We start from the raw sequence: 121896 nt of genomic DNA, 5'->3' as shown, positions 1-121896 counted from the left end.
AATTTTTATATCATTGAACTCAGAATTAAATTTCCTATCTAAATATGCTTTGATGTATTTTTTTACGTTATCGGTTCAAAAAATAAATTTTAATAATTTTTTTGTGGTAAAAACGTTGGAAGGGAAAAGGCTAACATCTTATATGCAATTTTAAATATTTTTATATCATTCTACTCAGAATTAAATTTCCTATCCAATTATGCTTAGATGTATTTTTTTACGTTTCCGGTTCAAAAAATAACATTTTTGTCGCGAAAACGTTCGAAGGGAAAAGGCTAACATCTTAAGTTTAATTTTTTAAATTTTTATATCATTGAACTCAGAATTAAATTTCCTATCTAAATATGCTTTGATGTATTTTTTTACGATATCGGTTCAAAAAATAAATTTTAAAAATTTTTTTGTGGTAAAAACGTTGGAAGGGAAAAGGCTAACATCTTATATGCAATTTTGAATATTTTTATATCATTCTACTCAGAATTAAATTTCCTATCCAATTATGCTTAGATGTATTTTTTTACGTTTCCGGTTCAAAAAATAACATTTTTGTCGCGAAAACGTTCGAAGGGAAAAGGCTAACATCTTAAGTTTAATTTTATAAATTTTTATATCATTTAACTCAGAATTAAATTTCCTATCTAAATATGCTTTGATGTAATTTTTTACGTTATCGGTTCAAAAAATAAATTTTAATAATTTTTTTGTGGTTGTGTAAAAACGTTGGAAGGAAAAGGCTAACATCTTATATGCAATTTTGAATATTTTTATATCATTCTACTCAGAATTAAATTTCCTATCCAATTATGCTTAGATGTATTTTTTTACGTTTCCGGTTCAAAAAATAACATTTTTGTCGCGAAAACGTTCGAAGGGAAAAGGCTTACATCTTAAGTTTAATTTTATAAATTTTTATATCATTGAACTCAGAATTGAATTTCCTATCTAAATATGCTTTGATGTATTTTTTTACGATATCGGTTCAAAAAATAAATTTTAAAAATTTTTCTGTGGTAAAAACGTTGGAAGGGAAAAGGCTAACATCTTATATGCAATTTTGAATATTTTTATATCATTCTACTCAGAATTAAATTTCCTATCCAATTATGCTTAGATGTATTTTTTTACGTTTCCGGTTCAAAAAATAACATTTTTGTCGCGAAAACGTTCGAAGGGAAAAGGCTAACATCTTAAGTTTAATTTTATAAATTTTTTTTTGAACCGATATCGTAAAAAAATACATCAAAGCATATTTAGATAGGAAATTTAATTCTGAGTTCAATGATATAAAAATTTATAAAATTAAACTTAAGATGTTAGCCTTTTCCCTTCGAACGTTTTCGCGACAAAAATGTTATTTTTTGAACCGGAAACGTAAAAAAATACATCTAAGCATAATTGGATAGGAAATTTAATTCTGAGTAGAATGATATAAAAATATTCAAAATTGCATATATGATGTTAGCCTTTTCCCTTCCAACGTTTTTACCACAAAAAAATTTTTAAAATTTATTTTTTGAACCGATATATAAAAATCAGTTTGATAAAAATTTATTCTGATTCAAAAAGACATATTTAAGAATTAGGAAATTTAATTCTGAGTATAATGATATAAAAATATTCAAAATTGCATATAAGATGTTAGCCTTTTCCCTAATCCAGTACTCACAATATCGTTATACTTACTATCAATTTAGTTTTGAAAAAAAACTTAAATAGAATATACATATAATTTTAAAAATTCCATTATTTTAAAATAACCAAATATAATTTAATTAAATAAATTAAAAATTAATGAAATTAAATAAAATTATAATCGCAATTTATTTCAAAGAATTAATAAAAAAATTGAAATATTATAATCCATTTTTTTAAAATAACCAAATATAATTTAATTAAAAATAAAAATTAAATAAAAATAAAAATAAAACCGCAATTTATTTCAAAGAATTAATAAAAAAATTGAAAAGATCTTAAAATTTCTATTTTTTTAATATATTATATTCCATTTTTTTTAAATAAATAAATATAATTTAATTAAAAATATAAATTAAAAATTAATAAAATTAAATAAAATTAAAACCGCAATTTATTTCAAAGAATTAATAAAAAAATTGAAAAGATCTTAAAATTTCCATTTTTTTAATATATTATAATGTAATATTATTAAAATATTTTTCTCGTAAAAAAAGCAATAAATCAATCAAATTACACATTAATCATTTTCTTTGTTATTTTTATTTTCAATATTATTTTTTAGCCTTTCGTATCATGCAGCCTTTCGACTTTTAGACCTTGCGCAAAGAAAATGATTAATGAGATATTTGATTTTTTTAGAGAAAAAATATTATAATAACATTATAATATATTAAAAATATGGAAATTTTAAGATCTTTTCAATTTTTTTATTAATTCTTTGAAATAATTTGCGGTTTTTAAAAATTAATTTTATTATATTAATTTATTTTTTAATTAAATTAATATTTGGTTATGATTTTATATATTAAGTAAGTATAAATATATTGTAAGAAGTAAATGAAAAACATAAATTTTTTAAGGTATTTTTAATTTGAGAAAGCATTTAAGAGGGGAAAGGCTAACATCTTAAACGTAATTTTGAATATAATTATATCATTAAACTCAGAATTTAACCGCTTAGATGTATTTTTTTACGTTTCCGGTTCACAAAATAAATTTTTTGTCGCGAAAGACATTTATAGGGGAAAGGCTAACATTTTAAAAGTAATTTTGAATATATTTATATCATTGAACTCAGAATTTAATTCTCTATCCAAAACCGCTTAGATGTATTTTTTTACGTTTCCGGTTCATATTATATGCTTACTATATATATGCAATATTTAGCCTTATTCTATTCATTTTTTAATAACTAAGTGCAAGAGATACATAATCTGTCGACTCCCATGATTTTTAACTTAACCTGCTTAGACCTCTTTAGGCAAATATCCACCAACATGATGAATTTCTTCTGCAATTTGAGAAATCACCTAGTAAGAGATTTTTTTTAATCTAGAAGATAATATTTTTAAAATCCTATCTTTTTGTTTATTAATTTTTTAAAATTCTTTAAATTTTCTAAATTTTTGATTTCTATCCGAATTAAATTGTTTTATTAATTATAATCTGTAAATTTTCTCGATTTTTAGTCATAAAATATTTAAATTACAAATATTTTCTGTTTCCGCTCTTAGCCACGTGAAGGCAACCATCATTGAGTGCTTTTGGTCTTAACACAAATATCCCCTTTGTGATAAATTTATTTCTCTTTTTGATAATCGTATATGCGATTATTGAAATTCCTTCTCAATTATTCTGTAAAATTTTTTGAAAATCCTTTTAAATATTTGTTTATTATAATTTTTTAGCTTTTCTAAATTGTTGATGATATTTTTTATTTACTTCCTTACAAAATACCGACATAAAAATTCATTCATAAGAAAGAAAGAAAGAAAGATTAATTATTATCCCTCTGAAAAAAATGTTTTTTTATTTAATTCCTACAATAAAAACTATAAATTTAAAAACAAAAAAATATAAAAACAAATAAAATAATTTCGACTCCATTTTCCATCTTCTAATATTCCATAACTGGCTCACCTAAAAATTTACTATTCCTATAAATTTGAAAACAAATAAAATAATTTCAACTCCATTTTCCTTCTTCTACTATTCCATAACTGGCTCACCTAAAAATTTACTATTCCTATAAATTAATATGGAAAACATCAAAATATTAATTAATAGGTAAGATTAATTTTATATATAATAAATATTTATTACTATTTTTGATAAAAATATGTTATATAAATATGATAATGGTCGATATACCTATAAGCTTAGAAAGATTAATTTTTCAAGGGGATGAGGGGGGGGGGGGGTTGTTCAGAAAAATAGAATTCCTGAATAGGGAGCCGGGGTTAGTGTTATAATAGGGTATATTCTTTTTAAATAATAATTTTTTTTCTTAAACTCAATTTTTTTAAATGGATTTAGGTCGATTTTTAAAAATTACCCGATTAATATTTTATCCAAATAATATTATGTAAGCCTTGAGATTGGGTAAATATATACTCTTTCTACCACTTATGATTAACTCCAGGTTTATGGGTTTTTAAAATTTTCATCATTTCTTTAAGATTAAGTAGATGTCCAACAAAGGATAATGCCAATGCTATACTAACTAAATTATCGGCTTATGGAGAGTCTCTACCCCATCATTTCCCCGAATTTACTGGCACACTAGATACAACAGCTGAAGAGATCTTAAGATTGACACAAGCTCAGATACTTACGCGGTATAATCCTTTGAAGGTAATATTTTATAATTTGTATGACAAGGCGCGCGCAGGAAGTTAGTCTGGGGGAGAGGGGATAATAAAAGTTTTTAAGAAATATTATTGTTAATTAAAAAAAATAAACATAAATTTATTAGGACTAATAACTTTTCTAATACACAATTTTAAATTAATATGAATTACAAAAAAATTATATATATAAACCGGCATTGAAAAACTATAAAATAAATGTGAATTATAAAATATAAAGTGAATATAATCACGATATGAATCACTTAAATGACCCAAAATTGAAATTTGAATTTTTTGAGCCTTTAAAATTTATAAAGTATAAAAAATTTAAATGTTAGAAATATAAATTAATACACAAATAGTTTCTTAGGAATAATTGTATTTTGTATGTTTTGAGCTAATTTTTCAATTATCTATCCTTGCTTGGTGTTAAATGCCTATGAATATTCAAAAGATCCAAATCATTCAATCTACTTTCAGTGTATTTCATAGGCATGTTTTTCAGAGACTTGCAGGCCCGGCCTTTAATTTTTTAAACATACCCGGGCCGGGTCCAAAATTTTTTTTAAAAAAACACCCTGGCTGGGCCTGAAAATTTTTTCAAATTCGGGCCTAAAACCAAATATTTTAAATCGCCATTATTAGCTATTAAAATCAAAAATAAATATAATTTATTGTTTATATATTATATTACTCATGTTATTATAAATTTTATTTATAAAAGGTTGATTCTGATGTTATTTGTGCATATAGAGCTGTGTCGTTGGGTATTTTTGGAGACGAAAAGTATCATCTATATATCAGACTTATGGCCAGAATAGAAATGATTCTTTTTAGATATATATACGACACCAAAGACCCGAAGTATGAAATGATTATTAGTAATTATATTATTATAAGTAGTTATCAAAATTTATTAAGTGATATTTTAAGAGTAGGAGGTTGGGCCGAGTCAATGCATTTATACGCTATAAGTGCTGCAATTTCCGATTTGTACTTTTTATCCTCCTGTAAATGGCAATGTTTTAATGGAAAACCCATATACAATGAAAATATATGGGCGTGGTGTTAGAAAACAAACACCATGTAAATTAATATTAATCTAGTTGCTCTAAACATTATAAATTAAATGATACATTTAATCATTTTGCTCTGTTAAAGCCAATTTCATCGGCCCAACCGCCTTTTAATGATCTAGAGAATAAGAGAGTTAATATTTACAATGATATAGATAATTATTCCTTTATTTACAATGATATAGATAATTATTCCTTTATTTACAATGATATAGATAATTATTCCTTTATTTACAATGATATAGATAATTATTCCTTTATTATAGATAAGTCCACTCATAATATATCTTGTGAAATAATAGCTGATAATTTGGGCAATTTTTTAGATTCAACAATTTCTTTACCAATAAATGATATAAAAAATGTTTCTTTTGTTATAGATGAAAATATTAATGGTATGTCTTGTGTAGATAATAATTTTAGCAATTATGATTTAGATTCAACAATTTCTTTACCCATCAATGATATACAAAATGTTTCTGAGTCGACTCATAATATATCTTGTGAAATAATTGATGATAATTTGGGCAATTATGATTTAGATTCAACAATTTCTTTACCCATAAATGATATAAAAAATGTTTCTTTTGTTATTGATGAAAATATTAATAGTATGTCTTGTGTAGATAATAATTTTAGCAATTATGATTTCGATTCAACAATTTCTTTACCCATCAATGATATACAAAATGTTTCTGAGTCGACTCATAATATATCTTGTGAAATAATTGATGATAATTTGGGCAATTATGATTTAGATTCAACAATTTCTTTACCCATAAATGATAAAAAAATGTTTCTTTTGTTATTGTTGAAAATATTAATGGTAAGTCTTGTGTAGATAATAATTTTAACAATTATGATTTAGATTCAACAAATGCTTTACCCAAAAATAATATACAAAATGTTTCTGAGTCGACTCGTAATATATCTTGTGAAATAATTGATGATAATTTGGGCAATTATGATTTAGATTCAACAATTTCTTTACTCATAAATGATATAAAAAATGTTTCTTTTGTTACAGATGAAAATATTAATGGTACTGGAGATGAGTTTGATAATGATTTTTTTAATGAAAACTTAAGCGATAATTTTTTAAAAAATAAAAAAATAAATAATTATGACCTATCTATAGAAAAATTTTCGAATAACATTTTAAATTTAAATAAAGATCAAATAATATTTGATAATGAAAATTATGGTAAATTTTTAAATGTATTAGATGCAATAAATATTTTAAAGAATCCAAAAAATATTTTATCAAATATTCCTGGAGGTTGTAAAGATAATAAATTTTATTTAATCAATAAAAATAATAAATCTAATAAATTTTTTGATGATTGTGGGCCTTGGACTGGTTATAAATCTCCATTACTTAAATCTTATTATATTCTTGAAAAAAATCATACTATAGGACCTTTAATTTATAAGAATAATGAATTTTTTAAAGATACTAAATGCGAAAATAAACGAATTTTCATACCAAGCCCAGATGAAAATAAAATAGCAATTTTACGGATACTACAGTGTTTTAAAGGCTTCTAAAAATTTTAAAAGAAAAATAAGTTATATTTATCCAATGAAAGAATCATCTTAGTTTTTTATAATTGTTTTCTTGTCGAATATATAGGGACTTACCCAGGGCCTGCTAGTCATGGTAACTTAAAAAAATCAGATTTCTTATATTAGCACTCCAGTTAGTGTAATTGATAATATTAAAAATTCTATTAAAATGCTTAAATCTACTAGATTTATGTATAATGAATTAATAAGAAATAATGATATTTTTAATACACCAAGAAATATTAAACAAATTTACAAAATTAAAAATAAAATTAATTTATCCAATAAAATTTATCCTAATTGCTGATAATATTTTAGAAATTATTAATCAAATTCATACCCACCCATTTATCCAGGTAATTATACATGATAAAGATAGAGTTCCTTCTTTAATATTATACACTTCTTTTATGATTAAAAATTTAAAATTCATGTGCTTATTTGATAATCAGTGCATTATAGGTATTGATAAAACTTTTAATCTTGGCGATCTTTATGTTACATCTTTAGTTTTTAAGCATAAATGTGTCAGAAGAGCTAAAACTGGGGATTTTCCTATATTTTTAGGCCCAATTTTTTTACATGCTGATTCGGATACCACTACCTTTTTTAAATTTTTTTCTGAATTAAAATCCGTTTTTTTAAAAAATAAATATTAATAATTTAATATTCGGCTCTGATGAAGAATTATCTTTAATTAAAAGTTTAAAGCAAGTTTTTGAAAAATCTACCTATTTATTATGTTCTCAGCATCTTAAAAAGAATATTAAATTGTTTTTACAAAATAAGCAAGGTGTGAATGCAACCAAGATTTCGTGAACCGGAAACGTAAAAAAATACATCTAAGCGGTTTTGGATAGAGAATTAAATTCTGAGTTCAATGATATAAATATTTTCAAAATTACTCTTAAAATGTTAGCCTTTCCCCGTTAAAAGTCTTTCGCGACAAAAAATTTATTTCGTGAACCTGAAACGTAAAAAAATACATCTAAGCGGTTTTGGATAGAGAATTAAATTCTGAGTTCAATGATATAAAATATTACAAAATTACTCTTAAAATGTTAGCCTTTCCCCGTTAAATGTCTTTCGCAACAAAAAATTTATTTCGTGAACCGGAAACGTAAAAAAATACATCTAAGCGGTTAAATTCGGAGTTTAATGATATAATTATATTCAAAATTACGTTTAAGATGTTAGCCTTTCCCCTCTTAGATGCTTTCTCAAATTAAAAATACCTTAAAAAAATTTATGTTTCTCATTTACTTCTTTATCAAGTAATTACAATATATTTATACTTACTTAATATATAAAATCATAACCAAATATTAATTTAATTAAAAAATATTAATTTAAAAATTAATATAATAAAATTATTTTTAAAACCGCAAATTATTTCAAAGAATTAATAAAAAAATTGAAAAGATCTTAAAATTTCCATATTTTTTATATATTATTGTAATGTTATTAATAATATTTTTTCTCTAAAAAAGCAATAAATCAATCAAATATCTCATTAAACATTTTCTTTGTTATTTTTATTTTGAATATTATTTTTTAGCCTTTCGTATTACCAAGCCTTTCGACTTAACCTTGCGAGCCTTTCGACTTATTGACCTACCCAAAAAATAGATAATTTTAAAAAAATTATAAAAGATTTCACCTAAAAGATTGTTTATTTATCTAATAAAATTTACAATATAATTCCTCAATAAAAGATGTATTTACAAAGAAGATTGTGAAAAAGAAAATTATTAATAAATTATATTAAAAAGAATATTACATTTTTACAATATAGCAGGCAGGGGTTCGAACCGCAAAACCGGAATGAACCGTTATGATTTTCTGAACCGTAACCTTAACCGAACCGTTATGAAGAAAATATTAAAAGAGCGAACCGAACCGTTATAAATATTTTGAACCGGTTTAAACCGGTTCAAAACGGTTTTAAAAATAATTAATTTTAAATTATTAACCTAAATTTAAAATTTTAATTTTCCTTGGGGGCATTTTTTAAATTGGTGATTTCTTTTCAAATTAAATATTTATATATTATCAACATTATATATCAAATTAAATATTTTTATATTATCAACATTATATATCAAATAATACCAGGTTTGTTGTTTTTTCTTTAAATACTTAATTTATAAGAGATTAGACAATTTATCTGTTAATTAGATAAGATAAGATAAGATATCTTAAAATCAGACATAATTATTCTTGGCTAAATTAACAAATTTATATATAAGATATTAATAAGCTTTTAGAATAATACCTGCTAATAATTAGGAAAAAATTATACAATTCTATTATTAATAAATAACATCTAATAGAAATCAAGTACCTTTTACATTCATTTTTATATCATATGGTTTATTTTTTATCTCATTATAAAAACTTGGATCATAGAATTTAAATGACAATAAATAAAATAGTCAGCAATATTTTAATGATATAATAATTATTTATTTATAATCATTGTTTTTTTAAATTCAGCATTCGAATATTATAAAATCTAAATAATCAGAATATTGAAATTCTAAATACTATGCCTACGTTTTCGTATTCGAAGGATAATTTAGATGATCATTTTGAAGATTTATTAAAGTCGCATGAAAGTCTTAATAAGAATAATTCTCAGGGCATCGAAAATTATAATAAATGTATAGAAATAGAATATATAATTCGGTCATTTGATAATATAGAGAGAGATTAGAAAAAGATACTAATCTTTTGAATTATTGGGAAAATGTAAAGAATAGTATGCCAGAACTTTATAAGTTAGCTATAACTGTGTTAGCAGTTCCAGCTACGCAGGTCTCCGTAGAAAGAGCATTTTCAAGCCTTAAGTTTATACTCTCTGCGCAGAGAACTAAATTAAATCCTGAAATATTAGAAAATATTTTAGTTATCCGTTCGAATTCTGTTTTTAAACCTAAATAGTATAGTATACATATTATTTTATTGATTATTGTATTTACGCATGTTTGTTTTTATCTTATTTATTTATGAAATAAAAAAAAACTAATTTGTCTAATTTATATTTCCTAAATTTAATAAAAATATCTATTTGATTATCATGGATAAATTAAATAAGAAATTATAAACTAAAAAGATTTTTCTCTAAAATTAATATATACATGGTTAATGATTAATTTTTTTTAAATTAAATTTATAAAAACCGGAACAAACCGAAAAGAACCGTTATAAATTATAAACCGAACCGAACCGATATGTTTTTTTTTAAAACCGAAATGGAACAAAACCTTTATAAAATTTTAAACTAAAAACCGGAACGAACCGAACCGTTATACTAAACGGTTCGAAACCCTGATAATAATATTAATAAAAAATATTAAATCATATCATGTTTATTTGTAGATAATAATAAAATATTTACATTAAATATAAATAAAATAAATTATTTTACTAAAATAAATAAATAATAATTAATGCTAAGCATCGATGCAGAATTTTGACTAATTTAATTTTAGCCGATTTATAGGCTTAGTTAGACAATTTTTAGGCTTAGGCGTAGTTTTTAGCCGATTACGCAACACTAAAAGGAATGACAAAAATAAATAAAAATTTAAGAAAAATTACGATTTTCCTTTTTTGAATGGGAATTTTCCCTTCCTTTTGGGAATTTTCCCTTCCTTTTGGGAATTTTCCTTTTTAGATTGACTTTTTTCCTTTTTTGATTGACACTTTTCCTTTCCTTTTGGGAATTTTCCTTTTTCGATTGACATTTTTCCTTTTTTAATTGACCTTTTCCTTTTTTTTGACACTTTTCCTTTTTTGATCGGACTATTTCCTTTCTTTTTGGGAATTTTCCTTTTTTGATTGACACTTTTCCTTTTTTGATTGAACCTTCTCCTTTTATAATTGAAACATTTCCTTTTTTAATTGGGACTTTTCCTTTTTTGAATGGGAAACCCTGTATTTATATATTATAGATTAGCATATGCATGGATGTTGACATTTCTCATCATCCATCATCTAATTTCGAACATTGCCATGGCCCAAATATAAATAATACGAACTGATTCTATCACCAAATGTATGTCCAAAAAGTATATTAGTTTCAAAATCATCAAATTCTAATTTAAAGAGACTTTATTTGATTGCAATGTTAGTTATTTTATATACATGTTGAACGAACGTGAATGCGCTTCTTTATTTGTAGGTGAATGTTGAACACATGCGTTTGATTTAGAAATTTAACTCCAATATTATGTACATTTATATCCTTCCAAAAAATTATCTTATCTAATTGGGCGCGAATATAAATTTTCCATGATTAATAAAAATTAATTTTTAAATTATAAAATAGATTTAATTATTCTCACTTAACCAAATTGTAATTATATTTTAATTTCATGCCATTTTCATTGAGTTACATAATTTTACTCAAAAAGAATCGGAAATCAAAAATAAGTGTCTTGTAATATTTGTATAAAATTTTCCTACATATCCATAAATAAAGGGGAGATGTTTTTTTTATATTAAATAAAATATCATTTTCATTGTACCTGTGGAATTTGCAATATAAATAAATTTTGCAAATTTTCAGAAAATGTCACAAAATATCCAAAAAAAAAACTTTAAAAAAATATAGGAGTGTTTCTTATAAAAAAAAAGATTTATCATACAGTCATTGTATAGATTTAATTTTACTTTTATTCAAAATAATTAATGGTTTTAAATTTCTAACTGACGTAGAAAAATCAATATATTTAAAACCACATTACAAATGCCAAACGATTTAAAATCGAGGATCTCTCATTTTAAATTTTATAATTTATCTCCGCATAACCACATAATTTAGGGAATTCTTGGATGGGTATACTGATTTTGATCAAACCTTCGTTCTTTCTATAGCAAAAGTTGTTAGAATTTGGACTTGATCAAAATTTGATAACAGTGATTATTTGGGCTTGATCAAAATTTTGTCTTTCGTGACTTGGAGGGTAGGTATAAAGTTTTTAGCATCGCCTGTTAATTATTTTCCTAGATTATATTCAAAACCCCAGAAGTTGTTTATTTGCAGAAGAACTGATTTTAACAATTCAATCCTATTTTCTACTTTTATCCACTACGGTAATTCCAACGCCGAAATTTTTCGCCTATAGAATGTTTATTTACTATAGGGACTTCTTACATAATCATTTAGTCAATATCTCTGGTTTTATTCGTCCTTCACGCCGTTATAGAATTGCAAATGTCCAATGTAAGAATGGCTTCCCTTATTTATAATATTGAACGATTCGCCATCAATGAATATTTTTGGCTTCTTTCAACTAAAAATTTTAACGCCCAGGCAATAGCTAAAATTATATTATCATTAGAAAAGTTTGCAGGGCCCAGCAATTTTTGCTAGACTCTTAAGAAGAATTTTGTCCAACCCGAACTTCGGTCTGGACTAAGACCATGCAGATCTCAAATCCCATGAAATATCATTTAAACGTGGTAAAAACAATCCGATTATGACGGGTAAAAAACTATGGCTCGGAAAGTAAATGAAGCTTAAAAATTGATTGAGGATTTTTTACATAAATACTGTTTTCGCTATTGTGCCTCTCATCACCTGAATAATTTTATAAAATATCTGAACAAAGTAGTTGAGTGTGGACGGTACAATCAGAATAATAAACTTGTTCAGAGGATTATACATTGTATGTAAAAATGGATATACTTTAAATTATGTTTCAATTATTCAGATTAATTTTTTATATAAATTTTTATTTTACAAAAAATATTTTAATTAAATTTATAATTGTTACTAATAAATAAATAAATAATACTTTATTTTATTAATATCATGCCATCCCTTCAATACATGACCTTGGTTTGGGATAAAGCTAAGACTTTTAGGCTAAATGGTAATCCGGTTTTGTGCCATCAAATTATATTAAGAACATAACACGATTACTAATATTTCCATAAATTTAATCAGTATGAAATATAATATCTTTGTTTCTTTTTTCATTTCGTTATCATAAAAATTTAGAATATATGATTCGTCCAAAAATTAAAGTATGACAATTTATATTTTTAAATTGAAATTTGACAAAATTAAAATAATTACTTAAATATATTAAATTACCTTTCTTTGATATCTTAAATTAAGTTTATGTATATAAAAGTAAAATTTTAGTTAATAAGTTTAAAATGCTATAAGAATATTCTATTTTTTATAAAATAATATATAATGAATATCAAACTAGATAAAGTGGTCTTATTTTATTCGGTCATTTATTTTTCTGGTTTTTTTCTTGGAATTATCATATGCGTATTTATAATCAAGATATTGATAAAGATGAAAGTATTATCTTACTCTAAAGAATTGGAGACTATACGTGTTATAACCAAAAAGAAGAAAAGGGTATCTTCTCATCATGCTACGCAAAGAAGGCACAATAGTAAATTACTCTAAATGAGTGATATAATAAATAAATGTTTTACAAGGTTCTAGTGAATTAAAAGACCAGGAGGTTGCAAAAATTGCAAGCGATGGCTAATTCGATAAGCTATGGTAGATAATTTACGTGAATGCATAAGTGTTTGTCACACTAAAACACCGCGATCGCCATTTATTCCTGTCTAATGCTCCAGCCCTATCAAATTCAACTTTTTAAGGATTCTTTCTCTCCTTCTCTTACAACCTTCCACTACCAAAAAAGATTATTATCTAGAAATAAAGTTTCAAAAACAAAAAGATTGTGAGTATTATTAACTTTGATAATATAGATAATTAAATTGGATTAAAATGTCCCATTTCGGAGATCGCTAGTTCATCTCGGTTATAAAGTTCAAACATTATTTTTTTTTGTTTAGGATGTTTAACCAATAAACATAATTTAATTGGAAAATGTGAAGGGAGGGATATCTGGATTTTATGTTAATCGCCTAATTATAAAAAAAAATTTGAACTTATTTTTGATTTATTGTTTTCATAAATAGAAAATATAATGAAGCGGTTCAAAGTGGAATCAAATCAATATCACCGAAGGGGATAATATTTGACATATCACGGTCGGTGCTAAGGATAATGAGGTAAGTTTTTCTTGTCCATCATTTAATTTGATTTTGATTTAAGCCGTAAGTAATCGCTCACAAGAGTATAAACTATAATGAATAGCAATATTTGTAATTTCTTTTGGACATATTCGTGGAATATTTTCTAGGAAATTGCATTTATTAAAAATTGTTTTACCACTCTGAATTCATTCTTAGGATTTTCAGCTTCATACGATTAATTAATACTAAAATTTGCTTTTATTTATAATATAAATATGCTTATATTCTCATCAGAATATCGTTTAAATTTTAAAATTATAAAATCCAAAATTCGACTACCATATTATATTTATTTTGAAAAAATAAGTTATATCTCACAAGCAAATATAAAATTTGATATCGCAATTAATCTATGGTTTAAAAAATTAAATTGCAAAATGTATAATTAAGTACAGTGAAATCTCGTTATAGTTGATCTCCAAGGGGAGGTGAAATTTAGTTAAATATCAAGAAATTTATTCCTTATATCCAACATAGAACTTTATTAACATTTATATAGCGAGAAATGTTCATTTGATTATTTTTTATATAAATCAATCACAAATAACTTAAATTAATAGGCTATAAGAGTTATTTTAAAAATGTTACAAAAATTACTTTAAAATATTTAAAAATGTAACGTCCTTATTTTTTTCATTACTTATTGAAAAAATTAACTTGGTTATCTTACCCATTTTCTTTCTGAAAAAATGCGTTACTATTTTTCAAAAAAGTAACGTAATGAATTACTTTCAAAATAAAATTCTAAAATAAATATAACTGTTTATTTTTTAAGATTTTAACTTTAAAAAAAGGCTATATACCTATAATTGAAAAATTTTGTCATTAATAAAATATATTAAAATACATTTTCTAAATTTAGTTTCAACAATAATGAGTTTTAAAAAATTTATAAGAAAAACATGAAAGTTATCATTCATCAAAGCTGTTATGCTACAACGGATTCAACTGTTGCCGATAATCATAATTTATAAATTTTGGCAATTCCATAATAAAAGCTGGTCCGCCTTTTTATAGTGGAACAAGCATCATTTAGCCGCCCTCAAAGTATATGGAGATTTGATCCTCATCCCTCCCTTTTGGCGGGTCTTCTCCTGCTTTTGCTCGCCCATAGGTCTGGTTTATATTTATGCTTTATATCATCTAGTATTTAATTATAATTATATATAAATAAATGCATTTAGTTGAAAAACAATTTATGGATTGTTTATACTATGCATAAATTTCGAATCTGACTAAAATGAATCTGATTTCTGGACTGAAATGAATCTTTTTTAAATATTAAGTACCTTTTTAAGTATTTAAATTTTTTTTCACAATTAACTAATTTACCAAGTCTTTCTTTCCTTTAATTAATATTTTCTTTCATATCTCATTTATATATAGGCTAAAAATTGGCTCAATCAGCAGATATGTGCGGAAGAAAATCCTTTAATTATTGAGGCGTAGACTAATTTAATTTTACTTTCTTCAAAATTGAGCTATATTTTTAAGAAACCTTATAAATAGCTTTTTTGATAGATATAGTAGTTTTAGAGCCATTACCCAATTATAGTCCTCTGCAATATAAAATATTTATGTAATTAGTTAATTTAATGAAATTTGGCAACCTATACAAAGTTTAGCATAACATTAAAAAAATTTTATTTTCACTATATATAAAAAGATAATTATATCACAATTTAATGAATATATCACATAAAATATTTAATATTACTTTTTTCTTAATCTAATTCTTGCAAAATTTCCAATTACTCAATTTATCTTGAGTTATGGTAGAACACAAATAATTTTAATTTGCTTCAACCTTGAGAAGCTTCTCTCGGCATTCGCAAAGTGATATTTTTAGTCATTAAAATTTTTAAGGCAGTGGATAAATTTAGAAATTAATAAAATTAATCATAATCGATATTCATCAAAACAATCTTTATTTTGGTCATTCTCAATATAGTATGCTGAGTTTTTCTTTGTATTTTATTTTGAACTAAGACCCCCTTCTATTTTTTACTTTATAAATAATTTTTAAATTAAAAATATATCTCTCTTTTGGTCATTTTCTCCTAGTTTTATCCATGGCCAATTTAAACATAGGTTGAATATTGCAACTAAGATATATTCATCCTTATAGATGTGTTGGAACTATTAGAAATAATAAAAATTTATATATTAAACTATACCTCAAAACTATTGAGATATTTTTAAATGATATCGGGAAATTACACCCCCCCCCTCATAAATACCCCCTTTCCTTGGGCATTGATATTGTATTTCTTGGGTGTGTGGTCATGTTTCTCTATTAAGGTCGTTAATTTTCCTTATATGGGTTTAGTCTAGGGTTCCTTTTTACCATGTTCGGTAGCGCCAGCAACGATTGTCTTCTTAAATTTTTATCGATTAGCGCAGTTCATGTGTCAAAATGGTTTGCTCATCTTTCTAGGAGATTGGGGTTTGTTGGTCCGGAGTTCTATTGCATCTTGTTTTGGTACGGGGCAATGAATTTAGTATTCTGTCTAGTGTTTGTCGGTTAAGACACTAAAACCGAAATTTTTGCTGCCGATCCACCAAAGTACACACACCAAAACACCGTGATTCAAACTAGATCAACATATTTTTAAAATATGCCATTCCATTTTAAGAATGCTATATGAAAAGGAGGATTAAAATATTTTTAATGAGTATAAAATACTTTTTAATTAAAAACTGGTGAGAAAGCTTTTACTTTCAGCAACACCCCTGGTTAAATAGTATTACAAGAATCTAATTAAACTATATAGCCAAGAAATATGTAGACTTTCAAAGCAAAATTTAATCCCATTTATTTTTATTATATGAATAGAACATATTAGAAAATAAAATAAATTATATAATTAAAACATCTGGTAAAATATTCACGATATATTATAATCATCTCCCAACTTTGCCCAAACTCTGATCCGTTTTAGGGTCGGCAGTTACATTTTGCGATATTACAATTGCTTCGTTAATTTGAGTCTGTAAAGCCCGTAAATCTTGTATACATAATAAACGTAAGATCTTGGAAGCATTTCTTATTTTTGGATCTAAATTTGTGGGAAAATAATTTTTAAAGTCATCATTCAATAAGTATTTAAAAATAGTATTTATTATTTGGGAAGGCATTAATATAAACTCATGGTCAAAGTAACGTTATACATGGAAAATCGTAAGAAGCTGGATTGCGAAATGATATAGAAAAAATTGATATTAATGTCCACTAAGAATTTTTTTATAAGAATGAATGTATAATAAATTGTTGAAAGTTAAATTTTTTGCTATTGTAATACCAGATTTTTCCAATAAAATAATACCTTAGATATAAACCCATTTTTTCAAAAAATCTTGATAGTACATTGAGAAAAAGGTAGAATTTTTTTAGCCCATATACCAGAAGTAGTGAATTATTTTTTTCTAATCAGGATATTAAAGATCGGTGCGAGGTTTTTCAGCCAGCTCATAAATTTTTTTGCCATAAAATAATTTTGTGCATATTGTCCGGCCTGGCACATAATAATTTTATCTGACCAATAATAAGTTAAATAAAATTGAAAAAAAGACAATACCTTAAATTGAGCATTATGATTTTGAAAAAAAGACTCAGTGTTGAAAGATTGGGGTTGTCAGGTGTTCCTTTAATAGTAGTTGTCGTAAAAAAAACTTATATGATATAAGATATGGTCAAAAAGTATATAGCCAAATATTTTATATAAGGTTAGTTTATTAATATTTTATGCAACACAGGAAAAATGGATATAATTAAAGGATAATATTTTTTTTTATTTTGATTTAAAAACGATTACAATTTACAATAAAAGATATAAGCTATAAAAATAAAATATATATATTATTTATTTTATAAAAAAAGGTAATAAAATAATGTAATGTATTAAAAAATGAACATGAGGAGGTGCATCTAGGTTATGGCACCGTGGATTTATATACTATAAGACCTACAAATATTCATAATTCGTTGACGGAGGTGAGGATCACCCAAAATTAAGTGCATTTTTTGGCCGAGTCCTTGAAAAAAATCCTTTGCTCTGGGTTCAAAAGCACCGATTGTGTCAGAAACATTGGGGGTTAGAGTAATATTAGGAATTTTAATGTATTTATTAATTTTTCTAATTTATACTCTAATGTTAGAGCTAAAGGATGGTGCGAACCTATCAACACATGTATAATCCCAGGCTATCGGGATTCCCCTGCTCCATGGAATAAGTGTCATCAAGCCTGATATTATCCCCGAGATTAAGACCTACAGGTTCCAAAGTTCATGAAATATTAGCTACGGAGAGTTCTAGCAATAATTAAATTTATTACTTGGTGGTGTAGATGGTGGCCTATAGAGAAACGGTAATGAAGAGGGTGATGACCTAGACTTTCGACAGGGAGCTGACATATTTTGCAAAGATGAGGGTTTGACGATATCACATCCTAAAGGAAGACCTATTCCTATCCGAAGTTCTTCGTTGGAAAGAAGCAAATCAAGGTTGGAGATAGGGATAGCCTCAAGCCATTCATAGCCTGTGTTGAAATGTTGAATTGATGATGGAGAATTTACTATTTATTGAGGGAAAGGAATCAATACTTTGATTTATTGGGGAGGGGATATTTGGGTTATAGATCGAGGAAATGCCCTTCAAGGCAGTGTTCGAGTAAAGGAATTCAACGGTATGCTGGTAAATCCCAATCTTGTTGTCTGGAGGATAAAGCCAAGGGAGCATTTGGGGCGTTTGACTTCCATAGGTCTAGTGCCAACCCCAGATGGGGATCTGTAGTGGTGGTAAAAATGTTAATTGTTTGATATTTGGTGTATGATGAGAAAAAATCTGCAATACTCAGTGAGGCAGGGAATTGAAAGCCTATGCCCCCAAATTTGCTAGGGAGAACGGCTTGCATCCAACTGGGCGAGAATTTGAGGTTGAGTATTGATTCAAGGGAGATTTTAATTTTAAGTTCCAAATCTAGTAATATGTCTGGGAATTGTGAATGGAGCCGAACGAAAGTCATGCAATATTTTTGGAATATAAAGGAAATTCTTTAGGAGAAAGAATGAATGATTAGATGGTAACAATCTTAGGATGTTCTGAAGTCGGGAAATAATCAGGAAGTCTTCAGTAAATTTGGATATTGCTGCTTTGTCTCCAATAGGTGAGCCTAGATGAGTAAAGCTTGATTTCTCGACTATAAAAAAGTTATCAGGAATGAGGTAAAAATTGTTATGCATATAAAATTCACATTTTTATGATTGAGGGAAAGCCCAGTTATTGGAGTGAGATCAGAAATAATAGATGGAATTTTAATTAATTCATCGTATGGACCAACAACTGTACCATCATCTAAATATGTTTAAAATGATATTGCATTTGTTGTTGATGTTGTCTATGATGGTGCGAATAGCTTCAAAGAATATAGCTGGGTCAAAGGGGCCCCCTTGCTGTATTCCTTGACAGGATTCCGTGGTTCATGAAATTTCAAGACACGTGACCATAACAAGCTGATATATAAGTTGAATAATCTGGGAATGTGTTACAGAAAGAAGGAATGAAATGCTCTCTCTTAAGGGAGTTGAATGCATTATTTAAATCTAATTTTAAAAAAAATGTTTGATTGGTGGAGCAGATGACGTGTGAAGAGTCTCACACCCTGCAGGACTACTAAATCCTAATTTATGAGGAAGTAAAATATTTGAAAGTTTTGCTTTTAATAGCCAACAAATGATTTTGGATATAATTCTTCGGAAGATAGCCCCAATAGCAATGGAGCGAATGTCTCCATCCTTTTTGGATAACGCAATAAGTCGAAACAAGGTTATTAAAAATGTTTTATTAATATATTTTAATATGCTACACTTCTACCTCATTTATATTTAAGGATTATCTCCATGTTTCTATTAATTTTTCCACTAGTATTTGCAGGTGGAATCTAACTATATACTTTTCGCCACAATCCCAGAGTGACCCCTATGTATCACTTTATCATGCAGCGACTGCGGAATTATCAAATGTCTATTATATAATATAATATTTGAATTCCATTCATTCCCAATAGCCTGCAAACAATTTCAAATCTACGAGCCTTTCACTGCTCACCATGCTCCATCGCAAGACGATATCTCAGGAGTTCTTGTGTTAACAAACGTTGATTCACGTGTATGCTCGATATTTCCACTGCTTGTGGCCTCGTTTTTGTGTTCTTACAGCACTCCGTCTATTATTAATAATTGATCGGTTAGGTTATTTCCTTAGTCAGTTCGATATAGAATCTGGTAATCATATCCAAGAGTTTCCATGCTCATCTAATTTTTTATTATTGGAAATTTTGCTCAGATCTCGCTCATATCCAAAGACATGCTCTATGGTTTAAGATCGCTATATTGCATTATAAAACGATGGTCGTGACAGCATGGTTGGCCACCTAAACCGGAAAACACTCAAATTTTTCTGTAGGAAAATATATTTTCGATAATATATATATTAAAAAAAATTCTCCGGGGAATTATCCTATGTCATGCATAGAGATTACCCGGAAATCGCGGCGATGGATTTCACATCACGAAGACTAGTGAAAAGATTAAGTTAACCGTTGTATAATCCAAAAAAGGAGGAAGAAGTATAAAAGAATTGGAATAATAGTTGAATTGAATATTTGTAGTCGGTTTTTATAGAAATTTCTTTCGTATACCAAAGTTTAAAATATTTGTAGAAGACAAATTAACATGTTTCAGTCTTATTTCTATCTCATTCTTTATTGTTTACTGTAAAACTAAGATATTTAAATTACTATTTAATACCCAACAAAGATAGGGATAGGTGTGAGTCTAGTGCTACCCATGGAGATGGCATAATGACTGTTTTATTAAAAATTGATGGCTAGTCGAATTTCGCCGCTATATGATTTTAGTATATCTACATTTAGTATATTAGTGAACTCCTCCACTGATTTTGCAATCATAATCATGACTATACCATCTGCGTAAGAAATAATGTGGTGTGTCAGGTTTAAGTTATCATTAGAGGATATATAGTAGGCTCAAGGCAACTAAGGTATCGATAATAATTATGTTGATAATATTAAATAAAATAGGTGACAGAACGCACCCCTGCTTCATATCTTTGCGTATAAAGAAGGGAGAATGAGTGAGACTAACCGGAATTTGGATGATAAATTTCCATTTTTATTTAAAATTTTTACATTTTTTCTATCTGTACACTATCTGAAGATTTTTCATAAGATATCGTGTTTGATACTATAAAATACTTTAATTAAGTTAGCAAAAGTGTGAAAGAATGGTAATTTTAATGCTAAAATTGGCTTCAGGATGTTCTTACCAGGTCTAAATGCACAAATATTATTCTAAAGTAAGTGCTTAGCTGAGTCCAATCATGTTTCCTTATTAATATTGTAGGGATTGGCTTGTAGAACCAGAATATACGATAGTGATTTTATTTTATAGTAGTTCTCAGAATAATGAAACGATGGTTACAATTTTGTAAAATAATATTTCTTAAAAATATAAGTCAAAAGTTAAATGTTATCAATATTATTGATCTTTAATAAGTAATTTTGTTTTTCTTGTTAATATGAAAGTAAAAACAAAAATCGCCTCAGAACAGTAAAAATATAAACATTTTTAATATAAATTCATATTATAAGAAAATATCGCCTCATAACAGTAAAAAATTAAACATTTTAAATATAAATTGAACATATTATATCACAACAAATACCATAAATACTTTCGAAAATACATTACACCGTCATAAAAAACAACCTCTCTTCACATTCTATAAAAGCAACTACATATTACAAATTGGCCTGATCTTTTTAAACATTCACCGATAGTTCTATGTCAATATCAACCATCAACATCTATGACCATAGAATTCTTAAAACTCATATAATGATCAAAAGCGATATATGGAAAGATAAGACTAGATGTACGGTTTTGAAAAACCCACCCAGATAGCCCAGCCTCAGATACAATTTTAATATTCTGAAACTCCCCCTGATTAAGGATCTTATTTCAATTAGGTTTTCATTAGATATAAACCAATCTGTTCTTAACAACCGAGATTCTTCTCTGGAAAAATTATGGGAGAATATTAAACATCAATAACTAAAGGTATTGTAAAGATAAAGACCAAGCTGAGGTTCGAGGTCTACCAATTAAGGAATAGATATCTTCTACAAAGTTTGGACTTATGTTTGCTAAATTTTGAGGCTTACATAATATTATTTTGCCTAAAATCTTAATTGGCCCTTTTTTTTAAATAGATCCAATCTGGTCGTTTAACAACACTATCTCCTATCATTGAAGCGAAAATTGTTGAACTAAGAGATGAGCCACCGAGATAAAGAGCTCCTTATTATAAGGAATGTTGAGAACCGATAGACATAAATTTATAGCTAATAGAGCTAAGGAAATTGGCGCATGCAAGAAATTAAAAATGTCTTGCAAACCTTATTACATAATTATTGTTCGTGTTACATTATTGGGTTTTATATTTCATTATTCAATTATTACAATAAGATGTATTTATATAACAAATTTTTTAAAAAAGGGGAAATAAGAATGAAAGATCTATATACTAATATTTTAATATGCTTTCAAGATCGTAAGTATATACTATTATAAGTTAAATTTTGATCTGTTATAATATTTTATTGCTTATGATTTGGTGAAAAAAAAATTAAGATTTTATATTATACAATTAATTTGAGGGTTTTACAAAATTAATAACTGTTATTAAGAAAATAAGTATTTTAAAACTGAGGATAAGAAGTTGTGGAAGACATGATTATTGTTTAATATTATTATGTAAAGGTGAGGTCGATGAGGTAGTATAATTCTTTTTGCCAAAATCTTTTACATGGTAAAAATAAGGGAAGGGAAGTTGAACTGAGTATTTATCACCATTCCATCTCACACTTCACCAGACAGAATTTAAAAAAAACTAAAATCTCCTCTATGACTAAAAAAATTAATATTTCAGTAGTGAATCCTGCAAAAAATAAATTTTAACAGTCAACTTAATATATGGCTCTTGGACCTTTTGGTTTGCTAAATCTTTAAAAAAAAATTTTTTTATATCAATAAAAAAATCAGAGCTATCTCATGTATTATTGGGCAAAACTGCGATAAAGATAATCATTAAAGAGGAATGAAAACAAATTAAAGCGAATCCGAATACAAATGAAGTCAATATCTGAACATGGGCTAACTATAGTATAATCATGAATATTCTAGGTCTGAGTTAGTCAATAATATATTTAACTAAAATATTTTATTTATAATAACAAAAGGTAAAATGCATAATGAAAAACAAACATCTATAATATTAATTATATAAATCTGCAATTGAATGAAATTGACACTGATTTGAGCTTAAATTTGACTAGTTATAAAATATCTCAATTATTAATACAAATGTGATATATTATGTAATGATAATAAATTATACATCTTTAGTATTTGTCGTTTAGCTACAAATTTAAATTATTTTCTGCCCATTAATTCAATGCCCTCCATTAAACTATTTTGAATGGAAGTCCACTTCTTTGTAATAAGGATTCCCATTTTTAAAGAATATCTTCTTACAAGACATGAATGTGAATTGTATTCGTAAATAATTAATATTAGTATTTTAGCCAAATAAGAAGAGAATCGTAGTCTATAAAGTTAATATTATGTATCCATGTATGTTAGAAATATCTGAGTTTTATCATTTATACTACATTATCTGATGCAATTTCATAAAATTGTATAAGCAATATTTAATTCGTCAATTAAATTTTTGAAATATTTATGACTCTATAAGGATAAAATTAAAATCGATAAATCTTAAATATCAAATTTTACCAATAATCAAAAAATAAAAACAAGTAGGAATATGGGTGAGGATTAAGAGTCAATAAAAAGTTTTTCGCCAAATTTTGATTTTATGATCTTCATTGTTTAATCTATTTATTTGCCATTTTCGTTTTTCAATCTTAATTCATTTTTCCATTTAAAAAAATTATGCGCGATATTTTTTAGGTCAAGGAAGGATGTTACGAAAGACAAATGACGCATGTCCATTAGAATTTTAAAAATCGTCGACCACTCTATAAGAATATAAGGATTCTTTCTTAACATTTAATTTAATATCATATCTGCATGATTAAAAGAAAAAATCAAAATCTATAAAAATGAGCCTTTTTATTACTCTTAAATAGATTTTTTTAAAACTCACTAGGACTGTGCTGATACACAAATTTTTCACCGATCCGATATTTCCCGATATTACTAAAAACCCGATCCGATATTTATATTAATTTTTGTTTACCATCCATCTTTGTATCAATGTCATAAATATATGAATATTTTCTACTAAAAAAACCAACTAACTTTTACGAATAATTAAGTGTATATTATATTTTATATTTTTCATAAGTTTATATTCTCATTTAAAATATTTGCAATGCTTATGGGTGAATGTAGTGTTATTAAAAAGCTACATTTAGACGATTAAAAAGGACCAATCTGCGGGAAAAATCAATAAGCATGGGTAATTTATCTGACTAAAATTTAATCGTTTTTTAAATTGACTAAATCGAGCAGTTTAGCAACACTAACTGAATATCACTAGTTAGATGTTTTAAAATCCTTTTCTTTTTGCAGATAATATAACAAAAAATAGTGTGAAATTTTAAACTAATTAAGCATTACAATAAATAAATTGTATATTAGTTTCTTTCATTAATTTATTATTATGAAATATATAAAATAAAAAAATTCCCAATATTATTATTATAAATTAATATTATATATCCCAATATTATCGTCGCTTTTTGTGCTTTAAAAATTTGAATTATTACTTTCGCGTTTGGATCCGCTTACCAACCTACTAACTCCCAAAGCTTCAGGCGCAGATCTATGGCAGCGGACAACGACGAAGCCCCGAACCGTTATGAAACATTGGTCACATCATGGCCTTACAGTCCGCATGGACGCGATGACCACGGTGGGACCGAGATAACGAGAAGATCAGTATCAATAGCCAGATCAATTATGGGCCCGGGCCCATAAACATGGCAGCAATCTTCGGATTAAAAATATCGGATCGGTTTTTGAAAACGCTAAATATCGGTGCCGATGTGATATTAAATATCGGCACCGTCCTATAACTCACTCACTTTCATGCTTTTGTCTGGATAAAAAAAAAGCCATATGTTAAAATTATAATTTCATCATCGATAAAATATGCATGTTAAAATTTAGGGTAAGATTAATAACCCAAGGTCCGCCAATATACTTCGATTTTTTAAAAAAATAATGTTTATTGTGTTAGTTAAAACAGAGCCTAGTATATGATAATAGGTAATAATTTTTTAATCGAAGACCAGATTGACGAGATGAAAGTTGAAACATTTTGATCCAAATCATGCCAAAAAAAATGGACTATATGATACCACGGTAAATAAAATATATATACCCACGGCTATATCTGTCCAAAGCTGATTTACCTTTTTTCGTAAGCAATAATGTATTAAGGATTCTTGAGAAATGTTCAATTAAAAGAGATTTTTTTAAATGGATAAAATATATTTTAAATTAAACAATTATCTGAAGTAAGGTGTCGGAATAAAGGTTAAAGAGATATGGGTTTAGGGTTAATTAGAGATAAATTATGGGTTAGGATTAATTAAGATATATTAAAAATGATTATTTAATAAAATTGCTCATTTTTCATTAACAACTTGACAAATCTGACAGGATTAAACGAATAGAAATTTGAATCAGCTGTTTTAACGGCATTTTCTTTGAGTTGGCCCATAATCGTATTTAGGTAAGTTTTTACGAAAAGTAAATGAGCTTTGGACTTACTTAGGGTAATATCTTTAAAAGTAATCGATGGAATTGTTTAATATATAGAAATAAGCTTTTAATATCTTACTTTCACACGAGAATCCCAAATCAATTTCATCAAGTGATAGTGTTTTGTTATCTTTGATGTTTGGTGGCTTCCCCACTTTTATCAATTTGGTTTTGTCTATAGAAAATGTTTCCAGAATAAATTTACATATAGCCTTTTAAATAAAAAATAATATTAAAGTTGTATTAATTTAAAAGAAAAGAATAAATGTATACCTCTAATGTTATCAAATGGTTTGGATGTTGAGGAATGTTCAAAATATTAGATAATTGGGCAACTCCATCCTTAAAATCGGTACTGTCAACTTTAATTATTTATTTAAAATAATAAAATTTTTATAACAAGTGTCAATGAAAAAATCTAATTAAGGTTATTGAAAAAGAGAAGTGATATATCATAGTAAAATGTCCATGATAAAGAAAAAAATTTATTTTATCATGGAATATTTATTTAATTTATGATAGCATTACTAAATATCAGCTGTGTAATTAGAAAGAGTTTCCCATAAGGTTTATTATTATTTTTAGATTTTTAACAATTGAATCAAACAAAATTAAAATCAAACTAGAATGTTATAAAATAAATGTTTCAGCTGAAACTTATGGCTAGATTTTTATTTTCGCTATAGGTTAGTGTCATATTTTGTAAATCAGTTGTATTTTCTCTAGCTATACTATTCGTTGAGGAAAAATATTATGTTTATGTATTTGCTTAACAATGATTGTGCTTAAAAGATAGTTAAATAGGTTGGGGTAACATCAATAAAATCATCGTGAGATTTTATTTTACATAGACAATGTTATCTAATACTTATATTGTGTAAATAAAATATTGCCTAAATTTAAAGCAAATGACATAAATATAGCATTATTAACTTATTTAACAATTGAAATTAATTAAACGCCCATTTTTAAAAATTAACTAAAACCCATATTTATACCTAACCATAATTCAAAAAAAATTTATATTATAATTCAACATAAAAAATTTCAATTTCCCTGCTTTTTTTCCGATCATGGGTTACTTTATTTGAATATTTACGTTGTGAAAATGTATTAGCAAATAATTAATTTTTTAAAAAGGTAAAATAAATAAAGGTAATGTAGAAATAGAATTTATGGGAAAGGATGGAGGATAAAAAAAGGGAGCTAGGAATATGGAAGGTTATTTAATGAAAGAGATAAAACATAGATAGTTAAAGCGAATAATGGCGGTAGCAAGTCTTTGGCGTAAGAGGGATTCCTTATAAAATTTTGATTTTCATCTGTAATTAAGGTAAGCTGTTTATTATTAAGGCTGAATTCAAAAAAAATTTTCAATACTTGCCACAACTATTGGTATCGTTAGTACAATTCGTAGGGCTATTTTCATGTATGGGTAAATTTCTTTTATTTTTCGATTGTAGATAAATTTTAGTAGATGGTCTGCTGTTTGGTTTAAAAGTCAAAGGCATATGGCTTTAGTTTCGATGTCCAGGCCTTATGCTGTATAACATCTAAATGTAATAATTCTAATTTGGTAAAATCAATATTAAAAGGACGCCCACTGAAATTTTCAAAAAAAATCGGATTTGTGGAATTAAGATTAATCTTCATTTACAAATCAAGTTTGGAGAAAATTTCGCTGTGTAATTTTCACTTGGCCCTTTTGAAAAATCTAAAATAATTGATATTAGCTTTTGACATAAATGTTTCTATCCAAATTTGTAGATTGCAACTATTTTCATATAGAATAAATTATATTTACTAAGTCATATCATAAAAATTATAACCGACAGATGAATTTATAATAATAAATATTTTTTACAGGTGTATATATCTGATTATGAAGGCCATATGAACCTTTAAAATTCATATCTTCCTTGATACATATTTATGCAATATATCATTAGAGTTGGTACTGAAATCGTTTAATCACATCAGTACATGAATCTATAGTTGGGCAATTACTATATTTTTTGACGTTTAAGCCAATTTTAGGCTGGCTAACCCACGTTTTTATAAAACTATCACTTAGCCTCGGGGGAGGGGGGGGGGGGTTATTTAATAAATATTGAAAGAAACTCATATAGATCACAATGTCGGTATGCTAATGGATTTCTGGCAAGCGCCTGTAGATTTAACTGACATTTAGCCATGAGTGTAACATTCTCTTCAATATAAAGAATGGCAATAACTTTTATAATTTAATTAGCGATTACATAAATTTTGGGGGAAATTAGGAAGAAATGCTTGAAATTCTCTAACTTTAATATTTATTAAAAGAATAATTATAAATTTCAAATTTTATAAAGTTTATGATGGCCTTCTATTTGCTATAATCAATTTCTTGAGCTGAAAGGCATTTTTTAATTTATTTTTACCAAATATAATTGCAATTAGACATTTTAAATTTGAATTAATTACAAAAAATCCAAAATTTTATTCTTTTTATTTATTAAAAAATAAGCATTTTCTTTGCTTCCCCAATGCTCATTAATTAAACATAAAATTACACAGTCATTTAAAATAATTTTCTGTTTATTTATTTTAAAAAAATAGGATTTTACATTTGATTCCTCTACTCTATGTTTATTTTTAATGCTGTGTTTAAAACATCAAAAAATTAAACTGTATTAAAAAACACAAAATAAGCCTCATTTTAATAGAAAAATAAAAATATGGCCAAAAAATATTTGTAAAATTATTTTCCAAAACTTTATCAAACTTCTTAAAAATGTTTCAGAATAAACATAAAAGTAATAAAAAATTACAATTGTAATGGGCATTTTTAAGGAAAGAATGAGTAAATAGTTTTATATAAATATATTATATGAAAATATGGAAAAAGCAAACGCTTCAATTTAGAAGCACTATTAGCAGGCACTTATGCAGAAATCGCATTAAGGGGGGAGGGGGTTAATTTTAAAAAAAAAGCAATTAGTTATTTAAGAATATAATAAAAAGTTTCAGTACATTAGGACTAGTGACTTAAAATATTGACAATTTCTAATTCATAAATTAAAACATAAAATGATAAAATATTACATGCATATATAAGTGACAGAATCACTATAAAATAAATGTCTAATTTTAAGTTTTTCGAATTTAATATAAATTTAAATTATATTTAAAAAAATTAAATGTTGGAAATATAGATTTATCCAAAAAAATATTCATAAGGATTATTGCATCTATATAAACCAGAGATCTGCAGGCCCAAGCCTAGGTACACAGGCTGGTTTTTAAATATACACTGGCTGGGCCTGAAAATTTTTTTTAAAAAAATATCTGGGCCAGGCTGTATATTTTAAAACCAAATATTTGAAATTGCTATTATTAACTGAAAAAAATCAAAAATAAATATAATATATTTTTTTAAAAATCTGGGCCAGGCCTTAAATTTTTTTTTAAAAAAACCCCTTGGGCTGGGCCAGGCCAAAAAATTTTTTTAGGCTGGGCTATGCAAATGGTACCACTGCAAGTCTCTGATATAAACTTCAAAGTATTCTTGAAAGAAATATAGTTTAATAAAAAAGGGGAAAAAATATAATTAAGTATTAATATTAATATTGTAAAATTCAATCTTCACTAGGATTGAGCAAATTTTTCAATGATTATTACTCTTTATGTATATTAAGAAGGACTAACCCACTAAATCTATTTTTATAGGTAGTACTTCTCATGTATGTTTTATTCCTAAAAAATATAATGTGTTTTCATTGATAGAAGTATACTAATGAGTAAAAGAGTTGCCAAAATATATAATTTTAATATATTAGGAAAATAATCCAAAATGTTTGAATTTATGTAAAACATCTTTAGAATTTTTGGAACATACCTATTGAACCATGATTTGCATTCAATGAATAAAGCGTCATGTGATATTTTAACATTCTCTCAGTAAAAATCTGCCAAATTATCAAGATATGAAACAGATTCAAAAGGATGCTGTAGTAATATTTGCAGATTTGTAAGTGCTGTTCATTCATTTGAGTAAGATAAACACCCAAGAGGGGGATAAAAGTTTCAATGATGGGGTTGCCTTGCTGCAATTCAAAGTAGAATGATATTAAATCTGTAGGGCTCTTCTTTTGACTTAACACTGACATATAATTTTTGAAATTCAACATTTACATTTGCCTTAAGCTTCAATATAATGTTTTTAACTATTCTCATAGTCTGAATCAAATTAATGTTATTTTTTTCAAATATATTACATAAAATATTTGTGTAATTAAATAATTTGCTATTGTAATTCTAATGTAAAAAAAATCGGTTGTGGTATTGTGTCCATTAATCTGGCTGTTTCTAAAAAAAATCCTTTTCAAACCATTCTATAACTTCACTAAGAAAATTTATAATAGACTCTTCTTTATAAAAGCTAGTGTTGTTAAACAGCTCGATTTGAGCCGATTTTTAAAAACAGCTAACTCAATATTTTAGCCAGAAAAATATTGTCTAAGCCTCGAGATTTTGTTAATAGATGTTCAAACCTTTGTGCCACCTATGAACAAAATCTTAAGGCTTGCATAATATTTTTCCTAATAAAAGATTGAGTTAGCCGTTTTTAAAAATCGGCTCAAAATGAGCCATTTAACAACACTAATAAAAGCTATTATTGCTTGATGGTGAAGGCTTCATATTGTTGTGCATTGTTGTAATATTTTTAAACATGTTGGACAAGGAGTTACAGATATAATTTAGTTTATCATATTTTGTCTTGATATTCACTCATTGCATGGGGTCCATCCAATCAATGGCTCCTTCATATCCTTATCAAGATGTCTAGGATTCTGATTTTCATCAATAATGGTTTAAAAAAAGGTACTTGTATCCATTCTTTAACTCTCAATACTCTTGTGTCAAATGAATAAATCTTCATTTTTTTATACTTTGATATAAGCTAAGACTAACCTTAAATGTTAATTTATTCTTTACTATGCTCAAATAAAAAATATTATTAGATAATAAAACAAGAAATTTTATAATTTATCTAAATAAAATGGAAATTGGAAGAAAAAAAATTCTATCTTAACTAAGATTAAATGAAAAATTATGAATTTACTCTAGTTGAGTTTCATAGATTCAAATCATCACAAAATGCTTATATCTTAAAAATTACTCAACCAAAATAAATAGAATTTGTAATATATATTCTAACATATTTGAAACTCTTAAGATTTTAACTCATAATAATTAATGTGTCTGGGGGCCTATAGCCCTCTCCCAGAGTAGAAAGGTTAAATTAATTTTAAACCTTAAATTTTGATATTTTGAAAGATCTTACTTTAGCTTTGCAGTGAAAAGTTTCAAAGAGGGGAATTTTAAAATGGTAGATAAATATAACAATGAAAATTTGAAATTAATAGTAAGATGTATAAATATAAGATTAATAATAATAAAACAGTAATATATTTTAACCAGCATCTAAAATTTTTGACTTTGGTGGTGGGGGGAGGGGAGATTTGCATTTCTGATACACCTGAAAGAAAGTAGAGATCACCCTTCTCTTTTCTGCCAGGTCAAAAAAATCATAAAATGTTTTTTTATTTATCACAATTTAATGTTTTTAAACGAAAGTGACAAAAATTTTCAAAATTACACTTTTTTACAATATAAGCTTTGGATTTTCAAAATCAAATCAGAAATGTAGATTAATACAAGAAATAAATTTAGCTTGGAATGAAAAAATTTTTTTTTTAAATTTTAGAATTTAATTTGTTTGGCAAAAATAAATATTTACAATCAAGATTGTCCAAAGAATTGCTGTGTTGAATATTTTCATTTCCTAAATTTAATTTAGCACCAACATTTTGATATTTTTCTACTATAAATTATAATATTAACAAGTTTAAAAAAGCATTTACAATTATCATTAAATTTTAGTTTGATAGCCACACCTAGTAACCAATCTAAAATCTCATGTCTTTCATCTTCTAAATATGGGCATGCTATTTCTTTTAAATACTATTAAACAATGAATATGACTAGTGTTCAAAATACCTGTTGAAAAACGTTAAACCAATTAATATTGTTTAAATCATGTAAATTTCTATCTAATTTTCTAAATTTTAAGTGGTTTATTTCTAACCATACTATTAATTTTTTAAAAAAAACATCATCTAGATTAAAGTTTATTATATAACTGGTATAAATAGATAAACTTGCACAATCAAAATCGTTTCGATTATGATAATCCAACGATTTAAGTTTTCGTAAGAACATAAGCTTATTTTGCGGTATAAGCAAAAGGCGGAAAATAAATGAATAGAAGAAATTTGGTCAGTTTTAGAATTAAATTGGTTAACCCCGAATTATATGATACGTAATAAAAAGTCTGTTGCCCTATAGTTGTAAATATAACAGAGCTACGCTAGGTATTCTTCGTTTCCATAACTGGATATTAAAAAATTTGGGGGAAATTTATATGAGGAGGTCTTTAGTTTGTCTATAATTTTTAAGGGGGGGGGGGAGCAGGCATTTAAGGGTGTAGTGTAGGGTAAATTTATTGCGTTCATCAATTAAATTAATAGATGAAATAAAACAATATATATTGCTGTGGATAAAATTTATATATTGCATACAATCCTTATGCATTTATAATAAATAAGGTAAATTAATTTAATTCATATTCTAAAAAATAATTCTTGCACATTCACATTACTCGATAGTTTGTAGTAGAGCATTACTTATGTTATTCATTTTATAATATACGAAGAAATTACCATTACAAGCTAAAGGACAAAATATATTCATGTAAAAAATAGTTTGAAACTTTAATATCCACTTATTATAATCATAAACTTATATAAACATAGATTACTCAACGTCGAATTGGACAATGTTATAAACCATTCATTTGTAAGCCATTTATAAAATAGCTGGTTTCATATTATCGTATATCTTAATTAGTTTCGGGGCTAGAGCCCCTTGAAAAATTTGAATAGCCTCCTGAAGCAAATAAAATGGTTATTTAATGGCTCCTAAATATCCCCTTAAACTAAAATAAATTTTTTTGATTGCCCCCTGAACGATAATTCTATTAAGTAATATATAGATTTAATTTTATTATTTAAAAATAAATGAGACTATCTAAATTTTTATTAAATGAATAGTATTTTAATTATTAGATTAGATTAATAAATACATATAATTATATTTTCCACTATGTCAGCTTGCAATCAAATTTGATGTCAAAAATAGAATATCAATTTAGCATTAACAGTTGAAACTTAATTGCATAGTAAAAATGTTAAATAGAACAGGACTAAAAAGGATTGCATTATTTGAAAAAGCAAAAGGAATAGTAACAGAACAAAATATTATACAATTTTATAAACCGGATCTTGAGTTAATACTAAAAACAGATGCATCTAACAAAGGATTTGGAGCTGTACTCATGCAAAAATATGATAATGGTAACGAATAACCAATAGCTTACACCTCGAGAACTTTACAAGATGCTAAAAAGAATTATTCGACAATCGACAAAGAAGCCAAAGCTATAGTAAACGGCGTAGAAAAATTTCATAACTATTTGTATGGACGAAAATTTAAAGTACTAACGGACCTCAAACTTTAATAAAAATATATGGCGATAACAGAGATTTAAACTCCTTAACAAACCAAAGATTATTACGTTGGGCTTATAAATTATCGGCATATGATTATGATATAATGGCGCTAATAATGCAGATGCTTTATCGCGAAACCCAATAGAGAAAAATGATGATAAAATAACAAGAGAAAATAAAACAGTGAAATATATACGAAATCTAAGTTATGACACATTAACTCTATCAAGAAAGGAACTTAGAGATGAAACTGCGAAAGATCAAATTTTAAGAAGAGTAAAATATTAATAAATGGTACAATTATACAAAATCAAGCACCAGAATTACAAGCTTTTAGAACAAGAATAAATGAAATAGAAAATGATGACGGTATCCTATTTTGGAATGGTTGATTTATAATTCCATATTCACTACAAAAACGAGTTTTACAGATATTACATATAGGTGATCCGGGTATAACATCAATGAAATCCATTACGAGACATTATATATGGTGGGAAAAATTAGATAAAGATTTCGAAAAATTAGTCAACCGTTGTATTGGGTGTCAAAAACATCGCAGAGATATACCAGAAGTTGCCGTATACCCGTGAATCCAGCATAACACTGGGAAAGGATACATTTAGATTTTGCCGGACCACTAGACGGATTTTATTGTCTTGTAGTAATCGATGCATATTCAAAATGGATAGAGATCGATAGAATCGAAGATACCACAAGTAAAAATTTAATAAATATATTAGAAAAATGGCTCTATTTTGTTCCACGTCAAATTGTCACAGACAATGGTCCACAATTCATTTCAAATGAATTTTATAAATGGTGCAAAAATAAGAATATACAACATATAAAAACTACACCATACCATCCGAGAAGTAATGGATTAGTAGAAAGATGCATACAAACTATCAAAAATCGGTATTTTGCAAATAGAGAACAAACAAATGATGGGGAAAAATGCCTAAGTGAAGTATTAGTTACATATAAATTCCGAACACTCTTCAACGGGCCGAATACCTGCCAAACTATATATGGGGAGAAGACTAAATACTTTATTAGACTGGGTGAAACCTTCAATTACTAAAATTAGAAACCTCTGTAGTAAAACACGACCAGTTAAACAAAGGCCTACATAGATATTTTGGAGAAAACGAATTAGTTTGGATAAAAAACCCACGTGAAAAAAGGATGGCATGAAGGAAAAATAATAAATCAACAAGCAAAATTATCACATAACGTAGAAGAAAAAGATAAAATATTACGAAAGCACGCAGACCAACTACGAATAAGGGAAGAACCAGTTGAAACCAAATCATTAATTACAAAATAAAGTTAGGAGAATCTAAAACAGTAGAAACAATTGAACCAAGTCAAAAAGGAAGGCAAACGTAATATCCAACAAGGGAACGAAAGCCAACAAAAGATTAATAGATGGACTTGAACTTGGTAAATAAAATGATTGATAGACGATCTTAACTTGGTGAGAAAGAAGATATGTTATATTTGAATATCTATATTTTAAAGGTTATGTTATATATTTTAAAAGGTTACGTTATTTGTATAATATATTATTATAACTTTCCTACATTTAATATTATCTTATGGAGGTCAATGTAATTGCATAATATTAGAAGTTAAATGACAAAATTATAAAATACTATATATATATAGGAAACAATTTAAAATAAAGTAACCGATTGTTTTGACTATAAAACCAAACTGTAGATGAAAATTCACTGCACTGCCCCTTTTGGGTGGTGGAAGCCACTTATTTGTGTGTTTTTAATATGATAAGCTATTAATGAGTAGATGCAATGATACACCACACCACATTAATTTTCACAGAATAACTAATTATATTTTTTTATGATCATTCATTAAATTTATTTTTAGATTTGCCATCAAATATTTTGTTACAATTAAGGATCATATAATCATTCGAAAATTCACTAATCTATTGAAACAAATACTCTAAAAAGATAAGCACACTATTTATTAATTATATATTTTCTTATTTTTCTATTCTTACCAGTGTAAATTACTGTCGGGCCCTGACAGTAGGGTGAATTACTGTCAATTAGTTTATCAGGTATCATCATCCTTCTTTAATTAAATGAGCCCTGAAAGTATGGTAAATTTTACTGCCAAACAGTGGATACAAATTCTTTGCACTAGATATGCCCCCTTTTGGGTGGTGGAAGCCACTTAATTGTGTTTTTAATATGATAAACTATTAATGATTAAATATGATACACCACATTAATTTTCACTGAATAACTAATTAAATTTTTATATTAAATATTAACAGTTGAGTCTTTAAATCTTCCATCAAATTTATTCTGAAATCTAGATATATACAAAAAATATAAGGAATAATTAATTCATATTTTCCATCAGCCTTAAGACAAAAAAATAACATACCACTTTCATTTTAATTTGTTCATATAGACTCCAATACCATTTCTGCCACAATAGATAGGACTTCATTTTGAATTTGAGGTATTTGTGTATTATAGCCATGTTTATGTTTTATAAAAAAAAAAATTCATCTTTTGGCAGGTGTATCGAAGAATCAATTATATTTTCTTCTGCAGCATCAGTTATTGTAGTAGAATCATACCCACAAATGGAAGCTTCTGCATGCTGTGAAATTGTATCAAATCAAATATCGAATACCTATAATTTGATGTTTCACCAAAATTATCGATATTCTCCTTTATATTATGATTTTTATCAAGCCATATTGAATTTAAATGACCTTTAGAGACTTCATGTTGTAACAACCATATTCTACTAAAAATTTTGTTGTTTTTTCATTTAGATGAAAGAAGAATGAAAATTTAATGATAAATTTTGGTATGAAAATATTTTTGGAGGCCATTTCTAGGAGCCAAAAAAAATTTGGAGACCCTATTTAGGGGCAAAATTATTTTTTTGAGGGGAGCAGGCGCATTTATGGCCCTGCTTCTCTCCCAAGGATCATATCTTGTTCCTGTTACCTCTATATTCATTACAAAATGGCCTAAATATTGTATACATACCATTCCATATCTTCCTGCCCCTTCTTTATCTTTCTCCTTTCTATTTCTAGCCTGATAATATTCCTATTATGAACACCAAATGTAAATCAATGTTAAAATCATAGAAATCCATTTTCTGTGTTTCATATATGCTATTATATACATCCAATAATTACAACTAAATTAGCCATTCATTCATTAAATGCATTTAAATGTGTCCATATATAGGAGGCAGCTGTGGCGCCATTTGTGATTTGCATGTCGATTAAATGACATCAATGTGCATTCATATAAGATAAATAAAGACAATTAGTCCAAGTGCAAACCACCAAATGACGCTATAGCCAAATCTACACTTTAAATTAATGAATCGTCAATCGATTACTATATATACATCATTGTGCGCTAAATATTTTTTGCATCTTAAAATATAAGCAATAAAATTTACCATAATTATTACTCCGAAAAGGTATTATTTTGTGAAATATATTAGGGTTCAATGTTTACACCGTTTTCTTAAATTAAGTGGTTAAAAACAGATATTTAAATCAAAATAGAGAACTGTTAAACCAGTGGCTATTATTTACAGAACCTATATCGATCCGAAACCCTTAAAATATAAATTTATCAGTCTAGACTAAACCAACATTTAAAAAGGCTTGCAAATAGGTTTGAATCTTTTGATATCGTAAATGTTTTAAATTACAATTAGCAATGAATTTTGACTGATAATTTTTATATATTACTATTTGTTAGCGTCAGCTACTGAGGTTAGCTTATAGAAGTGTTCTCAACCATAAAATTTATGTTTTATCCTTACAAATATAATTTGACAGAAGAAAATTCCAAAATATTTTAATTATATATGACTATAATTTTTTAGGGAATAGCTTTAAAATTTTGAAAGATGTTCTACTCTTTATAATTCTAATAAGATACGAAAAGATTAGAACCGGGTTAAGGTTCAAACCGAACCCATATTCTGTTATATATTATAATGGAATTCACAATCTCTACATTCATAGGCGTATCCATGATGGGGAGGGGGGAAGGGTTTCCCCCTTAGAAATTCGCCTCTTCTCATGAAAATCATCTTAAGCTAATAAAAAACCTGACATTACTCCCCATCCTCCTCTTTTCCAAAAATGTACATAATATATGGCTATAAACGACAGAAAAATGAGTAGAAATTAATAATTTATTTAAATAAAGACTTTTTTTCTTTTTTAAATATTTTTTTTTATTCATCATAAAAAACTTCTAAAAAATTGTAAAAAAATTAAATACTAATACGAACAATATTAGAAAAAATATATATTTAAAAAAAACAAAAAGAATATATTAAAAAAATGCATATATATTTATAAATAAAAACATTAAAAAGAACTAAAAAAATTAAAAGAGGTGCATATCACCCTAGAAAAGAATGAATGCTTAAAAAATGGTTGTTTCAAAATATTTAGAAAAGAATTTTTTTAAAAAAAAGTAATATAACCAAAGGCTTGCAATAGGTGGACTTAAAGATCTCCATCAAATTTATGAGATAAAACCAAGCCTAGTCCCCCCCCCCCCATCAAAATCCTGCTAGACTTATGTTACATCTAATTCTCACAAGAAAATTTTAAGTAATTATTTAGGCAATATTTAATGGAAATTTTAAATGGTAAATCGTATTATTATTATAAAATTTTATCATGACATTTTAACCAGAGATTACTTTTTTCCTCGTCGAGGATCTATATAACCAGAAAAACTTCTTCTATTTCACCTCGTCATTTTGTGATCTTTACATTATTATAATATCCATCATGTCTTTAATACAAGGATATTGAGAAAATATAAAAGGAGCAAAGTTGTTTGCCAATATAATAGGGTAATAGGAACATGTGCAGGGAAGGCCTGTTGACTATGCTGAAAAATGGCCGAGAATATCCACAAACATTTAAATGTGTTTCAGATTAATAATATTTGGAAAATTAGAAATCTTTATTGTTATAAAGTAAAGTTTAACATTTTTTTAATAAATATAATTTAAAAAAAATTATAATAATAATTCATTTAAATACAATAGACATCTAAAGATTCAACAAGTGCATCATTCTTGCCTGAATTGATCACACAAACGTAATATTCCTGTTTATCATCTTTCATTGTGTGTTTATAAGGTGATATTTCTTGAACAACTGAATAGTATCTGAATTTATCCTTGTTAGCCGTAATCTGGGTTGAATTTGCGTTTTCTTTTGCGATACATATAAAATTTGTATATATAGGTTTATCTTCCCCGTAATCAAATATAATGAAACGAAATTCTGTCATTAGATCAGGGATATTTATGTCGTTTTTTATAGCCGCCTCTGTTTTGTCGCTAGTTTGTAGATTTGTGCCTTGCCCGAAATACGTTTTTATTATCACTTCACTTTCATAAGTAGTAGATATTATTGTGATGTTTTTTTCATCGGTATCAGAACCAATCTTTGATTTGGAATTAAAGAGTTTTATTTTGAATCCCGGATAATTTTCAACCTCATTTATGTTCGATTTATTTTGGATATTAGTTCCGGAAGTAGATTTAGAATTTTTCCCATTCATAAATGAAGAAGGGCTTATATCGCTTTTTACGCGAATCATTATTTCCAGCGAATAATCTTCCATAACGTTAGAAAATGTGAGTGAACCACTAAATTCGACAGGCTTGCTAGTTGAACCACGATATTCATTTTTACTCAGAACCATTCCTAATGGTTTAATGAGTAAAATCTTTTCTGTTGTAGAATATTTATTTAATTTTACATTTTCAAAGTTAGAATCGAGTTTTAAATTCCATTTTTCCATAATGAGATTCGAATCAAATAAATTCTGTTGAAAATCATGCATTTTTTCACTCTTCACGTCATAACACGGAAGTAAATTTGGATTTAGTGGTTGATGTATAACCATTCCATAATTTGCATAATTTTGTTGCTTGTTATAGTGTTTAGGACGGTAAATGTATTTGGGTTGTTCGATATAATTAACATTATAATATGGCACAATATTTTGTGAAATTCTTTTATTATACTCGACCACATCACTCTCTAATGTATAACTTCTTTTGCAGAAAGGGCGGAAATTTCGTATCAGGGATATTGGTATATCTGTTAAATTCATTTAAAACTAAAACTATAAACAAATAATTTAAATATTCCGTCATTATATACATCATCCATACCTATTTTTATAAGCAAACGATATTCAATAAAATAAGTCAAAAATTATAGTTAAAATAAAATTAAGAAGAGAAACATTTAATAAAGAATTTTAAAAAGTTTAGGTTAAATATAATTAATCATATCGATAGATAAAAAAATCCATGAGTAAAACTCTTACCCGCAAGTTTATCAATAAGGAAAGAAAGTTCTAACATATTTTTTTTAAGAAGAAAGCGAATTTACAGGGTTTTCCATCCAGGAAAAGTCTCAATCAAAAATGTAAAAGTGCCAATCTTGGATGAAAAGGTCCGGTCAAAAAAGGGAAAGGATCAATTAAAAAAGGAAAAGGTCCAATCAAAAAAGAAAAAGGTTCGATCACAAAAATAAAAGTATAAATAAAAGAGAAAAGTATCAATCAAAAAAAGAAAAAGGTCCGTTTAAAAAAGAAAAGTACCAATCAATGAATAGGAAAAGTTATAGGATAAAAGGAAAGCCACAATAAAAGGAAAATCACAGGTGAAAAAGAAAATGCCAATCGTAGAAGGAAAATTCCCATGGCCATAAATACTTGGAAAACTAGGATCAATGTTGATTCTCATCTCCCCACAACCCATAGACAGGAGGACTGAGATGTTCCGGTAGTTGCTCTCTGCGTTGAAACTCTCTTATATAACATGCAATTAACTGACCGCACCCTATTCTCTTCCCTGCTCAATGATACTGGACATGAGTTTCTCGAGACCATTTTTTCTGTCAATCTTCAATTTCAACTTTTGCTCAATCGCCCACCCTCGCATCTGTATAGGTTGTTACTCGCCCGTTGACACTAATGGAATAGTTTACATTGTCGCTCCTGCAATGGTCAATTCATCAGTCGCAGGCAATGTAATTCAATCATCCAACATGCCTTGAAATCAGCACAAATCCCATCCATACTAGAACCCCAGGGTCTTTTCAGATCTGATGGTAAACGACTTGTCGAGATTACTAAATTTTGTGGAGGGGAGGCCAATTATTGGTATGGGACTATTCATGTATTGACCCCCTTACTCTATCTAACCAAGCCCTAAACATCATTGAGCAGAAGTAACAGCTTAAAACCTCAAAATACACAGAAATTAATAATGACCATTGTTTCATTCCAATCATTTCTACGACGCTGGTTACCTTCGGCAAATTTGCCTTAGCTTTTTTCAAAAATTAAGAATCTCAAATCAGCAAACACTCAGAAGAATCTCGAGAGGGTTTTTTTTCGACAAAGGTTTGCCATAGCAATCCTTAAAGCCAATTACATTAGCTGCAATGGTAGTCTAGTAGCCAAAGAGCTATCCTAGACACTTTGTACTTCCTATTTTTTTTCCTCGCTTTATACCATCTCTGGTCTTCATTTTTTTTTTAAATTTTTCGTACATATACCTTATGCGCCATTTTAGATATTTATACGTTCATATTCATTATCTGTTATTATTATATAATTTTATTTTCTTATTTAAATGTTCAAAATATTAGTAAAGTTCTATTGTATATAATAAAAGGAAAATCGTTATTTTTAAATGATTTTAAAAAAAATTTTCTTGTCATTTTATTTCTATGACCCTGAAATATAATTTTTTAAATATTTGGTCCTTAAATTTTCCTTCTTATTTTATTTTTAATTTTTTGCGATCTTCGTTAAGTCATTTTTAATCTATTTTCTTCTTTTCTTAAACTTTTTAAATTCTTTGAAAATTTTTTTTAAAACTCTGTTGTAACAAATTAAAAATTATTGTAATTAGACACATTCTTAATATTTAATTGGTTAAATTTGGTTTTGTTAGTAAGACTCGTCAATTAATACTATTACTATACATCATTTAAATGTATTCATTTTAGAACATTATCATTTTTTTTATAGAATTTATTAACAATTAATATAATAGCAGAGTAATATTACCACAATGGTTATGCAAAAAGATGATGGAAATTTGGAAAAGACTTCAACATCATATCTTAATTCATATGATATTCCTTTAGATCAAATAGATGGAGAATTATTATCTTTGATTTTTACAGCATTCATTGGTATTTTCCTAGGAACATTAATAAGTTTAGCTTTATTATTTTATGTGAAATGGAACCAATTATTTTTACTAAAACAGAATGATGGTTCAAATCTCGAATTAGAGTATGTCAAAAGTAGGTTATAATTATTTTGTACAAACTTTTTTTTAAATTCTACAAATTTTAATATATTTTACCCATCAAAGTAGCGCGATATTAGTTACTATTAAGTAGCTTTAGCTATTTATAAAATAAAAATTACAAATAAATTTGTTTTATTATTTGGTTATAATTTAATTGTATATATTAAAATCAAAATATACAAATATTTGAATATAATTAGTTATATTTATATAAAATGACTCAAATTAATGTAATAAAAAATAACTATTTTTGGTAATATTTATTTTTTTATTTATTTTGTTACATCCAAGTCTAGACTAGCGATCACTAAGAATAGGCTTTGCCTTGCTATATTATCGCTCAGCACTAGCATGAGAAAATGGAGTATTTAATTTTATAAATCATATTTCCTTTTGAGTATTTTGTAAATAAAAAAATGGCATCTAAGAGATTTTCTTAGATTAGTATCCTTTATTACAAAAAAATTATCTGAAGAAGTAGTTTTGGGGGTTGTAACTAATGCATCCTTGTTTGGTATAAGATTATTCATTATATCATGAGTCTATCATACTTATCTTTAGATCCAAATGGGTTGATATTAAAATGTGGATGAATCATGATAGCCAACACATTAAGATCATTGTAAAAATTGAGGAATCTAATTCGTGAAAAAAATTAGTATTTAATTTATATCTTAATCATTAAAATTTAATAAATCTTTTAGCCTTTAAGTTAGAATAAATTATTCAATCAGAATCGGAAAAATTATAAATTACCTTACTTCTTCCTATATAACTAGCGATGCAAAATCGCTCCATTTGGGCTGATTAGAAAAATATTTCCTAAGCTTTGAGTTATCTCTAATAGACGTCCAAATGTGCCATCTATGAGCAAAATCTTCAGACTTGCGTAATATTTTTCCGTACCGAGTTTGCCATTTTTAAAAATGTACTCAGAGCGATTTTGCATCGCTATATATAATTACAATAATCTAAACTTAAATTATGGCATTGAGAGAAGATAATTTAAGTAGTGCGCTAGTAGTTTTCTACCTTTAACAATTCTGGAAATAAGGAATTAAATTCATTGTATTCATAAGTTAATAAAAGTAAATTATTCAGTTTTATATACTATGGGTCATTTAATTCAACTTTTATTATAAGGTAATAATAAGAATTATTTGAGGAAGTCAAAAGTTTCTCAATCTACGCCAGAATTAATATCGACTTCTACTAACTCACAGCCGATTTATGACCCAGATATGAGTAATTTTGATTATGATGCCTTATACAATATTGATGATGTGGTTATACTTGATATAAATCCAAGGTTATTATATAGTTATTCACCAACAAAATTCGTGGTATTAGATGAAAATTCTGATTCCCCTACAAAGTCAGAACCAATTATTCCCCGTAAGCCACAACCAATTATTTCCCGTAAGTCACATAATAAGTCACAACCAATTATCAATGACATTGATGATTATGATCCCTTATATAATCTAGACCATGTAATTGTACTTGATGAAAATCCAAGACTGTTATATACCTATTCACCCACAAAATTTGTGGTATTCGAAGATAATTCTGATGATATAGTTAAAATAGAATAAAATAATCATATTGTAGAAATGAATCAAATTCAATAAAATTATCTGAAATGCCAAATGTTGGGTCTTGAAGTATGTTTTTCAGTTATAGCAATTATCACGAATAAGATTGATGAACAAACTACAATTTTCGGAAATCATTCATCAATTTAATTTTGTATATATTTTATTTAATACTTTATTTTCGGTAACTATTAATTACAAGTAACTAGTAACTTTAATATTAATTAATAATAAAAACATTCAAACAAAAATTGTAGTGATTGTGAGAATATATATTTTTCCCCAAAATTTTAAAATAAGAAAAGAATTGAAGTTATAATAGCGCCGGGAAATGTAACACAAAAGCAAGGATTTATTAAATTATTTATCAATTTCAAGATTGATTCTAGAAAAAGTAAATTTTGCTTTAACAAGCCTCAAACAAGGGGCCTAGATTCATTAGTTTATTAAGTCTCCTATAGGATAATTATTATTATTTCATTATTTTCATGATGTTTTATTGATATAATATACCATTTACATATAAATATATAATAATATAGATAAAAGCCTTGTCAAACGTAAATCAAATTTAGCCAATAGTGTTCTTTTGAAAAATATTGGTCCACTAAAAATCATCATAGCTTATTTGGTCCAATAATAATATCATACCAAATTTAAACATTCATGCACTTACTTTCAATTCACATATCATAAACATCTTCTTATAGGCCTTGACTATAACTAACGCCTGTGAATTTAGTAAAATATACTAGAACTAACACCCATGATAATTAATAAAATATACTAAAACTAACACCCATGATTATTAATAACATTTTATCACATGACACATCATTTCCACATGATAACTCGCTATATTTAATATGTTTAATGTTTCCATATTTTGAAAAATAAATCGAATGATAAGGAGAACAACCATAATATAGGAGTTAGACAAAGTAATAATTTTTTTTTTTAACCTACCTTACTTTTAAATTTTAAATAATAGCAACTTGCCAAGTATATAGGAGTTTTACCCAGTAGATATCTCATTACAAAATACTTTTAAAGTAATAATTTTACTTAACTTAATTTATTGTTTATTGAATGTGTATAAGATTTACCTTAATTTTATTTATGATATAATATTTGAAATAAAATTAGGATAACATAAATTTAAGAAACCTATTAGAGGGATTAAGAAAATAACTAATGTACTATAATATATGGAAAACAAATTAAATTATAACCTCTTTTTTTAAAGATTTCAATGATACTCAAGAAAGCTTCAAATGATAACCCATATAATTGTAAATATATATATGTGATAAAATAAAGAGAGGTTTATAATAAATTTTGAATTTTATCATATGTTAGTTAAAAAGAATTTAACCAATCTGATCTATTTTTTTTAAGCTCAACCATAGCCCATTTTTTTTAATTCTAGTTGTTTTGTCCCAAGTATCAGATAATCTTAATTTGATTTTAGCTAAATTATTTGACCTCTTTATAGGGTAAAATATTTATGCCTTTAACTTTTTATAATCTTTGAAATTTTTGGGTCTTGATCCTATATACTCAATCCAGACATAAAATTGTTATCTGGGAGATCAGTTTGTTTTATAACTAGAATAAATATTTTTATTGTTCGTTGAAGAGGAAGTGAGATATTGGTAATTTATTTAAGAACAATATACAAAATTTTATTTTAAATATAGATATTCTACCATCAAAAATGTTTGAAAAATTAAAATTATGATCTCTCAGATAATATATCATTATGTCTGGACTGAGTATAAAGACTCAAGATACAAAATTATAAAGTTGAATAAAAATCTATAAGTTGTATTGGTAAATATTTTACCACTTTTGACAAATAAACCTATTCCTAAAAAAGATTTAAATAATTAAACTAAAATCAATTAAATGTATTTGAAATATCATATATTTCTCACATGCAACTTTTAATTTATGATACTTCATCTCCTCCTCATAAAACATTAAGTATCTATATCCTTCTATAAACCAGTTAACTTTGAGCCATTCATGATTATGAAGCACTTCGTTATTTTATCTTTCATTTTATTCATTTTGCCCGTCAAGATAATAGTGAAATCAGAATTTTCTCCCATATTCGTTGATTGATAATTTAAAAATTTCCCCTTTATTTTTCTGATTTAGGCTGATTTATCCATCATCAAATATAGGATAAAATTCCCCAATTCCCTGTCATTTTTGATGAGAGCTGTGCTGTGATTCAGATATTTCTCTTTATTTTTCTGAGTTCTCTATCAACAAACAAAGTGAAAATTTTTAAATAAAAATTATCATATTTAAAAGTTCTAATAGGTTAAGGGAGGAGAGGGAGGTTTGATTTTTTGGTACATACTAAACAATTGACACAATAATATACATTATTTTTAACTAACTGATAGCCAGTCAAGAATAACGGGCTGCAGAATATTTCCTTATTCAATGATGGATAAATAATAAATTTTATCATTATTTGATAATGGGAATCAGAAATTTCCCAGCACGAATATTTAAAAAAAAAATTATAATAGGTCTAGCACATGTTTATAACAGAGCCAGGCCTGCAGGTCTCTGATTTGTTTTATTTACAAAAATATTAATTGTATGTATAATTTTTAGCAAGCCTCAGATTTATTTTATTTATAAAAGTACTAAATTGTAATTACAATTTATATTATTTATTTTAGATAGATATTCCTGCACAACGATCATTGATACAAGAATATTATTTTGGTGCTCAACGCTAAGTGCCAATGTTTTATTCTCTAAATTTTTCCTTGGAAAAACCCTCAGATGGCAGTTTCAAGAATTGCTGTTATAAGAGTAAACTTAGATACCATCAAATATTCCTTTTTTACAAGACCTTTTATCAAATCCTAATAATGAATTTCATTCAATTCATCCATCATTGAATAAAGAAGAAAATTCTAATTCTCCGTCATTCTTGATGGGCTATTAGCTAGTAATTATTAATAAAATCAAAAAAATATATAGATAAATGCTTATATATTTCATTAACTATTAAGTACTTGTTAAAAGATACATCCTTATTTATTGGACTTCCATTGCTACAAAAATTTGCAGACTAATATGACATTTTTTATTAAGATATAGGATAATATGAAACCAGCTCTTTTACAAATGAATGGTTTTATAACATTGTCCAATTCGACGTTGAGCAATCTATGTTTATATAAGTTTATGATAATAATATATGGATATTAAAGTTTCAAACTATTTTTTACATATAAATATTTTGCCCTTCAGCTAAAAAATTAAAAGATAACACTCCCCCCTCCCCATAAATTTATTCTATCTCCTTAAATGCCTACATCCTACCCATAATCTACATGACAAAATATTGACTGGAAGCTAACCCCCCAATTAAAGGCCTATACCTATCCCCTCCTCCCCAAAAAATTATTCTCAATTGGCTTCGATATTCCCACGCAATTACGAGTTTTTGATTGTAATGGTAATCTTTTCGTATATTTTAAAAGAATAATATAAGTAATGTTCTACTAAATACTATCAACTAATGTGAGTGTGCTTGAATTACTTTTTAGAATATGAATTACAGGGTTTCCCATCCAAAAAAGGAAAAGTCCCAATCAAAAAAGGAAAAGGTTCAATCAAAAAAGGAAAAGTGTCAAACAAAAAAGGAAAAGGTCCAATCAAAAAAGGAAAAAGTTCAATCAAAAAAGGAAAAGGTCCGATCAAAAAAGGAAAATTGTCAATCAAAAAAGGAAAAGTCCCAAAGGTTAAGGAAAAGGGTCAATCAAAAAAGGAAAAGTGTCAAACAAAAAAGGAAAAGGTTCAATCAAAAAAGGAAAAGTGTCAAACAAAAAAGGAAAAGGTCCAATCAAAAAAGGAAAAGTGTCAATTGAAAAAGGAAAATTCCCAAAAGAAAAGGAAAAGGGTCAATCAAAAAAGGAAAATTCCCATTCAAAAAAGGAAAATCGTAATTTTTTAAAAAAAATATATAAACTTTTCAATTTTTCTTAAATTTATTTATTTTTGTCATTCCTTCTTATTTTATTTCTAACTTTTTGCGATTTCTTTATTTTATTTGTATCTTTTCTCACTTTTTTTCTTCTCATTTTTGTGGTTTGACTAGTCTTCATTCTTGGTCTGGATGGGTATGACTTGGTCTGAGAATGGGGGGGGGGAGGGGGTGTAAAAATAAAATTTAAGAAAAATTGAAAAATTTATAATTATTTTAAGAAAATTATAAAAAATTACGATTTTCCTTTATGAACGGGAATTTTCCTTTTAAGATTGAAACTTTCCCTTTTTAGATTGGACCTTTTCCTTTTTTAAATGGGAAACCCCGTATGTTGAGGGCATGACAGTCATACCCATCAAGACAAAAAATGAATAATTTAAATCTAAAGATATTTAAATTAGATTTTATTTGATACCCATATCGATATTTTGTGGTGATAAAAATATTCCTGACCCCCCAAGACCTAGACCCGCCCTTTATGCGTGATTATTATTATTACAATAAAAAAATATTTTTATTAGCTTTTATTTGATACCCATATCAAAAAATTTTATTTTTTACCCCTCCCAACCACCCTCAGACCAAGTCATACCCATCCAGACCAAGAAGGAAGACTTTCAGTTAGACCATATTAAAATTAGCCTTTATTTGATACTCATATCAAAAAATTTATTTTTACATCCCCTTCCCCCCCTCAGACCAAGTCATACCCATCCAGACCAAGAATGGAGACTTTCAGTCAAACCACAAAAATAAGAAGAAAAAAAATTGAGAAAAGATATAGTGAGAAAAGATACAAATAAAATAAAGAAATCGCAAAAAGTTAGAAATAAAATAAGAAAAAATGACAAAAATAAATAAATTTAAGAAAAATTGAAATGTATATATAATTTTTTAAAAAAATTACGATTTTCCTTTTTTGAATGGGAATTTTCCTTTTTTGATTGACCCTTTTCCTTTTCTTTTGGGAATTTTCCTTTTTCGATTGACACTTTTCCTTTTTTGATTGAACCTTTTCCTTTTTTGATTGGGACTTTTCCTTTTTTGGATGGGAAACCCTGTAAATTAATTTACCTTATTTACTATAAATGCATAAGGATTGTATGCAATCCCCCCTGAGAAATAGTTAAAGAGATCATCGTAAACGTGAATTATAAAGTTTTAAAGACGTAAATTTAACCAAATCTTATCGGAAATAAGTTTTTTTTAAAGTGATGGATGTATATATGTATCATTGGACTATTTACTCTATTGATATTATCTTATCTGTTGATAACAAAATATTTTTTTTGAAGTTAATCATAAATTTTTTATAACACGGGTGTGAAAAGCTTAAATGAATCAGTCCATAGACCAGAGAGTCGAAAGTCCTACAATAATCAAATATTGGGAATGCATAGGGGATCAAGAGAGAATTCACAGGGAGGAAGAATGGAAAGAGACGGGGTATTGATTCTCGTAGAAGAGGGAATATGAATTAAAATTCTTATAATTGCGGAAGACAAAGACATATGGTCCGGGATTGTCGGGAAATTAAATGTTTTAAATGTGGAAAATTTGGACATATAGCCTCGTATTGTCCGGGTAAACAAGGAAAATTGCATTGTACGGGTTGCGGAAGATTTGGTCACAATAAAGAGGAATGTAATACTGACAATTATAATATATGAGGGGGTTTTCCATAGAGAGGACTGGGTCAAAATACCACAAATGTGCGACCTATTGAGGGTGAGAGAAGTTAAAATATCATTGCACCTAATGTAAAAGAAACCGAGGAGCAAAATGTGGAGTGCTGATGCCGAAAAAGGGGACATATGGTGAGTGATTGTGGAAATTTGTGATTATATGATGGCAATAAAAATACACGGGTCAAGGCGAGGAGATTATAGGAGGCAGGCAAAGTTGTTCTCATGAAAAAATAAAATTAATGGGATGTGTAAATATGATGCAAGAAGGAATACTACATGACCCTTGTCCGATAATAATGATAAATTATGATGTAAGTATGGTACCAATTTGAGGTGGGCGCGGGCTTAATTTTTTATTCACGTTCCGCCCTCCCACGATGGCAATAAAAAAATTCACGCCCATCACGCTAACCATTAAAAATTTTTTGACCCGACCTGCCCGCTCAAGAAAGGCAATATTTTGATTCACGCCCGTCACGCCCGAAAATTCACTGTGTTTTTAAATTTTTCAAAACTATTGCTATTGTTTTACACTTTTTTGAATTTATTCTATTTATTTCATTAATTTCATAATCCATGTTAATAACAAAAAATAAATATAATCTATAAATCAAAATTTTTATTTAGAAAAAGATGAATATCGATTTTTTTTTTCAATTGTGTACGCCTTTCCTTTAATAAGAGATTGGCTACAGAAAATAACCTTTCACTAGGAGCCGAACTTGCCGGGGCTGACAAAATATTGCTCGGTAATTTTCTCAAAAAAGGAAATGAATATTCCTGCTTCCAAAACTTAATATTGTCTTGTTATTTGTCTTATGAGCTATGAATCTTTTAAGTTCATCCTCACAGCTTTCATTGGTAGATGTTGATGCTTTATCAGAATCATCTAGAAATTCTCTAAATTTTTGTTTAGAATATTCGGCTTTTTATGAGGATGAATTAGGAAAGTTATATGATAGTCATATACCATTTAGAATATACGGTTTTTTATGAGTTTAGGATAAATAGGAAAATTATAAATGATAGTTGGCATTGACTTATGCATAACATTATATTATTTAGTTTTAGGTTGGTTATATATATCATCCTTTTCTTCTTCTATTAAAAGCTTAAGACTTTTGAAATTCGGATCTAGAATCAAGCCTACCTTATATAGTGGCTGCATAATAAATCTTTCTTTTAAAAAAAATCTTGTTCTGTTTTTTAATTTTTTGATTATTATATTATTGTTCACTTTCAGAAGGTTAACAAAATTTTACTAATTTTTGTTTCCATAGATAAACTTCATCTACTGCGCTCAGATTATCCGAGCATTCTTTAAATATTGATAAAAATTTATCTAACTCGAGTATGATATTGATATCAATTATGACTAATCTATTTAATTCTTGATTGCTAAACAAGTACACCTGTATTTCAGAATGTCATTTTAAGAAACTCTGTATCATGATATATACAGAGTTCCATCTCGTTATTAAAACTTGTTCAAGGGTGTGGTTTAGCTTGCTATTAGCTGTAGATTCTTTGAAATATTGCACTATTTTTCTTTACATTATTTATATTTAAGGCTATTTCAGTTAAACAATTGTCAAAAATATAATGCATAATATTTTTTAGTATATGGCATATAATACATGCTAGCGTTCGTCACCTTTGAATGCATATATAATATTTGCTCCGTTATCAGTCACACAACTATACATTTATTTAAATAATTTTATACTTCTGTATATTCTTCTAAAATTGAATTGACTTCACTTTTAATATTGACGTCTTTCTTGATTTCCCTTGTGGTCAAAACAAATGTTTTTAATTCAAAATCCTTAATGATAATATGTCCTGTAATGGTTAAAAACTTCGATTTTTATGATCATCCGTCCAAAAATCAGTGGTTATGGACAAGTAATTATTATTGATCATGCTCTTAATCTTAATTTCATCGTACATTTTTGGAGCTATAGTATTTTTGAAAGTTTTCCGGCTCACAAGTATATCTTTTATATTTTGTTATCCATATGTAACACCAACATTTATTAACTCTTGACCTAGCTTGTAAAATCCTTCACTTTCTGTTGTTTTTAAAGATAGAAGACCTATACAAATAAAATATAACTTACTTTTTTTGTAAAATGTTTAAGCAAAATTTAACAAAAAGTCTAGCGATAAAACACCTAAACATAAAAAGTAAATAAAACTAACGGTATGATACTGGATGTTGTTTATAAAATGCGGAAGATTTTTTATTTTCAAAAATTAATCTTTTTTTAAAAAGAACTAAATTAAATTAGAAAATATATATTATAATTATAAAATTGCAAATTTATAATTTATAAAAAAAAACTATTTTAAAAATTAAAATTTCCGTGATTCACGGGAAATTTATGTTCACGCCCGATCACGTCCGGTAAACATTTTAGGAAGGCCCGTCACGCTCAATAACGCCTAATAATTTAAATTAATTTCACACTTACGCCGTGACCCACCGTGACACTATAGGTCAGGCATAATTTCACGGCCCGCGCCAACCTCTAGTACCAATGTTATTTGACATGGGAGCGACTATTTCGGTAATTGGATATGATAAATATCAGAATCTTTGGCCCGATGAGATGATAGAAAATGAGGGATTGAGAATATGGCAATTCGATAGATCACAAGTTTATAATGGGGAGAGTTGAAATAGAGGCAATAGTGGGAGAAAGAGTGAAGATATTAGATTTGTGAATTATTATTCGGAGAGTTGAAGCGGTAATGGGGTGAGACTGGAACACCCTAACACAGCGTCTACATGAGCGGGAGGGGTAGGAACAGTTTGCATCCTATTTTTTTGAGGGGGTAGGCTGCTTTAATGGGGGTATGATAAGTTTTTTGGGGGGTTATCTATTAAATTTTGAGATCAAATAGGACAAAATTTATTGCTGTAAAAATTAATACTTTTATTATAGAATTATTATAATACAATTCATCGACCAAATCTATATATTGCAAACAATCATACACATTGTTTTCCAAATAAAACTTTCCGCTATCCTTTGTAATGTAATTTAAAAGGTTTAGATATTTTAGCAAGCTCATAATGCCATAATAATTAATTCATTGTAAATAATGGAGGTTTTAATTGAATTTATTATCTAAAAAATAAATTCTTTATATTCACAAAATATCGATAATTGGTAGTAGAGATAGATTAATTTAAGTTGTCCTTTATTAATTCTCTGAAAAGTGTATCGATAAATTAATAAGGTGAAAATAATAGAAAAACACCGCCGCCGAAGGCGGCGGGAATTTTTAGGGGGGTAACAGGTTTTTGAAGGGGCTTAGCATCCAGTAAAAATCCTGTCATGTAGACGCTGCCCTAACAGGTCCATGGTAATTTTGGGGGAGTGTTTGCATGTAGGGGCATGTTTGTACCCATAACTAGACGAGATTTGTATGAATACATAGCAGGAATGCGTAGAAACATTACCAGAAATTGAGGTAGCGTAGTAGGAATAGGGAGGGAAGAGAACGAGGGAGTATCGCAGAGCTGAGTGGAGAAGCTGCGAGTGAGAGGGGTGAGAGGAGAGTATTCTTAGGAGATAAAGAAATAAGCGAAGTTTATTATATAGGAGAGTAATAGGGGAGAATAATTCTAGGAGAAATAGGGGCTAATAATTCTAGGGGGGTAATAGGGGAAAATAATTCTAGGGGAGAAATAGGGACATTTTAGGAGAAAAATAGGGCAAATAATTAGGAGAGAAATAGAGGGGAATAATTTTAGGGGAGAAATCAGGGGTAATCGAATGGGAAGAATTGGGGTTTTAAAAGGTTGTGATTTTGGAGGAAAGGAAGAAAAGAGTGCGGAAGAAGAGGGGGGATTTCGAGATGTATCAGGGAAGGTTAAGTGATGGGAGACAATTTGATAAAAGATAGTTCCCTTTCCGTAGATGAGTCGAGATGGGTGCAGGGGTAGTGGAAGATCTGTCTAAAAAACCGGATTTGCAAAATAGAAATATAGAAATGGTAATGATCAAAGTAGAAGGAGTGCAAAAATTTGTGGATAATTATCAGAAGATTTTTGGTGAAGAGTTGGTATGTCTCAAAGATTATGAAGTGGATATTAGATTAAAAAAAGGGCGGCATGCCTAAATTTGTGCGGTACGACGAGTACCGTTTGAATGGAGAAGAGAAGTGGAAATGGGATGTGATCGATTGGTACAAGGGCATTGTAGGTCCCGTAGATTATAGTGAATGGGCGACACTTCTGGTGCCGGTGAAAAAGGCTAACGGCAAGCTCTGTTTATTCGCCGATTTCCGAGTCATGCTAAACCTGGGTGGTGGTGTCAAGTATTCTTTCCCACGAATTGAGGAGATATTGGCTAATTTAAAAGGTAGTATATATTTTTCAAAAGTAGATTTTTCAAATGCCTATTTACAATTACGTGAAGCAATAGGGCAAAAGCTATTCACTATCACTACGCCAAAGATATTATACGCATTCTGTAGGTTTCCTTGACTTCGCGTTTCGGCATCAATTTTTCAACCATAGGCGTAGCCAGGATTTTCCTTAGGGAGAGGGGGGGGGGGAATTAAAAAATTATAATTACTGGGGGCTTCGCCCCCAGACCCCATTTTGGGCGGGCCTTCGGCCGGGTTACCTTGGTATATATATAGTCATAAAATATTTTTACAAGAGAGGAGATTATTTTTAATAAAAAAAATAAGCCTGGTCAAATATGAAATACATTTTTATTAGTTTATATAAAATATAATAAATTACTTTTATATACATTAATATAAAAGCATGGTAATAATTTATTCCAAACAAGTATAAGAAATTTATTTATAAAAAGTAAATAGACATATAGTTGATATTCCTCTATTATATAGAATTGGTTACAAAATACTAGGTAAAATTCTAGTTTACAGATATATTTGACAGTTAGAGAATATATTACAGTTAATATTTTAACAAACATTATTAATAAATGCTCTTAATAATAAATATAGCAACAATTTGTATTCAATTATTTAACGCCATCTATTTTCTAATTAAAATGATATAAAAAAATAATCTTCATATTATTTATTCCACAATGTCTTTAAAAGATATTTTCTGATGTCCTTATCATTATTATATAGTTTTCTGTATAATTCGCTATATTGGTAAAAATTATTTGATTGTCATATAATAATTGATAAGATTAGTTATATTGTAAATCTACGACATATAATATTCCACTGTTTGTATTATTATATTTACTTTTATTAAAATAAATAAATTAAAATTACTCACTTAAAAAATATATTTGATATATTATATTATTTAGTAATTTTATGGATCTATTATTATAATTATAATACATTTCACTTTTGTCTTAAGACTTATCTTTGGCTTATATTCCATTTCTTAAAAAACATTTTTGGTTCACTTTTTTTTATATAAAAATGCTTTTTCCCAAAAAATGTATAAATTATGATGAATAGTTTTATAAATAAATATCAACTTTTACATTCTTTCTTTCAAATTATTGTTTACGATATATGCATACATTTTTGGGGGTCAGGAAGTGGGGGAAGGACTAAGGGAAATATTTTTTATTAGCTTAAAATGATATTCACAAAAAGTGATAAATTTTTGAAGGGGGGTGGGAATTTCACCTTGCCCAGGGAAATATTTTTTATTAGCTTAAAATGATATTCACAAAAAGTGATAAATTTTTGAAGGGGGGTGGGAATTTCACCTTGCGTTTTCAACGAACTATGGCAGAAGGGGTTTAAGGATGATGTATTGGTGACTGGAAAAACATCTGAACATTATGAAAAAAGGTTGGAAGAGGTATTTAGAAGCATTTAAAAAAGGGTTAAGAGCAAGTGCTGAAAAAGGGTGTCAGGACTCAGGAGTGTAGGTATTCGTATATTTGGGGCATAAAATAACTTGAAAGGTGGTGAGGCCATTGGACAAAAACATGACGGGAATTGCGAGTATGCTGAGAGCAAATAATAAAGTGGAGGTGCAGGCGTTTTTTGGGATAGTAAATTATTATTATCGATGCACAAATAGCAGCGTCGTTATATAAATTGTTAAAGAAAGAAGGAAAGTTTGAATAGAAAAATGAACAAGGAGGCTTTTGAGCGGTATCCAGAATCGGAAGAGAACCAGTTCCAGTGTGTTTTAATAATGATTTGTAAATGTTGTTAGCCGTATTTGCATCCAATAAAGGAAGGTGTAGGAGGAACGTTATTACATTTCATAGACGAGCTGGAAAGACCTGTTTTATTTTTCTCTAGATTGCGGAAACAGGATATTCAGTTATCGAGCAAGAAGCGTTGGCCTTTATTTTTGGATTGACAAAATGCTTATAGCAATTAATAGGACGTAGATTTATAGTATATACGGATCATAAACCGCTATTTCATCTTTTTAATTAATAAAGAGTTAATGTTGTAGTCTAAATTTGCAAAGATGGTTGTTACTGGTGGGTTGATTTACAATTGGAATATCGGTGAGAAAGGGAAAATTATTTACCAGATAATCTTTCTAGAGTGAGTCAAAGGATCTAGATAAAGAGGATGAGCGAGGATTGATTAGGACGATGGTAGGAATATCTAAAGGAGGACCGGTAACGTGGAAGCAATTCAAAAAGGCCACATTAAAAGATCGATTATTAAGTCATGCATAAAGGGCGGAAGACATGGCTAGACGGAGACAAATTTTATAATATATAGTAAAGAATTGGCTATAGTGGATGAATTTATGGTTCAAGGGAATAGACGTATAATTCCTATCAAATTAAAGGATGCGGTGTTGGCAATGATTCATGCTGGTCATTAAGGAGTGGAGAAGATGAAACAATGGGGTCGAGAATATGTGTGGTGGCCAGGAATGAATAGAGATATTGAGAATATCAGCAGAATATGTTTGATGGGCAATATGTGGGCCAAAATGCCCCATAAAGACAAGAAAAGTGTTTGGCCAGGGCTACGCAACCGTGACATCGACATTTTCTACTTTGAAAATACGATATATATATACTCGTTGTGGACGCTTACTCAAAATGCGTAGATTACAAAGAGGTAAGGGGGTTAACGATTCAAGTGGTAGTGAAAACGTTGGAAAATCTATGGGCCAAGTTCGATCTCGAATGATAGTCTTTTATCAGTGAGCAGTTTAAGACGTTTTGTGTGGAAACCAGGGTATAACATATTTTAGCATTGCCATAACATCCAAGCTCAAATGGTCAGGCGTAGAGGATGGTGACTTGTCAAATATTGTTAAAGAAAATTAAAATATGACCTGGATTTTACTGGACTGTCTAAAGCAGGAACCCGTTGAAGAGATGAATGAGATAAACGATAGTTCGGAATTCTAAGTTGAACAGACGGTGTGGGAAAGAATATATGGAAGTACGAGAAAATGGGATTCAGAAGTAATAATAGAGGTAATGGTAAAAAACTATGTTGAGTAAAATTCAACGATGGAAGGGAGGGAATTAGGCATCGAGATTAAATGAAGAAAGGATTAGAGCCAGGATGATTGAGATCAAGTTAGCACTGTGAAATATAAAAAATGATGATGATGAAAAATATATAAGGTGTAGTTTGCCTCAGCTACTCGAAAGGGACAGATGGGAATAAAAGGCAAAGGGAAATTTTTATTAGCGTTTATAATAGCAGTGGATATATCAACCAAGACGTGGAAGGTAAAGATGATGGAAAAATATTTATCTTAGTATAGTTCTCAATATATCCTATGAAAATCTAATGAAATAACTAAATCAAGGATCAGATATGGATATGGCTTGACTCAATATATGTGCGATAGATTATAATATGAAAAATGGATCAGCATTTACCAGCGAACAAAGAGAGGATACTCAAGGATAACTACCTTTCGAATTGTTGAAAACCAGTGAATGGACAATAATTAGGCCGGGAGATAGGTTAAAGTGTGAGTTTGGTTTTTATCTATTTTGGGGGGAGAAGTTAATTTTGCGTATTCATTATCATTTTTTTGTTAATTTATCAAGTCATCATTATCATGAAATATATTTTTTTGGAAGAAGATTATTAATAAATTTATATTTATTTTTCAAAATGTGCAAGATATAAAAAGCCTAAAAAAAAGTAAAATATTTATTAAATTATATTCTTAAATTTTATTATTAAAATATTTTTTTTCAAATTAGGAAATAGAATTATTATTAATATATTATTAAATTATATTTTTAAAATTATTAACTTATTTTGTTTAAAATTGTTTTTTTTTTCAAATTGGGAAATAAAATTATTATTAATAATATCATTTTTATCATTTTAAAATTGTTTTAAAATAAAAAATCAAATTAAATCGTATCCCTTCTGAAAATATTTGTGCTGTTGATATTAGATATTATAAAGTAAGAAAAAATATACATATTTTATTTCGTGTGTTGTTTTGTTGTTGTTGTGTTGTGTGTTTTTATATAAAAAGCAACTAAAATCAATCTTTATTTCTTTCAAATTCTACTAATAACAAAAATAATAATAAATATTAAAGTTCAATGAACTAACTGTTAACACATAACAATATATGATTATATAGCTTTATGATAAGCGAAAAGAGGGTTTAAATTTCATATAATATCAATTTTATTATTTTTAAACTCTTCATATTTTTATGCTACCTAATATTGTGGGGTAAAAACAAATCACGGAAAAAGAACACCCTGAATTATTTTAAAATTTTTATAAAATTTACTTAATACGTGCTCTAAACATTTTTAAAAAAATCGAACGCGTTCACGTTCAATTTCAAAAAAAGGAACTCGTTCACGTTCATGTATGCGTTCACTTTCGTTCAAAATTTGTAAATTTTTTTTAAAAATTTAATTTAATAAAAATAAATGTCATATTATTTAATAATATATTAGACATGTTAAAAAATAATATGGTATTATTTTGATAATATAATTACAAATGCAATATAATATAGTGAATAAAAAGATAATTTTATTTAAAAAAATTCTTATTAATTTTTAATAACAATTGTTTTTCAAAATTTTCATCTGATAGACAGGAACGCTTGGTTAATACGGCATTAGCTATACTAAAAACGAGCTCTATAGGACACACTTTTACAGCGTTTCGCTTAGAGCTTCATGATTATCATTATTAAAAGCTCTAAATCATGTGTTTATATTTGCAACATTTCTGCATAATTATTTTTAGGGCTAATATTGGCTCTAGTAAGTTTGTTTGGTCTATATGCGCATATCTATTTGGGGAAAAGATGAAGTGTAGATGATATGATTTTATTTATTAAGAGGACCTTAAAAATTTTTGAGATAGGATTTGAGGGCTACAGCTCAATAAGTAAATTTTTGTGGGCTTTGATTTTTGGGAAATTACATAGGAAGGATTTGTTCCATTCCATTGTAGTATTTCTTTCCGTTCTCCCATATTTTATTGAAGAGTCTAGTAGGAAGGAAGATATTGTCATAGGTGCGGTGATTATCGAGCCCCAGCTTTGTTTTTCCGTAGTTTTTTTATTACATTTGATATTTTATTTATGGAGAAACCAGACGGGGGTGGGACAAGGTTTATATTGTTTGTTGGTAGAGTTACCTTCCGTGAGTCGAAGACCATCTTATAATAATCAAGCCGTAATGTCATTTGTTCGTCCTGGTCAATGATTATTTTTCCGTTTCCTAAAATTATAGAGTTGGGTTTTCTAACTGCAAGGTTTACAGAATTATTTTAATTTTTTATAGGCGTCATAAATTCTATTTTCTTTCATATCTTTATCAATATCATAGGCTTTTTTGCTATGTAAATCCTTTTATCACTCCATAGTAATCTCTGTATGATTTTCCATAACTCTGAGCCATTCTTCATTCTTAGTTGATTTATTTTTTCTAATGTCTCACTAGAGTCCATTCTTTCCTTGAAAAAATGACTTACATTTGGCAACATCATATGATTCTGCAAGATCATTTTAAATAATTTCCAGCATTCTTCTAAGTTTTAGTGCATAGTTATGTTTAGAAAGTTGGCTCTTTTCCTATTTAATGCTTGATCAAGAATTATATATCTTCCGGCGTTTGTAATTTACTAAGTTTAGGTGTAAAGTTTGTTTTCAAATGAATTGTACTAGATCCAATCAAGTTTTGTCTAATTCTTTTATAATAGCCCCATATATTTTTTTACGGTAATAATAGCTAAAGCATTCTATGATCCGACAGGTTTATATTAGTTGATGCCTTAACGCCGTCAAACCACTGGTGAATATTAGAGATGAAGAAATCAATTTTGGATTTCTGCCAGCCCTCACGACGGTGCATGTGTTTATTTCTCGGTGGAAAAAAAAGTATTTTAGACTTTAAGTTTCTTGCTATCCTTGCTATTCGGTTGTTATATGGTAGCATACCCGGTGACATTACTGCTAACAAACAGCCTCTTTACCAATTTTCAGGTTTAGATAGCCTATAATTATTATATTATATCTGCACGGTAGGGTGTGAATCGTATTTATCATTATGTCGATGAAGCCTAATCTTTCATTTCTATTTGGTGGGGCATAAAAATTTGCTATTATTGTGAGCCTAAAATTTGTGTTTAAATAGAGAAGACTACATCGTTTAGATATGGGTACGAATTTGATGGTGAATTTATATATTCGTTTATTTATTATGAATTCTATCCCAGACCAGCTTTTGGAAGTGGTACCCGAGCAAAATATTTTATAATCATTAAAGTTTGCAGTTTTTCCAGGACAGTGGGTTTCTTGAATACCTATGATGTCTACTTTCACCACATCTAACCTTAAGAGATCCGCTAGTTTGTTTTTCATTCCATTTATATTAAGGAACGCAATTTATAACTTGCCTGTTAATTTGTTCTCCATTTGGTTATACTAACTTGAATCCAAGAAAAATTCTAAAGATCCTGATGACGTTAGAAGGAATTTTATTTGGTTTAGATTAAAGATTTAGAAAAAGTTATAGTAAAGGAAAATTTATTAAAAGAATTTAGCTCTTATCAGTTAAAAAAAATTGAAATATGAAAAAGGAAAAACAGCTGATTAAAAAATATAGGACTTTTTTCTTTAAAAATTTGAGTTAATATTAAATTTTTCAAATAAATATAAATAAAAAGTGTTTTTAAAATTGAAAGAAGGTTAAATTCGAACGCGTTCGTCAAAAAAAGAAACGCGTTCACGTTCAAAGTTTGTCAAAAATAAAAGGAACGCCGTTCATCATTTCTTTCAAAAAAACGAACTTGAACGCGTTCGTTTACAACACTACTTAAGACCTAATGATAAAGGCATATTTTTATTTGAATTATAATGGATATCCTCATGTTTATAAGGTATAGACAAATTAGCATTTTAAGAATAAATATTTTTTAAATATATTTTATTAATAAGCTATATTTTTTAATGGCGCTAATTCATTATTTAAAGGTAACTCATATACCCTCCATAAACAATGGTTAAACATGATAAAATGCTGATGTTCAAAGTGGTACTGGAAAAAATACTCCCATAAAATAACATATATATTTCTTTTTTCGTAAAAATGATTTGCTATAGTAATAAATACAATATTCATATACAATTAAGATATTAAATAGACTAAATTTGACTAAATTTTGCAATTAGATTTTATTTTAGTGGTAAATCATCATCATGTATATGCAAATTTTATTTAAAATAATAATTAAATGGGTTGACATCAGTGTTGTTAAAATAGCGCGCTACTTTTTTCAGTAGCGGTAGCTTTAGCTGGCTACGTTTTTTAGAAAATAGAGATAGCCGTAGCTCGCTACTTTCAATTTTACATAATAAATACATCTAAAAAATATTAAAAAAATATTTTTTATTAAATCTAAAATTATGATCCTTTTATTTAAATTTATATTTAAAAATATAAATTATAAATGTAGTTAGCATTATAAATCTAGTTATTAAAAATGTGTGAGATTGTTGAAGATAGCGAAATTTCTTTGGAAAATGAGAAAAATATAGATTATCCTTTCTATAATATTAATATATAGTATTAATATAAAATTCAAAATTAATATATTATTAATTACCTTGTGTATAATAATTATATTTTTAAAAATTTTATTTACCATAATTTAATGCTATTTTAATATTTTTTTATAAATGAATCTAAATCTCAGATAAATTTAAATTTTGAAAATTAAAAAGGTATTCTTCTTTTTTATAAATACAATCGCTTTATATAAATTAGATTTCCAGATCTGTATGATAATGATAATGTAATAGCTGCTATCGTTCATCCTAGTTTCAAGTTAAATTGGCCATACAATAATTTAACTGAATCTAAAGGGCAACTTGATAGGCTGATGGTAACGTTAAAAAATGCCATGCCTAACCACGATACTAATACTATAGCAGGATCGAAACCGCGGCCTTCCATAGATGATCTTTTGAAATAAATAATAATAATAATATTATTAAATCTCTAGATGCTTTTTTTAAATCTAAAAATACTCATTTAAATATTTTTATGATTTTTTTTATATAAAAAGTGTGTTTATTAAATTTAATACTGCGTTGCGCTCAAGAGCTAGTGCTGAACGATTATTTAGTATGGCAAAGCTTATACTTTCTGATCATCGTGCTAGATTTGGGGATGACAGTACCAAAATGTTATTATTATTAAAGTGCAATAATAAATAAATTATATATATATGTAACAAATTATAGTATGTTTTTATACCAATATTTTATTTGTGGAAATAAAGTTACGTAAAAAATATTTTAAAAAAAAATCAAAATAGCGTAAAAAGTAGCTAATAGCGTGCTACTCATTTGAAAACGATAGCGGTAGCGCGCTATATTTTATAAAATAGCGGTAGCGATAGCGCACTACTTTTAAAAGTAGCGTTTAACAACACTGGTTGACATCGATATTGTAAGAAATCGCTCTTATAAAATCTGGAAGTCTTCGCATTACATAAAAGTATTTCTCGCAAAGTTTCTTTAACCGAATCTGGATATTATAACTGCGATTTAGTTTTTGGTGTCCACCTACCTACACGACATCGTTCAAGTTTGGTTTCATCGGAAGTCACCTCGCATTTCATTTTTTAAATCAATACCCAGATTAATGGGTGTTTATTTCCAACCAGTTTAGAAAAACGATGATTCCACCTCCGCATTGATAATTCTTGCGTTCTTCGTCGGATAGAGTGCTCTGATCAGCGTCTACATGGCAGAATTTTCACTGGATGCAAACCCCTTTCAAAAACCTTTGCCTACCCCCCTAAAAAATCCCAGCTGCCTTCGGCGGCGATGTCTCTTTATCATTATTTACACTTATTTATTTATTGATACACTTTTCAAATAATTTATAAAGGATAACTTAAATTAATCTATCTCTACTACCAACTATCGATATTTTGTGAATATAAAGAATTTATTTTTTAGATAATAAATTTAATTAAAACCTTCATTATTTACAATGAATTAATTATTATGGCATTATGAGCTTGCTGAAATATCGAAACCTTTTAAATTATATTTAAAAGGATAGTTTATCTGGAAAACAATGTGTATGATTGTTTGCAATATATAGATTTGGTCGATGAATTGTATTATAATAATACTATAATAAAAGTATTAATTTTTACAGCAATAAATTTTGTCTTATTTCATCTCAAAATTTAATAGATGACCCCCCAAAAAAATTTATCCTACCCCCATTAAAGCAGCTTACCCCCTCAAAAAAATAGGATGCAAACTGTTCCTACCCCTCCCGCTCATGTAGACGCTGGCTCTGATTCACGTTCCAAGTTTCCGGAGGAAATAGAGGCTCAATTTGACTTGTCTGGGACTGAGAATTGCCTCTTGTGACCTTCCTTGATTCTCGATTAATATAATTTTTATCGAAATAGTCAAGAATATCCTTACCATTGCTCGGAGTAACCGATCTCGAGCATTAGCCATATCACATAAGGGAACAATGCTGAGCCATACTAAATGCCAGAAAATAAGCTTAGAATTTCATCGGTCCTGTATAGGTTTTCCAGACCTAGTTTTAAATTTTATGGGTACTTTGACACAAATGGTAAAAGCACCCTCTGATTATATAAAATAAATAAACATATTAAATTAATAATCATACCAATGATAGTTTTAACCTCGCTCATAGCAGACTTTTCAAATCCTATATATATATATAGTAAATCAGGAAATAAATATTTTTCCTGACCTTTAGACATTATTATTTCGGATATTTTTTCGTAAGTATTTTGCGTTTTTTTTGGAATACACAATAAACAGCTGTGATAAAAATAGTGTTTGAATTCACCAAAAAAGTAAAAATCAAAACCATTTACCTCACCCTCTACCCTCCTCATCTTTACCCAACTTCTTTATAATATTATGATAAAGCATTCCTAATAATTTCCCACCACTCTATGATTTTCGATTTGAAGAAGATCTCGTGGAAAAAATCCTATTTTATATGAAAGAATTTCATAAAGTGTTATTTATAAAGGTCAAATTTGGCTAAAAGAAATTCTATTTTTATTCGTAATTTTTTTTGGAGGGGGTGGGGGGTTATATCATAAAAATTTTTTTGCTCTTAAATTTACATATTATAGTATACTATTACAATTCCTAAACATTTCTGGTTTTAAAATAAAGCCCGCTGAACTGACAATTCCCTTGCACCGACTAGCCCTTATTTCTCATATTCTAGCCTGTCTAGCTTAATAATTTCCGCAATTTGATGATCATTTACATAGATAATTAAGAATTTCACCTATTTTAATTTGCTCCTAAACGTTCAACGGTCAGAAAGGCGTCTAGATAATAGTGGCCCGCAGTTTTCAATTACTTTTAATTTACTTTAAAGTTTATATCTTCACTCTATTTTAACAAATCATCTAGGATGGTAATATTCAGCATTCGTTCGGGTTAATAATATTGTGAAACCAATTAAGTATATTTGATAAGCATCATTTGGTGTTTTATCTCAGGACACATTTTAAAATATCCTTGGCACCATCAGATCAGCCAAATATTTTGTCACCATGGCTTTTGTATGCATCATTGAAAGAAAGACTATGGAACTCAAAGAACATCTTCAATAATTTTCCAGTGTTAAAATGTCTAAATTTATTGTTTGTAAGTATTTTGATAAAGGCCCAATTATTTAAAAAGATTTGAACCTTTAATAAAGTTTTAAATCTTTTGTTCAATGTAGCTTCAGATTCTGAAGTCTTTTTTCTATTCAAAAGAGTTGTTATATTTATAGTGGCTGATATTAACCTATCTTTGTCGCTAAGAATCAATAAAATTACCTACCCAACATCTCGTTTCCCCAATTTCTTCGAAACCTTTAAGAATCTATTATCTGTTTATCAATACTTGTCTTCGTCCTTGCTAGTGTTTTTAATAGGCTCAACAGCTAATATTTTAGCCAGAAAAATATTGCACAAGCCTCGAGATTTCGCTAATAAATGCCCAAACCGTTATGCTCTTTATGAACAAAATCAAGCCTTTTAACAACACTAGTCCATGCTCTATCCTTTTATGATACATTTTGCAAAAGTAGCATGCCCTCAAAGAGATTCTTCGCCTCAAGATTATTACATATGGCTATAACAAAACATAAATACTATCTGATATTACTTTCTTAATTTGAGCTTGAAAGCCAACAAACTCACTTGTCCTATGCTGTTACGCCAAACGTTTCTCTAATTATCATGTTTATTTGTAGTATTAACAAAAAGAATTGATTTTAAAATATTTATAGGCTTCATTTTTTTCTAAAAGCTCCAATATTTTTTGAAATATCAAGGTTCCAAGAGATTTTTCGCTAGACCTACTAATCAGTCCATTCTGATTTATATTATAATTAATAATAATCATGTTTATTTGTTATAATTTATAAATTAGGTATATTTATGTGCAATAATAAAATAAACGTTAGTTGCTTTATGTATAAAGATAAAATTTAAAAAAATATGCTCTAAACATAATTCTAAAATCTGCGTGAGAAAAAATTTTCGGGTTTAAACAGAATGGATATTAATATTTTGTTACGAACTAAACCTGAATGCTAAACCGTTATCTTTATCTGAATTAATCCATGAACAAAAGGGATTTTGAATATATATTACTTTACCAAACAATTTCTCCTTAGACATAGCTAGGAATTATCTGGGGGTGGGGGCACTATTTTTCCCCATAAATTATTTTATAGGTCTTTAGGTCTACCAGGCCTTTGCCTAAGTTAGATTTTTATAAAAATAATTTTGATTTTTTGACATTTTTTATAAAAATGCGTAGTTCTAATTAAAAAATTATTAATTTTTACTAATTTTTCTTCCAAAATCTTGTTTATAGTGATGTATTGTATGCAGTTTTGGGGGAGAAGGCATGTATGGAAAAAATTAGCCTAATGATATTTACGAGAACATGCAAATTTCGGAAGGGGGGAATTTCCCCTTCCCCCCCCCCCACAGCTTCCCCTTTGAATTGTCAATAAAAAAAAGAAAAAGTTATTATGCATTTTTTTTCATAAGCCCGGGACAACAGCATTTTTGCTCCTATGAATTGTCAATAAAAAGAATCCAAAAATATTTTTCCCATAAAAGGTTACTATGCATTTATTTTTTTCATAAACTCGGAGCGGCATTTTAGCGTTCCTGTTCCATTCCGGCTAAAGAAGTGTTCCGTCCCCATTCAGGGCTTGTTCTTATATAAATATTTAACTTACTATTTTTTAAATCAACAGATTTTATTCATTAATCTTTATTTAGCCATTAATATCAATTATTACACGGAAGCAATAAAATACATTTTTTCCTCTTAATTTAACAATTATGTAATATAATTATATATCCATTAATAGACATATCAATTAAGATAAATTTTTAGGTATTTGTTAAGAAAACTAAGTAAAATAGTGAAATATTTTTTCATTTCCTTATTAGAATTTAGTTTTTAGGAATTTTTTGAACCGTCCTAGCAAGTTACCGTTCTCGTTTTATAAATTTCCTCAAAATTCTGTAGTCCCGAATTTTTAACATCTATTTTATCAGTTATAATAATTCTAATTAAATTTATAAACCAAATCTTAAAAATGTTTCTCCATTTATTTAAAAGATAGTACATTTTATTGAAATTTATTTTTAATAATTCACATTTTTTCCAGTTTTTATTTATTTTTTCCTTAAGATTTTTTTCGGCAGTTTTTAATTTCCTTCAGCTTCTATTTCCTTAAGATTTTTTCCTCAGTTTTTTTTTCCTTAAGATTTTTTTCCTAAATGTTAACAATTTGTTTATTAAATTTTTTATTTTATACCCTAAAATGTTAGAAAAGGTCGTTATAACTCCCTCCCATCTCATGCTAATAAAATTTTTTTCAAAAATCTCATCATGATCTAGGCCCGTAATTTCAATGACACTTAGAATCATTTTAGTTTACCAAAGAATCTTAACATATGACTTGTTTATTATTATTAGAGAGCATTATTTAATAGTTATAAATAGGGTGTTTTAATCTGTTTGAGTTCATTAAAATTTATTGTATGATTGATTGGAAATTAAAAGGATATAATAGAGAGTAGACACAATAATAAAATTCCTATTTAATTTTATTAATTTTACATTCAAATGATTTAAATAAATAATATAATATATATTATATTAACAGCATTTTAAAAAATTTCAACGCCAGGTAGTCACCGTATAAAAAATTAAGCGGCAAGCCTTTCAACACGGCTAAACTCAATCGAAGCCTTGACGTGATGATAAGTGGCGTCAGAGTTCAGATCTAACGAAAAAATAATAGCGATTATCAACTAAAAAAAATAAACCCAGTGTTTAATATTCATTAACTGTCAAATTCTCGATTCATCTTTAATTTAAAAAATATCACCCAAAATTCAAAACAAAGAAAATGATTAAAAATCCAATCAAAAATACCGGGAAATTTTAATAAAAAATTTATTATACTAGCGGTATTATTTATCAAACTAATAATTAATTTTAAACTTATTCATAATGAAATAGATTTATAATTAAATCTTTTGAATTTAAGTAATATATTCAGTTTCTTTTGACACTAATTAAGAAAAAAAATACCAAAAACCTAAAATAAATAATATTATCAAAACTATGCTATTAGAAATAATCAACAATATCTTAAAAACTAAGACATTATATACTATTCACCACAAATATTTATACTAAGTATTTGTAATAAATTCATAATTTTTATTTAGACATTATAATTTAAAATCTATGCTTAAATTATTAACGTGTTATAAATAATAAATATTGTGACAATCAATAATAAAATATCTTTCTTTATATATTATATTGTTAACATTAGCAGTTTAAATATGAATCTATACATAATATTAATTTTTTTAGTAAATCCACAATAAATATATATATATATATGTACAACTATATCTCTGAGTAAATGTATTAGCACTAACATTGGAAAATCAATTAGAGTCATACTTAGGCAAAAGGAGATTAAGTCAATTTTTAAAATTTTTCTAGCAATCATTTTATTTATTCCTGAAAGATTTTGAGTTCTTTAACAGAGCCCCTTGCTCTGGACTCGAACCATCTAAATCTTGCGACATCTTTTCTCGTTATCATGCCTACTACTTCGTTTTTTTCGTTTATAACCGTCAAATGCCTCAAACCCAATGCTCTAAATAATCTGAAGACTCTGGGCAAGGTTGCAGAGTAGGAGATGGTGTAGGGAGCCTTGCAACAATAAGGTTGTAGATCTACCCATTGGGAATGTAGTAAAGCTTTGTGTGGTTTTTAATAAAGATAATTAAACGTTTAAACTATTTTAATATATATATATTATATAAAACGTTTAATTGGATTTGACGAAGTATAAAAATAATAAGATAAATAAATTATTTACATTCAGGGGAAGGGAACTCTATGTCGTGAATATCAAAAAATCTGGGATAAGGATCTTTAAAATCTTTAAGCGTGAGGATATTTTCGTTGCTTAAATTGTCACTATTAAAGGTTTTGTCGAAAATATTTTCGATTGTCGCATTTTTTCCATATGATTTCGCGGATTTTGATGATTCATGAGTATCATTAGTTATATTTCGACCAGCTATTTTTCTTTTGCCTCTGGTGTCATTGATTTTGATAAAATTGTAATTATTGTTATTGTGAGCATTATTGAATTTAGGATCGTCCTTATCTTTATCTGAATCTTCGAAAGAACTTTGAATTTTATTATGATCCAATAAAAGGGGCAATTGAGTGGGATAATTTACCTTGCCATCAATATCTCTCCACTTGTAAGAGGACGAGAAGGAGAAGGAATGGAAATTGGATTGATTATCGTAACTGTCATTTTTCTTATTGATCAACACCGGAGAAGAATCAGGTTTTCGGAGAATATTTAGTGAATCAATTTCTTTGTCTGGAGGAGTATTACTGATAATTTGAGGTATTTTGTTCTTAGAGAACTATAATTTTATATAACAATATCATACTAGTCAAGATTTTTAAAATAACTAAAAATAATGGTAAAATTTTTATTTTAGGATATTTTAAACAAATGCAAAAATGAATTCATTTAGAATGATTTTCCAGATGTATAAAATACGAAGGAAAAAAATAACCTTTTGCATTAATATAACGAGTAATTGGGATCTGAGTATTAAGCCTCGAAATCGACCGAAAGAAAGTCGGTGAGGTTCACTAGCGGTATCAACTATAGGAAACCCGTTATGTTTTTGCGTCCTCAGCACCTGAATTATCGTAGATACTTTTTCTATGGTGCGAAAAGTGGTTACAGGATGGCTCATTATCTTTACAATATAGAAAATACAGATTTACTAAAAAATAAAATATATAGTTTAAGCATAAAAGACTATTTGATTTACTTCATTCATAGGACAATTTTTTTAAATATACACTGTAGAAAGATTGGTCATAATTAAATTCATTTATTGGAGGTTGAATGTTACTAAACATTATATTAAAAAATTAACAAAAAACAACTATTAATTATTATGGCACGACTTCGTTTCCGGTGATGTGGGAAGAGAGTGGAGGTGGTTCCCAATCCAAAAAAGGCAAACTAAGCAAGTGTATATGCATATCGTAAACGCCCTCGTTGAATAGATCACCCACCCATTTAGTTATCATGAGGCACAGCATTATCACGAGACCAAAAGTTATATTACCTTAGTCATTATAAATTCGAGTTTATTATTCACATGGAATCCAATTGAGAAAAAAGTTGATGTTTTTAAAGTTTTTTTATAGGTTTCATTTGATACTAGTCCCGCTAATTTCGAACAATTATCACCTAAATATCGCTGATTTTTAAACATCGGCAGGTTAACCCAATAAATCAAAAAGTTTATAAGCCTGGAGATTTTGCTCATAGGCAGTAAGTTTAGAAAGCCTGGGTAATTTTATTTTGATTTCGCCATTTTTAAAAATTGGTTAAATCGAGCCGTATAACAACATTATCATTTAAGGCAATTAATTTAAAAATAACAAAATTAGCTCTAATGTAGAATAAATTTTCCCTATTCCAAAATATCCCAAGATCTAGTCATTATAGGTACAAATTCAATTTCAACTATTCTGAAAATTTTTATGATAAAATATATAAATCGAATAAAAATTTTAGATTTTTTAGAAAACCTGATTAAATATTTTTCAAAGAAAATTTATGCGATAAATATTTCTCTGTAGTTAATTTTTTATGTGGTATGGTATATTTATTTTAATGGGTAATTATTAGAAATAACTAGGTATGCAGAAATAGCATGCTCGTTTAAACATATATGACAAAACAAAAATAGAAGAAGAAAACACAACAAAAACAGAAGGAAATAACTAAAAAACTGTCATTTAAGAATGCTGATTTATGATCAAAATACAACATATAGTCTACAAATGTTTTAATGAAAGAATGTTAAGAATACTTGTCCTATTAATGCATTAAATATTTTATATATACAAGTTTCCTTTTTTATTATTATTTAAAAACTTTCGTTTTTCGTAAACAGTCATCCCTAGCTCAACTAGGAGAATATTCTACCCTACAAGTATAAAAAGACAGCATTTATTGATATTTTCGAGCATAATAATAAAATAAAATTAAATCTTAAATTCCATTCCTTTTTTTATTACTCAAGATAACACTGAATAAAGATTAATTATGATTAAATAATCTATTTTGATCATAAATATAACATTTCACATTACATAAAAATAAACAAATAATAATACCGGTAGCTTCAATGAGCATAACAGTGAGACTTAGGGTCATTCTAACAACCCCCCCAAGCTGAACGGCAGCTCCAATTAAGGCGAATTTGGAAGGGTTGGCTGCCCATATGGCGTGGGGAAATATCTTTTGTAATATTACACCTGATTATTTTGTTAAAAAATATATATTTAACGATGGTATATAAAGGTTAAAATAACTTAAATTTTTAATATTTTCTAATTTTTTATTATGAAATATTTTATAAAATCTATAAACTCAGAATAGACATAATATTTATAATAACAGATTAATAAGAAAGCAAGTAATATCTATACCGATTAATCTCCCCCAAGCAGCTCCTATCATTAAACAAGGAATAAAAATACCGCTGGGTACAGATATTCCAAACGTCCAGCATGCTAAGAAGAACCAGACAATTGATACATATAAAAGCCACCATGTGTTATATGTGCCTTAAATGTGTTAAATTACAATAAATGCATAATATTTAGAATATTATTATAAGTATAGCAATTTCGTTCTAAAATAGTGTCAATCAAAACCATTAAAATGAGAAAGATTAATAAGGTTTTCTGCAGACCGTTTTTAATTTCAATAAATTTTTTTAGGTATGTTATATGTGTATTAGTTATATTAAAAACAAAATTTTAGCTCATTATCAATTATGATACCTGAGATAATAGGGATTAAAGGTATTTTTTAAAGTTCTCATATGTTAAATCATTAATTTAAAAAACTAAATTAGTTTAAATATTTAATATTAGTAACTAAGTCAATAACTGATAATTAAGATGACAAAATCAAAATTGATTTTTAGGGTTTATCGATATTTTTTATCTTTTTTAAAATATCGGTTATAGGCCGATATTTAAATTTACCGATTAGATCCATAAAATGGCGTCTTAAATTAAATTTATTAATATTTAAAAAATATATATTTATGTGTAAATTAATATAATTGAAGTGATAATTTTTTTAAAAAAACTAACTAAATAATTGAAAATATGTTTTTGTTGTTATTGTAATTTTAAAAAGGGGTGGTAATTTATGGATTTATAAAGAAAAAAAAACATAAATTATTTTATAAACATAAAAAAATAGGGGGAAAACAGCAAAAAAACAAGGTAGATTGTATTTAAGCAGGCTTGAGTAGTATCGCAAATATTTATATCTTTTTGGGCTCTTTGCAAAAATATCTTGCATCTTAAATAATTTTTTTAAAGGAATGGCTATTTAACTATTTATGCAGATACTTTTAATTTTTCATTACTTTTTGATAATTTTAAATAGGAGTTTAAAAAAAATAAAATTTACAAAATATGTTGCTTGACGAAGCACACACTTTTTTAAGGACAAGGTTAAAGCCTTTGACCAGCCTTCAAATTCATCCTCTTTTATAGAAGAGGATGATTATTTTTGTTTTATTAATATATCTTCTAAAAATATGAGGTTAATGAAATTGAACTTGAAAAAAGACGTGTACACAATGGAGGGGGGAAATCCCCCACCCTAATTGCATTACTAGCAGAATGCAAACTATGGCATAAAAAGTTAAATATGGGCGATAATGTTCCAAAAAATGCTGCGATATATGCTTCACATAATTTCAAACACATTTTACACTATTTTCCTAATATATAAAAATTATTATATATTTTGGCAACTCTACCCATTAGTACTTCTGCCAATAAAAGAAAATTATTTTTTAACGAATAAATCTGAGTATTGTCAGCAGTGGCGTCACTAGGAAGAGGCGCGCAGGGGCTCAAGCCCCTGAAAAATTTGAATAGCCCCTGAAGCAAAAATTTTTTTAATGGCTCTTAATATCCCCTTGAACTAAAAATTAATTGTTTAGATTGCCCCCTGAACGATTTCTTTTATAATTCTATTATGTAATATATAGATTTTTTATTATTTAAAAATTAATAAGACTATCTAAATTTTCATTAAATGAATACTATTTTAATTATTCAATTAGATTAATATATATAAATTATATTTTCACTGTCAGCTTGCAATCAAATCCTATGTTAAAAATAGAATATCAATATCTCACTAAATATTAATTTAGCATTAACAGTTGAAGCTTAATTAACTTTTATTTTAAATTATTACATAACCCTAATTAAATAAATATAATCATTTATTAATTTAAAATTAACAAATTTAATATTGTAATTAGCCAAGTTCAAAATCACTAATCAACTATATTATTCATTTTTAAATTTAATTACCATGCCTCTTCCTAAAAAATATTTTCAAGGTCCAAATAAATATAGAAGATTTCTTTACAAAAAAGTAGACATATAGTTTATAATCCCCTATTGTGTATAATTGGTTATAAAATATTAGATAAAATGCCATTTTTACAGACGTATTTGACAGTTATATAATATATTACAGTTAATATTTTAATAAATTTTACTAATAAATAGTTTTGATAAAAAATTGAAGTATCAATTTGCATTAAATTATTTAACGCCATCTATTTAGTTAAAATATTATTAAAATTAAACGTCTTATTATTTATCCCACAATGGATGTAATAAATTAGATATCTTTTCTTCTCTTTTTTTACATTTTCTTCGTTGAAAAACAGTTTTGAGTTAAATTTTTAATACAAGTATATTTTTGATATTTTACAAACTACTATTATTTTAAAGTATAATATACCAACTCAAGGTGGTGCGACAATAATATATAAAATCTAAATTTTCATCATATCACTTTTGCTAAAATGTTTCATTTCTAATATGGCATCCTTGCCGTGAAAATAACTTAAGGCTTCAATATATTTACATAATTTCTTCTAAAGATTTTTAATGTTTTTGTTTTATCAATTTATCTAACATAATAAATTCTGATATGAGGTAACATCGTGAGTGTCATGGCTAAAACTGCATATTAACCAGCATCTATTATTAGTGTAGCAATGTAAGTTAAGATTATTACTACAGCTGCTGAGAGCATATGATTTCATATTTTAGATAAGTAACAATGGTCAACTGTGTAGTCGTTTATTTATTATTAAAAATGGAAGATAATCTTTTAGAAATTTAATATCTCACAATAATTTTCTCGATTACTTATCTAACTTCCATATCATCTAAGAGGAAGTTCTAACCACCATATAGTTTTATGATTTGGATTGGTCGTTTACAATCTCTTCTTCAAGAATTATTGATTTGGTTAGGCTTATAAATTTTTCCTTATTAGTCCATTCTATAAAATGTCTAAAATGATAACAGAGTTATATTAGATTCATGACCTTTTGTCAACGTAAGTTGCTAATATTATATTATGTGGTTTTTAAAAACTATTATCAATTGAGGCAGTATGAATTAATTTACCTTTTTTATCACTTGTAATTCTTTAGACCCAAAATATTTTAACATCAGCAATCGAAAATATCTTATATTGTAATAAATGACAAATTATGTAATTCAGAATAATTGTTCAGAGTTAGCAAATTTTAAAAATAATATATAATATAAAAGGGGCGAAGGCCGGGCAAAAACGAGCCTTAGGCCCGCAAATTAAAAATTTTTTTAGTTGAGCCCCCTGAAATTGAAAAGGCTAGTGACGCTCCTGATTGTCAGCCGGTTTTAAACGCGACTAATTCAATATTTTCGCCAGAAAAATATTGTATAAGCCTTAAGATTTAGCTAATAGATGTCCAAACCTTTGAGCTATCTATAGGCAAAATCTTTAGACTTGCGTAATATTTAATATTGAGTTAACTGTTTTTAAAAATCGACTCAAATCGAGCCGTTTAGCAATTGTAATAATATTTATTCACCATATTTTTTTCATTAATATTTTGTATGTTTATTTGTTACGCGGGATTGGTTTCACATATTAACTTCGCTTTAAAATTCTTTAGGATAAAAGTTTCGCTAAAAAGTATTTCGCGATATTGACCTAATACGAATTTCAAATGCTTAAATTTATTTATTTTACAAAATTATCTTTCGAGACATTATTTTATAGTGGATCCATAGGCCGAATATATACATTTAATATTTTATTATTCATTTATAACTGAATATATAATAGAAATTGTCAATATTTTATATTCAATAGTTCTTTAAATTTCTGAAACTTACGATATTCTTAAATAACTCCTATGATACTTTAAAAAAAATAATTATCCCTCTCCTTATAACGAATTCCTGCATAGACGCCTAATTTTAAATTATATTAAAGACGTTTTACTTATATAAGCACATAAAAAAAATAAGTATAACAATATTTTAGACGATACGGTTATTTAGCTTTGCAAACGTCAATAGTCAATTATTTGAAATATTAATTATAAAAAAATAATGATTATTTCTAAAGATAATGTAGCTAGGTATTTTTTTTATACGTATTATCACATTGTACTAATAAATTACTTTTATAATAAGTATTATCACATTTATAAAAATTAGTGTTTGTTTAACATTATGTCTTAATTTGATTAACAACAATGTCCAAAAAATAAAGTTTTACATTATGTCATTTTTTTAAAGTATCTAAGTGTCTGTATCTTAATACTTTTTAAAAAATTTTATCATGCATTTGTATCTAGTATTTTATTTAACTTTTGAAAAAGTATTTTTATCTATTTCTTAAATACTTTTCAAAAATTTGCAATAAAATATTGGTAGATTAAATTTTTCATTTAAATTTTAGTAGTATTAAATATTATTCCTTAACTCGATTTAAGTAACAAAGGTTTTCAAATACATAAAATAAGTAATCAAAAATTTTATAAAACAAAGTTCAACATTTATCTAAAATAAATAATCAACCTGGGCTATCATGTAAAAGACCTCTAATCCTTTGTTCTGCAGTTTGAAAGAACATGGTGGCAATCGAATTATATTCCCCGTCATTGCAAAACATCTTATTAATTAAATAAAAGTTCAAGTTAAGTGCGTATTTTAAAAAATGGCTTTTTCATATGGAATAGTGTTATTAAAAGTAGTTATATTTTTGGGCAAAAATAAGTGTAATAAGTTTATTTTTAGCATGTGTAAAATGTACATATATATCTCATTCATTATCTTATATGATCATTTCTCAAACTTAAAATTATTGTTTATAAAAATAATTTCTCACTTAAAGCTATGTAAAACATTCCCATAAAACGTTTGTTTAAAGTCTAAAGAAATTTATTTTTGAAAAACGGGGGTAGTTCTATTAGATACTAATTTTGAAAATAATTTATTTGTATATTTTTTTCAGTACAATTATTTATCCATTTAAATTGCATTGTTATTAATTTCTTTGATTAAAATTTGTAAATGGCAAAATTATTGTGTAAGATAAAAAAAAATTTATGTTAAAAATGAAAAGTTATATAAATGATTATAGTCACCTTTTTTAGAATATAACTTGTAATTGTAGGTTACTTTTCAAAAAGTAAACTATAACACTTATGTTGATTAAAAAATAATTTTTATTGAAATATTTTTTTTTCTCGAGATTTCAATTAATATTACGGTTAAAATTTTAAGAAGTATAAAAAAATTATTGAACAAATTTTAGCATAAATTCCAGTTATAACAAGTTATTCTAATAATTTTCTAATTTGTATTTAAAAAAATGAAGATCATAATAGTCAAACTTTAACTGGCCTAATAATCATATCTTGTAAGGGTGAACATGATTGAGAGAAATATATGAGGCTAAAAATAATCGAACACGTAATTAGGCTAACCAGTAAAACCTCAACCACTTTCATAAAAGACTTTGTGATGTGGCGAGTTCTGAAGAGGGTCATCTTTAAGTTTATATGATTAAAGATTGCGCCTAATATTCCTCCTGGCAAAATTATGTTTTTTTAAAAAAAATCAGAATATTTAAAGTATGAATGAGTAATCGAATTAAAATGAAAAATTATGCTAACAAGTATTATTAATAAACTATTATAATTGTAATAATATTCATCAATTCTTAGATGATTACCTATGATAGCCATGATAATAAAAATCGGAACTTCTTTGATACTGTAGTATATGTCATTAAGCTTGCCAAAATTAATCAAACCACTGTTGGATAATTCCCCAGGGTGGCCTCTGTACGCACTCATGATAACATTAAGGGTAAAAGTGGATGTCATGGATGCAAAGAATATTTTCCAGGTAAGAGCTTGATTCCAAAAAGAAGCACCTTCTTCCAGGCTCAATAATACTCCCCCTAACAATTTAAAAATAAATAAATGTATATTTGATTATTATGGTTAATTAATACTCGCGAGCTTTAAAATATATTTACTATAGATACACTGAATTCAATTTTTCGAAACATTAAAAAAAATTATGCAGTGTTTAATGTTTAAGGCTCAAATATCTCTGCTCTATGTTATCTATTTAAAATTTTAATGCCTGTGCTGGCTTAAAATTTTACGAAAAATCAGAGATTTGTCCTGCTGGATATTTTATATATAAATGACTGGTCCAATTCAAAAAATTTTTATGCATGATTTGCTCGGCCCGTTATAATTGTTGAAAAAAATTTCTTGCCCCGCCTGCTGGCTGGGCTTCGCAGATCTTTAGTACCTATTACATTTATGATATCTTGTTAGAAATCTTTACATAAAAATTATCATAACTAAAACACAAAATTCTAAGAAAAATTAATTTTTTCATTATACCACATACATATATTTTTATTAACGAATATTTTAATTTAATTATCCAAAGTATTGTGAAATAATATTGAATGGACCACAATTAAAATATTCAATAAACGATATATCATTATTAAATATATTATAAATAAATATAAATATCTTTTTTTTATTCTTCAAGTAACTTATCAACTAATGGCTCAAGTTAAGATATAAGATAAAATAACTCAAATTGATTAATTTGATCTTCTAAATAAAATTATTATTTTTATTTTTAATTGAAAAATAGAGAATTATCATATAAAAAGTATTAATTTTTTTCTACCCCGACAGAGATCTGTAAAGCCTTGGCCTGTTATAAACTTTTGCACAAGATGCCCAGCGCATAATATTTTTTGATTTGCCCAGCCCTCAGTTAAAATTTTACAAAATGTCAGGTCCGATTCCTTAAAATTTTAGGAAAAAGTCCATCCACGCCTATTTTTTTTGGACCATCAAATTTTTTTCAATTAAGGCTCTTATATCACTCCTCTATCGATTATTTTTACAATCCGTTTTAAATGTCAATTCTCATTGATATCTGTATTACATTTTGGTAATTCCATGACAAATCGAGCAGTGATTCGATAGGACCATCTCAAAAATGAATGAAACTTGGCATGTTAGTTAATTATGTTGTAAATGTTGATAAAATCAAAATTTTAGAGCACTAACTCAACCTTATCTAAAGATATACACCTTAAAAAGTCGCAAATCGCGCAATGAGTGATTCCATTAATTCTTGTTTTTTTTAAATACTTAAGATAAAGTTACAAATTATATATCATTTTATAGCCATTTTATAAGCATAAAAAAAAATTGAAAAATTTCAAATGTTTTCTTAATTCCGGTAAAAATAAAAAAATCAACATTGTTAAAAAGGGATTTTTGGGGGGTGCTGATATTCTCTAAAAATGTTTATTAAAATATTTATAAATAAAAAAGGTAATATAGATGACGCTATGTTTAAAAATTATTATAATATATTTAATTAAAATATGTATTGTATTGGTAAAAAATCGATTGAGTATAACCAATATGATGTCCGGGGGCAATAACGGATATTATTAGAACGCTATATTTTAAAATTTTATATACAAACTATTATTAAAAAAATACCTCTTGTTTTAATCTTATCCCATTTTGCGTTTATTGATAGAATTTCATGAAGCGATAATTTGTAGGTATGTTCGGTCAATGTTATTGAACCTACTATCTATATTACAATGTTGTGCAGATTTGATGGAAAACATTTCCATATTATTTTAATTTATATGCAAATAAAATTATTTGAGTTGCAAAAAATTGTTACAATAACATATTTATATATTCTTATCAATTTTTACAAGTTAAATAATTTTACTTACAAATAAATTAAAAAATATGGAAATTTTTCCATTAAATCTGCAAACCAAATGTATTGGATTAATGGGCAGCCATCTCTTTTCCTCAATCGTGGGTAAAAGAAGGATGGTGATGGTCCTTGGGAATATATAAAGAAATATATCCCTCAGTAATTTCATTGTTTATTACTGTAGCTAACTATCAAAAATCTTCATAAATATATGTGATCGGTCTTTTATATAGGACCACGGCTGGACCGATCTTTTCCTAAACATATATTTATGACGATTTTTTTCTGGTTGTTAGCCACAAAACTAAAAAAAGAAATTACTGAGAAGATATATATTTCTGTTTGAAATCCCCATAACACCACATCCTTCTTTTACCCCAAAATGTAGCCTAAGGAATTTCTATTAATTAGCGGAAAATGGACGATAAAGATAAGAAATATTTTTTTATAGTAGTTAGTATATAAAATTTTAAAATATGCTTATTTTATAATAGAGCATCCTAATAATAATCATATCCGTATGGGCTGCTTGATTACATACCGCCCCAGGACGTCGTATTTGTTAAAATCAATGGATTTTTTTTAAATTTTAATACCAATACAATAAACATTTTTATTAAATATATTATATTACAATAATTTTTAATATAACGCCATCTATATAATATATTTTTATTTATAAAAATATTTAGATAACATTTAAAAAAGAAAAAACGCAATCGATTTTTTGATTAAACAGTTAAATATAAAGGTAATAAACATTCCTGACACCCCCAAAAATCTCTTCTCAACAATATTAATTTACCAAAAATAAGACTTCAAATTTTTTAATATTTTTCAATGTAAAATTTTATAATTTGTAACTATATCTTAAGTATTTTTTAAAAAACAAGATTTAATGAAATCACGAATTGCGCGATTTTCGATTGAAGGCCTATATCTTTGGATCTAGTTGAACTAGCGTTTTAAAATTTTGATTTAACTAAAATATACAACATAGAATAACTATCATGCCAAGTTTCGTTCATTTTAGAGATGGTCGTCCAAAAATCTAGTTTTTTTGGTCGATTTGACGTGGAAATCCCCCATTTGTAATTGGACCATATTATAAATAACTTGTTTAATTTTTTGTAAATTTACTATATTATTTATAGATTTAGTATTTTAGTTAGACATATATTGTAATTTATTTTAAATAGTATAATCAAAATATTAGCTTGAAATAAAAAAATATATCAAAATTTTAATTCCCAGGCTTGCATATTAATATTTTACAAAAAATCAGCGTTTGCAAAGCCCTGTCTGATTTATATGTATAATATAAATTATCCAGCTTACTAAAAATTTTATGTACAACATGCCTGGCCTAGTCCATTGAATTTTTCCCCAGGAATCCCTGTTATAATTTTTTTTTTAATTTGCTTAGGACAGCCCACAGATCTGATTCCAATACACAAAATGTATTGGGATAAGATGAGGATACAATGAAGTTTCATGTGTATCGAATGGTATTGATGATAGAGTATTACAATATTTTAACAACTCTTGGTCATTTATTCCATGTCAAATCGATCAAAAAAAGCACATTTTCGGCCAACCCCTTTTAAATTGCTAAAAATTTATGGAATTATATAGATAAGCTAAAAAATGAGAAACCCATTTATTTTAGCTCGCTAGCACACCTTGTTATCGAAATATGGGGCTTCAAAGGTGCGAAAAATAATGACCTTTGAATCTGTAAATTTTTTTAAATGCTTTCTCAAAAACTATTATTATAGCAAAAATAAATATAATATATCATATTGTAGATAAATCTTTAAAAGTCTATCATATGGAAAAAAATTAGACACCAATTTGAGTCTTTAACTTCAGGTTAACCTATATTGCCTTACCCGTGATTTAAAGGAACAAGGCGAGTTGGTTTTCGAAAATTTATTTACCTTTTATTAAGATATCTTTATAAATATATAAGTACGATGTGAAAACCTTAGCGACGCTATCAGCTCATCCGAAATAACATTTTTACCAAAAATTAGCATTTTTATTTGCATAAAAATAGATAACACCATATGAAACTTATAATTATATAATTATGTTTTATACTAAAATATTTTGAATTTCTGGGCCTTTCCATGTCAAATCTATCAAAAAGGCCCATTATCGGCCGGCCCCTTTTAAAATTGTTAGAATATTCTGGAATTATTTATATAGCTAAAAAATTAAGAAAGACATTTATTTTAGGTCACTAGCACACCTCGTTCCCGAGATACTGAACCGCGAAAAATTGCTAATATCTCAAAAACTTTTTAAGGTATGAATTCTATTAAAAGAATTTAAATGAAGGATGATATATCACCTTCAGGCAGATTTTGCTGAAAATTATGCCTTCGTGGTTCAGGATGAAGTACAAGGATTTCATTTGAATAAAGCACGAATTGCCATTTATCCTTTTGTGATTTATGACAAGACATTTATTAATTTAAATCATTCAAGTACGTAATAATATAGGAGTCTCTCATTCATAATACAATTTTTGTTCCAAAAATATTTAGTCCGCTACTTAACAGAGAAATTTAAAGCCGCCCAAAAAAATTCATCAACTTTTCAGATGAAACAGCATCACACTATAAGAATAGCAAAAATTTAATCAATCTTTGCCACCATGAAAAAGATTTCGGAAAAAACCTGAGTGGCATTTCTGAGCCACATGGCAAATCGGCATGTGACGGAGTCGGAGGTACATTTAAACGTTTAGTAGCCAGGATTAGTTTACAAAGACCTGTTTCAGAAAGAATAACTTGTTATAAAGAGTTTTTTCAAATTCAACAAAATAGCAAATATTACACAACATTTCACTCTTATAGTAATGCGACTTTAATATATGAAAAAATAAATGGATATATAACATGTATCTATGACAACCAATTGTTATCATTAATAAAATGAATATATTTTTTTGAAAATTTGATACATTATTAAAAATCTAAGGGGCATTTGCCCCCATTTCCCTTAGTTTAATGATACATTAAATATAAATTTGAAATATTCTGTTATCGGTAAGTTAGCAACAAAATTTTAACCATAATCTGCAATTTCGTATGGCGCTATTTTCAATTTTTGCTAAAAATGCATATTTCGAGTGCCGATTTTGTCGCCAAGGTTTTCACATCCTATATATATTTAAAAAAGTGTCTAAATAAAAGGCAACAAAAATTTTTCGAAAAAAACTTGCTCAAAAATAAAAGTAAAGCAATTTTAGTAAACCGGAAATTAATATCTCAAATTGCCATATTTTTTTTCTTTCTATAGACCTTTAGAGATTACTTTTACCTACAATATGATATATTCTATTTATTTTTAATATAAACAGTTTTTGAAATAAATTTTACAGATTCGAAAGTCGCTTTGTTTAGCACATCTCGGGAATCAAGTGTACTAGTAAGCTAAAATAAACGGGCTTCTCATTTTTTTTAACTTAATTCCAGAAATTCTAAATATTTTAAAAGGAATAGGCCAAATCGTGATCGATTTGACATGGAATGTATCCTCTGCTAAGCGTCAAAGATATGCTATGACCAAATAAGGTAAGCTGTAGCGGCAACCCTACTGAAGCAACTAATTAAGTATTCGCCCACAATATTATCTGTAAAACTAAAAATTAAACTGAATTGTAAAAATATAGATAATATTATAAACTATGATAAAACATACCCACAGGAGCTCCAAAGGCTGCAGATAAACCAGCTGCTGCCCCTGCAGAAACAAAATCTCTTTTTTCTTTATCTGTTCGAAAGCTTTCAAAAATTTTTAAATCCAATTTTAGAGTTGAACTACATCCTTGAGACACCCCTGCTCCTATAATTGAACCTATATGTATCATTGGACCTTCTTTTCCAATAATTAAACCACTTGATATGGCACAAATAATTCCAAAAATCTGGTGTATAAAATTAATTTTGTAAAAATAAATTAGAAAGAACATATCAGGGCATTTAAAGTAAATATATATACCTCCCCAATTCACCTAATTGAATTTTAATCTTTATATTTTATGCTTTATTTTATATTTACAACATTTATTTCAATTATAATATATTTTCATTACCAGCAATCAACCAACTTTACATTTAAAATAATCATTGATATTTATTACAAGCTATCCTTCTAAATCATAAATTTTTATTTAAATAAATAAAATATAGATAGGCGCGTAACTAAGTGGGGATCATCCCCCCCCCTCCCAGTAGCAAATTTGCCTATTGTCATAATAAAACATTGGATTAATTTTAAAAAAAATTTCAATAATATTTTTTTACTTATTTATAATATATATAACCATATATTCCAATCAAACTATAATATAATACAATAAAAATTCGTTCTATAAAAACGGAGGTGGGACTACAAGTTCCCCAAAAACATGAATAATTATATTTTATAATGGTAATTTGAATATTTTGTTTTAAAAATAATATTCTTTGGGTACTGATGTAAGGGCTCTTATTTTACCGTTTATATCTATTTAAAATTTTAATGTTTAGCTTGACATATGTTTAAGGGAAGAGATAACGATTGGTAAATAAATATAATTTTATACCAACCAGGTTAGATTCAGAGTTGTTAAAGTAGCGAGCTACTTGTAGCGCGCTATCTTTTTTGGTAGCTATAGCTAATAGCGGCTACCTTTTTTGTAATTATTTTATTTTTTAGCGCGCTTTTTTGAAAGTAGCTAAGTAGCGCGATAAACATGAAAATTTAAATATATCATAATTAATTATAATTTTTATGATTTATTATTTAATTTTGAAATTGAAATATATTTTCAATTTGTAATTTATATTTTCATTTTTATTATAAACCTAAATCGCGTGTTAATAATTTAAAATGTCATCGCCTATGGATATCCAATTCATTGAAAGTGATTCAGACAATGATACTAATGAAATGGAAGATAACAGGGAAAAAAATGTTCTTAATAGCTATAATACCAATTTCCCATTCCCTAGATTTGAAATTTTTTTTTAAATAAATATAAAAACCAAAACTGGCTTCAAATTTATTTGTTTAAAATGTAAAAAAAATATTTCCTCAAATCAATCCAGTTAATACCTAAAGGTAAATTGTCATTATTACATTCTAATAGTATTTATTTTATAAGACTGTTCATCATGCTGATAGTTTTAAGGAAATGGAGAAACATCTAAATAATTTTGGTATAGGCGACTCTACATCCAAAAAGAATAATTCAATTCAAACCAAATTAATTAATAATACAAATGCCAATCTTTCTCAGAAATTGGCTGATAAAGTTATTGATTTTATAATTGGTACATTTCCAATGTCCTTGGTTGATAATCCATGATTTACCATGATGATTAAAACTCTATCCCCTGGTACAACAATTTTATGTCGCCAGACACTAATGAATAAAATAGCAGATAACTTTAAAGTGATGAAAGATGCTCTAATAGTAGAGTTATCAGAGATATCTTATATATGTATGACGACAGATAGTTGGACACATAACACAAGGTAAAAACTTATAAAATGCAACAAATTACAATATATTTTTATTACATAAATTTTTTTATAATCAAAACTAACTATATTTAAATATTTATAAATGTTAATTTTTATATATTTACTATACAATAACATTATAAGCAAAAAATAAAACAAATTTGTTTCTAATTTTTTTATAAAAAGTAGCTAATAGTGTGCTACTTTTAAAAGTAGCGATTAACAACTCTGGTATTACATTTTTTGGAAATGAAGAACCTCATGTGAAGTCCCAAATTAAGGATTTACCCAAGGTACAGCATTTTAAGATATATTATTGATCCATCAGTTTTTTTAAAATAGGGATGTACCGATATTTTTAATCGAATCGGGCCAATACTTAATCTTTTAAAAAATTGGTTATCGGCTGCTATTATAAAATCGTCCGATCCAATATAAATAAGTGATTTATCAATAAAAATACTTTATTTTATATATTTAGATTCATGAATATAAACTATAACTGATTATTATAATATATTTAAATGACTTATGTTATGGTGTAGTTAAATTATAGATGTTATACTATTATATAAATATGAGATGAGTAAATGTATATAGTGACGCAAAAGCTCCATTTGAGCTGATTTTTAAAAATGGCTTTATTCAGAAAAATATTGTCTAAGCCTCGATATTTCGCTAACAAATGTTCAAAATTGTGTCATCTTATCATCTTAGTCTCGATCGAAGTTTAATCTTAGGATAACTCAGTTTCCAAAAAAAAATATACCCTTGCCTCAAGGCTGAGTAAATTTTTCAAATGTTAGATTCATACCTTGTGCTGCAGTACTGCCGAGTATGAAAGGGGCTTTGAATTGATCATGGTAGAAAAATCAAGATTAAGAGTAAATAATTTGTTAAACTTAATGTTCATAATTATTAATAGACCTTTAATATCGAAAATTCCAGATCCATATATCAAAATATTTTTAAAAAATCATCAAGGGGTGAATAAAATAATCTGAATAAAAAATACAGCCCAAAAATAACTAAGTAAAAAAATTTATGGCAATTTTTTAAATTTATATATATTAGTAATAAATTTGTGACATTCAAATATCACATAAATAATTTATACATATAAATAAAAAAAAATCGCTTTTATATATACGATATTCTGATAATATCCTCCTGCCAAATTTTTAAGCTACACTACTGATTTTAAGCTGATAAAAAAATTCCTCCTGCACACCCCCCTTTTCCCCTAAGAATGTATAAATTGTATCACTATAAAGAAGAATTTAAAAGGAAGATGATTAAAGTAGGGGTGTACCGATCATTTTTTGGTGGCCGATCCGATCCGATATTAATTTAATATCGGCCAATTACCGATCCAATATCATATATAATTTGTATTCTGTAAAGATACCAATTGTTTTAATTTTTAATATATTTATTAGTATAACATCTATAATTTAACTATACCATAACATATGTCATTTAAATATATTATAATGATCAGTTATAGTTTATATTCAATTCAATTGCAACTCTAAAAGTATATAAAATATTTTTATTGATAAATCACTTATTTATATAAGTAATAACATTAATCTATTTACTTAATAAGTAATAAACAAATATATTATGAAATTTGAAATAATTAAAATAAATATTTTGAAGATTTCTTTTTAGAAATATCAAAATTTTCAATTTATCAGAGGTCAATCTGTGGCAATGGGGACTCCAATTTACTAAAAACAGATTCTGAAGAGATTATCGCACACTTCTATAAACAGAATGCGTAATGGCAGAATGTTTATTAATTAATTATTATTATTAAAAATTAAACATAAAATGAATTTAGATTTTATTTATAAAAATAAATGGTTTTTAAGTTTAAATTGTATTTTTGTTGATCGGATTGGAAAATTTTTATAATATTTGTTGAATGAAATATTGGCCCAATCTGATCCGATAAAAAATATCGGTACTTCCCTAGATTAAAGGTTAAAAACTTTTTAAAATAATGGCTAATAATTCAAAATTTTTAGATAAAAAGGCATTTTTATAAAAAAAAATGTAAAAATCCAAATTTTTTTTATAAAATTCTAATATAAGTACTGTTGTTAAATGGCTCAATCAAAAACAGCTAACCCAGTATTTTAACCAAGAAAAATACAAGCCTGGAGATTTTAATCATAGATGGCAGAAAGGTTTGAACATATATTAACAAAATCTTGAGGCATGCATAATATTTTTTAGGAAAAATATTGGATTAGTCATTTTAAAAATTGAGCCATTTAATAACACTAAATATATCCAAAGGCTTCAATAAGTTGATCTAGTTCTCCAATAAAATTTATGGGGAAAACACCCATCTACTAGTGCTCCATCCTCCCACTTAGCAAAATACTGGATACCTTATTTGTGTTGTTAAATGGCCAATTAAGATTTTAGACAATATAATATTATGAGGACATATTTTGGCTAAAATATCAATTGGGCCATTTTTAAAAATTGACCCAAATTGGGTTGTTTAACAACACTATGCCTATGTATGTAAAATAAATAAGAATAAATAATTAATAAACATCTTTGAAATAAAAATCATCATGATGAATTTTGAACATATTATATATAATTACCTTAATTGTTAAAGTTTTCAGCCTAACTATATTTGGAATCTTAACCCCATTCAAAAAGCATTTTATTTGTGATATTCCACTTCCACTTGCCATAGGTTCAATATACACCACTAATAATACTGGAAGAATTACAAATAATAACCCAAATGCTATCCATAAAAAATAAGGTTTCATTATAAATGAAGTAAATATATCAGTTGTTTTATCATAAGGTAAAAAAGGGTCAATCGAAAGATTTTGAACCATATTATCCAATCTATATTTCATAATTATATATATTCCTTCTGTCAAATAATCAATGGCAATGTCTATAATACAGGCTATTACTGCTGTTAAAACTCCTATTAACAGCATTACTAACCACCTTTGAAATTGAATGCATTTTACATCCTAAAACTTATTTAAATAAGAATTTCAATTTAAATAAAACTTTAAAAGTTAATTTTTTTTCTGAACTTAATACCAAAGAGTTTTCGCATGGATCATAATCAAGACTCTTAAAATAAATTATATACATATTAAATTTGTATCCATATATTACCTCATATTTGTCTGATAATAAAGTTTTAGGATGCTTAAAATCTTTGGATAGAGGTTTATTAAAAATGCCATAAGAATATGTTTTTAATAGAGGCTAAAATGTTTAAATATAATTTTATATATATAAATAACTATTTACAGAGTCAAATAGAGCTTTATTTGTTTTCTCACGTAATTTATGATAGGTATCGTGAAAGAATTCTGCTCGTGGTAGTTGGGAAATCTTTGGTCGAAAAGACATATTGTCTAAGGGTAAAAAATTTTGAATATCAACAGTTTTATTTTCATTTAATATTTGAAAACCTTAAACTAGTATATTGAAATCGTAAAATTTACGTGATAGGTAATATCAATGACATATAATTATATGTCATTGGGTAATATATATATATAATATGGTAAATATGTTGAATGCATAAAACCTTAACAGATTTTAATGTCAATCATCTTTAAATTTACTTGATTTTTTAAGATGTGCTTAATATTTTTTAAAATCTTCCATTTTATTTAATTTGAATAAAAATTTGATTTAATAAAAAAAAATTTATGTTGGGTTCGGTTTTACAGCTGTATGAATTGAGAATACAATAGAACAACTAGTTTAACTAGAGATCTGCAAAGTTAGGCCCGGCCCGTACCCGGCCCAAGTCCAGTCCGGGGCTCAAGCCTAATTCTATTTAAAATAATCGGGTTCGGGCCGGGCCGAGTTTAATATTTTTAAAAAAATTCGGGCCGGGTCAGGTCGGACCTTGGAAATTTTATTAAATATATCTAAATTTATCAATTTTATATTGAATTTTTTATGTAAAATAAAAATCAATTTGACCTTTTATAATTTTACTTTTTATTACTTATTAATTATTATATTACTTATTTTATAACTTATTGTATTACTTTTTGTTTTTGGATTCATATTCCTATATATAGAAATATATATATATATTGTTAACATTTAAAAAGAGATATAGAAATAAAATTACACATGGAATTTTTATTTTCGTATTTTTTAATGTTGGCTCACTTTTCAACTACAAATATTTAACTAGCATCTTCTAATATCAATTATAAACCTCTTGATATCATAACTTACACCTGCAACAAAAAACAGGATGATTTATATTTCAAAGTGTAGTTAATCGATAACAAAATAAACAATTTGGGTAAATGGTGCTCTTAGACTATGTGGCTCCTTTGACACACTTTCTCCAGTGGACGCGGTGTCATACCAAAGACTACTAGACAAGCATTCCCAGACACTGGAAGCTATAATGATTTATGAAACTAAGAACCCTTCTCCGATTTTCACTTCGGAAAAAGTATTTAAATCAGTGAGATCTTTTCAGAAGGATGCGGCTCATGGATTTGAAGGTATCAAACCTTTATTTCTTCAAGATTTAACTACTCCCATCCTCAACAGTCAAACATCTTTATTGGATAAAATAACTCAATTATACAACAAGGTCATTAATGGTGAGTAGAAAGATTTCTCAAGGGCCCTCTTTTTTATAGCCAAACTTGTCGCCCTAAGAAAAAAGAATGGGGATACTAGGCCTGCCGTTGGTGCTGTATAAAGGAGATTATGTTCCAATCTTATAGCTAGCAGGATTTTTGCACAAGTTTCTAACATACTTCTTCCTCTACAATAAGGTGTTGGAACGAGCTCAGGATGTGAAGAGGTTGCACATATCTTGTATTTATGCTCAGAATGCTACAATCGCTCAACACATTGTTAAAATTGACTTTAGAAATGCTTAAATTAGCATTTACAGAAAAGTAATCATTTCACAATTCATAAAACATTTCCCAGCTTTTACAAACTATATCCTTTCATTCTATAAAAAAATCATCCCATTTGGTATTTGGCCATTATATCTTAGCCTCTTCTAAAGGTATACAGAGTGTCCCCCTAGGCTCCTTATTATTTTTTCTGGGTATTCATGATTTGATCACTAAAATAAAAAATGACTGCTCGCTACCTCTACATTTATAGTAAATTGATGATGGGGTCATCTCCGGCGACTCTGCTGAGGTGGAAAAGTCTATTAATATTATTAAGGCTTCCATTGACAGTTTCGGACTTGTAATTAACCAAACCAAAGCCGAATATTGTGATATTAATAAATTTCCATTTAACGTTTTTGGCTTTAAACATGTCCCCTTGAAAGTTTTATCGCATTTGGGCTCTCCCATTGGTGAGTAGTCAGTAAATTCTTTTTTTTAGTGATATGGACGATATATTTGAAAATTTAAAACGCATTCTTCCCTGTCTCTCGGCTAACAAGGTTTTTTTTTAATTCGGAATTTCTTCAACATCCCTAAAATTCTTTAAGCCCTACGATCGAGCCCATTATTTTTACAGTGGTTGCATCTGAAAAGATTTTAAATCAAAATAAGAGTAATTTTTATTGACTGCTTAAATATCAAGTTTAAGACATTGCTTGGCATCAAGCCAAACTTCCTTCCAAACATAGTAAACTTGGTATAGGGTCCCCATTGTCGATTTCAATATGTGCGATCATTGCTAGCCACCTTCAGCATAGACTAATCGACCCTGTCAGTCCACGATCTATTTTTGAATAAAGCTAAAATGGAGGAGGCAAAATCCATGGCAACCACAACAATATTTCCGATCTCTGTAAAACAGAAGGATTGGGATTTACCACTTGTGAAAAACTCCGTTGATTACCTTATTTCGAGTCCATCAATATTGGGCTAGTTCTACATTCATTGAACTTATCAAGGATCGGGGATATTAATTTTTAGATGTTATTCCATCTAGCAATCTTAAACTTGAATTGGACAATCACGAGCTCAGCTATGCTTTATGTACCAGGCTCAAAATTCCGTTTCATTACCATATAAATGCAGCAAATGTCATATTGATGTTGACAATATGGCGCTTCATCCTTTACATTGCAAACGTAATCCCAGTCGGCAAACCCAGCACTCGAGTTGCAATCAAATCATATCTCTTGCACTTAGGTCAGTTGGTTTTCCTACCACATTGGAGCCTACTGGTCTCTTTCCCTATGGTAGGCGTCCTGATGGAGTTACACGAATTCCATGCTCACAAGGAAAGTTTATAATATGGAATTTTTCTTGTTTGGACACGAACTCCCCTTCCAATTTTAACAAGGATGCTCTGAACAGAGCTCAGAATTTTAGGATCACCAAATACAGCGCGGATTCTTTTAATTACATATTCATACCAATCATCTGCTCCACTAAAAGATTTTTTAAAGACGTTGGCCGCCTAATCAGGAAAAATTCTGGAGAACCTCGCGAAGGCTTTTACTTAAGGCAGAGGATCGCAATAGCTATTCTTAAGGCTAAAAGAGGATTTAGAATAATTATGCTGTTTTTATTTAATTTATTTTGTATTTTACATTATTTTTATGCTCAAAATTGTCTTTTTGTTATTATGATTAATTTTTTTTCTAATTCGTAAAACTTATATAATAGAAAAAAATTGCATATTAAAAAAGTAAAATATTTATATTAAGAATAATATCAAAAATTTTCAAAAATTTGTAAATGATAGCTTTCATCTTCTATTAATTCAATTTTATGTATCAACTTTCCGATCAATTTGATGTTATAAAATTTAGGAGATAATATAACCTAATGTTAAATTTTTTATCTATCCACCCGACCGATCCGGCCCGACCTGTTTTAGATTGAGATTTGACCTCTGAAAATTTTTTACCAACGACCGGATTTAAATCCGTGCTCCCCCACCTCGAAGGAAAAATGTCTCTCTTAATGCCCCTCACATATTATAATATAAGTAATATATTTCTTATTTATTAAACAAATGTAATACTTTTTTATTGGTTAACTTTCCAATATTTTTGAATTATTTTTTTACCTAATGATATATCGGCTTACTTTATCTTATGCAATTTAATTGAGTTAATTTTCTTTGAAATTTTTTGTATTCTTTTTCATAAAATAATGATTTTTATTAAAATATCCGTTTAATATATTTAACATTTATTAAAAAAATATATCGCTATAAAACTAATTTTGTATTTATCCTTTGTGATTGTAGATTAATCAGATCCAAACCCATATTATCGGAGGAATGTGTTTGTTTTTTATGCATACAAAGGTAAATTATGATTTAATTTTTCTAGAAATTAAAAATAAGCCTTACCATTACAAATTACTAATATCTAACTTTTATACACAGTGCAAGTAGTAGTGTTGTTAAACGACTCATTTTGAGCCCATTTTAAAAAATGGCTAACTCAATATTTTAGCCAAAGAAATTTTGTCTAAGGCTCGAGATTTCGCTAAAAGAAGTCTAGACCCTTGATCCATCTATGAGTAAAATTTTCAGGCTTGAGTAATATTTTCTGGATAATATAATGAGTTAGCCGTTTTTAAAAATCGGCTCAAATCGAGCCGTTTAACAACACTAGCAAGTAGAGTGTTGTAAATATATACACATTCAAATTGAACAGATTTATTAATAAAATTCGTTTTTTTGAAAAAACATGATGAAAGGTAATCTTTTTATTTTAGACGAATTTTGAAATTAAGTATATTCCTTTTTTTTACGTTCATTTCTTGCGCTACTTTTCTTTTATTCAATTTTAAAAGTTAAGCACTTTTTTTTAATCCCATTTTAAAAAAGACGAAGTTTGTTTTTTAATGATTTATCTTAAAGGTATCATCGCCCTTGGCTGCCAAAAGTCTCTCCCCAGGTCTGATTAGATCCCCTTTATTTTAAAGTATGAATAATAAATGAACCTAATTTTGATAAACGATGGTTTATTTTATCTCTTATTTTTTTAAGGTATAACAAGTATATATTTTTTTTTCGGTCATGGGTTACTTTATTTGAATATTTACTGATTATATATTTTATTTTAACATATTATTTTAGAGGCTTTAGGTTAATATTTTTCACTTTTAACGTGTTTTTTTTATGTATCAGCTAAGGCGTGGAATGACGGGTAAATCAGAGATTTTCCCTTCATTTGATGATGGACAAATTAGAAATTTTCCTATCTAGTGAGGTATGAACTATAAAATATAGTTTTATTTTGATGAGAGGTGGTTCCTAAATTTTCTATACTTTAAAACCAAATATTTGAAATCACCATTATTAGTTATAAAAATCACAAATAAATATATATTTTAAAAAAAATCAGGGTCATGCCGTGCAAATAGCACCTCTGCAGGTCTCTGGTCTTGCTTAACCAAAAAATTCCTCTTTAATATGAAGGAATAATAATTGAGAAACTACAATGTTATTTAAATTGTTACTTGAATTAATTTCCGTTTTTGTAAGATCGTACAATAAATTAATAATAAATTTCTAAAAATTTACGTTTATCAATTTATTTTAGCCTAAAATGAAAGGAAGGAAATAATAATATTCATCAAATAAACCTAAAATTTTGCAAGAAAATTATTTAAATAAAATATTAATTTATGTTTAAATGGTTGCAAATTATTTAAAAATGAGTGCCTTTTTAAAATAAATAGGGAGCTAGTTGCTTTAACACCCAGAGCACTTGACGCCTCTGGATAAAAAATATACATTTAATACATGAGTTTAATATATATATAGTTAAAGGATTTGATTTTAATTAATTGAACACGTTCAATAAGGAAATAAAATAATTTATTAATATAGCTTACATAGGGCATTCAAAAACTAGGCCAAGTGCCGCGTCAAATAGAGGTTGTAAATTTTAATGGGAAAGATTATAAAATTTTTACAGGCTTAGGAAATGAAGGATCTGGTTGTTACTATTAATTGAAATTAGGCAAAATTGATCTAGCGTTTTTTACCAATAATATGTATTCATTAATCCTTACAATTTTGCTATATTATATATAGTTATTAAATAGTTGATTTTGTAAGATCCCGGCCCTAGGATCTAATAATTGACCAAACCAGCTCTGAGCAAGAACACTGAGCTCAATTCCCGATTACGAACCCTGAATAAAAACCTTGAGCTGAGTCCAAGTATAAACCCGGAAAACAAACCCTGAGTAGAGACCCCGAATGCCGCTTCGAGCACAAACCACAAGCACGATACACGAGCACAAACTCTGATCACAATCCTGGAGCAATCTTAAGCACAAACAAGTACAATCTCGGGGCAAGCACTCTCTAGAATACACAAACTCCAAAATATTTTTTATTCTTGTTTTTTGGAAATTAAATAATAAATCTTGGACAAGAAAAAAATAACTCACAATTAAAAAAATGTTTCTCCTAAAATTTTCTAATACTTAAAAATTTAGAAATATTGGGTTAATATAATTGGGCAATTAATCTATTTTTAGTCATTTTATTAAAAATTTTTTACAAGCGAATATTCGAAAACCTAATATTAGATGACAATTGTAAATCAAAAATTTGTTTGAAATAAACTGCTGAATTAATTAATTAATTTTTACAATACCAAAATTCTAGCTGTTTGATTTTTATTAACAATTAAATGGCGTCTGAAATCAGGAACCTTAACCCAAAATTTTTATCCTTGGTTTGGTTTAAAAAAAATTACTGGCATGCCTCAAAAACAGCTTTAAAAAAAGTGTTGTTTGGAAATGGCCTTTTAAAATATTTATCTAAGCGATTTTTAAAAGTGTTAAAAATCTAAGTGTCATAAAGATATGTTTCCCAAATTCTAATCGTGAGAGCTATTAAACATATTAGGTTATTAAAAAAAATTAAACATTACAATAACAGTTGATTTCATAATAATTGCTTTTACATCATTAAATTAAAATTAAATTTCTTTTAGTGCCAAATAATTTTTGAAATTTAGAAAATTTAATACTATTTTATAATAATTTAAAAATATTTTATAAACACTATTTAATATTTTTTCAAATTTAGCCGCAAATAAAAAGTCTCTCAGGAATTTTCGTTTCAATCATGTGATTAAAAAAAAATAAAAGTAATCATGATAAGGAATTATGTCGGTAAATTTAAATTGTTCGAAAGTTGGGGCAAACGGCTTGACGCAAAGAAATTCATTTTTTTAGTGCTTCTGAGCATTAATTTGTAAAGCCTATCATTTTTAAAGCATTTATACTAAAAATCATATATATTTATTTTAATTTCATATATATAATTATTCATTCTATAATCAATAAATATTTTGTCCAAAATAAAAAAAAAAATTTCAATCCTTAATTCTAAGGATAACTGTGCATGATTGATAATGAATTGTGTATGTGTATAGTTCAATATGAACATCCATATGCGACTGGATTATATACTGTGCCAGGGGCGCAATATTGAAGCGTAGGTATGGCATTCAAATCGCACTGGATAAATGAGTAAATTGAATCAGGATTGGGATGGTAAAGGATGTTGGCCTGCAGCGATTCCGGCGTGCAAGGATTGTAATCTGTCATATAAAAACTCGTGTAAATTTAAATTACGTTAAAATTATTTTACCTATATTTGGGCCTGGAAAATATTTTCCTGAAGCTACATCATAAGAATCTACTCGTGGATAATAAGTTAGTAATAAAAGTGTACTGATTACGTATAAAAATATGTAACTCATTTTTTTTAATCTTATCTTTTAACGAAAAAATTATTATTATTTATAAAAATAACTGTATAAGTGGTGATAAATATAAAATTATTTGATATTTATATGACAATTTATAATATGCAACATTATTCTAATAAAAGAATAAAGATTTATTTACCACGGAATATTCAAATCATTAGGTTTTACTCCAAAAAACCCTATAGTTATTCAAAATATACTCATAAAATAATCTTTAGCCTAAATTTGAATAAGAAGGGTTAAAAAATATTATCAAATGCAGAATTTTTAATATAATAAATTATTATTCGATATTTTTAAAATTAAAATGCAAATATGAATATTTAGGCTAAACACCCCTAATTTGATCATGTCTAATATTTGAGCAAAGCCTCTTTTTGGGCATGCCCAAACTCTCATGTCTGGATAATATGGCCTTACCATTATTTACAACGATATAATGAATGAACAGTTTGTTTTAAAGAATAAAAAAATTGATTTAAATTTGCATAGATAATTTTTTTTGTATGCCATAATTTGAATATTGAGATTTGAATTTATTCTTAATTATTAAAAAATATTTATTAAAATTTAGGTTTTCAAATAAAGGGCTATAGTTTTATATCAATTTCATGGCTAATTGTTTTTTATAGAATCAATAGACTTTGTTTATGGTTGTTTCATAAAGGAACTAAAAAAATAGCTAAACAAGTATATTATTTTAAATAGGAGGCTAAAGAAAATATAATATAAGTATATTTTTGACATCAGTTATTTTTTAAATAATTTAATGTGTCATTTTATTATATACTTAATTTAGGTATATGATTTAATCTCAAACTTGACCAGGTTAAGTTGGATTTTTACTTTTTGTTCAGTTTTTTATAGGAATTTTTTATCGGAATTAGAATGCCTTATATTTATTATCAAAAATAACTCGCATACGTGATACACCTTAATGAGTAGAGAGATGCTTTTTTTAAGGATTCAATCATTCTTATAAATTTATATACATTCTCTAAAAATTATATTTTGTTGTATACAAATTTATTTAGTTGATAATAGCTATATTCTTAGGTTTTCTTTTCCAAAAATTATAAAACCGAGTTAGCCAGAAATTATTCTCAGACATAAATTTAATTTTGCATTCGAAATTCTCAATATTTAACATTATTAATCCAAATTAGAGATCTGCAAAACCAAACGCCTAGCCAGTTTTGGCTCGTTAAAAGTTTAAAACAGATTTCCCGATCTGGCATAATTTTTAACCGACTAAGGTCCACTCAGCTCTCTAAATTTTACGAAATGAGTACCCCGGACCGTTAAATTTTTTTATACAAATTTTCCGGTCATCTTATTTTTGATATCTATATCTAATTTTTTCCTAATGTCAACTAAGACTCTTATATCGCTCCTCTATAGCCTATTTCTACAACAACTGATATCTGATAACTAATGGGTTTAGTATTTTAGTTAGACAGCTCTTAAAATACAAAAAATAAGAATATTTTAATTTATTTTCAAACTCATTATCAAAATATTCGCTTGAAATTTAAAAAATTATCAGAATTTTAATCCCTGGATTGGCCTATTAAAATTTTGCGAGGCCTCCCTGATTTTTGCGTATAATTCGTCCTTTCCGGTCCGAATTTTTATGTACAAATTCCTTGTTTGGCCCGGCCTGTTAATTTTTTGCCTAGCCCGTTATAATGGATGGGTCTGGTTTTGCAGACCTACAAAATTTTAGATGTCGATAATTCTTGATGAATTAGATAGTGTCTCTTCTTTAAAAAAATTCCTCGGTATGAGCCCTCGGTATGGGCCTGTGCCATAGGCTTGGCCATGGGGGGGGGGGGGGATTTCGAAAATTTGCCCATTCTTGTGAATATCAATTTAAGCTAATAAAAATATTTCTCTTAGTCCCTTATCCATATTTCCCCAAAAAATGTAAACAGTATATCACTATTAAACAATTATTTGAAAGAAAAATAACTTAAAGGTCTATAATTTTTTTAAATGGCTATAATTATTTTCAGAAGAAAATACATTTTTATAGAAAGAAAAGTGAAAATCCAAATTTATTCTTTAAAATATGTTACCAGACGCGTGATCAGAAATTCGCTGTGTAGTAAGGGTGGGGGGGGGGGGGAATATTTATTTAAGTTTTATTAATTTTTGACAATTTAAAATACAAAAATTGAAGTATAAACAATGTCTAAAATATTAAATGTATACAATGGCTTATAATTATAAAATAAATGTCTCAAAAAAGAACTTAGTTTAAAAAAAAGTATAATTTTCTAAGCATTTAAAATTTGACCCATTAATTTAAATTCTATCAACAAAGTTGGAAATATAGATTAATGCATAAATATATTCTTGAGAATTATGGCACATATACCTCCTATTGTGAGTTGCAGTTTTAGAATCTGAAAATATATTTGTTACCATTTTTATTTCTAATATTATAATTGATTTTTGCACCCAATGATGCCAATTGATGCCATTATTTAAATATATACATTGTAAAATAATTTGAACTAAAATTTTTACATCCAAGGAGTATATAAATAAAGATATTATAAAAAAAGATCATTTTAACAAGTTGAGTTTTAAAGGGTTAATATATAATATAAAATCTGAATAAACTTATCAAATATACAAATAATTTAATAAAATTAGAAAATAGAATAGACTTAATAAATATAGAAATATTATAAAATGACGAGTCAGAATCTTTATTATAGAAGGATTGCATCAATTTTAAAAAAAATTATGCTAAATTTGATTCTTGGAATTTTAATATTATTTTGTTTACAAAATATCGCTAAAATTTAATGATGAAAATTTTAAAAAGGCAATTCAACAAACGAATCACAACTTACACCACATTTCTTACTCGATGTGATTTTTATGGAGATTACAGGATGATTAGTAAAAACCTTATAAGTTTAGCTTTATTTTATGAAATAGAAACATTTCTAAAACGGGCTGAAATTTGAGATAATGTCTAATTCCGAATCCCCCTTCACATCTCGTACCAAAAAGAAAAAACGTTCAAAAGGTAACTGAATTAAATTAATTTCAATTTAGTATTTAATATCTAAAAATTGTTGTAGGGGAAATGTGCCATAAATGGCCAGACTGGCTACCACCCTTTAACTTTTTATCTATTGGACCGATTTCTCTCAAAATTTATCAATGTATATTTATGATATGTACCTTACCTAAGTTAATTTATTCAATAGAGCAATCCAATAAAAAAAAATTAAAATAAACTGTTTTTAATACCTCTTTCTGGAAAAATCACGTTACACATTTTTGTTTGGTGAAATTACTAATTTAGATTACTAATATTTATATAAATATTATCCTTAGGCATAGCATTATTCACACAAAAATTAGACTTTAAATTATTTAATAGACACGTGCTTAGTAATAATAGAGAGGTGAGTATTGTCTGGCCATGTATTGATTGACCACAATTGGCAAATTCACAAATTCATATTGTAATGAAAAGCTCGTGCAAAACAACATTTGGTGAAATTTCAAATGATGAACAAGCTTAAGAATGTTTAGCAAAAAGATATTTAAGATATTAATTTATAATATTATCATTAAATAGATAGTGATAAATTGAGATATTAATACTAATAAAATTAGTGTATAATTAATTTTTATTTGACTAAAAGATGTTGAAATATTAACCTAGGTCTTTTACAATTACATATTTATTTCATATTTATAATAAAATTCTTAAATAATATATTATGGCCAGTTAACACATAGTATATGGTCGGTCAATAACAACTTTTACATAATCTCATCTAGTTCATAAACTATTATAGATAGAGCTTTGATTCAAATTTTATTTTAAAGATTAATAATTACTATACATTGATATAAAATTTGTTTGGTTAAACACAAATTTTAAAACTTTTATTTAAAAAAGCAAAAACATGGCCACTCATGGCACATTCCCCCTATCTGTTTTGATTAAATTGGATAGAGTTAAACACTGAGATAGATTTAACAAAAGTTAATTAACCACTTATATTTGATACAATATAGTATTTGAAATACAAATTATTTAAGATAGTGTTCATAAGAGTCCTTTGGTTAAAAATGAGAAAGTAAATGTAAAAACAAAAGCCTCTAAATCTGTGCCTGAATTACCAATGATTACTGCTAGAAATCTGCAACCGACAACTTATGACTCCGAAGATAATGATAAATTTTATTATAATGCCTTATACAATCTCGATGATGTTATTGTGCTCGATGAAAATCCAAGACTGTTATATAACTATTCACCCTCAACATTCGTGATATTGGAAGAAAAGGCTTCCCTTAATAAGTCACAAACAAATACCAGTGACTCGAAAGATAAGAGTCAATTTGATTATAAATCCTTATATGATCTTGACGATGTAATTGTGCTAGATGAAAATCCAAGGCTATTATATAAATATTCGCCGACAAAATTCGTGGTGTTGGAAGAAAAAAAAGATAAGAAAGTATAAAAGTAATCAATTATTAATATAATGTTATATTCTATTCAAGGAATGAATTTTAACTGACTGTTAGAAAGACTACAATGGCGAATCTTCACTTTAGATGTATATTTCGAGACTAATGATCGCCGTGAATAAAATAACGAGTCAAGCCTTATGACTTTCAGAAATTGGCCACAAGTCTTTTGGATATGTAAATTATTTCTATAAATGAAATAAAAAAAAATCACATTAATAATCATCATTTTAAGTGTTATCGTATTAGTATATTTCAGAAATAGATCATTATAATATCGAGTTTTATTTAGTTAAAAATATAGTTTCATTAAATTCATGTTCCTAAGGAAATTGTAGCTTTTTAAAAATCAATCGCTGATTATGGTTTTAAAAAAATTCAAACTCGGCCATTATTTAAAAAATTATTGGAAGGGAGGATGGGAAGGGATTTTTGTATGTTTACCGAATTAATAACTAGGGCCTCCAAGCCCTGTACAGAGAGGAAAGTCCGAGATCCATCTTGGAAAATAATCTGACTTCGGTTTCATTTTTTCAACCAAAACTTTACTCTCATTCCATATTTTATTTACCTAGTGCATTTTAATATTTTTTTTATCACATTTGAAAGAATATTTTTTTTCCATCAAGATAGCCATATTTTATTTATTTTTCAATTCCAAAATAAAATTCGCACCTTTTTTTATAAACCTTTGAGCTGAACGGATTCAAGTGATAATAATTTTTTTAGGATAGGTTAAACAGCCAAAAGATCCGATGAAGGGATTTAGTATTCACTTTTCTGGAGAACGTTTACAAATGGCTGCGGCCCCCCATATCAAAAAATTACGTTTTCCTAAAATCCCAAAAACAATTAGGCAAAAATGTTTTTCCTGAATATTTTTTTCCAAATTTTGTAGCCTCCCATGTACCTAAATTCAGTTTTGTGTTGCATATATTACCTTCAAGGGAATTTTCCTTCATACATGAAAACTATCAATGCTAACTACTAGCCATGGTTCAGATAAATAAAGGGTTGTGGTTTGGTTGGTAAAGGTATTGATATCAGTTTGGTTTGAACCTTAAATCACGGTTTATCTTTAGCACACAAATTATTTAGAATTATGTATAAAAGCACATTTTATCACTATTCCCTAAGAAATAATATGAGTCGTAAATTAACATATTTCCAAAATTCTCTTCTGTCAAATAATATTTATAAGGTTATAGAGTACATTTTAGTTAAAAACATTTCTATACGCTAGCTTAGGTCGCTGGTACTGTCAAATAGCAATATAGAAAAAACAAACCAGTTCACATATCATCTTAGAGGTTAGGGTCACAATTTTTGACAGTTCAAGTTCTGTTTTGTAAATAATAACGGTAAAACGATTGGCTTGAATCCACGGTTCTAAGTCACTAAAATTGGAATCTAATGATTATATAGACAAGAATTTTAAAAATTGAAACTCTAGAACGAAAAAAAAACACTATAAATGAGATAAAATTTTTACACGGCTCATAATATTTTGAAAGATTATATTCATCATGGTTGTTTAACGTGAGCAAAGTATGGTTAAAACTAGATTATCTAGATTATGATGACGTTATATCGGTCGTTAAAATATAAGATTTAAAAAATAGATTTCCAGAATTGAATTTAGAAATTATTTGATAAAATATGTATCGTATAGTAGATCTCAAAAAAATTATTCAAAATATTCTATTCGTTCTTTCGAATATGAATGATAAAGAATCGGAATATGAATAAATTTCTACTCGAGATTGAATATTTTTAAAAAAATTTAAAACCTTAATATGGACCTTTTTGAACAAACATGAAATTTCCAGGATTATTTGTGATTAATTTTATATTCGAGATCCAATATATTCATATTTATTTTAGAAAATGTAAAATTTTAACATGGACATTTTTTATCAACAAACATAAAATTTCCGGATTTTTTTTTGGCTTTCACCTTTCATGGTGGTAAGCTCTTTCAATATCTCTTCCACTTTATGTTATTCATACTATCTCTTTTATTTAATTTATACTTCTTCATATTGGCTCTAACTTTATGGCCCCATTGAAGTTTTGGCCTTCCTCTTTTACGTTTGCCCATCATTTCTAAACTCAACCTTATTTCCTATGTAGTTCATAGGTCTTCTCATTGTGTGCCTATACTACCTAAGTCTGTTTACCATTATACTAGTCTTAATGGGCACTACCTTTAAACTCCTAGTATTCTTGTACTTCGCACCTTATTCTTCTTGATACCCCAGCAATCATCCTCAGCATTCTCATCTCCATAGTTTGTAGACTTCTCTCGTCTGATTCTTTGGTTGGCCATGTTTCCGAACAATATAGAATAGTTGGTTGTACTATGGAACTGTAAATTTTTCCCTTCGATTTGTGTGGGATTCTTTTCTCAAAGAGCACTCTAGATAAAGATCTCCACTTTAACCACCCTTGATTAATTTTACTCTTTATCTCTTTCTCTAATGTGCCGTTGTTTGTATAGGGGAGCCCAAATATTTGCAGCTTTCAATTGCCGATATCTACCATTCATTTAAATGAATGCTCTCTGTTTCATCTCCTACCACCATATACTTCGTCTTTTCTCTATTTACCTTTAGTCCGTGCCTTTCTGGATATTTATACAACTCACTAATATTTCTTTCATTTTATCCTTGGATTCGGCAAGTATCACAATATCATCTCAAATATCATATTCCAGGGGACTGTTAGGTATAGACGTGATAAAACATTTAGCTGTTATGAAGAGAAGTGGGCTGAAAGCCCACCCTTGATGAACTCCCTCGGCTATTGTGAAGCTTAGTACCAGTTGTGCTACGGACCATTGTTGTATGGCTCATATCCTGTATTATTCTTATATATTTTCGGGAACCTTTTTGTGGCGTCGCACCCACCAGATAAGTTTTCTTGGGATTCTATCGAAAACCTTTTCTAGATCGAGAAAGAGAATGTCTAGCTTTTTGTTCTTTTTCCTGTAATTTTCACTCATTTGCCTAATTGCGTGGATTGCATCAGTTGTTGATCTTCCAGGTATAAAGCCAAACTGATTCTCCTATTTCGATTATATCACTTTTCTATAATTTTTCGTAAAGTTTAAGACAGTGTTACATTAGTTTTATGCCCCTGATCCCCTTTATTTATGAAGAAAAAGGAACTAGATAGCTCTGCCTCTATCTTTGAGGAATCTCTTCATTTCTCAGTATTTTATTGTACAGATTTGTGAGGAAATATATCCCATTATCTCCTAGTGCTTTAAGGCTTTCTATTGGAATATTATCTGGACCACTAGTTTGTTATTTTTCATATGCTTGAGGCAATGATTAGTTCTTGTTCTGTTATTGACTGTATAAGGTTTTGACAGATGGAGTGTTCATTAAAGTTGAGAAGCTCCTGAAAATATTTTTTCCATCTATTCATTATTTCTTTTTCCTTTATTATCAATTTCCCATCTTTATTTTTGATTACTTTCGGAGCTCCGTTTATATCCCTAGAATTCTTTTCTCGCTGTTTGGCTAATCTGTATATTTTATTTTGCCCTTCTTTGGTATATAGTCCTTCATATATATCATCGTATGTCATAGCTTTGGTCCTGACCACCGCCTTTGTAGCTATTTTCTTGGATTTTTGTATTTTGTCGTATCATCTTGGTTTTTGGGTTTGCCATATTTTATATAGGGCTTTTTTTTTCCTGTATAGTGGTTTATACCACCATAGTTCTTTGTATGATTTGTTGCCTCCCCTTGTCAAGCCTAGTGTCGATTTGGCAGCATATTAATCTAAATGAATGGTCTGTCCACATTTTTTCACTGTTTCAATGTTTGCATCCATTCATTGATTTTAATTTACCTTATTTGATGCATGGTTCAAGTTTTATCTTGTTTTGAGTGGATTTATTTGTGAGGTGTAAATCCATGACTAGTAGTTTGTGTTGTGCAGCAATATCTTCTCCTGGGGTGACTCTGCAGTCTATTACATTTTTTAATCTTCTACAAGAGATAAGCATGTAATCTGTCTGGGTTTTCCTTGTACCACTTTCATATATTATTAAATGACTGTCCTTTTTCTTATAGTAGGTGTTGGTTAAGGCAAGGTCGAAGGCTTGCGCAAATTTCAGTACATGCTCTCCTTCATCATTTCTTTCTCCATATCCAAAACCACCATGATGCCTTTTGTAGCTGTCTCTTGCTTTTCCCACATGCGCATTTAAATCTACACCTATTATGGGTCATCCTCAGGGATTTCCATTATAGCTTCATCAAGGATAGCTCTAGTCATCTTTCTCTTCTTTTTTGCAACCCGTCTGAGGAGCATATACTGAAAGAATGTGTAGTTTGATTGACCAATGTAGAGTTTTATTTTCATTAGTCTATCAGAGATTCTGTTGACTTCTACCACTGAGGAGGTTAGATCTTGACTGAGGATGATGCCAACACCGTTCCTATTGCTAACAATTTCATAGTACAATTTATATCCATCTCCAATTATTAAAGTCTTCTGACCTTTCTATTTCGTCTCTTGTATGCACGCTATATCAACTTTTCTCTTGTTCAACATTGATGCCAATTCTCTCGTCTTACCTTTAAGTGTACCTATATTCAAACTTGCAAACCTTGTCTTCTTTGCTTTGACCTTTATTTTACTTTTTACAGGATGTTGGTCTACACCCTGCGCGTCGCTTGGAGGGAACCCCCTAGCTTTCATATTCATATTTTCGTTTGTTTCCTTCATTTGTTTATTGGACAAGTATCCTTAGCACTCGGCTGTCCAAGCCTGTCGGTGACCGGGGTGTCATCTCTAAGCTCCAAAATTTATCTTACCATATGTCTTTACACATCAGTCATCAAAGAAAAACCTGAAAATTTTTACGTTCCATACCAGGATTGAACCTGGGACCTTCTGTTTCCAAGCATCATCATAACCCACTAGGCCAACCAGCTTTTGTCTAACATAAGTACTCTCAGCTATATTTTATTATGTTAAATTAGTTCTATTAAATTATATTATATCCATTTATATGATTTTGTGAATGAGTTTTGAGATGGTATAATTTTGAACGATTTGATTTTTTCAATTTTTTTAAAATTAATATAATTTAAAATCGTTTATATTATAGTTAAGCCTTAGACTTTTGAATTTCTTAGAGTTGATACTTCTCAGGGATCCCCACGATAGAGCTACTGCTCAAGAATCGCTTGAACATAGTGCTATAAACATTTCTAAAAAAAATCGAACGCGTTCACGTTCGCGTTCCCTTTCAAAAAAAAGGAAAGCGTTTACGTTCGTTCAAATATGATAAAAAAAAATTTATATTTAATTTAATTAAATAAATGATTTATATATTTTAATCAATATATTAGCCATGTTAAATAATAATATAGTTTTATTTTGATAATATAATTATATATATTATATAATAGTGAATAAAAAGATATTTTTATTAATAAAAATTTTTTCTTATAAAATTTTATTAACAATTGTTTTTCAAAATTTTCATTTGATAGATAGAACACTTGGCAGTTAATACGACATTAGCTATACTAAAAACGCGCTTTACAGAGGCAGATAATGGGATTGCAATATTATACTTAATAAACAACTCTTTTAACGTGGGGAATTTATTAAAATAATTTATTGTTTTGTCCTTGCTTCAAAAAATTGAGGCAAGTTATCCTCCTCCAATCCATCTTTTACTTACTCGTCAAAAAAAGGATATCCCGAAATTAACAGTTCTTGCATTATCATTTCTGGGGTTTTCAATGCATTTTTTCATCAATAACGCTATAAGTTTATTTTTTATAGATTTGTTCTGAGGAAGTTTTATCTATGGCCATTAAAGCTTGAATATTGGATGTATAATTGCAGAAAGAACATATTGATCTTCATATATATGTTCAAATCTTAAAAAATAAAATATATGTAATTAATTTGATAATAATAGGTTTAATATTTTTATTAATCCAATTTAATAATGCGTCTATCAATAGTTGACCATAATTTAGGCTACTAATTTTTTTTTAATTTTAAAATAACTATCGTTATTGTTGGGGTCAAATAACCTAAATGCATTTTTTCAAATTTAATGATTTACTTATATTATATAAAATAATTAATATTACAATCAAATGTCGTTTAAAATTGGAACTTGAAGATTTTGAAGCTATATAATACTTTTTGGGTCCATTTCACATTTGGTTAGTATTGAATTAGTTCCTTCAATATAGGATGTTATTGTAAAATATTTATCATATTTGGGTCATGGTAATGTTAATTCATCTAATTTTCAATTTTCAGAATCAGATGATGAAATAATAATTCCATACTTATGCAAATCTATTAAATTAAAATATAAACAATAATATTCAAATTAATTAACTATAATAATTGTGTATTAAAAAAAATAGAAATATGAAAAGGAAAAACAGTTGATTATAAAAAAACATTTTTCTTAAAAATTTGAATTAATATTAAGTTTTTCAAATAAATAAAAATAAAAGTTGTTTTTAAAATTGAACGAACGTTAAATTCGAACGCGTTCGTCATAAAAAAGGAACGTGTTCACATTCAAAGTTCGTCAAAAATAAAAGGAGCGCCGTTCAACATTTTTTTTAAAAAAACGAACTTCGTTCACGTACGCGTTTGTTTACAACAGTACTTTAACATCCTTTTGTGTGTTTTGCTGAGCCACCTGAATCATTGATTCCTTTAATGCAAAATTTTTGATATAATGTCTAAAGAAAATATCTTTATTTTTACATAGAATATTGAAAATCGTTTTTATAAAATACTATTTTTAATATCTAATATGATAAACAAAAGTTCCTTATTTTATATTTTTTAAGATATTTATTTCAAAATTTTTGATATAATATTGGATTTTTAAAGAAAAATTTTTATAGCCTTCTTTAAAAACCCCAATCATAAATATTTTAAAAAAATATTGAATTATATAATATATATTATAAAAGATTTACGAAAAAAATTCTAAGGATTTTTGTACAATATAAGAAGATAAAAAGAAAATGATAAAATATAAGGTTCCACGTCAATTCTGCGCGGCGACAATTCAGCGCAGCGTCAATTTGGGGCGGTGACAATTCAGCGCGGCGAAAATTCGGAGCGTATCTATTACAGTTGCAATTTATTATCAATTACTTAGTATAAAAAGGATGATTAAATAGAATTCATTTTGAATGTTGGTATTATTATTTATTTCTTCATATTTATTTTTACAAAAATCTCAATTTTATTTACTAAATGTATATCGAAAAAAATTAACTAATATTTATACCTATTTCTTTAATGGACCATTTTACCACATTATAAGTTATGTTGATTAGTAGCCAATATTATGTAAGCTTGGAGATTTTGCGCATAGAAGGAAGAAAGAAAAAGAAAGATTTGACCTCTATCTCTAATCTTATATATTATTTTGTCTAAAATCTTAATCAACCGTTTTTAAAAATAGACCCAAAATAACCCCCTGATAAGTACTTTAATGTTAAATCTTAAATCCGCTTTTCACGCCTAATTTTAGAAAATAAAAAAAATATAAAATTATAAAAGTTTAAAAAAATAATATACCCCTCTGATAAGTAATATGCCCAAAATCTGGGCTTACATAACATTGGCTACTAATCAACATATCTTATGTTATAAAATGGTCAACCAAAGAAATAGGTATAAATATTGGCTGTAAATTTTTTTTGATATTTCACATTTAATTTGATTTATATAATAGAAAAAATTAGCCTAAGCATAATATTTTTTTAAAAAGGGATTAATAGAATTTAAGGATTTTTAATAAATCTAAAAAGTGAGTCAGTTTTAATTTGATTTTTTTGGACCATGGCTGGGTCTATTTTTAAAAACGGTCAATTTAAATTCCAGCCAAAATAATATGTAAGATTCGAGATAGAGGTCCAAGCTTTTCTTTTTTTCTTCTGTGCCCAAAATCTCGGCTTACATAACATTGGCTACTAATCAACATACCTTATGTGGTAAATTGGTCAACCAAAGAAATAGGTATAAATATTGGTTGTTAATTTTTTTTGATATTACACATTTAGTAAATAAAATTGAGATTTTTGTAAAAGTAAATATAAAGAAATAATTAATAGGACCAACATTCAAAATGATTTCTATTTAATCTTCCTTATAAGTAATATATAATAATTGCAACTGTAATAGATACGCGCTGAATTGTCGCCGCGCCGAATTGACGTTGCGCTGAATTGTCGCAGCGCCGAATTTTCCGCGCCGAATTGACGTGATACAAATATAAAGAATCGAGTAAATAAATAATAAAGCAAACAGGAGCAATAATTTTAATGATCATGCTAGGGCTAAAGTAGGCAAAGAGAGTATAGTTTTCAAATATCTGAAATGGTCGTTGTTGTTGTTAATAGTATTACTTAACTTAATCTACTTATAATATTTATTCAAGCATATATGATTTTAATATAATTTTTATTTAGTATTCTTTTTTTTCTGTTAACTTTAAAATAAATTAATTTTATCAGATTTAAAGAATAATATTTTATTTCTTTGTATACATTTTTTATTTTTTAAAAAAAATATTTAATCAAGGAAATAAAATTGGTAATAGAATAACCTAAATTGTGTAAGTGAAATTAGGTGTATCTCCATTAGTAAACGATATACCGAATATATTTTTATAAATAAATTAGAAATCATAAAAAATTTAAAACAAATATTACTTTATACAAACAAATATAAAGGTTATGGAGGCTCTTCGTTACATTTTCAAAATGGAAGAATCAAGAGCTTTACGCTATTTGTAACTGTCCGACTCTGATATTAGGAATATGCATATGAAATCTTCATCCAAGCCTGTCGGTGACCGGGGTTCATCTCTAAGCTCCAAAATTCATCTTATCATATGTCTTTACACATCAGTCATCGAAGAAAAACCTGAAAATTTTAAGTTCCTTACCAAGATTTAACCTGGGATCTTCTGTTTCCAAGCATACATAATAACCCACTAAGCCACCCCGGCGATAAAATTTCCGGATTGTGATTAAAATTCATTCATAGCAACTTTTTATAATATTATTAATTGTATTTCCAATTGGAAACAATCATTGTTATTCATGATTCCCAGAAAATTATTTATCATAAAAAAACTCTTCAAGAAAATTATCAGGAAATATTCCTTGAAAATATCTTACATTGGAAAATTTCCTTAGAAAACAATTTCTCTAAAAAGGAAGTGCATTATCGCCAAAGCTACAAATAAAAAATTTTCCCCGTTTAGTTACGTTTCTTCAAAAAATTTTTAATTTGCAAATTTATTTTATGTCATTTTTTAAATTAGTTCATAATTTTATTTTTGAACATTTACAAGCTTTTTACTCATATTTTATCTAACATCATACCTAAATAAATAGGTTATTCATGCAGCGTCTTCGCGAGAGTAAATTTCGCAAGCCTCGATTTACCCCCTCCCTCATCCTACCCCCCTTTTATGTAGACACTGGTTTCTAATAATCACTAAGGCATTTTTTTTAAAAAGAATAATAATTTTCCATCAAGTATATCATTTATTTAACGATTGGTATCCTCATATATTTAAAGTGGTGATTGCATGAGTTTAGGTAAAATGTTCATTTAAAGGAAGAATATTTATGCTAACTTTACTTTTTCATTCTAATAATTCATATTCTTTAAAAAAAATGTCCAATGATTCTGTAACATGAAATTGATAATATATCTTTATTTAAATATAAATTTTTCATGTTAGTGAATTATTAGCATTCAATTTATTTAATTTATAAAAATAACTTTAAATTAATTACAATCAACTGCACAAAAAATACTACACTATAATAATCTTCCTCTACAATTTTCGGAACCACATTTACAAATGATCATTTTCCCGGTACTGTTTACTTGATAACCATAATCCCAAGTTAGTTCTTCATAAGCCTTTATATTGGTAGAAGCGAAAAATGCGATCCAAGGGAAACATAGATTATGGGTGTCAACAAAAACATTTTGAACAAACATATTGGGCTCACAACTATGACTGTAAAATCGGCCCACATTACCCCTACGTTTAGCGTCCAAAACGTAGAGCCCATTTTGCCCAGAACAAAAATAGCGTGTATTTTTGGTATTCGTGATTTTATCACCCAAGGGTGAAAATTCTGGGGTTAATTTTTTTTGAAATATGTTGTCTGTTGATTCGGGCACATTTGAATAAGTTATCTTTATTTCTTGTTCGCTTTCGACGTAATCATCGAGCATATCTTTAAATTTCGCGAGTGCCTTAAGATGACCCAAATTTTTTACTGGCCTATTCTTTTTTTCTTCCCATATAACATATAAATCTTCTTCATCATCAAAGAGACCATCGTCTGATTCGATTTCAGAAGCGCCACCATTTTCTGCACATTCAATAAAATCTAAATCGGCAAAATATTCGTCAGCTTCTGGTGACTGTAGCCCATAGTAGTCGGACATCTCCTCCGTCAAAATATATCCACTATAATTCGATACAAAAGCTCCATTCGGTATATCATCCAACGTGCGACAACACCACCTGGGAATATTTTTTAAATATATAATGATTAATTAGGTAAAAATAATTATTTTCTCATTATATATATATATACCCCTTGTGTGGATCTAAATATATTTGCAAACGCGCGCCGCCTATATTATTTTGCACAACTCTGTTTGAGCAATGTAAGTGACTGCATTTGCAATTGGGATTGCATTCGTATATACCGGTCAAAACTTTATTGCTCAGTCTTTTGTGATTGTAACCAACAGTTCTAGAAGGTGTATGCTTATGAGAGTCGTCATCCACTTCGAGAAATTTTTCGGCGCATTTAAGTGATTCAAATGTCAAGGATCTGCAAGCACACGCCTTTGAATCGGTACAAAAGCCATCTGAGCAATCGCAGCCAACCAAAAAGCTTGGGCCATTATCAAATGTAACTCCGGGGGAAGGTATGCGTTTTGGATCGTATATAAAGTTGGGAAGCTTTGTATTTTTGATAGTGGATTGAACGAGGCAAGATATTGGAACGCGCTCTTTGCCCTCCGTTATATCCAAATTAAGTATGGTAAAACGCGAATCATAAAAAAAGGGAAACCTATTTAATTCGATAACATTAATAAACAACGGTTCGAAGGTAAAATTATCGATAGTCAAAGTTGATGTAGTATTTGACGTTTTTATCAAAAATTCAAAAATTTCTTCAATGGAATAAAGTTTGGTACGGAAATGTAAAGGATTGTCACAAGAAGGTGTAACATAATAGCACAAATCCTCAAAACATCTACCCCAACCAACTAACAATGGTTTGGCCAAATCACTAAAGCAATATTTTGAAATTCTGTTTTTTGTTTCTAGTTCTTTTCCCAATAATGATGCACATTCATGGTTGCAAACATAGTAGTTATTTTTAGATATTAATTGAGGCGAAAAACATGTATCAAATATATTGTTGTGCACATAATTTTGGTGTAAAACTTGTGTGTCCTTTGGTATATTGATAATTTTACAGTCAGAACTTTCGTTAGAATATAAGTTCTCATCTAAAGGTGCAGTATTTATAAAACTATATTCTACATAAGGAGAATTCTTATTACGATTCACATGAGAATGACGCCTTCTATTAACATTTTTAAAATTTTTCAAACTTATTTCCTTGTACAATGGTTCCAACCGAAACGATCCTCGATACATCCATATATATTTATCGAGGGCTTCTAAATAAAATTTTGCCAAACTGACATCTATTTCAATAACTTGTGCTGCTGACCAACTATTACCACATTTTACATTAATTTTTTGCCCAACCCTTAAATGAACAAGGGCTCTTTCAGGAAATTTTTCTAAATACATCTTCACAAAATACTTCGCATTAGTAGGTATTTCTCTCCATAATTCCATCACATCTATCTTATTAAAATTGGCGATTAGATATATATTTGTGGGTAAAACGTAGGTGAAAACCCAATCATCAAACATAACAAGATACCTATTTTTATTTCGAGCTCCTAATGATTCTAAAATCGTAGCTAACTTTAATCCATGTCTTGCACTTTTATTTGATAGTTTGGGGTGCAATGACACTATGCGTGTTCCTATAGGTAGAGATGAATTTGGGTAACTTACATAAGCTAAGTTGCTGGCATTCAACCATGTGGTAATGACGGTTAGTTTCCTTTGCTCATCAAAATTAGATATTTTGATTTTAAATAGAGGCTGATCATATTTATCAAATTTAATTTTGTCAATAACTCCTTCAAACCACTGTTTACTATATTTATTATCAAGCGGTAGAAAAGATTTTGAAGAGGTGACATTCACTGGCAAGGAATTGCATGGAGAAACATTTACTAAACATTTATTTCCAATTATTAATTGTAAATTTTGGGAATTAAATACATATTTATTTGAATCATTAAATAATGATATTGGCATTATTTTAACACATTTTTTAGTTTCATCATCAATAAAAAATGCATCATCCTTACAATTAATTTTTTTTGAATATAGTTTTTCAGATGTTGAGGGCATCACATTAAATATTGTGGGATCTTTTTGGTTATTGTCTAAATGATCATCAACTTTTATGAACTTTTGATTATTATCAGCATTATATAGATAATTCAATGCATTTATATCTTCAAATATAGTGTTTAATGATTTCAATGTATCATCCCATGCATAAAAGAACCTAGATAAATGAGAATCTATACTTTTTTTTTTGCTAAAGATACTCTTTACCTTTTTATTGTCAAGCATCATCTTTTAAAAATTATTTTTTATTACTTATAAAATTATGTAGAAAAAAAAATAAATATATCATGTACGTATAATGCAGTGCAAAAATAACCAAATTAATAAAGCAAATTTATATTGTAAAAAATTATGATAAATGTAGAAAAGTTAAATAATTTTACCACCTTAAATTATGTTACTATGTTTTACTTCCATTGACAATACTTAAATTATAACCATACATAATTTTTTAAATAATTTATTAATTAGTAGAAGATAATCTAATTGTTACAATTAAAAATAAGTTTCATATATAAAAAGTCACAATATCCTAAAATGACAATTAGTCTACACATATTTTAAAAAAAATTTATCCTTCATTAATATGAATTCATAAAAATAATTTTAAATTATAACAAGAAATTTTAAAATAATCACTTATAAAATGGTTATACTTTTTAAATGATATGTTATGACGATAGGACCATATTATTAATTTAAAATATAAATAAAAATAGCAAATTTTCAAAAAACCATTTCTTTGTGTTTTGTGTTCATTTTAAAAATAAGAAATACCAAATTCTCGAAACTATAAGTAATGACATATGAATACTATTTTGACATCTGTTCTGTGCACGATTATATGAGTAAAGAATTTATAGTTCATCTATTAAATTTATAATCATAGTTTTTAAGCTCGACATAAACACAATCTTTTTATTAATAAAATAATTAATAAGGGCAAAAATGCTAAGAATTAAGTAGTAACTGTTACAGATGCGTTATCATGGGGGGGGGGGGGGGGTAAGGCTGAATCCTTCCGCTTCAAAATATGACACTTTTTGTTTGTATCATTTTAAGCTAATAAAAAAATATTCTACTTAGACTCCTCTCTACTCTCTATCCCCCAAAAATGTATGCTTATATCATAAATATAATTTATGGAAAAGATGTGTAAAAGTAAATAATATTTTAAACAAAAATACTAATAACTATAATTTATTTTTTAAAAAAGCATTTATATATAAAGTATATATATATATAGATTTTATTATATTTTATACTAATAAAAATATAGTTCCTATTTGTACCCTTTGTACCAGACTCAGGTCCGATTCTAGGTCTATTTGGGGGAGCCCCCTCCCACCCCCACCCACACAAAAAAAAATATTTTTTGATAAATTTTTTAAAAATAAGAATGTAATGGGGAAAATAAGTGTTGTTAGTGAAACCATTATGTCTAAAAAAATTATTTTTTCATGTCCTCTGAAATACCTAATAGCGCCAACGCCTTTCATATTGTAATGAAAAAGGAAAAAAAATAAATTTAGTCAATTTGGTATAAGAATGATAAGGAACAGGATGCCAAGGATCAGAATAGGGTAAATGCCCCTAAGCTTGCAAAAACAAGATAGATAGGTTAGATTTTTAAGTTATTCTTATTGCAAATATTTTACAACTGATTTAAATCAGGTATCATCAAATAAACCAATATCTACTGGTGTTAGAAGACCCGATTCGGTTGATTTTAAAGACAACCCGATTAAAATTATAGCCAAAATAGTATTATGTAAGTTTAGAGATTTTGCTCATAGATGGGAAAAAGGTTTGGATATCTATTTGCCAAATGACGAGGTTATATTATTTTGGCTAAAATTTAATTTTATAAATCGACCCAAATCAGGTTTTTCAACAACAATACCAACATCACTCAAAATGACTGTTACTAATTGAAAAAATATTATCTTTAAAATTTTATAAATATCTATAATTTGAATAATAAATTAAAGCTGATTCAGTTTTTTCCTCCTTTTGAGATCTATAATTAAACAATGATGATTCAATTTATACCAAGCGGGTTTTGCCAATTGGAAAAAGGTTCTTGAATAAAGAGGCCTTGAGAAACTTTATAATTGCAGAATACATAGAAGAAGAGTCAGTGACGTCGCTAGGGAAAACGCGCAGGGGCTCGAGCCCCCTGAAAAATTTGAATAGCCCCCTGAAGCAAAGAAAATTATTTTTAATGGCTCCTTAATATCCCCTTGAACTAAAAATAAATTTTTTTGACTGCCCACTGAAAGATTTCTTTTATAATTCCATTAAGTAATATATAGATATAATTTTATTATTTAGAAATTAATAAGACTATTTAAATTTTTATTAAATGAATATTATTTTAATTATTAGATTAGATTAATACATATAAATCATCTTTTCACTATGTCAGCTTGCGATCAAATTCTGTATTAAAAATATAATATCAATAACTAGCTAAATATTAATTTAGCTTTAACAGTTGAAGTTTAATTGACTTTTATTATTTAAATTATTATTTAACCCTAATTAAATAAATATAATCATATATTATTTGAAAATTAACAAATTTATTATTGTAATTAGCCAAGTTCAAAATGACTAATCAACTGTATATTTATTTTGAAATTTTATTATCATACCCTAAAAATATTTTCAAGGTCCAAATAAGTATAAGAGATTTCTTTATAAAAAGTAAGTAGACATATAGTTTATAACCCTCTACTATATACAGTTGTTTATAAAATATCAGATATTTTATAGTAGTATTTGACAGTTATATAATATATTACAGTTAATATTATAATAAATTTTACTGATAAATGGTTTTGATATTATATAATAACAAATTGCATTCAAGTATTTAACGCCATCTATTTTATTATAAATAAATTTTAAAATTAAACCTTTTATTAGGCTGCATTCATAGTGGAGACGGATCCGTTTTTACATCCGTTACGTCAAAAGTCAAACTCATTAAAAATGATATAAATGTTCATAGACTATAAAAAAATTGTAAGTAGCGTTATAACGCTCTATAAGATTTGCCGGATAAAAAAGTCAAAATGTTTTGACTTCAAAATATGCCGGATCCGTTTTTAAGACGGAAGGTATCGGAACGGACGCACTATGAACATATATATCATTTTTGATGAGATTGACTTTTGACGGAACGGATGTAAAAATCGGATCCGTCTCCATTATGAATGCAGCCTTATTCATCCTGCAATAGATGTAATAAATTTGATATCTTTTCTTCTCTTTTTTTATGTGTTTTTAGGAAAGCTATTTTTTTCATTTTCGAAAAACAGCCTTGAGTTAAATTTTTAATACAAGTATATTTTTGATATTATTACAAAATACTATTTTTTTAAGATATAATATACCAAGGTGGTGCGACAATATAAAAAATCTTAATTGTTTCATCATATCATTCTGGTACTTATTTTATAGTTAGAAAATGTTTCATTTCTAATATGGCATTGCCGTGTAAATAACTCCAGGCGTCAATATATTTGCATAATTATTTCTTCCAAATATTTAGTATTTTTATTTTATCAATTTATCCAACATAATAAATTCTGATATTAGTTTACATCGTGAGTGTCATGGCTATTACTGCAAATTCACCAGCATCTATTATTTGTGTTGCTATGTAATTTAAGATTATTACTATAACGGCTGAGAGCATATAATTGCAGATTTTAGATAAACAATAATGGTCAACTGTGTAGTCGTTTATATATCATTTAAAATGGAAGATAATCTTTTAGAAATTTAATATCTCACTATAATTTTCTCAATTACTTATCTAGCTTCCATAATGTCATCTAAGAGGAAGCTCTAACCACCATATAGTTTTATGATTTGGATTGGTCGTTTATACTCTCTACTATAAAAATTGTTGATTTGGTTTAGACCTATACATTTTTCCTTATTAGTCCATTCTATAAAACATTGTCTAAAATGGTTACAGAGATTTATACTAGTTTGATAACCTTCTGTCAATATAAGTTGCTAAGAATTATATTATTGCATTATGTGATTTTTTATATGCCAGTTTATTTTGTATGCATAATATAATAAATGACAAAATTTGAAAATCAGAATAATTGTTCAGAGTTAACAAATTTTAAAAAAGTATAATATATTTATATAAAACAAATTGGGAAGTATGGGGGGCTTTTTTAGTTGAGCCCCCTGAGAGTGTGAAGGCTAGCGACGCCCCTGGGAAGAGTATCCTAAGACTTAAATATTTTCCTAATTTTTTTGAATAAATTAATAAGCACATTTTAAAAAATCTTTAATTAAGATAGGCATCTTAATTTCCTAAACATAAAAAAATTAAAACATTCGTTTGGCAAACAATATTACTGTAGAGGGATTAGCGATTGAAATTAAGAGTGTTAAAAAATTATTTGCAAAAGGTTGAGAAAATTATAAAGACTAGGGCATCGCCCTAGCCCGACCTTCGGTCGGGGAGAGTGTAGCATGGAAATCACAAATGGCACGGAATAAGAGATAGCCATGAATCTCAAATAGTGGTGAGTAACAAAAAGCGATGAATCACAAAACATGAGATATCAAAGTTTTATTTAAAATTACAATATAGATATGGGGTAGAATAGATAAATTTTAAAAAAATTTATTGAATCGCCATAATATAAATCAATGTTTATCAATAGCTTATTTATTGATAAATAAAAATTATAGAAACATTTAATAATATTATTTAAAATAGTAAGTATATTAGGAATAAAGACGAATATTGTTCGGGGAACCAATTATCAAGTTGGGCATATTGTTCGGCCACAAAATGGATAGCTTTAAAAATAAGTAGGATACTTAAAATAGATATATAAATTTATTTATATTATAAAAAAAAAATCATATTAAGTATTGTTTATTCGTATTCGTATAAAACATCAATCGGATATAACCTCACGATACACCACATTGGTTGTAGTTCTTGATTTATCATTGGTTATAATCTATAGTTTATGAGGAAAGCAAACCCGAGACATAGCCACATATAGCTGTCCATGTTAAAAACAGGATGAAATAAATTGATGACAATTTTGTTCAACGTTTGTCCCTGAGCTTTATTAATGTCATGACAAAAGCATAACTAGAAATTGGCGGCGCTTAAAGAAAAAAGGTAAGCTGAAAACAGTTGGAATTAAACTTATTCTATGAATGAAAACTATAGTGCTGAGAAAGCTACCAGAAACAAATTCCGCTTCAAACAATATTGTAATTAAAATTATTATCCATTAGAATTGAATACTGATGAGTTGAATTTAGAATAGAATGATTTGAAGAAAATATTAATTTTTATTTTTCGTTATCTATATATATAATTTGTTTCAATATAATATAATTTATTTTCACAATATAATTAAAATTTCATGTGACCCATTAGAATTCAATATACTTTAATACTTTTGAGTTGATTGAATTAGAATACAATGATTTGAAGATAATATTTATTTTTTATTATTTTTTTTGAAAGTGATAAATAAATAATAAGAATAAATAAGTGCTTAACGATGACATGACATAGAGATGACATGACGTCACAAATGACATAGCGAGGACATCGGAAAATTATAATATAGATTGTGTTACATCAGATTTTGTCAAATTTCTATATCCATATAAAAATGCATTTGCAAATTTTTTTCAAAAATTCTGCATCAGTTTAGATCATCCACATCGAGTTGTGAGTCTTCTCTATTTAAGAGAATTATTAAATCAGATAAAAGCTCAAGTAGTGATATAAGAAAGAGTAACTTGATTTTATAGGGGCATGAAAAAAACATAACCGATTAATTTTAAAATGTTTTTAAGGTATTTAAAAATACATCTCAACCAAATTTATATTGTTAATTCTTTATTTTTGTTAGTTTTACACTGCTGACATTATACCAATTGTAATATAGTTTGTAATCTTTTAATAATTACATATACATTTAACTATTTAAAAATTAGATTGCAAATTTAATATTGCTGATGATCCCTAACAAATATTATACAAGCACATTTAAACTATATTAACGTTATTATATAATATTTATTAAATCAACTTATTTCTTTCCAGTAAGTCAATTACTATCTTCCATCTAATTTTTTAAACATATTTGATCATTGTATATTTTATGTTGTATTTTCATTCAAATAAAATCGTATATTTCAATTTTGTGTTTAAATAACTTGAATATTCGTTCTATGTTGAAAAATATTTTTTAACTACCACCTACCCCCTTTCCATTTTTGTTTGCTCCCAACCCACAATAAGTAAAGCTAGAATAGAGCCTAGAGCCTGACTTGATTTGGCTTATTTTTTTATAAATCTTTTAGTTCTCAATTTGGTACATTTTAAATAATGAAAATAATTTGTTTTTATTAAAATTAACCTCCTATCCTATAAAAATATTTTTTACCTATATATAAATTTTAAAAAAAAACCCAGACGAAACGGACAAAAGCGGGCCTAAGGCCCGCCAAAAGGGGATCTTGCAGACTAATTCTCCCAAAAAATTTTAATCCATCCTCTCCCCTGCCCAAGAAAAATTTAGCCACGTCTATGAAATGTTATTATAAAATGACAATAAAATATTAAAAATACAATATTTTAGACAGCAGCTTGTAAATCAAAATTCTGGTTATTTAAGTAAACTAATAATAGTATAAATATAAAATTATATTTTATAGAAATAAGTTATCTATATTATAATTTTCCGATGTCCTCACTATGTCATCGCTACGTCATGTCATCGCTACGTCATGTCATCGCTACGTCATGTCATCGCTACGTCATGTCATCGCTACGTCATGTCATCGCTACGTCATGTCATCGGTACGTACTTATTTTTATTTTTTTATTGATTTTATTTTATTTTTTTCATAGAAAATATTTTTAGACATGAAACCCAATAAAATCTACCAAATGCAAAATAAAGTTATTCATCTATATATACTAAAAAGGTTTATACTTTTCATTTTAAAATACTTAGCTTATGATGGATGATATTCCCACTATTTCTAGAGAGGTTAACCTAATATTGAATCCTCTTCAGGTTTAATACATTAATATATTTTTTATTTATTCTTTTGTTTTTATTTTAGATAACAAGCCATGTCCCAACCTCGCTTAATGATTGTACAGGTGGTATATTGACTCCTCATCAGGTTCAATGCATTTATTTTTTTTATTTATTCTTTTGTTTTTATTTTAGGTAACAAGCCATGTCCTAACCTCAGTTAATGATTGTACAGGTGGTGATTTATCCATCATTAATAAAAGAAAAAGATGGCAGATCAATCAAAAAAAGAAACGCACTAGGGATAGCGAGGCCCTACAAAATCTCCTAACAACTCAAAATAAAGTTAGCCTTATATATATTTTTTTTATACTCTATTATATTGTAGAATACATCTATTTTAGCTCCTGATAATGTCCCAACTATTTCTAGGGAGTTGAACCTAATATTGACTCCTCTTCAGGTTCATTGCATTTATATTCTTTATATTATTCTTTGTTTTTATTTTAGATAACAAGCCCTGTCTTACCCATATTTAATGATTGTACAGGTGGTATATTGACTCCTCATCAAGTTCAATGCATTTATTTTTTTTATTTATTCTTTTGTTTCTATTTTAGATAATAAGCCATGTCCTAACCTCAGTTAATGATTGTACAGGTGGTGATTTATCTGTCATTAATAAAAGAAAAAGATGGCAGATCAATTAAAAAAAGAAACGCACTAGGGATAGCGAGGACCTACAAAATAGAACATTCTCTTATTTATCAAGTATAATTTTTCTCAAATTGGGATTTTTTAATGTTAAATGTTAGTCTTATGTTATTATTTTTATAAAGTAATATATTTTACCTGTAGAATAATTGGTAAATGAGAGATTTCCTCTTCATTAATTATAAATTTTGGGCTTGGTTTCAAAATTATTAGGGAAGGTGGGTTAGAGAAATTCTTTTTAAATATTAAGATCTTGGATGCTTTTTTCTTGAACCTATATTGGGATTTTTTAATGTTAAATGTTAGTCTTGGATGCTTGGATATTTTTTTCATGTTAAATGTTAGTCTTATGTTATTCTTTTTATAAAGTAATATATTTTACCTGTTGACTAATTGGTAAATCAGATATTTCCTCTTCATTAATTATAAATTTAATATCTCTGGGCTTGATTTTAAAATTATTAGGGAAGGTGGGCTTGAGAAAATCTTTTTAAATATTAAGATCTTGGATGCTTGGATATTTTATCCAGTTTAACCTATATTGGGATTTTTATTATTAAATGTTCGTCTTGGATGCTTGGATATTTTTTCCAGATATTGTAGGGTAGAACCTATATTAGGATTTTTTAATGTTAAATGTTAGTCTTATGTTATAAATTTAATATCTCTGGGCTTGATTTCAAAATTATTAGGGAAGGTGGGCTTGAGAAAATCTTTTTAAATATTAAGATCTAGGATGCTTGGATCATTACATTTATCATGTTATTTTTTAACTTTTAGAATATCATAATAGACTTGATTAGTCCCCCAAAAATTTTATTTGATGATAGCCCTCCAACTTATTAGAAATATGCATCTGATATTGACCCTTCTACCGGTTTTACATTATTTTAATGTTTGTTTAATTTCAACAATAGTATATTTATATTTTTGCCTGATTTTTTTATTTGTCTAGGCTAACCCTAATCCCTCACATTGCTACCAAACATGATGAATCTTTTATTAAAGATAAGCAAAGAAAAAAATGGCGATTCAACAACCGCCTTACCCGTTCTAGAGTTACTGGTGGCCAAGATAATAAGGCACTGTGAACTCCTCTGGAGGTTTATTTTGTTTTTTATCTAATTATATCTATATGTTTATTTTATACACCCAGTTGCCTCCAAATGATATTTCTATCACCACTACCACAATCCCTATGCCACCTCTGCTTAATTTTTAACAAATAAAAGCATTTAATTCCACTATCATTTACCTCATTAGGAGTTATTATAAATAATACTTTATCCGATTCCCTGCTTTCATGAATATTTAGAGAGATGTTCAAACGTGAATGTGTAGTGCGGTCAATTTCATTAACATTATTAATGGGAAAATATGCGGTAGTTTTGTCATGGCCTTTATAACAATACTTACGACCGTTTTATGGTTGAGTTGACAATGTCGTTCATGATTCTATTTTAGAGGGGGATACCAAAACTGACACTTTGGCAGAAATATCATTTTGCATTCTTCTTTTACCAGTAGCCCAGGGCCTCAGCTTTATCAGAACGCAATGGGTGTTGTACACTGCTTTGGTAATTTGTCATTATTCATTACTTTCACCTACAACCCTAAATGGGATGATATTATACATTAATTTTTCCTTCTGCAGACGACTGAAAGGATTTGCTCTTAATTTTACCAGACACACAGAGTAATAATTATTCCTCATCATTTTTTAAAAAAATTACCTAAATTTATATGGCAAGAAAAACAAATTTCTTAAAAAATATATAAATAAAAAGCATATAAGTTTCATTAGTATTGAATAGCATTTTTGTAATTTAAATAAATAGCATTTTTTTGTACTTAGCAAAAAATATAGATAGCCCTTATCAAATTTTTTGATAAAAGGAGTTAACCCACTAATTGGTAAATCCGAGATTTCCCCTTCATGTGTTGATAAATTATTTAGAAATTTAACTATCTCCGGGTTTGGGAAATAGTTTTGAAACTTAATATGGGATGGACTGGGCTTGAAAAATATTCCTCAAGATTAATATTTGCTTGCACCTGACTTGGAAATATCTTATACAAATTATTATGGGCCGGGCTAGGAAAAAAATTTCAAAATTATTATGGGTTGAGCTAGGCTTGAGAAATTTTTTTATAAATTATAAGGTCTTGAACGCGTGGAAATTTTTTCCAAATATTATGAGCTTGGACCTGGCTTGAAATTTTTTAATGTTAAATGTTAGTCTTATGTAAACAGTAATATATTTACAAAGAATTTTGGTATTGGGTACAAGCTCATTTAAATATATTTTGACTC

The 121896-nt window shown here is 27.4% G+C and overlaps 4 protein-coding genes and 4 long non-coding RNA genes across 13 annotated transcripts; 4 read left to right on the top strand and 4 right to left on the bottom strand.

Moving 5' to 3' along the window:
* The first annotated feature begins 3658 nt into the window (after positions 1-3658).
* Positions 3659-5677, top strand: LOC135929154 (uncharacterized). Its single transcript, XM_065465675.1, has 4 exons — positions 3659-3762; positions 4155-4329; positions 5050-5189; positions 5668-5677. The coding sequence occupies exons 1-4, from the start codon at positions 3734-3736 to the stop codon at positions 5669-5671; spliced, it is 348 nt and encodes a 115-aa protein (XP_065321747.1). The 5' UTR covers positions 3659-3733; the 3' UTR covers positions 5672-5677.
* A 7981-nt stretch (positions 5678-13658) lies between these two features.
* LOC135927847 (uncharacterized) lies at positions 13659-23310 on the top strand. The gene is made up of 4 exons (XR_010572195.1): positions 13659-13689; positions 13931-14023; positions 15046-15161; positions 23172-23310. It is a non-coding gene; the product is annotated as an uncharacterized LOC135927847 (long non-coding RNA).
* Positions 16847-32211, bottom strand: LOC135927846 (RNA transcription, translation and transport factor protein-like). 3 transcript variants are annotated; one of them, XM_065464051.1, is made up of 8 exons: positions 32126-32211; positions 31965-32083; positions 31829-31928; positions 31705-31788; positions 26196-26284; positions 26002-26134; positions 17626-17692; positions 17543-17582 (listed from the first exon to the last, which is right to left on the bottom strand). In XM_065464051.1, the coding sequence occupies exons 1-8, from the start codon at positions 32184-32186 to the stop codon at positions 17579-17581; spliced, it is 657 nt and encodes a 218-aa protein (XP_065320123.1). In that variant the 5' UTR covers positions 32187-32211; the 3' UTR covers positions 17543-17578. The 3 variants fall into 3 exon arrangements, with proteins under 3 accessions (XP_065320122.1, XP_065320123.1, XP_065320124.1); XM_065464050.1 differs by lacking the exons at positions 17543-17582; positions 17626-17692 and adding an exon at positions 16847-17106; XM_065464052.1 differs by lacking the exons at positions 17543-17582; positions 17626-17692 and adding an exon at positions 24886-25254.
* A 12125-nt stretch (positions 32212-44336) lies between these two features.
* On the top strand, positions 44337-57047 carry LOC135929135 (uncharacterized). Its single transcript, XR_010572487.1, has 3 exons — positions 44337-44465; positions 44516-44576; positions 56999-57047. It is a non-coding gene; the product is annotated as an uncharacterized LOC135929135 (long non-coding RNA).
* A 10508-nt stretch (positions 57048-67555) lies between these two features.
* Positions 67556-87593, bottom strand: LOC135929049 (H(+)/Cl(-) exchange transporter 7-like). 3 transcript variants are annotated; one of them, XM_065465540.1, is made up of 15 exons: positions 87484-87593; positions 87320-87426; positions 87182-87274; positions 87071-87136; positions 86641-87030; positions 82205-82430; positions 76437-76667; positions 76096-76292; positions 75278-75371; positions 70796-70933; positions 70481-70621; positions 69257-69420; positions 68854-69042; positions 68133-68697; positions 67556-68010 (listed from the first exon to the last, which is right to left on the bottom strand). In XM_065465540.1, exons 2-15 carry the CDS (start codon positions 87419-87421, stop codon positions 67763-67765), a joined length of 2844 nt encoding a protein of 947 aa, XP_065321612.1. In that variant the 5' UTR covers positions 87422-87426; positions 87484-87593; the 3' UTR covers positions 67556-67762. The 3 variants fall into 3 exon arrangements, with proteins under 3 accessions (XP_065321612.1, XP_065321613.1, XP_065321614.1); XM_065465541.1 differs by having other exon boundaries at positions 76189-76292; positions 87320-87543; XM_065465542.1 differs by lacking the exons at positions 87071-87136; positions 87182-87274; positions 87320-87426; positions 87484-87593 and having other exon boundaries at positions 67558-68010; positions 86641-86789.
* Positions 81239-82103, bottom strand: LOC135928198 (uncharacterized). The gene is made up of 3 exons (XR_010572251.1): positions 81883-82103; positions 81574-81663; positions 81239-81272 (listed from the first exon to the last, which is right to left on the bottom strand). It is a non-coding gene; the product is annotated as an uncharacterized LOC135928198 (long non-coding RNA).
* On the top strand, positions 83931-93313 carry LOC135929051 (uncharacterized). Of its 2 annotated transcripts, XR_010572462.1 has the most exons (5): positions 83931-84025; positions 87366-87432; positions 90857-90967; positions 91232-91291; positions 93059-93313. It is a non-coding gene; the product is annotated as an uncharacterized LOC135929051 (long non-coding RNA). The 2 variants fall into 2 exon arrangements; XR_010572463.1 differs by lacking the exon at positions 90857-90967.
* A 15747-nt stretch (positions 93314-109060) lies between these two features.
* On the bottom strand, positions 109061-112038 carry LOC135928660 (histone-lysine N-methyltransferase eggless-like). Its single transcript, XM_065465116.1, has 2 exons — positions 109889-112038; positions 109061-109815 (listed from the first exon to the last, which is right to left on the bottom strand). The coding sequence occupies exons 1-2, from the start codon at positions 112036-112038 to the stop codon at positions 109095-109097; spliced, it is 2871 nt and encodes a 956-aa protein (XP_065321188.1). The 3' UTR covers positions 109061-109094.
* Positions 112039-121896: the final 9858 nt, after the last annotated feature.

The sequence above is a fragment of the Gordionus sp. m RMFG-2023 genome, chromosome 4, assembly GCF_954871325.1.
Source record: "Gordionus sp. m RMFG-2023 chromosome 4, tfGorSpeb1-WG-v2, whole genome shotgun sequence".
NCBI lineage: Eukaryota > Metazoa > Nematomorpha > Gordioida > Chordodea > Parachordodidae > Gordionus > Gordionus sp. m RMFG-2023.
The sequence above is the reverse complement of the archived record's forward strand: the minus strand, read 5'-3'. Positions and strand labels throughout refer to the sequence as shown.

Excerpts from the sequence above, each read along its gene's own strand:
- LOC135929154 (XM_065465675.1), top strand. The coding sequence starts at position 3,734 with ATGGAAAACATCAAAATATTAATTAATAG. Across the intron at positions 3,763-4,154 it reads ATCAAAATATTAATTAATAG|ATTAAGTAGATGTCCAACAA; the intron begins GTAAGATTAATT and ends CATTTCTTTAAG. Across the intron at positions 4,330-5,049 it reads CGCGGTATAATCCTTTGAAG|GTTGATTCTGATGTTATTTG; the intron begins GTAATATTTTAT and ends TATTTATAAAAG.
- LOC135927846 (XM_065464050.1), bottom strand. The coding sequence starts at position 32,186 with ATGTTCTTACGAAAACTTAAATCGTTGGATTATCATAATCGAAACGAT. Across the intron at positions 31,789-31,828 it reads ACTAAAATTTAATGATAATT|TAGAAAAATATCAAAATGTT; the intron begins GTAAATGCTTTT and ends TATAATTTATAG. Across the intron at positions 17,107-26,001 it reads TTTGGGATTCTCGTGTGAAA|ATCCAAAAATAAGAAATGCT; the intron begins GTAAGATATTAA and ends CCACAAATTTAG.
- LOC135929049 (XM_065465540.1), bottom strand. The coding sequence starts at position 87,421 with ATGTCTTTTCGACCAAAGATTTCCCAACTACCACGAGCAGAATTCTTT. Across the intron at positions 82,431-86,640 it reads TGAAAACTTTAACAATTAAG|ATTTTTGGAATTATTTGTGC; the intron begins GTAATTATATAT and ends TTTATACACCAG. Across the intron at positions 76,293-76,436 it reads TATTATCATGGCTATCATAG|GAGGAATATTAGGCGCAATC; the intron begins GTAATCATCTAA and ends TAATTTTGCCAG.
- LOC135928660 (XM_065465116.1), bottom strand. The coding sequence starts at position 112,038 with ATGATGCTTGACAATAAAAAGGTAAAGAGTATCTTTAGCAAAAAAAAA. Across the intron at positions 109,816-109,888 it reads TATTTAGATCCACACAAGGG|GTGGTGTTGTCGCACGTTGG; the intron begins GTATATATATAT and ends AAATATTCCCAG.